Genomic DNA, 138,483 nt, shown 5'->3' on the forward strand with positions numbered 1-138,483 from the left:
AATCTGCACTTAACCAGCACTTAAACAACTAATGCCCCCTTCAAGTCCCCCATTGTTAAAACGTTTTCTCTTCTGTGCCCCCAAAATTGTCCGTAGCTGTTTGCTGAATGTACCACAGCTGGTTATGTAGGGTTTATTATCTGTTTCTTTTCAAGAATCATCTCAGCAGGTAAAGGAAATTGGCATGCACTCAGTGAAAAATCATGTTTGCGTCTCAGCCTTTTAACAATGTGCCAAAATCATTCCACAGTATTTACAGTTTACAGAGATGGTGCAAAAGTTTCCCCAGGAGGACACGGTGTCTCTTAAGGTTCTGAAATAAAGGGGAAATATAAGTGAGGTTTGTCTTTTCTCTGTCATCTCTCTTCTTATGTATTTTTTTTCTCTTTGTTAAACAAAAGATGTCTTATTTTGGAATCTATATTGGATAGATTTTATTTAAGGAAAAACTAATTTTGTAAAGTGGGCCTTATTACCGAAATATATAAAGTATTTGTCCATCTTGACTTAAAGACTTTTTTGGTTTTCGAGGTAATGTATCTCCTTTTTCTTTGTCACACTCCTGGAGAGTTCTTCTTCATGTATTTTGTGCTTGGTAGTTTTAATGCAAGACGTTTCTCACACCTTGGAGACATGATGACGCACCGTGGATGAGGAAAAAGAGAAAGAGAGAAGCCAGCGTCGAGCGATGGTCTTTGAAGAGTGAGAGTCACGTGCGTTTTATCAGAGCTGAGCAGGTCTCCGATGTTGAGCGGTTCAACACGTGTCGACCCCTTTTCTCTTTTTTGGTTTCGTGTTTTCTTTTTAAATCGGGGACCATTCACTGCTCCAGCCTCTCGCTCATAAATTCAGGGTTTGTACATCTTCTGTGCTGTATGTTTGAAAGTGCTGCCAAAGAAAGAAGGGTGCAGGTCCCCAGACATGTGTATATATTGAAAACACACAATCTTAACAGGAACAATCGGATAACGAATTAAAATAATACATTCTTGTTTAACTGGATGTTCTCTCTCTCTTAACGCTGATTCATCCACATCTAAGAATTTCTGAACTGTACAAATGAGGCGTTTATTTGTTTGTTTATTTGGGTTTTATTAATAGATGAGTGTATATAAATGTGTGTGTGCAGAACAAGGAGACTGACAGACAGAGGTGTCAAACACAGACGTATATGTAATTAAAATCAGATCAAAATTGTTTTATGATTGATTACTGCTTCTCTGTGTCAGCAATGCCAGGCGTACTGTGTGGGGAGGCTTTTTTTTTTCTTCAATTTAAACTTAATACATTGTGCATGTTTTAACCTTTCTGTGGCTGGCGCACTCTGCATGTAGGTCTCTTGAAGCTGTACAGCAGACAATATGTATTCCAATAAAAATAAAAACCGACCTGTTTGTAAAGCGTCTCCGTGTTGGAACCTGTGTAAAAATGCAAACGTGTATGTTAATCTCGTTTTATGTTCTTTGTCCAACAAGCTCAGCAAGTTTTGATTTCATAGCGGTACACCCATTTTGTGCGTGCGTGGTGTGCGTGTGCAAGAGAGAATCCTGGTTTAAACGGAGTGGAGAGAACCGCACCTGATGGTATGCAAAATAAGCAGGGAGACAAATGAGGCAAAATTGGTCAGGTACAAAGGGGGGGGGAAACCGCAGGCTGCTGTGGAATGCAAAGTCAGCACACACATCTTTCTCTTAAACAGCTACGCCTTGCTTTGTGAAAGCCAGCATTTCTTTTCCTGCAGCTGTAGGTTGCTTTGAAATAGCCCCGTCTTACTCAGTAAGTCACTCTTTTTATGATGATTACCATAAAAAGACCGAGTCTCAGTTATTTTGGAAATCATGGGTAACACTGGCTGAATCCCAGAAGAGTTGTAATTCCTATTCCTTTTCCAGCTTGAGCCGCATGGTGCCAGTTTTGTGCACCTCCAGAGTACAAGCCTCAACACGTTCAGTCGAGCTGCCAGGCTTTCAGGTGCAGGACTGAACTAAAGATGTCTCATATAATGTACCATAGACCAGGGATATCAAACTCCTTTTACATCACAGGATACATACAGCCCACTTCAGATGAATGAAATTCCCATTTCTGTCAATGTAAAGAAGTGTGACTGCACATTTAATCCCTGCATAAGAATATATGTTAGCAAAAGAAAAAAGTGTGATTTCAACAATTATCTCAGTTTTTCTACCTGACAATGATATGCTGCTGTATTAAAGAATTAATATAATATACATATAATAATAATAATAATAATAATAATAATAATAATAATATAATTCAATAAAAAATACACTTTTATAGTAGATAGTGAAAAGTGGAGTTTTTCTCTCTTATAATTGCTTATTTATTCATTATGCTCATTGGTGTAGTATGAATGTGTATGGGGCATCCCTTTAATCGGGAGGAAAAGCTGTGAAAGTTTATGAAAGTGCAGTTAAGTTCCAAATTTATGCCCTCCTTCACATTTTCCAAAGCCATCGAGTGTGCGGGGCCATTTCTGGCCCCCTGGCCTTATGTTTGACATCCCATAAATTTGTATAGATGGTGATTATGTAATATTGCTTTAAGGTTCAATCGTTCCATCAGCCACATCATTGGGTTTAGTTGCTTATTAATGCAAACATCAGCTGACATGGTAGCATCACATGACACAGGAGGGTTGTTAAACATCTTTGAGCTGATGGGAAAGCAACAGTAACTACAGACACTCGTTACAACAAGGGCATGCAGAGGACCACACTGGTTACTATTCCTGTCAGCTAACAATAAAAAACTGAGGTTACAGTTTACATGGAAGAACAGATGATAGGATTGGAATCTGCCCCACCAGCTCTGACCAGAGTGCACACATCTTCTGATGACTGCTTCCAACACGATAATGTACCATGAAGGTGTTGATGAGTTCACTGTACTCCGATGCACCTTTGGGATGTGGTGACTGTGCATCCAGTAAATCAAAAAGGGGGACCAGTTAAGTACTGGTGAGATGTACCTTACGTGTCCAATGAGTAGGTGTTAATTGTGAAGATATTTTAAAATGTTTGACATGTCACAGTTGGAAAAAAAAATAGTAACAGTTGCTTATTTCCATTCAGTTTCATAGTCCTAGTGTTAAAGAGTCACTGCTATTGTCAGTCACACCTGTGGTTTTGCTTCTGCAATGTGAATAAAGAGACAAATAGTCACATCTAGCAAACCCGCAGGAATCAAACTCGTTGAAAGTCATGGGTTAACCGGCTGTTGTGGTTTTAATCTGCCCCACATTCAGATGGATGGGAGGTGGTGCCTGTTTGGACCCTGGTACTTCTGAGCCTCAGCTCTGATGGCTGACCTGAATTAGTGCTGTGAAGTCAGCCGTAGAAATGACTCAGTGGCACTCCAGGCGAGCGGAGGAGTGAAGCAGGATAGAGATCACACATTACAGCAGGTGTGAAAAGAAAACAGAGTGGGATGTTTACTGAGTGAACATGCAAAGGGTCAGAGGTCAATTGTGCAGAATTATATAAGTTTTAGAAGTGGCACTAGAGTGATTTTTATTTATTTATTTTTTGTACTGAATTTAGACAACCATGAGTGATGGGAAGATAATTCGTTGTACTAGTATTTAGTCATAAAAGTATACTAAAGGAGAGATGTGATGAACAGCACGTGGGAGGTTTTGTACCTGCATTAGCACACATTCCACCCAGCGGCTATGGAGCTGTAGTTACTTAGACTTTTATAATACTTTCTGCCTCTCTATAAACCAATCAGTTGATGTGGGCTACAGGCTATTATAAAAAATAACCTCACCAGTCAACAGTTACACACTGCTCTGAGTCTATGGTTTACCAGGGAGGTGAAAATATCTGAGTGCAGCAGTCCAAAACCCCAGCTCAAATTACTGTTGTTACATCAAACATCTCCTTTGGTCACGATAATAATAACCACAGCTCTGAGGAGGGGGAAAAAAGGCCCATGACGCTCAAGAGTGCATGGAAACAGAGGGGCACCGAGCCCTGAAACTTCAGAAAAAAACCTCATAGCTCAAGGCTGACCATTTTAATCTCCCCCTTCATTCATCAGATCCCCCACTATGTGGAGCTGCTGCCAGGGACCCTCATCTCTCTCTCAAAAACACAAACAGTACCACAGACCCTGGGAGGCGGCCAGACCTGCAATGAAGGAGGGTCACCGAAGGGTCAAAGCAGATGCAGCCATGTTACATGCAAATGAATGTAAAAGCGCAATCACGACACAGTTGCAGGTAGTAGAAGCTCAAGAAAAGGGGGGGATGAATCCTGAAATCTGACAATCTACACATTTAAATCTAAGATTTTCCCCCCCCCAAAAAAAGAGTCTTTAATATATGTCTTTTCTTCTTTTAATAAAAGAAACTGACAATACAAAAAAAGTGTTGATCACAATAAACAAAAAAGTTAATTCTTTGAATAGCTCTCTTTAACTTGTAATACAAGTCTTTTTCAATACACTTTCCAGCCTAAACAAATGAAATTTAACAGGCACACAGTTACAGTATATAGTAACATGTTAAGCTTTAAGACAACAAGACAAAAACAAAAGTCTTCTGGAGGAACAAAAGAACACATAAATAAGACATTCGGCTCTGATAGCTCCACATCGAATCACTCCAAGTACCGAAAGTAATTCCATGCCGGCAAATCTAAAACAACAACAACAAAAAAGATTTTTCCCCTCACGGTTCCCTAGCAACCCAGTCTATGTAGTAGCTCATATCCTATTCTGGTAGTAGTTTGTAGTTGTACTATCTGCATATTTTCACATTTTTCTGGGACCTCTTAAGAGCCAAACTATGTCTGAAGAAATGGTCTAAGGCAAAAGAATCTTAATTAAACGCATGTCCAGAAAACTCTAGAAGTCTCATTATTTTATTCTAATAGCAAAACTTATTGGGGGATTTTAAAAAAAAAATTTCATGAGCCCCCTTTTATTTTATCCACTACTTTCTATCAATCTGACGGCATCCGCACATGTCTGGTCACTTTTCTGTAAAACTCTGTCATAGTCGTCTATCTCACTAGGTCTGAAAGATTATTATGATAGATCCTTACTGGGAAAGTGTCTCCTGCATCTTTGTGATTTTATCAGCCCAGTGGAGACTATCCCACAAAGAAATAGCATGTACATAATGACCCTGTACCTAACACCGTTTCTAATGCAATTGAATGAATTTCACAATTTCCAAATACAGAAGAGAAATTTCTGTCTGTGTGGACAGGCACAGACACAAATCACCATCACTCTGGTAGGTTTTGCCTGAATGAAAGCTGTGAGGAACATTAAGGTTTGCCCTAAGTTTGAATGCCATCGTTATTTATCTATCCATGTCTAAAAGGGACTTTAGACCTTACAGAGCTTTGACCAAGAGATTTATCTAGAGTGTGAAGGGAGAATTCACAGCAGGTGGGTGTCACCTGTCCTGCCTGCTGGATGCTATACCCAGACACCACCCCTCATCAAAACCAACATTTCCTGTAGTGAGAATGCATCCGTCCCTGCTGTGTGTGACTAGATGCTGTCCAGAGTTTGTGTGTAAAAAGACCAATCCAGAAATGTCACCAGTTTATGGGTTAAACCTTGTTTTGTTTTTACATTTTAATCACAAATTGTCTTAGTAGATCCAGTCCTGAGTAGGGAGGAACTCAAGAGAAGCTTTTCAAACGGTGGCGGTGGGCGGAGTTTGCTGAGGGTTGCTGGTGCCAGTGGGAGTGGCTTGTCTGGGAAGTGTGTACATGGCACCGAGGAACTGATCTGCGATGCGGCCGGCCTCTCGAAGACCACTGAGGAGTGCCCCGTGAACTGTAGCAGGATAGTTTCTGATGGTGTGCTCACCAGCGAAGAAGAGACGAGGGACAGGCTGCAAAAGAAAAAAAACAAACGCTTTGAGATAAGCTTTAAAATGTTCCGCCGTTAGAGTTGGTTAAAAGTAGACGGGATTGGGAGGGTGGGGGTGGTAGTAAATTGTTGTGGCTCATCAGTCAACACATACATGCGACTTGTTCACATCAAATCAGCACGCCAACATCAAAACAGCCCAAAAACATCTGTGCTGGGAATAAACCGCTCCGCTTTGGTTTGGTTGAATATTGTGGGCAACTTTTCCTCATTACTTTCTCGCTCTCACTCACACACACAAACACACTCCTGAATAATAAGCAGCCGTCTGCTGAGCACTTACCTGGGAGGCTCCTGGTATCGCTGGGCCAGGCGTGATGGGCTGCGCCATCAGGTCATAGTCATTGCCTGAAGAACCTGCTGCTACATATGAGTAGGATCCTCTCGCCCAGGGGTCGGCACGCCAGCGGGTGACCACAGTTTCCTTCGGCTGCCATGACAACACACAACAAAAACAGCACACGCTTTGTAAGAATTTTCCATGATGATATTAGAGGGACCTGTAAACAGCTGGATGGTGCACAGCTCCAACGCTGGCATGCATGCATGTGATTTTATCCCATTTGAAACCATAAGCAAATGATTTATAATGAAAGGTGGTTTGGATGCGACTCCCCCCCATTGCGGGCGCTTTCACATATGCTCGCTCTGTTAAGTTTTGCTGGTTATGGGGGTCAATTCAGGAATGAATTTGACATTCCACTTAAAGTATTGGAAAACTGAGAAAACCCAAATGTTTGAGCTTGAAAAAAGCCCCAACCACTACTTCACTGGAGGCTTCAAACATAATATTAAGATGTGTCTGATCAAAACTAGGGGACAGAACAAAAGACGACACACAAAAGGCTCTACCTGTGGCACAGCGCTACTTCCAAATATTCCTTTAAGGATGGCCAGGCAACGTCCGACTATAACGTCATCACTGATGTTCTCCATAATGCCAGCAGCCTCGCCAGCCATCAGAGCGAGCAGGATCGGGGCTAAAAGAAAGAGTCACAATTCGTTATTTAGACCAAAATATGGTTGGGGTTTTTTGGTTTGTTTTTAAAGAAACAAATTACTCATATGAACAGCTCTTAAGTAAACATAAAAGCCCTTAAGAAAGTACTGAAGCAGTAATAGCATCAACGGCTAGAAATATGTGATGTGTACACCACCTTTGTAGAGGTTCCAGAAAAGGAATAGTTCGCCCCGACTTGCAGTGGTGGAGCCGACGTGACCGAACAGGTTAACGCTCGGATCCCAGAACACGCGGTCAAAACACAGCACCACCTTCAGAAACAGGGAGGGTGATAAATTAAGAACAGACACCTAACAATCAGGCAGCTTATTTAAGACAAAACTCAATAATTTGTGAAGTACATCTAATGCTCAGCACATTGACAGCTCAGAATAGGTTGGGCCATGTCAATGGTAGAGCTCCTCCTGCTGGAGTAACTGCGCTAGTAGCAGCTCAGATTGCATAATAATGCAGTACTCTCCTCTGTGATGCAGCAGAATTAGAAAATAAAGTACTCTGCTGCGGATGATGCACGACAACAGAGGGAGTAGAGGAGCTGGTGGGGGTCAGGAGTGACACAGAATGAGCACTCTGATCGGATTACTAACACGGGGCAAAAAGCATCTTTGGTGTGCACGCCATCCAGCTTTGTTCCACCTACACATACATGGCTCTCCTCTAGTCACCACTCATCATCTTCCAAACTAACACGAGGAATAGAACAACAATAGCATAGACATATATAGAGAAAATTGGAATCCTAGACTGATTTATGAAATAAAAAAAATAAATAAAAAAATACACAAAAGAAATCAGCTCACTACAGCAGAAGTGCAAGCTTAGCAATTTGAGCACAGAATAGCAAACCCCTCGGGACTACAATCAATAAATCCTGAATAATGATTTTGCTTTAAATGCAATATCCCTCCAGCAGCTGAAGGTCAGGTTTTCTGCATAATTATGCTGCAGCAAAAACAGAGGGTCATCTCCCTGAGAAACCAGCTCCTCAGTCCTGCTGAAAACACGCTACATGATTTAAAATAGCTTGAGCGCTGAAGCTGAACATGACAACATGTGTTAGGAGTCAGGCAAAAGTTGGGCACATCACATGTGTTACCCCACTGTGAATGAGTTTAAAATTAAAATCTTTGGACTCCAGCATAAAAATGCGACTCCGTTTTTATGAGTAGAACCTAAACAATGCAGAGTTTATCCTTTTCACTTTAACAAATGCTTATCCATATATTTAAATCCAACCTTGTTGAGGTTGCCGAAACCCATCCTCTGTATAGCTGATGTCTTCCACTCTGGCAGTGGGGGAACAAATTGGACTGCAGGGGGCTGCTGCTTCAGCACCCCGAGGGGTAGCGTGCACAGCACAGCGTCACACTTGTAGATGAATGTCTGAGTCGTGGAGCGAGTGTTCACAGCTATAACCTCACAGCCTGCAGAATCAACAAGAGTGCTCCTTAAACATTCTGCATTTATATGAACTGCAATACTGAGTTCCTTCAGTTCCACTTTTGCCAAATGACATAAGACACATACCAGATGCTGTATATCGGACCTGCCGCACCGCTGTGTTTAGTTTGATGTCCAGGCCCTCAGCCAAGGCCACAGGAACACACGAGTAACCATTTCTTACTGTTAAGTGGCTGCCAGTGAACTCAAAATCATCATCCTGTGGAAACATTAATTTAACATTTTATGTCAGCACAATAATAAACTTCCCCAAAAGTATTTCAAAGCAACAATAGCTTATTGAGCATATGAAAAAGCCAAGAACCTCGACTGTCTTCATTAAAACCAACCGCAGTCTTGCATTGCACAGTTAAGTCTTTTCAAAATGTGTTCGTGTACATACCTGATCCCAGTGCTTGAGAGAAAGGGTGGAGAGGGGTGTAGCGTTGGCAAACTCCAAGTTGGCAAAGTGCCAGTCTAGGATCTGCCTATCCCTGGATGACAGGTAAACATCACTGTGGGAAAGAAGGGGAAGGCAATGAGAAGTGAGGTACACTGACAGCTCACGCTAACTCAACTCAGGCTGCTCTTTCAAATGAAATTCTGAAAGAGTTGGGATGCTGTGTAAAATACAACTAAACACAAAAATATAACTAAAAACACAAACCCGTTATCTGATAAACTGATAACAGATAGAGCCCTTTCTACCACCGTGTCCGTTGATTTTTGGTCTTGTCTCATGCGTGCAGAGAAGTTTTGGAAACTGCTGAACCTTGTGGTGCTCATTTTTACTTTTCTAACTCTGCCTCTTTAAAAAGCTCTTTTTATACCCAGTCATGTTACTGACGCGTCGCCAGGTAACCCAATTCATTTTCTTTTTAGTAACACTTACTTTTCCCGCCTTTTGTTGCCCTTTCTCTTATAAATACTGCTTCATAAAATGCAAATCAGTGTAATCACTTTTTATTTATGTCTTGGAAAGCGTCCCTTAATTTTTCGTGACTGGGTTTGTATTTTAAAAATATTTCTTTAAACACACAGTGTTGTTTATTTAACCAACAAATTTCACTCAATCCATATTTAGCAAATGATGCTTCAACATAATCAGTCCAGTATTTTTACTTGTGAAAGCCGCTGAAGATTTACATCAGTAATGACATCGCAGGTTAGTGTTGCAAACCCAACTGTGACTTTCATTAAAGGACCAAAAAACAATTGCTTAATAATAAATCACCACTGTAAACCTGGAAACAGGATTTACTTTGCCACTAAACACCAAAGTGGTACAAAGTACAGCCAACTCTGGGTATTTGTTCTAGCTCAGAACTCAAATGTAAAAACAACATCTCGGTGTTTAGAATCGTTTTTTTATAACCCCCCCCCCCAAAAAATCCAAATCCTGTTGGGGTTCTTTGGGATGGAGGGTGGGGTCTTACCTGGGTGGATTTGCTTCCAGCTCTTGGAGTTTCTCTTCAAGTTTGACCTGCATCTCCACCAACTCATCATACTCCTACAAACAAACAGCACAGTCATGTAATGTAGATTTCATTCAGTGTACATACAGCCTAGACGTTTAGCAGTGTCACAAGGGATCACAATCACAGTGTAGGAAACTTCTTATGCTTCCAGATACTGGGAATATTATCACAAATACATGATTTTTAAAAGTGTTTTTAAAGTCTGGCCTCGATCACCATCTTAATAATTTTTTACTTCAGCTTGCATTTAGTATGCACTTCAGGACCCAAAATTAGCAATACACCAGTACTTCTGTCAAACAACAGACTTTTGGAGATTGAGTTTCACATGCATGTACATGTGTGTACACGGTACACACCCTGAGGGTTTCAGGTCATGCAGAAAGGATACGCAGCTTTGACAGAAAGAGCTGACTTAACCTGTTCAGTTCACCACAAGAGAAAAAACTAGGACAGTGCAAAGTCTGGTATTACCACGTAGCAGTCGAAGCTCCAGGCAAAGCTACATTAAGTCTTAAGGATCCCTCGCCTCTAAACTAGCTGACCTGAGGAAACACAAAAAGTGGCAAGACTACCACAGAATCTCTCAACAAAAAGAATTTCACTGGCTTTAAAATCTTGTTCTACAGTGCAGTCATAAAAGAATATAATGTGCATAAACACACACACACTCTCTTAAAAGCCAAGTCTGTCTTGCTAAAAGTGTATGTATACACATGTGCAGACAGAAAGACTGTAAGACAGTGATTCAAACCCTTGAAGTGGTCTCTCAGAGAGCGGATGGGTCGCAGACAAATCCAGTTCAGATACCAGCTGTGTTTAAACTAAATCTTCCCCTTTAAATACACACACAGCAGTAGTGGAGGTGATTTATCCTCACCAAAAATAAAACAGCGGCACTCACTCTAATATTACGTCCAACTGAGGCATTAAACCACTTAAACACAGCCTGTCTGGTTTACTTAGACAGCACAGCATTAAAATTCTGCGAGGCATCCACCCTGAACTAGTGGTCCATAAAATATCCCCTTCAGATGATAGTACTTCTTTAGCACTATAATACTCTTAAAATCACTTGTTAAATATTGAAAGTTCTTTCCTACACACTGTGGTGGGTCAACTTCCCGACCAATGAATGAACCTTATAATAAACCTAGAATGTCTAATACTGCCTCATAGTAGCTCAACCTACAGAAAATAAAAACAAAACACAGACACTATGTGACACTAACAAAAGTGTAGGATAGTGTAAGGAGTTGTAGCTATAATGCTCTTCTATGACACTGATTAGTGATTTTTGGATCATATCCAACCATCCATCCTCTTCCCCTTATCCCATGTGAAATACATTTGCTTTTGATCTGAAATAGTGTTAGACTGGCGATCTGTCCAGTGTCTATTTTCCATTTCTCAAAAAACAAACAAACATCGAACTTACTTTGCAGAGTGCGGTGAGGTCTCTGTGCTTGCTCTTCACCAGGAATTCAGCTGTGATATCTCTGGGGGGTTTTACTTCACTTGCTTCTTTATACTGCTGATGGAGCTCCTTAACACGTTCCTTAGTGGATACCATCTGAAAGGTGGAGAAAAGAGTTGAGGTAGGTAAGCAGAGCGAGGGGAAGAAAGTGGCAGCTAAGGAAATTCATAAAGTAATTTATGCTCACCTTATTAAGAAGATCCCTGAGCTCTTCCTGAGTCTTCACAATCTTCTTCCAGTGTTCTATCTGCTCATCTTTTACATGCTTCTCCTGCAGCCTACACACATACAGACACATTAGAGGTGTATTCAAGTACCTATAAGCATCTTTGATACTGATACCAGATTCTGTTACTCACTGTATGACCACCTCCAAAGCCTGACCCAGAGACACTGGTTTGTTATTGAGGAAGTTAAAGTCCAGCTGGTGGCTGAGGTAAGAGGTGGCCTCCAGCAGTCGGTTGAACTCTTGCTCCACCATCTCATCTTTTTCTTTTGGTACCTGGACACCCAAGCAATCGCATGAGGAGAATTTCTCATTGGTGGCATTTAAAAGACAGCATAATAAAAGTACAGGCACACGAGACATGGCACTAGTCAAATAAACAAAACTACACTTAACTCTTTTGATGTTTAGGAATAATGGAATCAATACTGACAAAAAAACTTTGATTCACTAATAAAAGTTATTCATGTCTCCTTAAAAAATACTTAGAAATATTACAGTATTTGATGCCTTGATAAACATGCAGAAAGAGATTTATGACATGTTTCAAAATCACAGAACACAGACAATGCAAGAAAAGAGTTAGATCTATGGCTAAGCATTAGTAGAACACATTACACATTATGATTGGGGTGAAACACATGAGGATGCTGTACATTTATCAAAGAATGGAGCTTTCTTTATTTGATTTGATTAATGCATTGAATATTTTTCACAGCCAGCCTCGTCTACTGCAATTTAGTAGAAATATAGCCAATGATATAACTAGATTTTCTGCATAGCATTGTTATTAAAATGAGCTAAAATATCGTGTTTGTAATGCGTTTTTTGCTAACCAAAGTTACTTTTTCACAAATTGAAACCAGAAACATTTAAACTGATTTCTTATCAACTCACTACTTAAAAAAAAAAAAGCTAAAAAACTAAATATAGTGTTTTGTCATTTTTTATCCAAACACAAAAGTTAATGACACTTTGCTTATTTGCTGTTCTCTTTAACTACTACAGGGATTAAAAAGAAAAGTTACATGATGTGAAGCTCAAATGGATGAGCAGCAATATTTAGTTCTAAAATTGGTTAAAAAGGAAGTAAGAGAAATAGTATGCAAATAAACAGATACATACACTTGTGCACCGTTCACCCTTTAGTAGTTCACCAAAAAGATGAACATGGCAGGAGAGAGGGGAAGAGAGAGACAACATATTAAGTAAACATTTTCAAAGTCAAACGGTTTTGCACAAAAGTAAATCATGTACACTTAATTTGCCTTTTCCTGCAGGGGGGGAATTAGTTACATGTGATGTGACTGCTTCAAAAGATTTCAAAATAGAGCCTTGAAAAGGATCCTAAACATCCTACTAATGTTGCTGCAGTTTAATGGGCAGAACACAAACTAAAGGGGGAAAAAAACAATTTAATGACATTAGGCTAGATCCGTTTCTAGGCTGTTCAGTTCCTAGAGGAACTAGAGCTGTTGTTGATCAGACGCAACAGTATGTAGTTAAGAACTCTACCACCATGTTTCGGTGAATCTTTGAAAGCCATAAAAGGGACAAGTACCAGCTAGGAATGCAAACACAGCACTTTAATGCCAAGAGTTCACCTTTTCTGCAAGCATCAAAAAAAAGAAAAGAAAATCCTAACAGAATGTTCTGGTTTACACATCTGTACATGTTAAAAGCAGACTCTGTGGCGCTTCCGACATTTATACATGAATGTGTCTAAAAGCATGGCCATACCCTCGTTTAAGTTACAAGTGCAAACACACAATCAATTTCAACAAACTCAGAAACCACTGACTTGTTGTTGGACATAATAAAAAGACTCATTCAAACATTCAGAGTGAACCACCAGACCCACAATCAGGAACAGAAATCAAATAAATAAACCAGCATGGAGGTGGGTTTTGAGCAGTGGTTATCAAACTGTGGGGGATGATGGGGAACAGCCAGGTGAGAAAAAAAACATAATAAATTGACCCTGTGATGCACGGTGAAGCTACTTTGTGATTTGAACCCTTTTGTTAGTAACTGATAAAAATTATGGCTTCCCACGTGTTTGTTTTCACGAGACACATTTGCCAACTTTAACCACATTTCCACATCAATTACTAAATGATTAAAGCTGCAAACGATTACAAAATCATCTCCTAGAGTTAGGTAACCCAACAGAAATCATGTGAAATGACCCCAAGAAAGGCATTCATTGAAAACATCTTCACAAGACCACTTAGCTGAAACAGAAAACACAGACTTTAACATGTCTACTGAACATTGTGTGGGTCTGGTCTGGAGCTATGGCAAACATAAGTTGTACATGGAGGTTATCTGTGTTATTAAATCAAATGGTTCACATAGTTCTGTTACCATCACTGGGAATGTTTAATGGGTGAACAGCAGCATGGTTGAAGCAAGCAGACATTTTTCACACATCAGCATGCATGCCTCTATTGCTGTTAGCCTATTGCCACATCGTGGTTTTGTAACAAAATTTGGATTTTTATAAAAAACAAAAAAAATAAAACAACAAACACACACAAAAAGTTTGTTATTAAAATTAAATCAAATATATATTTACAAATATCTTAGGAGCCCCATTGAGTTTTGCTGCAACAGGATAATAGACAAGAGGCACCTCAGTATTATTAAGATCATTCATTGTACTTACAGCCTGTCCATTGGCTTCATATAGTGGACACTTCTGTTTGATCTTGGCTAGCTCCATGTTAACCTGCTTACTGACAACTGCCATAGGATTTCCTCCTGAACAAGTGCACACACAGACCCAAAATACAATGACACACAATACAATTACACAGGCTGTTATCACCCTCTACAGGTTAATCAAAGTAAAACTAAACCAATATAAAACTATAATTAAAAAATAGCTCTTAACACTGTGATCTCAGATCATGTGACACTAAAAATTATTTGCATCTTGAACACATGAACGCTTCTGAGTTTTGGAGTATTAGGAATTGCATACTAAAATATATACACCTCTACAGCACACAGATGCTAAACACTTACTAAATGCTAAAAATGATTAACTTCAGCATCTCAACAAAAAGAATCTGATTCTTACCCAGCCCTGTCACTACCATGGCTCCAAGATCTGCAACATAGTTGCCCTTCCTGAATGTGGCCACTCTGCCTCCAACACGGTCCTGCATGAAAAGATTAACATTTCAAAAAGCAATTTAAAAGTATACATGAATAGAATTTAGAGGCTTGTTATAGTGAGCATTTTAAAATCTCAAATGACTTATACCAACATCTGATTAACAGAAATACTGTTAGTAATGTACCCTGGCTTCCAGCACAGTAACATCCATCCCAAAGCTCTGCAGCTGCCGGGCTGCGGCCAGGCCAGACACACCTCCACCAATGACTATAACCTTCCCAGTCTTCTTTGCTGCAGGACAAGGCAGTATTTTATTTTTCAACTCAAAGTCATGTAGAAAACATAAAATGTACCAAAATTAGGTTAATTGCTAGTGCTATTTCAGCAGTAGAATAACTGGATGAACTTACTGGGTAAAGGCTTGACCCTCTTGTAAATACCAAAGTTAATGAGACCATGCCTTTCCAAGTAACTGTGTATCCTGTGGACCAACACAGCATCACCTACAAAGAGAACAAATGGACATCAAATTTCTCTTTCTGTATGAGGACAAAAATAAAAATAATGGGGGAAAAAATGTTTTATTTAATTCCTCACTGTTATATGGAGCTTCAAGCTGCTGCGCTGTGGCCTCAAAGGTCAGCTGTATTTTAGGGTTGTCTAGCCACAGTTGGAGCTGGATGAGAATAACATGAATTACAGTACTGCCCTTTATCTAGAAACTCAAATTAATCCATTTATATGAATACATACCGTGCGGTTGCGAATGTACAGAAAGACCTTCTGAGTCTGTTGGGGACCACTGATGATGTCAGGGAAGCAGGCTGCTTCCTGGGATGTCATACGGTCATGAGGAAGACGGCTCTGGAAAGCAGCACCTTCCAAACCTAAAAATAAACACGCATATTTCTTTTCTGTTGAAATGAAGTCTAAGATCAGTTTAACACGCCACTCAGTTAAGAATTGCAACCAATTAGCAGGTAAATGATTATACACAATGTTCAATAAGAACATGTCTTCTTTTACTGCTCTAACATGCAAGTGTTTCACACACCAGATGGTTCATCTGGTTCACTGTCATTCTCTTCCTCCACAGGTGGGGGTGGAGGAGGGATGACCTGCTTCCTTTCTTTCTCTGCTTTGGCATTCCTCTCCTCCTCTGAGTAGTATTCATCCTCCGAAAGATTAGCCAGGCTTTCGTCCATCTCGCGGTACTCCACCTGCAACAGTAGGCACAATAAAAGCATCATTAAAACCGGCGTTCGCGTAAATCGTTCATTTACTCCCACTTCTCTTAGAAGTGCTGAAACATTTCTCAGGCATAACCAACAACTGCCAGAAATATCACACTGTAAACACTGGGAAACAACTGCCACTTCTAACTTTTCACGGAGGTGCAGACGCAGAAAAATACCTGTGTCTTGGGATAATGAACACTCCTCGGATAATGAACGCTCCTGAAGCACAGAATATAATCAATTCTCATGATGCCACAATAAACTTATTTCCTTTCCTTCCCTCGTGAGCATCTATAAACCTAAAATATTTACTTTTGCTCGCTTGCGTCGACTCGTCCTACGGACTTCAGCAGAGTCCTGATCTGCCCCTCCGGGGCCTGACTGGTGTGACAAAGAGGCTCCTCCATGTTCCCCACTAGGGGAAGACCTGTCCTTTTTCTTTGAATCCATAGCTCCAGCCACTGAGGCTGCAGATCCCGTCTGGATGTCAGAACCCGGGACCCTATCACCTCCCGCTGCAGAAGACGAAGAAGAGGAGGAGGAACCCGCATCTGATTTCTTGCTAGACAGCATTATGGAGGATGTTGGAGGCCTCTCCTAAACAAAAAAGGGAACAGGAATGAGATGTACTCCTTAATGATGATGCTTACAACAACAAAAAGTGAAATGGTTGAAATTTAGATGTTCGCAACAGTGTAACCAATAATAATAATAAAAAAAAATATTGGATGAACATGATGATGTGGTTTTGAGCACTGGATAAATAACTGTGTGCATACATTACTGCACTTATACTACTGCAAAATATATGAAAATTAAAGATTTACTTTAAAGCAACATATAAAAAGTACAAAATCCATAGGGATAAGAAACAATGCAGAAGGGCCTGCAAGTCTTTGCACTGTCAGTCCAAAAGCCCTTGTAAGTGTAATTCTCAGTAATTGAAGGTTTGGTTAACAATTACTTTTCATCATAAACATTTGAACATCCTCCTGCCATTTGAAGCAAGAACTGCAAAATACTGCCTGGTGTTTGAAAATACATCATCCCAAAATAAAGACATTAATTCGTTTTTTTAAAATCTCTATAACTGGATGATTTAAACAATGTTGCGTGTGCATGGATGTCATGACTTTATGAAATGAGGGCACCAAGGTACAGTAACCTTGTCTTGTTTTACCCATTTCTCCGTGCACCTGGTAATATCCATTCAAACACTAAGAAATAAAGACAGAACCAGAAATATGGTTACGAACAGGACTGTTTGATATCGGCCTTTTGTGTAATTTTGAATGGATTTTAACTTAGCTAAATTACTTCGTAAAATACTGAGACCCTGCGTGGGACGAAGGTCTTTCACAATGTCTGTCGATCAAGTCGAGATATCTCCTGAAGAAAACAGGAAATGGCTTGCCGTTTGCCCGTCTGTATCCTACTTTCTGATTAAATATGCCCAATCCCGTTAGTCAGGAACCGTCTTTCTCTGACTTGTTTCAGCTAGCAAGCTAACGACAAAACTAGCTTAGCAATCATTTGCCAACAGCAGGTTTTCTTCTGTTCAGAGCCTCAAATGCACCATATGAATTTCATATCGTAACCATTTAACGCTACTGCTAAACACGCACTGTACTGCAGCCATATAGATTTAACTGAATTTAATATATTCCTTTCTAATTTCTCATTTGCGACCATGCTAGGTTAGCCAATGCTAACAATAAGCTCCGGCTAGCACCAATGGTAGCATAAGAGCACGTACGCCGGTTTGTTTGGAAATTAATGCGTATTGATACACTGTTCGCGAAATCGTTTGCAAACGTTCTCACACTACTCTGCACTACACTGCTACTGTTTTAAGGCAACCGGAAATTATAAAATACTGAAAATATTAATAATACCTCTCAATCCCCCAGAAGATGTCAACACAAAGACTCCACACTATTAGACCTTGCACAACGAACTTCTCTGTGATTGGTGAATGGAAAACGTTACGCAATTGCCGCCCTGTGTAGTTAATGGTTGAGATAACTGCCAATCTAAAACAATGCCGAGCCTTTGAATAGCTCCTACTGTTACTGCCATTACTCGAGGGCGCTTTTCGTGGTTAAATGGCTCATAACTACTGCAATGGATGAAATATTGTTTACCTTTAGATATGAACACTATGTTGGTGCTCTGGAACAGGTTCTGAATCCAGCACGGAAAGAGCGTTTTAAAGAAAAAAAAAATCATTTATTACTAAATTACAGCATATGTTATAATGAGTCAAAATTACAAGTCAGTTTATCATTTTTTTTTAATTAAGTCAGCCTTGTAAAGCCTGATTCAAAAAATATTTGTTGAATAAAAGTAAATTATATCAGTTTGCCCATTTCGGTTTTAATTTGCATAATTGTTGCTACTTCCGGCATTTTATGTGGAGTTTATTCACACAAATCTCAAATATGATACCCTCGGAGTTTCAAATTTGCATAGGCCTAGTTGACATAGTTCAACCCAGTATCACGGCTTTTTATTTATTTTTTAGTGGCCAAAACAAGCCTGCATGTTCCGCGTTTCCGTCCTACTTTCTGTCCGCAAAACCTCGACCCTGCAAACAACTGACGTCATCCCTAGAAAAGAAAAGAGCAGGTGTGGCAGAGTAGGCGGGGTAAGCAGGTAAAGGTGTTCCGCTCCGTCGGGCTCACGACTCAGGGAAGCATATCGATGTTCTGTTTTTGAGGCTTTTGTGTCTTCGTTTTAGAGCTGATTGCACGTAAGTGGCTAAACATATAAACCCAAGTGTTAGGCGTGAATATAATGATAAAGCATTTTGTTTGGGGTAAACTATGTATCTACACAAACCCATTTAAAGGTGAGCGAAAACGCAGTGGTGTACTTTTAACAATCTGTATACCGCCGGTCGGGGTTTTAGATTTCGTGTGTACAGTATTACAAAGGTTTTCGCTGTGTTTTGTGTCGAGCTGTGCTACAGTGTTTTGTGACGTCAGTTGTCAACACACCTGTATAAATCTTTGGTGAACAAATGAGCTAGTATACTTTTAGTAGGGGGTTCATACATTGCCGTGGATGTGATAGACACATTTGCAATGCTATAAACTGGATCATACTTGTAAACCTATAATGATTCAATCCAACAGAAGCGAGAAAATGGTGAAACAAGAGTCAGAGTCAGCCAATCGGCCAGACAACACCGCCTTCACCCAGCAAAGGCTTCCGGCATGGCAGCCTATACTTTCTGCTGGAATTGTAATCCCAGGATTTGTCCTCATTGGGCTGGCCTTCATCGGCATTGGAGTCGCTCTCTTTGTCACTTCCAGGAGCATCCAGGTGTTAGAGGTATGACCTCCACACTGAAAGCATATGCCTAGGATGAACAATCAAATGACAACTTTTTAAAATAATTATAATTATTAAATAGGGGCGGATCTAGAATGGTGGCATGTGCCACCCTAAAATGATCTCTTGTCACCCCAAGTGTCACCCTTGTTTTGCATATGACAGTGTTGTTTATTAAAATAAGATACCATTAACTTTGAATTTATTGAATAGTGTTAGCCCCCTACCTTTTTTGCGCCACGTACCGGTTTATGCCCGACAATATTTTCATTGACCGGCCTTTAAGGTGTCGCGGAAAAATACAACAAAATAAAACTAGTACCGGTACCGAAAAAAAGAAGATTTATTCATAACACACGTGAAAAGACCCAGGAAAACCGAGTTAATGATAAAAACGATAACAAAATAACGCTGAAAACCGATAAAAACCCTGAAAACCAGACATTTCACACGCGAGCCTCTACTCTCGCGGCCCGGTACCAAACGACTCACGGACCAGTACCGGTGACCGCTGCCCTACACCATTAACAAATGGTCCAGCCCATAGCAGGACCGGCTTTTTTCTTGTTTTCAGCAGCAAGCCATGCCTATGATTGTGCAAGAGCACATTTTGAACAACACTGCTCCATGTTGTGTAGCTTTCTGAATTTTATACATATTCTGCTATATATTTATTTATTAAACTGGCTATAGAGTACATAGAATCAAAATTCACGTGTTTTATGTGGATTTTATGTGAAACTAACATGTTTAATTATGTGGGCTACAGAAAATAATTAAGTTATAGACAATATTTATATGAAAAGCATGTATATTTACTGCATTTGAATCATTTTAACCATATGTAATCACCTGCATATGTGTTTGGGGAAAAAAAATGGCTTTGATTTTGCCACGCCATTTAATTTCTCTGCTACCCTCATGCCACCCTAAGAAAATTTCTTTAGATCTGCCCCTGTTATTAAACAGTCTTTAAACATTAAAATTGATATATGGGATAATTCTGATAAACAGTTACTGACCATGCTGTCTGCTTACAGACTTGAATACAAGAATGAAAATAGGTGTTTTTGAGAAGTAAGAATTCATACTTTGATGTTCTTTCCCACACAGTTGGACTACACTGGGGATAGCAACGGATCACCATGTTCTAGCTGCTCCCAGTCAGTTGTAACAAACTGCAAGTGCTCACTGAACTTCACCCTCACTACCCTGTTTCAGGTTGGGATGGATCCTTATTTTATATAATTTATGCCAGCATAACTGTACTCCTGCCTCTCAATTCAGTGGGTTTTTTTAGTTATTGCTTTTTTTTTATGTGGGTTTTGTTTTCCTTAATCCAGGGTCCTGTGTTCTTTTATTACGGATTGTCAAACTACTTCCAAAACTACAGAAGATATGGGGCATCCAAAGACGATAACCAGCTATATGGAGACCTGAGTTACTTTACAGTGAGTTAAGAACACACAGTATTTCACAGACATGCACAGACTTGGATGTGTAAAAACATGCAGTTTCTAAAGCTGTGCTGAATTTACTTTTACAGTTCTGTTAACCATGAATTTAAAAAAAATGTCTGTATCTCTTGAAGAGCCCCAGTAGTTCCTGTTCCCCCTATGACTACGACAGCAGCAAAAAACCAATTGTGCCATGCGGATCAATAGCAAACAGCATGTTCAATGGTTTGTATGGGATCTCTAGTAATTGTGGAGATTAAAGTATCTTCTATAAAAGGAAGTGTTAATTTTTTTTTTTTTCTTTTAAAGACACTTTCACGCTGACTTGGACCGTCAATGGGACAACAAATAACGTGCCCTTGGATGGAAAAGGAATAGCGTGGTGGACAGACTACAACATCAAATACAGAAATCCAAGCGTTACACCTCTGAAGAATGCCTTCAATGGTAGTACCTTTAGTTTAATTTTATCTTAAGTTGTGTTTAATAGAGGGTAATAAAGTGCACATTCCAGGAACTTAACATACTTTGGTAAATGTTGGCCTACTTTGACTTGCAGGTACCGTGAAACCCATAAATTGGGCCAAGCCTGCTTATGAGTTGGACGCATCAGACCCTAGTAACAACGGGTTTGTGAATCAAGATTTCCTGGTGTGGATGAGGAGGGCAGCACTGCCAAATTTCAGAAAGCTGTATCGACGAATCGATGCAAGCGGAGATTATCAAAAGGGTCTCCCAGCTGGAAACTACACGATTGACATCGCCTACAGTATCCTTGTACTCATTACAGAATATACGATGATTTAAAGGATGATGCATATTTATAATATATGTATTTATACACATGTATAAATGATGATATGAAACCAATGATATTTAACACTTACAAAATAGCCTGCTGTTTAAAAAATAAAAAATTCCACAGATTTAAAGATTTACGAGGCTCCAGTGTCGTGTTACAGCCACAGCAGTGTATTCGTAACCTGTTCAACGGGTTGGGTGTGTCTCTGTTCACCAGAGCACTGGCTTGAGCACAATGACTCAGGAGTTCTTTAAGGTGTCCAAAAAAACAGGCAAATCTTCTGACATAGGTAAACAAGCTAGGCAAATAGCTTTTGATTGTCCTGTGCCAAGGCAGGACTTATGTAAAGTTCTCCATATCGCCCACTTTAGAAAACAGGGCTGTAAGTTTGAATACTTTCAATACAACATTTAAATATATTTGTTTGTTTGCAATGCAAGCAAGACAGATTTTTATGGAATGAAAAATGTACTTTTTGATATAACTTATGTCTTTTCTGCTTTAGTGTTATTGTTTTCCACAACTGGTATTCATTTGTATCTATTCTCAGTGTAAATCCTTAACACTTGTGCCCCAGACTATCCTGTTCGGGCTTTTAATGGGGCGAAGAAGATTGTGTTCAGCAATGTGTCCTGGATGGGTGGAAGGAATGAATTCCTCGGCATTGCCTACCTCGTGATTGGTTCCCTGTGTGTCGTGATGTCCATAGTTATGCTCATCGTCTATGCTAAATTCAAGTTCCCCGATGAGGAATGAGCATCCTGTCATGGACTTCAGCGGATGTATCGACTCGATCGACGTTTTCAATTATCCTTTCCGTCTTTTTGGCCTTCATTCGATGAGGTGATCAAGGTGCGGTTTAGTCCTCATGTGAAATGCTCAAATTACGTATTTTATCCTGGGTATGAAGATTTATCTTCGGAGGTGCAGACAAAGTCTGTTTTTAACTTTCAAAGGACTTGATGCTGATGTTACTGTATTGATTCCATGCAACTAGTGAGCTAGCATAATTTATTTTATTTTTTTTTAAAATGTTGGTATATATAGTTTTCCACCGGCACATCTGTAAACTAATCCTTTACTTGTCTAGCCAACAAATAGTCATTGCCAGCAGACCTCTTAAAAACATGCTTTTGTCATCAAAAACTGAGCTGCATTCTCACTTTAACTCAGTAACAATATTAAAGCCATAAATCATTGAAAAGCTATTTAATCTGTGGGGTGTGTAATAGAAGTTGCAAATGTTGCTGTTACTCAGGGATGCGGTGTATAGGCTAAGCCCCTAATTATATTTTCTCTTAACTTGTTCCAGTTTGAACTGTTTACTCTTTGAAACTCATGCTTTACTTTATCTTGGTATTTATTTAAATAAACATGACCAGAACGATTGTGTCCTACTTCTTATTCTGCATATTTAATCATACTCAAAAAGCTCAATTTGGTACATGACATTTTATTTTATTATCAAATGTGTAATATCATTTGCTGGTGGGTCTGCCTTCTTGATGAAAAGGCAAAGGGAGATTGAGATGTGATCTTTTTTTTCTTTTTTTTTGTCCTGTGGGTTTGTGGGTGGGGTCTCTGTAGAAGGGACTTGTTCCGGCTCTTTGTCCTGTTGTTCCAGCAGTTTTTGAAAACTTTTTGGGGCGATACTTCTCACATTGTCCTGCCGGGGTGGGGCCCACTCATGACACTTGATTTAAATGTGATCCCATGGAGTGCCGATAGAGCACATGTCCAGAGGCCCCATTCCCACCATGCCACTATTACTGTCTAACAATGGGATGGAAAGAGTACTTTACTCAAACACACTTTTCATATAGTTAAAAATATGCTAGGCTACTTTCTTTTTCTGCTCCATTTTGAATGCACATGCTGTACCTTGTACTCCATAACATTTATTTTAAAGCTTTAGTTATTATTTTACAGAACTTTAGATACAAATCTACACACAAAAGGAAAGAAAGTTTAGCTAACTTGTATCTGCAGTTAAAGTATATAAGTTAAAATCTATCAACAGGGGCACACATACACACACACACACACACACACACAATTTTAATCACATATATACAGAATTACATAAAAAATTAAGCAGTCATAATGAAATGAATGCTCACAAGACGAAGTCCTCAAAATCATTTTTTTAATATATATCATGACTAAAGATAGAAATCTATACAAGTTTTCAAATTTTGGGGAAATATATTCCAGTCATTAATTGCTTATTAGGAGAGAGCTGACTGCGCAAAAAATGATGCATTGCTTAGGCACACCTACATGGTGGACCTTGTTGCTATACTCATTTGCCCAGAACAGGCTGGATAAATCTCGTATTGTATTCAGATGTACTAAATGCATATCTGAATTCAATAGTAGAATGTGTTTGTAAAGTGATCTGATGAACTTTAAGTCAGTCTTATTCACCTGTGAGCAGCATGACATGCAGAAATGAGAGTAAGAAAGATTCATTGCATTCAGATTTCCTGTCTGTCACCTTATTTATGGAATTACCACAACAACTTTCATGTGCCAGGGAATATACTTTTCTTATACTTATACTTTTGAGTTTGATAGTGTTGAGAGAATCTGATTCATTTTCACGTTATCTGTGTGGTTAAAAGTCAAAATATTTGTGCTAGTTAAAACCAATCTGGGACTGCATTTCTGGAGGACTAGCACTAAGCTCTAAAAACAAATTAATATGAGGTTATTTTTTCTTTTTTTACATTTATAACATTTTGTATTGTCCCATTTATGGGTACACTTTTCAGTTCTCTTTTCCTAAGAGTTAATCAGTCCTTTTATAGATCTGTTTAATATTTTCTTTCGTCTGTGTTATGATCTCAAGGAACACATTTTCTTTGGCCTTCCTGTGTTGTCCTATGACTTTATTTTGAAAACCTTCAATTAATTCAGTCAATTGTATATTTTAGATATTAGGCAAAGAATGTTAAACATGGAGCTGCCGTGCAGGCCGAAAAGAGGAAGACCACAGAGACAAATCATGGATGTAGTGAAGGACAACATGCAGATAGTTGGTGTAACAAAGGAGGATATTAGGGATAGGATGAGAGGGAGAATAGGATGACCAGTTGTGGCGATCCCTAGCGATAATAACCTGAAAAGAAGAAGGGAGTATTCACTTTTTATATAGGTGTAATATAGATTATTAAATATAAGCAACCAATTTTTTTTAAGTATTAGCTAACAAGGATTATAACTTTTTCTTGAGTAAAGACTTTAACACAAGTAATTCAACACAAAACAATTCTCCACGTTTCACGTACTGATATTAAATATGTAGTAGGTCACAGGGTTGCACATTATGGAGGGCCCAGAGTGCCAAAGGGAATTAAATAAATGCATAATTAAATGAATATTAAAGTGTGTAATTTAATAATTAAAATAGGAAATAGTTAATCAACTAAATGAGTAAATAATGAATTAATGTCAATTAATTTCTTTAAAACATTCCATAAATTCATTTATTCATTTTTTTCAATTATAATTTATTAATGGTACATTTAATTCATTAATTATCTATTTATCTAATTTATTTTTGTACTCGTAGTCCCCAATAGAACATGGGCCTCAACATGCCTTTGATTTTTTAAAATTACATTATTATTGAATTAACAATAGCACAAATCAAAGTTTGTATTTTAAAAGCTATTTCAGCTGCATCATTCGAGACAACTCCCTTTCTCCCCCTATTTGTCGCACATGGTACTAACAAAAGGACAGAAAAAAACTGATTAATTCAACTGTATTATGGGTATTGTAGTCTTTGACGACCACAGCTCGGTGAACTCCCCATTTAAGGAACGACAAATACCATAATCCTTTGCGCATATAAAACAGATTGCGTCGGTTGCGACGTTTTGACAGCGGCAGTCAGTCAACCTATGACCCGCTGGTAGAAGCTGCAGTCAGCTTGTTACCGTCATCCTTTTTTCTTTGTTCACTTTCACACAACACCTAGTCGTCGTTGACGCTCTTAGAAGGATGTCCGACGGCGGGGGGACGGAGGAAAACTCCGGCACTATGGAGGTGTCGGCCGTTCAGACGGTGGCTGATACCTCGGTGCTGCAGAAGCACATTCGGAAGCTGGTACCGCTGCTCTTGGAAGATGGCGGAGAGGCCCCGGCCTCGCTGGAAACCGCCCTAGAAGAGAAAAGCTCCGTGGAGCAGATGAGAAAATTCCTGGCCGATCCCCAGATTCACACCATCCTGGTCGAGAGAAGCGCTCTGAAAGGTACGTCAGAGAACTCGACTAGCTCATAAATATGATTTTAATAGCAACACTGTTTGTTCACCCAGTTACTTTAGAATAAAGTCGGCGTCTTTGCAAATTAGCTTTTCTTGTTAACCACCTGCCAAATCGTTTGGAAACTCATCGTTAACTGCTGCTTTTACAACGATATTAACAGATGTCGCTAAAGCGGTCCATCTACTTACTAAGATAACTGCGCCACACTGGGTGGGGACGATAAAACAATCAATCACAACAATAAAAAAATGGAGCTGTATGTTGACGTAACTCCGTTATTTTTGTGTTCCTTCTGCATTTATATAAAGCTATTATATATGCATATCACGTTGACGCCTGGTGCACAAATAGCGAGACAGATACACAGTCATAATAAAAACATGAAGCATAATTATAGGAATTCAAAGAGAATGGCTCCTTTGTCATAGCTGCAAGTCATTTTATCATGTGAACCAGCTTGTGTCAATAAACACATTATTTTCAGTTTCCCCAGGCAAATTAATCCTCAGCTTCTGAGCTGCTTTCCTACTATATCTGTGCTGAATCTTGATCCTTTGATACCACACATGACCAGTCTTAGCCTGGAGGTTTTGGATTCCCAGCCCAAAGAGTCACTTACCCGGCCTATTCGCGGTTTTGCATTAATAATACTGATACTGCAATGCAGCCCACTCATCACTTGTAAGGGAGGGTGTGGACATGAATAGCTGCACCATCATCTGCTGCAGCACTTCTCATTGTGCACATCTATCTAGAGTCCAAATAGTTTAATTCTTTTTTAGCTGCATTGCAACTTCACTGGCCTTAAGGAGTCAATCATGCATGTCTTTAAATAGTTCGAAATAATGTAAAAATAAAAGCAGTCACATGCCCTACCTTATTGTACATTGGAAATGTAATAAAGCAAGACTATTTGCACTGTGGTGTCCTCATATTGACATTGACAAGGTATTAATGTGCTACTTTGACCTTGTTTTAGACCTAGTATGAAGAACCTGATGGACACATTCAATGATGGGTCATCTGTTTAGTTATTAAATTAATATATGTATTTGTTTCCTCACAGAGGAGGTCGGAGATGAAAGTGAGGAGGAGAAAGAGTGCATCACTTATAATGTTAACATTGACATCCACTATGGGATCAAGTCCAACAGGTAAATAATGCACTGGAAAAAGTAATACTGCATATGATCCTTCAGTTATTTAAATTCTGGCTATTCTGGATGAATACATTCACCTTTTCTTTACTCTGTAGCTTGGCTTTGATCAAGAGGACGGGCGTCATTGATGCAGACAAACCGATATCAACCCAGGTGCGAGTGCTGACTTTGAGCGAGGATTCTCCCTACGAGACGCTTCACTCTTTCATCAGCAATGCTGTCGCACCTTTCTTCAAGTCCTACATTCGTGAGTCTGGGAAAGCCGACAGGTAATGTTACTTTGCAAAGCCTTCCTTAAATAAACTAAATCCTGAACTTGCATTGAATTGTAATGGATGGAAATGTAATGGAAGGAAAAAACATTGTAACACTGTTATCTGTTACAACTTTCTAGAGATGGGGATAAAATGGCCCCCTCTGTCGAGAAGAAGATTGCTGAGCTGGAGATGGGCCTTCTCCACCTGCAGCAAAATATTGAGATTCCTGAAATCAGCCTGCTCATCCACCCCATCATCACAAATATCGCCAAGCAGTGCTATGAGCGTGGGGAGAAGCCCAAAGTCACTGACTTTGGCGACAAGGTGGAAGATCCTACTTTCCTGAACCAGCTGCAATCTGGAGTTAACCGCTGGATCAGGGAGATCCAAAAGGTAAGAGGAATTTCTATATATTTGTCCCAATTTAAAAGTCCATGATGGAAGTATATGGGCAGGGATAGCTCAGTAGGTAGAGTGGTGGCCCCATGATCGGAAGGTCGGGGGTTCGATTCCTCTGAACAGCTACCCTGAGGTACCCCTGAGCAAGGTACCGTCCCTACACACTGCTCCCCGGGCGCCCAATGGCTGCCCACTGCTTCACTGAGTGAATGGGTTAAATGCAGAGAGCGATTTTCCCCAAGGGGACCAATAAAGTACATCTTCTTCTTCAATAAAGTACATCTTCTTCTATATAACAAAGCAAAACCAGTCTTTGGAAAAGAAAAAAAAAAACCTCTCTAATAAAAAACCCTTGATTTATGGTTGCTATCATCATTGCTCGCGCCCTTCTAGGTGACTAAGCTCGATCGTGACCCGGCCTCGGGCACAGCCTTGCAGGAAATTAGTTTCTGGCTGAATCTGGAGAGAGCCCTTAACAGGATCCAAGAGAAGAGAGAGAGCCCAGAGGTTCTTCTCACTCTGGACATCCTGAAACACGGGAAACGTTTCCATGCTACTGTCAGTTTTGATACAGACACCGGTAAGTTATAACTTTGCTGTTTATACTTGGCTGGCTCAACACATGTTTGAATTAAGAGAAGCGCGAGTAAATGTTCACTTCTCCTCTACTTCTTCCTGCAGGTTTGAAACAGGCAGTGGAAACCGTCAATGACTACAATCCTCTGATGAAAGACTTCCCTCTTAATGACCTGCTTTCTGCCTCAGAGCTTGATAAGATCCGCCAGGCTCTAATGGCCATATTTACTCACCTGAAAAAGATCAGGAACACAAAGTATCCCATCCAGAGAGCACTACGCCTAGTAGAGGCCATCTCCAGGGACCTGAGCTCCCAGCTGCTCAAGGTGTTGGGTACTAGGAAGCTCATGCATGTAGCCTATGAGGAATTTGAAAAGGTTGGTGTGTTTTTTTTTGTCTCCAGCATAAAATAACACCCACAATTACACACAAACACACACACCTTAGCCACTCACAGTAGTGTACATTTTCCTGAATGCCCTTATGCTTGTCTGTGCAGGTGATGGTGGCTTGCTTCGAGGTGTTCCAGACTTGGGAGGATGAGTATGAGAAACTGCAGGTGCTTCTTAGGGACATTGTGAAGAGGAAGAGAGAGGAGAACCTGAAGATGGTGTGGCGTTTGAGCCCTGCTCATAGGAAACTTCAGTCCCGACTGGACCACATGAGGCGTTTCAGAAGGCAGCATGAGCAGCTGAGGGCTGTCATCGTCCGTGTGCTGAGGCCTCAGGTAAACCTTTAAATAGTGTTTTGTTTTTTTTGTTTTTAAATCACATCTTGACTAAGAGATTTAATGTTATTCTTCTGTTGTTGTTGTTTTTTTGTTTTTTTTAAGGTATCTGCAGTGCCTCAGCATGCCCCTGGAGAGACAGTTGAACCTCAAGATATGAAGGTGGCTGGAGTTCTCTTTGATGCTGCTGATGCCAATGCTATTGAGGAGGTCAACCTGGCATATGAGAATGTGAAAGAGGTTGATGGCCTGGATGTGTCCAAGGAGGGCACGGAGGCCTGGGAAGCCGCCATGAAACGTTATGATGAGCGCATTGACCGCGTGGAGACCCGTATCACGGCCCGCCTGCGTGATCAGCTGGGTACTGCCAAGAATGCCAATGAGATGTTCCGCATCTTCTCCCGCTTCAATGCTCTCTTCGTGCGCCCCCACATCCGTGGTGCCATCCGGGAGTATCAGACACAGCTCATCCAGCGTGTGAAAGATGACATCGAATCGCTGCACGACAAGTTCAAAGTGCAGTATCCTCAGAGCCAGGCCTGTAAGATGAGTCATGTCCGGGACCTGCCTCCGGTGTCTGGCTCCATCATCTGGGCCAAGCAGATAGACCGTCAGCTGACTGCGTACATGAAGAGGGTTGAAGATGTTCTGGGAAAAGGCTGGGAGAACCATGTGGAAGGGCTGAAGCTGAAGCAGGATGGAGATAGTTTCCGGGCTAAACTCAACACTCAAGAGATATTTGATGACTGGGCCCGGAAGGTATTTTATTCAACACCGATTCAGACATTTGGAAGAATATTAGATTGTAATTCTTACATATTGCTTCCTTTGTTTTGGGCTAATTGCAAATTCGAAATATTTGTTATCCCTTTCTTTTCTAAATCAGGTTCAGCAGCGTAACCTTGGTGTGTCTGGTCGGATCTTCACCATTGAAAGTACCCGGGCCCGTGGAAGGGGAGGAAACATGCTTAAGCTTAAAGTCAACTTTCTTCCTGAGATCATCACCCTCTCCAAAGAGGTCCGCAACCTCAAGTGGCTGAGTTTCCGTGTTCCTTTGGCCATTGTCAACAAGGCCCACCAAGCTAATCAGCTGTACCCATTTGCCATCTCATTGATCGAGAGCGTTCGCACCTACGAGCGTACTTGTGAGAAAGTAGAGGAGCGGTCCTCCATCTCCCTGCTGGTTGCTGGACTTAAGAAAGAGGTTCAGGTTCTCATAACTGAGGGCATTACTCTCGTCTGGGAGTCTTACAAGCTGGATCCCTATGTTCAGAGACTAGCTGAGACGGTCTTCAACTTCCAGGAGAAGGTCTGTGTGAAATAGATGTTACAGATATGCACGAACACAGACTCCAAACTGTCATTTAACTTTTAAATGACAAGTTGTATCAAACAATTTTGTCTTATTGTTTTTCAGGTGGACGACCTCTTACTGATTGAAGAGAAGATTGACTTGGAGGTTCGTTCTCTGGAGACCTGCATGTTTGACCACAAGACCTTCTCCGACATCCTGAACCGTGTGCAGAAAGCTGTGGATGACCTTAACCTCCATTCTTATTCCAATTTGCCCATCTGGGTCAACAAGCTTGACATTGAGGTCTGTACTGAAAGTTACATATTGTTCTGTAACGAATATAAAGTAATAGAAATACTTGGAATGTTTTGGTGTATAGTTGAACCTTTGTTTTGTTTTATAGGCTGCTTGTTGCTATGTTATTAAAATGGATGTTCTTTTAGATTGAGCGTATCCTGGGAGTGCGTCTTCAGGCTGGTCTTAAGGCTTGGACTCAGGTCCTCCGTGGCCAGGTAGAAGACAAAGCTGATGTGGACATGGACACAGAGGCTCCACAAGTCAGCCACAAACCAGGAGGGGAGCCCAAAATCAAGGTGAGAGTTGTGAAGTGGTACTGTGTTGCTTTGTCACGCTTTTCAAATGTTGATACACTTCTTTTAACATCTTGGAAAACCATGAACATCTAAGCACAGCTTGCTGTTTTATTATTATTTCTTTATTCTTAGAATGTGGTCCATGAGCTGAGGATCACTAACCAGGTGATCTACTTGAACCCACCAATTGAAGACTGTCGCTACAAGCTCTACCAGGAGATGTTTGCTTGGAAGATGGTTATACTTTCTCTGCCCAGGATCCAGAGTCAGAGATACCAGGTAGCCATCTTAAAACAGTTGTTGTTTGCACTGGTGAATATCTGGTGTAGGTGATCATGTAGTGTAAAACCACTTTTTAGACAAAATGTCTTTATTTTACTCAGGCAGGAATGATATTTGATGGTTTGGCCTATTGTACTTTGTACTGTTTTTATTTAAGCCACTCTGTCCCTCCTTGTTAGGTGGGTGTTCACTACGAGCTTTCAGAGGAGGAAAAGTTCTACCGTAATGCCCTCACAAGGATGCCTGATGGACCTGCGGCCTTAGAGGAGGCCTACAATGCTGTGGAAGACATCGTCAATGAGGTGGAGCAGTATGTTAAGGTAAGGGGCACCTATTTTAAAATAAAACATTACTTTACAAATTGATAGCTATTGATTATTTATTTTTTTTATTGTTTGTCTTTAGCTTTTATGACTCTTCGGACATACAGGATATACATTTGTGGTTATTTCACTGTTTATATGCTTTATTTTTGTTACTGCTGTTCAGGTTTGGCTGCAGTACCAGTGCTTGTGGGACATGCAAGCTGAAAACATTTACAACCGTCTTGGTGAAGACCTCACAAAGTGGCAAGCCCTGCTGGTCCAGATCCGCAAAGCTAGGGGAACCTTTGACAATGCTGAGACTCGAAAAGAGTTTGGACCAGTGGTCATCGACTATGGCAAGGTAGTAATGACTGATGGTTCGCAGTGTTGTGTTTAAGTAGGAGGAGGAAAAATACATTTCCACATTAAAATTTCCCTTATTTGTTTTGTGCAGTTGTATTTTTGACAATCCAGAACCCCCATGTGTTGGCTATACATTAAATTTTCATATTTCTATCTGATAACAGGTCCAGTCTAAGGTGAACTTGAAGTATGACTCCTGGCACAAGGAGGTTCTCAGCAAGTTTGGTCAGATGCTGGGACAGAACATGCAGGACTTCCACGCTCAGATCTCCAAGGTAACGTATGGTTTTACCAACATAGTTGGATGGATCACTTTCACACAGGGTAATAGTTATTCAGGACAGATGACTCATGCTTTGCTGTTCCTCATCAGTCCCGTCAAGATCTCGAACAACATTCTGTGGACACGGCTAGTACTTCAGATGCTGTCAACTTCATAACATATGTCCAGACTCTGAAGCGAAAGATCAAACAGTTTGAGAAAAATGTGGATGTAAGTACTCCAAACTATGTTTTTTGTTTTTAAAATCGGTTAAATTAAAATCATTTTCTAATCACAATCTCCCTCCTTTTTACCCGTAGTTATTCCGTAACGGACAGCGTTTGCTGGAGAAGCAGAGATTTCAGTTCCCTCCTTCTTGGCTCTACATTGACAACATTGAAGGCGAATGGGGTGCGTTCAGTGACATAATGAAGCGCAAGGACACCGCTATCCAGCAGCAGGTGGCCAACCTGCAGATGAAGATTGTCCAAGAGGACAAAGCTGTGGAAAACCGCACCACTGACTTGCTTAATGACTGGGAGAAGACCAAACCAGTTGCTGTAAGAAATATTTATCTTAATAAATTTAGTTTTCTATTTATAGCACATTTAATGCTAGATGTAGTTAATATTTTTAGATGCATAACTTCATGATGCCTTAGTTATAAAGAAATGGCAGATAAATTTGACTTACATTTTTTTTTTTTTTTTAAATGTCTGATCTGTTCCCTTAGGGTAACCTGCGTCCTGAAGAGGCCCTTCAGTCTCTGACCATCTATGAAGGCAACTTTGGTCGTCTGAAGGTTGAAAGGGAGAAGTGTGCCCGTGCCAAAGAGGCCCTGGAGCTTACTGATACTGGTCTGCTCAGTGGCAGTGAGGAGAGAGTGCAGGTAATGCCAGCGCACATTTACATAAATGGTTAAATTACAAAATGAGAAATGTAAAATTCATTCATTATGTTTTCTGGCTGCATTTCATTATCCATAAACTAAAAATTAAACCATTAACTGAACATTTTGAACCATTTCTGTCTTTGTGGTGACCTGTAGGTGGCGCTGGAGGAGCTGCATGACCTGAAAGAGGTGTGGTCTGAACTGTCGAAGATCTGGGAGCAGATTGACCAAATGAAAGAGCAGCCATGGGTTTCTGTACAACCACGCAAGGTACCAAAAGCAGAGCAAACATTTAGATTAAATCCCTGTGCCGTTCTGTATGATCCTTAAATTCTTCACAGAATATAACATTAGTTGATTTATTTGTACATGTAGCTCCGTCAGAGTCTTGATGCACTTCTGAACCAGCTGAAGAACTTCCAAGCAAGGCTGAGGCAGTATGCTTCATACGAGTACGTACAGAGGATGCTTAAAGGTTACTTGAAGGTCAGTAAACTAGTTTCACTCAAACTAATCAAAAGTTCTAACTTACACGACAAATTTACATTTTACATTTCCTGTGGTTTCCTTTTCACTCCAGGTCAACATGTTGGTGATTGAGCTTAAATCAGAGGCTCTGAAGGACCGCCACTGGAAGCAGCTGATGAAGCGCTTGCATGTGAACTGGGTCCTGTCAGAGCTGACTCTTGGACAGATTTGGGATGTGGATTTGCAGAAGAATGAGATGGTGGTGAAGGATGTTCTTCTGGTAGCCCAGGGAGAAATGGCTTTGGAGGAGTTCCTGAAACAGGTAAAGAAGATTTGCAAGAGATGGGCAGTTATAGCCTACATCATTAGAAATAGCTCTGTGGTTTGTTATGCTATAATTGTACTTATGCTTCTTTTGGTTTTCAGATCCGTGAAGTGTGGAACTCCTACGAGCTCGACCTGGTGAACTACCAGAACAAGTGCCGTCTGATTAGAGGTTGGGATGACCTCTTCAACAAGGTCAAAGAACATATCAACAGTGTGTCCGCCATGAAGTTGTCTCCTTACTACAAGGTAAACAGAACTATACGTTTAGTTTATTAAGGTGGCAGTTGAGCTTTTTTTTTTTTTTTCCTTTATATTTCAGCCAGTCAGGATGGCATACATCAGTACCGTGTTTTTCTTTCCGTTTTCTCCCAGGTGTTTGAAGAAGATGCCCTGAGCTGGGAAGACAAGCTGAATCGAATCATGGCTCTGTTTGATGTCTGGATTGATGTACAGCGTCGCTGGGTCTATCTGGAAGGTATCTTTACAGGCAGTGCTGACATCAAACATCTTCTGCCTGTAGAAACTCAGAGATTCCAGAGGTAAGTCTTTCTAAATGCTGCCAAATCGTGTCAGCATTTTAAAAATATTAAAAAAAATATAAGTAAAAAAAAATATAAGTAAACTTTAAGAATCATAACCTGATTTATTTGGCGCACTCATGTTTAGTCCCCATTTCCTTCCATAAAAATATTTTCTACTAACTTCTTGTGTAATCTGTCTCTGTCTTTTTCCAGTATCAGCACTGAGTTCTTGGCACTGATGAAGAAGGTGACAAAGTCTCCTCTGGTGATGGATGTCCTGAACATACAGGGAGTGCAGAGGTCCCTGGAGCGACTGGCTGATCTTCTTGGAAAAATCCAGAAAGCCCTTGGCGAATACCTGGAGAGAGAAAGATCCTCATTCCCCAGGTATGAAGGGCATACTAAAGCTGAGCAAACAGAAGGAGGAATGTGTAACATGTCTTCAAATGTATTTTAAAAGTGAAAGAGTGTATCGGATATTTTGAATGCATTTATTAATACAATGATTTGATCAATTACTTTCTTGTTGGCAGGTTCTACTTTGTGGGAGACGAGGACCTGCTTGAGATAATTGGCAACAGCAAGAACGTGGCCAAACTCCAGAAGCACTTCAAAAAGATGTTTGCTGGTGTCTCCAGCATCCTCCTCAATGAGGACAACACTGAGGTGCTGGGAATCTCATCACGTGAGGGTGAAGAGATTATCTACAAGACACCAGTCTCCATCACAGAGCACCCGAAGATAAATGAGTGGCTGACACTGGTGGAGAAGGAGATGAGGGTGACCTTGGCCAAACTGCTGGCAGAGTCTGTCACAGAGGTCACTACTTTTAACAAGGGCACAGCCATTGACCTGAGCCAATACATCAACTGGATTGATCGCTACCAGGTTGGGATTTAAATAATTAATTCCATACTGTTTTAATTTCGATACACTCTTGAAATCTGGAACTGTGTTAATGTCGCCTTATCTTTATTCTCGTTTCACAGGCCCAGCTGGTGGTCCTGTCCGCCCAGATTGCCTGGTCTGAGAACATCGAGTCTGCCTTGACCACCATCTCTGGTGGTGGGGACATGACGCCACTGCAGGGAGTTCTGTCGAATGTGGAAGCCACACTCAACGTGTTGGCTGACACTGTGCTGATGGAGCAGCCTCCAATCCGCAGGAGGAAACTGGAGCACCTGGTGAGTTTGAACTTCTTTTTTTTTTTTGTGATATTTGTGAAAAATTGTTGTTGGATAAAAATTGTCTAAAATCCATTTCACTCTCCATTCTTAGATCACAGAGCTGGTGCACCAGCGTGATGTAACCAGGACTCTGATCAAGAACAAGATCGACAACCCCAAGTCCTTTGAGTGGCTCAGCCAGATGCGCTTCTACTTTGATCCCAAGCAGACAGATGTCCTGCAGCAGCTGTCCATTCAGATGGCTAATGCCAAGTTCAACTATGGCTTTGAGTACCTGGGTGTCCAGGACAAGCTTGTTCAGACCCCACTGACTGACCGTTGCTATCTCACCATGACCCAGGCCCTGGAGGCTCGCCTTGGTGGATCTCCATTTGGTATGGAACTACTATTTAACTTTTTGTTTTACAACATGGCAAAGAGGGAAACAACCCCCCAACCTTGACTGAATTTGTCCTTTATCTAGGTCCTGCTGGCACTGGGAAGACTGAATCAGTGAAAGCCCTCGGTCACCAGCTTGGACGCTTTGTCCTGGTCTTCAACTGTGATGAGACTTTTGACTTCCAGGTAAATTTATCATTTTAGCAATTTTATAACAGGACACCAGCATACCACCAGAGATTAAACACTGTGCTCCGTTATTGCTTATTAATTCAGTGACCATTTTTCGTTTTCTTCTTCAGGCAATGGGCCGTATCTTCGTGGGTCTGTGCCAGGTAGGAGCCTGGGGCTGCTTCGATGAGTTCAACCGTCTGGAAGAGAGAATGCTGTCGGCCGTCTCCCAGCAGGTCCAGTACATCCAGGTCGCCTTGAGGGAGCACAGCAACCCCAACAGAGACAGAAGTATGCATAGTATTTGTGAAAGATGGCTGTCCTTTTAACGAGAAATATCCAGACTTAGACATTTGTGAGAATAAAACTCAGCAAAGCAAATATTCTTCAACACTTCATGCTGCTGAGGAAAAATATCACCAGAATATGCCACTATATTCATCACCAGTGATTAGGTTTTTCCAGGGGAGTGTATTATAAGTAAGTCTTTTTTTTCCTTCTTTTTCCTTTTGGTCACTTTCCTAGGCGTACCTGTCACTACAGAGCTCCTGAACAAGCAGGTCAAGGTGAGCCCAGACATGGCCATCTTCATCACCATGAACCCTGGCTATGCTGGCCGTTCCAACCTGCCTGACAATCTGAAGAAGCTCTTCCGTAGCTTGGCCATGACCAAGCCTGACCGCCAGCTCATTGCACAGGTCATGCTCTACTCTCAAGGTTTCCGAACAGCTGAGACCCTTGCCAAAAAGATTGTGCCCTTCTTCAAGTATGTATTGTTTTAGTTAGTAACTTTGACAGGACTTTAAGTCAGAGGTATGACAACTTAATCTTTTGCTTCTTTAAAGACTGTGCGACGAGCAGCTCTCCTCCCAGAGCCATTACGACTTCGGTCTCCGAGCACTCAAGAGCGTGCTGATCAGTGCTGGCAATGTCAAGCGTGAGCGAATCCAGAAAATCAAGAGAGAGAAGCTTGAGCGTGGAGAGGATGTTGATGAGAATGAGATTGCAGAGAACCTTCCAGAACAGGAGGTATGTAAAGTAGACTCTTGGACATGGAGGTCATGTTTATTCAGGGCAGAGTTTTTGCAAGTATAACAAACTTATTTTAGAAAATGAGTTGTTTTATTCAGTCTGTCTGACTTTTTTTTTTTTTTTTTTTTTTTTTTTTGTATTGTTTTAGATCCTGATCCAGAGTGTGTGTGAGACCATGGTTCCCAAGCTGGTGGCAGAAGACATCCCTCTGCTGTTCAGCCTGCTGTCGGACGTCTTCCCTGGAGTTCAGTACCATAGGGGAGAGATGACTGCTCTGAGGGAGGAGCTGAAGAAGGTCTGCGGAGAGATGTACCTCACTTATGGAGATGGGGACGATGTAGGCAGCATGTGGGTAGAGAAGGTATGAAGCTGAATGGAACTGATATACTTTAGTTCAATGGGCTTTAAACATTTTCCTGTTATAAGATTCACATATACTGACATTTAACTTGTCGTTCAACCTTTTCCAGGTGCTCCAGCTGTACCAGATCACACAGATCAACCACGGTTTGATGATGGTGGGACCTTCAGGAAGTGGGAAGACCATGGCATGGAGGGTGCTGCTCAAGGCCCTGGAAAGGTTGGAGGGTGTGGAGGGCGTGGCCCACATTATCGATCCCAAGGCAATCAGCAAAGACCACCTGTACGGAACCCTGGACCCCAACACTCGTGAATGGACTGATGGCTTGTTCACACACATCCTCAGGAAGTGAGTTCTGTAATAATTGAGTAATTACACATCTTCCAAGCTAGTCTAATTGTTGTAATTAATTTCTTTTTAATCTTTAAATGAACAATTTCTTTCAATTTCAGGATCATTGACAATGTCCGAGGTGAACTACAGAAGCGTCAGTGGATCATCTTTGATGGCGACGTTGACCCAGAGTGGGTTGAAAATCTGAACTCTGTTCTGGATGACAACAAGCTGCTCACCCTGCCCAATGGAGAGCGTCTCAGCTTGCCACCAAATGTAAGAGCATGGCAGTTTATACACAAATTTCTTTTTCTCTTTTCCTGGAGACTTCATTAAGTATTCAACCCAAATTATTCTTTTTCTGTCCAGGTGCGTGTGATGTTTGAAGTGCAGGATCTGAAGTATGCCACCCTAGCCACTGTGTCCCGGTGTGGTATGGTCTGGTTCAGTGAGGATGTTCTCAGCACTGACATGATCTTCAACAACTTCCTGGCTCGCATTCGCAGCATCCCATTGGACGAGGGAGAGGATGAAGCTCAGCGGAAGAGGAAAGGCACAGAGGATGAGGACGAGGCTGCTTCACCAATGCTGCAGGTAAATCTAGAGAAGAACACATGCTGTATTTAAAAACAAACAAATAAAAAACACTCTAATGCTGTCCCCACTTTCTGCTTTAAACTAGATCCAGCGAGATGCTGCATCGGTCCTTCAGCCGTACTTTACTTCCACTGGCCTCGTGATCAAGGCCTTGGAGCATGCCTCGAAGATGGAACACATCATGGATTTCACCCGCATGCGATGTTTGGGCTCATTGTTCTCAATGTTGCACCAGGCCTGCCGTAATGTGGCTCTGTACAACAACAACCACCCTGACTTCCCCATGCCCATTGATCAGCTGGAGAAGTACATGCAGGTAATGTTCTCCTTTTTCTTGCTCTGTAATGAAAGAAGTATAAATGCTGAGGTGTTGCATCAACATGATTACTGTGCTTTCCTAAAACTAATTGTTTTCATGGAATTTCTTTGCAGAGGTATTTGATCTACGCTGTGCTCTGGTCCTTCTCTGGTGATGGAAGGTTGAAGATGAGGGCAGAGCTTGGGGAGTATATCCGTCGCATCACCACTGTGCCACTTCCCACTGCACCCAATGTTCCCATCATTGATTATGAGGTACATCCTTTCTTTGTCAAAGAGTTGCTGCTGCTATTAATTTCCTATATGCACTTTTTTAGAGATTAATTATTATGTTTTTATTTGTGTTTAGGTGTGCATCTCAGGGGAGTGGCAATCCTGGCAGGGCAAAGTGCCCCAGATTGAAGTGGAAACCCACAAGGTGGCATCCCCAGATGTTGTTGTTCCTACCCTGGACACTGTTCGCCATGAAGCTTTGCTTTACACATGGCTGGCCGAGCACAAACCACTGGTGCTGTGTGGACCACCTGGCTCTGGAAAGACCATGACCCTGTTCAGTGCCCTCAGGGCTTTGCCTGATATGGAGGTACTGGACTATGAAATCATTTTCACGTTAATTGCCTGATCTTTGAAATATTCACAATCAGTTCTAATCAGATATTGGCATTATTGTTGTAACTAAGCTGTTCCCATCTAATAGCTAAAATGTCTACTGCTGCTTTCTACCAGGTTGTTGGTTTGAACTTCTCCAGTGCCACCACCCCAGAACTGCTGCTGAAGACGTTTGACCACTACTGCGAGTACCGGCGGACTCCAAATGGTGTGGTCCTCGCCCCTGTCCAGCTGGGGAAGTGGCTGGTGTTGTTCTGCGACGAGATCAATCTGCCAGACATGGACAAGTACGGCACACAGAGAGTTATCTCTTTCATCAGACAGGTATGACAAAATGATTCTGTGTTAAGCCCTTTGTACTTTTAAGTATGTCTAAGCACTTTATTTAAGTCATTGCTGCATCAAATTGGGATCCTATGTCTGTGCAGATGGTGGAACACGGAGGCTTCTACCGCACCTCAGACCAGACTTGGGTCAAACTGGAGAGGATTCAATTTGTTGGAGCCTGTAATCCTCCCACTGACCCTGGCAGAAAGCCTCTCACACACAGGTACAGCTCTCAGACTGAACATCTGATTAGAACTGTAGTATAATTAATGTTTAATGCAAAAGGCAGGCTCTAACAATGGTCATATTACCACATAATCTTTCTAGGTTCCTGCGTCACGTCCCTGTGGTGTATGTGGACTATCCAGGCCCAGCCTCCCTTACCCAGATTTATGGAACCTTTAACCGTGCCATGCTGCGCCTTATTCCCTCTCTGCGAACCTACGCTGAACCTCTTACAGCCGCTATGGTTGAGTTCTACACCATGTCTCAGGTAAAGATGATTACATTTCTCTTAATATGCATGTTTTATTGGAGACTTTTTTTTTCCATATAAATAAAAATATTGAATATTATTCTTTTTTCCACTTCAGGAGCGCTTCACCCAGGACACACAACCCCACTACATCTACTCTCCCAGAGAGATGACCCGCTGGGTGAGGGGTATCTTCGAGGCCCTGCGGCCACTTGAGACTCTTCCTGTAGAAGGGCTCATCCGCATCTGGGCCCACGAAGCCCTTCGTCTCTTCCAGGATAGGTGGGTGCTCACTGATGTGAAGCTAGTTGTGCTTGCTCTGCATCAGCTATAAAGTGTAACATTTTTGATAGTAACGTTTAAAATGTGATCATATCTGATTGTGTCATTCAGGCTTGTAGGTGATGAAGAGAGAAGGTGGACAGATGAAAACATTGACACGGTCGCTCTCAAACACTTCCCCAACATTGATAAGGAGAAGGCTCTCAACAGGCCTATCCTCTACAGTAACTGGCTCTCCAAGGTACATATGTGGCCATATGTACTCAAATATGATGGCCAAACTCTGATCCTGCTGCTGTTAAGTTACTAAAGAGTTGTAAGAATTGACTTCATCATTAATGGCTCTAGTAAGAATTTTACTGAGTTTGTGTTTTTGTGTATGTAGGATTACATCCCAGTGGAACAGGAGGAACTGAGAGACTACGTGAAGGCCCGTCTGAAGGTCTTCTATGAGGAGGAGCTGGATGTTCCTCTGGTGCTCTTTAATGAGGTTCTGGACCACGTCCTCAGAATTGACCGGTGAGTAAAGGTTTCTGAGCGTTGTCATCTCAGTGTTACTTTAATTATAAATGACAAAAATAAATATTAATTTTGGATTACATTTTTAAAATCTTTATTCTTTGTTAGAATCTTCCGTCAGCCTCAGGGACATCTACTGTTAATTGGTGTGAGTGGAGCAGGAAAGACCACGCTGTCCCGCTTTGTAGCCTGGATGAACGGATTGAGCGTCTACCAGATTAAGGTAGATACAAGTGATTTGTAGTCATAGAACATTTCCCTGCCTTTTGCATGGATTGTTGAGCGTGTTTTTGTGTTTTCAGGTACACAGGAAATACACTGGGGAGGACTTTGATGAAGACCTGCGCACTGTGCTGCGTCGCTCTGGTTGTAAGAACGAGAAGATCGCCTTCATCATGGATGAGTCCAATGTGCTGGATTCTGGTTTCCTTGAGAGAATGAACACACTTCTGGCCAATGGAGAGGTAACTTACAGCTAGTTTCTTATTTGTGGTGCTTTATTCATTTGAGTGTAAAGACAACACCGCCCCTAGTTTTCTGAGGTTAATGTATGTCCATTGTTTTCTGGCTTTTATTGTGTTAATGTTACCCTTCTTTTTTTTCTTCCTTTTTTTTTTAATAGGTTCCTGGGCTGTTTGAGGGAGATGAGTATGCCACCTTGATGACTCAGTGTAAGGAAGGAGCCCAGAAAGAGGGTCTGATGCTTGACACACATGAGGAGCTGTACAAGTGGTTCACCAGCCAGGTTATCAGAAACCTTCACGTGGTTTTCACCATGAACCCCTCATCAGAGGGCCTGAAGGACAGAGCTGCCACATCTCCTGCCCTGTTCAACAGGTACAGACACTTAGAGTGGATGATTGAAATAAATGTGAGGAAAAAGAAAACTGCACTGAGTTTCCGTGTTTACTGAAAACATTCCTCTGCGTCAGGTGTGTGTTGAACTGGTTTGGAGACTGGTCCACAGAGGCCCTATATCAGGTGGGTAAGGAGTTCACCAGCAAGATGGATCTGGAGAAGCCCAACTACAAAGTGCCAGACTACATGCCCATCGTCTACGACAAACTGCCCCAGCCACCATCTCACCGAGAAGCTATCGTCAATGGCTGTGTGTTTGTACATCAGACACTTCATCAGGTAGAGCTGTTTCCAGCAAATGAGCTACTTTATTGTTATTTCAACAGCAGTTGCAAATTTGCAAACGTTCTTAGATACAAATGTTTGTAAAATTTTCTGAGACGTACATAAATAATACTTTTAACTTCTTTCAGGCAAACAACCGTCTGGCCAAGCGTGGCGGTCACACAATGGCCATTACTCCTCGTCACTACCTTGACTTCATCAATCAGTATGCCAACCTGTTCAATGAGAAACGCAGCGAGTTGGAGGAGCAGCAGATGCACCTCAACGTTGGTCTCCGCAAGATCAAGGAGACTGTGGATCAGGTGAAGTAGCCCTTTCGTTTCATGAAATCTTAAAAAGCCATCAGATTAGTTTCCCCAATGAAAATTTTGTCAGCTTGTTAGAAGTGCTTGTGTTTGTCTCCTTTCACAGGTGGAGGAACTTCGTCGTGACCTGAGAATTAAGAGCCAGGAGTTGGAGGCAAAGAATGCTGCTGCCAATGACAAGCTGAAGAAGATGGTGAAAGACCAGCAGGAGGCCGAGAAGAAAAAGGTAGGAAGGCTGAACTTTGAAATGACTAGTTTTTAAAGGCTTTAGACATTGTTGCTTAGGCCTGCAATTACGTGTTTAAGTGTTTAAGATTTTAATTTATTTACTCTGTCATTGTGATTCAAGGTGATGAGCCAGGAGATTCAGGAAGCTGTGTACAAGCAGCAGGAGGTGATTAAGGACAAACAGCTGAGTGTCAAACAGGATTTGGACCAAGTGGAGCCAGCTGTTATTGAGGCTCAGAATGGTACAGTGATTCTTGTTCATTTATTCATCAGTGTCTTTAAAAAAAAAAAAAATTAATTTAAGATTATTCTTTCAGTCATTTGATGTCATAAAACCAGCAAAACCAGTACAACAGCACTTGGATTGTTATGTAGATTTTGTTAACATCTTCTGCTTACATCCTCCCATCATCATGCCCCCTTCCCTCATCATAAAACCTCATCCTTGCTCACCTGATGTTGATAGCTGTTAAGTCCATTAAGAAGCAGCACCTGGTGGAGGTGCGTTCCATGGCCAATCCACCCGCAGCGGTGAAGCTTGCTCTGGAGTCTATTTGTTTGCTCCTGGGAGAGAGCACAACGGACTGGAAGCAGATCCGTTCCATCATCATGAGGGAGAACTTCATCCCCACCATTGTTAACTTCTCTGCTGAAGAGATCAGGTGACATGAGAGAATCTTTGTTTATAATTGTTTACTAAAAATTTCCCCTTCTGTCTCCCTCTCTCCCCCTCCATGTTTTTCTGTCTTTGCCCCCCTGAACCTCTTTCCAAATTCTTCCCCCCCCAAACACTACTATTTGTATCTTGCAAACACATTCCTCCTTTCACTTAACTAGCCGTGAGTTCTATTAAGCGGCAGCACCTAGTAGAAGTACGGGCTATGACCAACCCCCCAGCTGCAGTCAAACTGGCCCTGGAGTCTATCTGCCTTATGCTGGGCGAGGAGACCAATGACTGGAAAAAAATCAGACAAGTTATTATCAGGGATAATTTCATCAGCAGCATAGTCAACTTTTCCTCTGAGGAAATGAGGTATATGTGTCAGTGTGTTTTGTTTTTGTTTTCTAATGGAAGCACAAATGCCATTTAATCAGTACAAGTGGCACCTGTGATTAGCAATCAGTGTTAATCTACTGGAACAAAGTGTAATCGGCTGGTTTTAAATCTAAGAATAAGCTGATGGTAAAAACTACTGTGCTTGTGATTTCTTGCAGCCAGAAATTGGTAGAAATTGTTCCCATCCCCACCTCCAAACCCAATTCAAAATAATCCTCCACACTGTTCCACAAGTTTGATTTTCTCAATGATTATTGACTGCACAGAGTGCTGCTGTATTGTAACTCCTTGGACTATTTCAACTATTTCCAGCGACTCCATCCGTGAGAAGATGAAGAAGAACTATCTCTCCAACCCAAGCTACAACTATGACCAAGTGAATAGGGCATCATTGGCCTGTGGACCCATGGTGAAATGGGCGATTGCTCAGGTAGAGAAGCCTGAACAATATGAAAATAAGGACTATAACTGGGTAATGAGGGTTTTCGTCTAATGTACACGTCTACCACTCCTCTAGCTTAATTATGCTGACATGCTGAAGCGAGTGGAGCCTCTGCGTAATGAGCTGCAGAAGCTTGAGGATGATGCCACGGACAATAAGACGAAGGCAGAAGAGGTGGAGCAGATGATCAGAGACTTGGAGGCCAGCATTGCTCGGTACAAGGAGGAATACGCTGTCCTTATCTCTGAGGCCCAGGCCATCAAGGCTGATCTGGCAGCAGTCGAGGCAAAGGTAATTGTCCATAAAACATGCCTGGTTCTGTTCAGATCATCTGTTCAGGACTAAACTGAAGTTTCTTGGAGGAAAAAAAAAATCTCATTTATTATGTTCTTTACTCCCAGGTGAACCGCAGCACAGCCCTGCTGAAGAGTCTGTCAGCAGAGAGAGACCGCTGGGAGAAGACCAGTGAGACGTTCAAGAACCAGATGTCCACCATCGCAGGCGACTGTCTGCTTTCTGCAGCATTCATCACGTATGCCGGCTACTTTGAACAACAGATGAGGCAGAATCTGTTCACTACATGGTCTCATCACCTGCAGCAGGCCAACATTCAGGTATTTCCTACTCCAGTCCACATGTCCAGTCATTTTTGATCAACACGTCTCCAAATGTCAGCCTCATTGTGATTACTAATATAAGCCATAGTCACCAGCAAGAGTGCTGTCAATAGATCAAATTTCAAGGTGCTCACTGACTTGATTTTCTCCTGCAGTTCCGCACAGATATTGCTAGAACTGAGTACCTGTCCAATGCAGATGAGAGGCTCCGCTGGCAAGCAAACTCTCTCCCAGCTGATGACCTCTGTACTGAAAATGCCATCATGCTCAAACGGTTCAACAGGTCCGCAAACCTCACCTATCTCCTTTAGGCTGTGTGTTCAGTTGAACTTACTTCTAAACATCTTTGATCTTTCTTTATCTCTTATTAGGTACCCACTAATAATCGATCCATCAGGCCAAGCCACAGAGTTCATCATGAATGAGTACAAAGACCGCAAGATCACAAGAACCAGCTTCCTGGATGATGCCTTTAGGAAGAACTTGGAGAGTGCTCTGCGTTTTGGAAACCCACTGCTGGTTCAGGTAAGAGCTACCTTCTCCAACTGCCAGTGTTTTCCTTGTGTGCTTGCTGCTTGATAATTTTCTTAAAGCTGCCATAATCAAAGGACTAGTTTGTTTAGAGTTGGGGGGGGGGTAATAAAAAAAACAACTTGGAAAATAGATTTTAATCTCAAGGGAGATTAAATTTGAAATATTTATTTCCAAAGGACGTAGAAAGCTACGACCCCATCCTAAACCCAGTGCTGAACAGAGAGGTCCGCAGGACTGGAGGGCGTGTTCTCATCACCCTTGGAGACCAGGACATTGATCTGTCACCTTCGTTTGTCATCTTCCTCTCTACCCGAGACCCAACGGTAAGGGCACTGTTTATTGTATCAGTATTGATCAACTAACATTGTTATTTGCTTTGTTTAAAAAGTACAAAACAAAACAGTTATACAAAAGTGTTTATCTGCATTGTTATGGTCTCTTGTGTCTGCAGGTTGAGTTCCCACCAGACTTGTGCTCTCGTGTTACCTTTGTCAACTTCACTGTGACACGCAGCAGCCTTCAGAGCCAGTGTCTCAACGAGGTCCTAAAGGCTGAGAGACCTGACGTGGATGAGAAACGCTCAGACCTCCTTAAACTGCAGGGTGAGACAGAAACATTGAGATTCTGTGATAAAATGATAAGACACAGGTGGTGGGAAAAGAGATTGGTGAAATTTTAATGATTCAGCTCTTATATTATGACTGTCTTTCAGGCGAGTTCCAGCTGCGTCTTCGTCAGCTGGAGAAATCTCTGCTGCAGGCCCTCAATGAGGTTAAGGGTCGCATCCTTGATGATGACACCATCATCACCACACTGGAGAATCTGAAGAAGGAGGCAGCTGAGGTGACTAGGAAGGTGGAGGAGACTGATATCATCATGGCTGAGGTGGAGGCCGTGTCACAGCAGTACCTGTCTCTGTCCTCTGCCTGCAGCAGCATCTACTTTACTATGGAGGCTCTGAACCAGGTCTGGGCACATCTCATTTGCTCTTTAAACTAGTACTGTTGGTAGTATTGTCTTCTTTTCTCAAAATTGCTGTAACATTAATGCACACAGAGATAGGAACTCAGAATTAAACTGAGCAAATGTTCTCCCTTCAGATGCACTTCCTCTACCAGTACTCTCTTCACTTCTTCTTGGATACGTATCACACAGTGCTGTATGAGAACGCCAACCTCAAGAACATTAGTGATCATTCACAGAGGCTTGCTGTCATCACCAAGGATCTTTTCCAGGTTTATAACATAACTCCTATGAATAAGGGTTGTTTTGGGGGGGGTGAATGTAACAGTCATGGGCTTTATATGTGATTTGTGTGGCATTAGGTGGCGTTCAACAGGGTTGCCAGAGGTATGCTGCACCAGGACCACATTACATTTGCCATGCTGCTGGCTAAGATCAGCATAAAGGGCATGACCAGGTAAGAGAACACCTGAGTTACACTAATGGAGCACAAGCAGTCATGGCATACTGCGTGAAGCACCGTTACTTATTTATTTTCTCCTTTTTTCCAGTGAGCTGCCATATGATCCAGAGTTCCAGCACTTCTTACGTGGTAAGGAGATCGTACTGACAGGCACACCACTTCCCAAGGTGAAAGGTCTGACCGCTGAGCAGAGTGAGGCCATGGTTCGACTCAGCCGCCTGCCAGCTTTCAAAGACTTGGTTGAAAAAGTCGAGGCTGACGAGGTGAGTAATGGTAGGCCGATGGGTAGTTTGTAGTTTGACTCTTAGAAACTCTATTAGTAATCATTTGTTTTGCTTGTTACTTCAGCAATTCTTCATGTGGATTGAGAGCAACACTCCAGAGCTGGCTGTTCCATACCTGTGGTCAGAGGAGAAGCAGTCCAGTGAGTATATACATTGTGTACAAACATTAAGGCCAAGCAAAAAACAAAACAAACTACAGTGTATATATTTGTATAAGTCATATGTGCCTGAACTGTCCATTATATGTTCAGCTACCATTGGCCAAGCTCTGCACCAGCTCCTGCTGATTCAGGCCTTCCGTCCCGACCGTCTCCTGGCCATGTCACACATTTTCGTATCAAAGGTGCTGGGAGACACATTCATGAGCATCATTGAGCAGCCTCTTGATCTAGCTAATATCATCGACAGTGAGGTAATGATCACTTATTTATTTCAGATCAATGACCTTCCCATTGTCACTCTTGCTGATAATTCTTATTTTTTTGTGTCTGTAGGTGAAGCCCAGCACTCCAGTGCTGATGTGTTCTGTGCCAGGTTATGATGCCAGTGGGCTTGTCAGAGATCTGGCTGCTGAGCAGAACAAACAAATCACCTCAATTTCTATCGGTAAGAAGGAAATAAATGTAACTTTTGGTTTACCAGTAATGTAGATCAAGCGCTTAATGAGACATTTTGAGGATATTGTAAATAACTGCTTACTGATGTTTTCCACAGGTTCTGCTGAAGGTTTCAATAAGGCTGACAGAGACATCAATACTGCTGTCAAGTCTGGCAGGTGACTAATGTGGTTTCTTTGTGTTTGTGAGACTGTACAGTTTGTGTTCTTGTACTGATATCCTGACTGTTCCTCGTCCTGCAGGTGGGTGATGCTGGAGAACGTCCATCTGGCCCCTGGGTGGCTGATGCAGCTGGAGAAAAAACTTCACTCTATGCAGCCTCATGCCAGCTTCAGGCTGTTCCTCACAATGGAGATCAACCCCAAGGTATATTACATCATTCATTAGATTTGTCATTTAGACTTGGATTAATTCATTGTCAGTTTTCACTACTTCCTGTTTTTCATGCCGCTGTGTTTTACCACCAGGTGCCAGTGAATCTGCTTCGTGCTGGCCGTATCTTTGTGTTTGAGCCTCCTCCCGGCGTCAAGGCTAACATGTTGAGAACTTTCAGCAGCATCCCAGTGGCTCGCATGTGCAAGGTAACATAATGGACACACACAAATGTGAAGAATAAACGATCAGTGCTGTCCAAACATTCTCCATGTAAATCATGTTGTCCCATATCCACGCAGGCCCCCAACGAACGTGCGCGTCTCTACTTCCTGCTTGCTTGGTTCCATGCGGTCATCCAGGAGCGCCTGCGTTACGCACCACTGGGCTGGTCCAAGAAATACGAGTTTGGAGAGTCTGACCTCCGTTCTGCTTGTGACACGGTTGACACCTGGCTGGATGACACTGCTAAGGTTGGAGAATTAACACTTTAAATGTTTTCTAGTTTTTGTATGACTAATCCTTTCCTCCTTGTAGCTGTTGCCTAAATCTATTAGATAATGGTCAGTTTTAAATATTATGACCTTGCTCCACTCCAATCGTTACACTCATGCACACACAGGGTCGTCAGAACATCGCTCCAGACAAGATCCCCTGGGCAGCTCTGAAAACCTTGATGGCCCAGTCAATCTATGGAGGTCGGATCGACAACGAGTTTGACCAGCGGCTGCTCAACACCTTCCTGGACCGCATCTTCACCAAGGGAAGCTTTGACAGCGAGTTCAAACTGGCTCTCAAAGTTGACGGACACAAGGACATCAAGATGCCTGATGGCATTCGGTCAGTATCTGATAAGTTTTTAGCTTTTGTTGTTCTCTGATAAACATTCTCTGTTAAGCTTCTGATCATTTTGATTTGTTACAGACGTGAGGAGTTCATGCATTGGGTGGAGATGCTTCCTGACACTCAGACGCCATCTTGGCTCGGATTACCGAGCAATGCAGAGAAGGTCCTGCTTACCACACAGGGTATGCTGCTGTTGCTGTTACTGAACGACAGCTTGTTTTTCGTCTGTGTTCCATTTATACTTAACCAGTTGAGATTGAATATTCTCACTGGGTAGCTCATTAACCAACTCTCTCTCTATTCTAGTGTCATAACTCGTACTTTGGCAGGCTGTCGCCGTACAGTGAGAGGTCGAAATCTTAGATTTAGTTGTTTTTTGCGTCTACTTTGGACAGAACACTGTGTGTCGGGTGTCAAAAAACATGTTAAAAACATTCCTTTTCCTCATCTCTCATCCTTCCATCAGTTCTCTCCCCTCTTTATCAGTTAGTTTTTAGAAGCAACCTTCTGTAGCATAGCTATAATGTGCAGCGTAGCTGTAGTCATAGCCATTTTACTTTAAAAGGTTTTCTTCCCAAAGGATGGGTGTGGGTCTCCTCACCCTTCAGCAGCTGTATTTCACAGCCATCATGTTGCTTTGCTTAGATGTTATCTTGTCCCACCTGCAGATTAGGATTTCAAACATCCTACCATGCCTGCTTCCCATCCTTTCACTCCCCCTCTCTGACCTCCACAGTCATGGCTGCCAAAGCATCCATCCCTTGAGCACATGGTCCAGTCTCCCCTTCCTTCATCCCCACTCCACCACAAACTTTCTCCCTTAAAACCCGCCCCTTTTATTATTTATTTATTTTTTGGGGTTGTGCTGATTTCTTTTACAGATCCAGTCATTCAGAAATGTGGATCGTTATCCACTTGGCAATTTCGTTTAAGGTTACATGTGTTGGAATTATTGCCTGAAGCCTTGTGTATTTTGTCTGACCCAGTGTAGTCCTATTTTTATTTTTTTTTATTTTTGATAAAACAAACCCTTTAACCCATCCTTGAGGTAAGGTGTTTGTTTCTTTTCTGTGATTAATTTCTTCTCCCCTTCCTACATCCCACCATGGCCTTGTCTTCCACCTCCCTCCTTTCCCAATCACTCCCTCTGCCGGGCTGCGCAGGCACTGACATGATGGGTAAGATGCTGAAAATGCAGATGTTGGAGGATGAGGATGACCTTGCCTACGAGACTGAGAAGAAGGAGCGCACTTCATCCACATCTGACACCCAGCCAGCCTGGATGAGGACCCTCCACACCACCGCCTGCAACTGGCTGCAGCTCATGCCGCAAACGGTTAATCCTCTCAAACGCACAGTGGAGAACATCAAGGTAATGACAGAGAATAGAGGACTGGCAAGCAGGCTTGTGCTGACAATATCCTTCTTTCATTTATAACCAAGGAATTGTTTCACCGTCGGGTGATTTTCAATCTTTGTGCCTGAAATGTGAGGTAATCGGGTATAACGGACTTTAAAAAGTTTGATTTTCAGTAAATGAACAATTTTTCTTTTTCAGTTTCACCAAAGCACATCTGTCTGGCTTCTAATTTATGGTTTTGTTTTGGCATTAATATTATCTTTGTCCAAATACCAGGACCCCCTGTTCAGGTTCTTTGAGCGTGAAGTGAAAATGGGAGGTAAGATGCTTCAGGAGGTCCGTCAGGATCTGTCCGACGTGGTACAAGTGTGCGAGGGCAAGAAGAAGCAGACCAACTACCTGCGAACACTCATCAGTGACCTTGTCAAAGGTTCTTCACTCAGACTATTTGATGTACTTTAATGAATTTGTTTATTTGTTTGAATACTTTATATACCTGTGGTTTACACCTGTCTGTTCAGGAATCCTCCCTCGCAGCTGGTGTCGGTACACAGTCCCCGTCTCCATGACTGTAATCCAGTGGGTGTCAGACTTCAGTGAACGTATCAAACAGCTGCAGCAGATCTCCCAGGCAGCTGCCAGCGGGGGTGCAAAGGAACTGAAGGTACTGTTTGTGCACACATTCAAACAAGCTTTGGTTCTTAAATAGTTTGGTTAAAAATGAAAACAAAATGTGTTTTCATTTTCTTTTTATTTCTACTCCCTTGTCTCTTCCTCTCATCATTTCCAGAACATCCATGTGTGCTTGGGCAGCCTGTTTGTGCCAGAGGCTTACATTACCGCCACCCGCCAGTATGTGGCACAGGCAAACAGCTGGTCCCTGGAAGAGCTGTGTCTCGAGGTTAACGTCACCACTGCTCAGGGCGCCTCACTGGATGCCTGCAGCTTCGGCATCAAAGGTTAGACTTAACACATATCATCTGATCTAGTTGGCGGCAAAAGCACTGCACAAATCAGATAACAATGCGGCCTTTAGACTGAACAGACAGCGTTGTAATTAAATCATATCCATATGAATTTAACATGTTTTTTTTGTTTGTTTGTTTAATCTGGACTGAAGTCTAACCTAAAAAAGTGTTCGCAGGACTCTAAAACATGCTACTAACTGTATTTGTGGTCTAATGTAGCGAGTTGTTAAGACATGAATTTCTTTTCCTCATTCCAATCTTGCTTGCTGCACCCTCAGGTCTGAAGCTTCAGGGAGCTACTTGTGCCAACAACAAGCTGTCTCTGTCCACCTCCATCTCCACTGAGCTGCCTCTCACTCAGCTCCGCTGGATCAAGCAGAGTAATGCTGAGAAGAGACACATGGTAACCCCCCTCCCCCCCTCCCCAAAAAAAAAAAAAAACCCAGCCCCATTGGGATCTAAAAAGCTAGATTTTGAAATATAGCTATGGAGATGTCCTTCTCACCTTTTGTGTTTTCCTTTCGCTGCAGGTCACTCTACCCGTGTACCTGAACTTCACCCGGTCTGACCTAATCTTCACCGTCGACTTCGACATCGCCACCAAGGAAGATCCTCACAGCTTCTACGAGCGTGGAGTTGCCATCCTGTGCACAGAGTAATTGAAACAAGAAGCTTCCTCACTTTAAGTCTTGATTATAATCAAACCACATTTAATCACTTACATTCATTACCCCATAATAGTTGTAGTAGAGATGTTTGTGGAACTGCAGTGAACATGTAACAGTTCTTAGTGTTCTTAGAAAGTGTTTTGGAAGGTTGAGACGTTGTCTGATTAATGAAAAGAAAATGAAATTTGGAAAGGAAAGTTGGAAAAAAGATGTTTTAATGGAAGAACCAGCACGTTGTTGTATTTAGATGGAATAAAGCTCATTGGAATGAACTGCTTGGTCTTTGTGTTTTAATTAATGTCGTGCATGGTTGTTGCTATGGAGCTCTTTTCTTCTTAGGAGCCTGTTCAGACTGGGAAGTATTCTAAAGGAAATGTTTAAGTGAATCACACACACATGCCAAAGGAAACATCAGTGACATAATGTTCTTTCTTGTGAAGCTGCTATGGATTGTCCCAAATGCAATATCAGCATTGTAACTTTAGACAGTTTTTTCCTGAATGATTTTTTTTTTCCAAATTATATAAAGACATCTGGACTGAACATGAGACAAAAGCAAAGTTCAGCAAGAAATCTCAAATGTAAACTTGTTTTTTGCCCTCTGTCACAGTCCTCCTTTTAGTTACTTTTTTTTTTTTTTAAATGAAATGTAATGAAACCTTCACTGAGCTGCCAGGCACAACAATATAATTATCCATTACTGCCACCTGCTGGTTGGAGGGGTAAGTATATTACCAAAGTTTCATGACAATATGCATAAAATATCTGTTACAGCAATAACTGTTTGGCAAAACCATTTTTATACACTCACTCTCTTTTAGAGGGTCAAAAGTAGAAGACAATAGACTGACAAGGCCAGGTGAGCCTAGTTTCCCTGTTACTCAAACCTAAGGAGTCAAATCAACATAACCATCTGGTTAAAAGGAAGGAATGCACAGACCAGCACAACACCAAAAGGCCATGTTTTGCTAAAACCCTTTAAGTAAAGCTAAAGGTTTGCACTTAAAATCACATTAACTGTTTGAGGTAACATTACATTGTTCAAATGCTTACTGACCTAACTGCAGACACTCATTGAACCTCCATGAACCACTGGAGACTTAAATATTTTACTTTATTCATTCATTTGGATTTGAGCAGCTCATTTGAACAACAATTAGGTTTTGATGAGTCACCTGTGACTAAATTTTAAGCAAGTGATAACCAAATGCCACCTTAACGATCAGGAGGTGCTCAAAGTTAACTATTCATGAATAAACAGAGTGCAATTCCAAATAACTATTTACAGTATTTCAGTCCACCTTAAATCTCAACTGTTAAAGAACTCTAACATGGTTCAGATGCAGAATTGTTTCCTTCTTGTTCATCCTCCATGTTGAAGACGCACTGCTTCTTCCTGTGTCCCAACTCAATCATGTCTGTTCCAGGGAGACTCAGCTTTCTCTTGTACAGAGATCCAAGGTTACACAAGCAGGGAGATCTCTCAGAGGAGCAACCCAGCATGTGAGATGAACTCCCCTCCACTGAGCTTTGAGGTTTAGGTGGGTGAAGTGTGGAGGATCTTGTAATACGCAAGCCTGAATCATCAAGCTGCAATTCCATATCAGAGATTTGTCTGTGTGTTACTGAATCAGTTACCCTTTCTTCTGGAAGATTTTTACAAGCATCCCTGTCACTGTTAGAGGGAAGAGTGTCCAGTTCGCAGACCAACCGGTCAGAGTCACTTCCACATTTCATCTGGACATCCAGAAGATTCGGCTGTTCTCTCAGACAGTCTCTCTTGTCATTTTTTGTCCCTTCTCTGAGGGCAACAGAAGCAGAGTGATTACAGATACATCGCCTGCTTCGGCCCGAGAGTCGACATCCTCCTTTTCCACCACCTTTTGCCTGCTGCCTCGATTGCCTGCTGGAGACATTGACATTTGACTCGTCAGAATCCTCAGAGCTCCCATCGTACGGGTCCAAATCCTACAATCATAACAAGCGCACACATTTTAATTCATGATCAGCAATGTGCATTTTCAACACAAATGGATGAATGAGAGGAGAGTGCATACCAAAGAATAACAGCCATGCCTTTCTGCAGGCTTAAGCGTTAATGGCAACGCCCTCCTTGAGGCACCACTCTCTGGTGCACTGCTCACACACCCCTAAACACAACCACCAGAGGTTCAACATCAATAAGTTGGCAGTTATTTTTACAAAGATCGGTGCATGTCTGGCTTTATATGTTAAATGATCACTGAAACTGTTTTTCCCCTACTATTTGAAAAATGCTTAAACTATACTATATACTTCCAAATTTGCTTATTATGTCAGTGTGCATGTATTGCCCAATTGATGAATTCAAGCAGTACCATGGTACTGGTGTCGGACCATCTTGGACTGATTTCAGAGTCAGAATCTGTGCTGGACTCCATGTTGCACATCTCCTAACAAAAAACAAAGGTCATACTAGTCCAACAGTATGCAAGTGGTCTAAGAAGAATGCAGAGCACCTGCAGATGGGCATTGGGTAAGTATTCTTACCATGTAATTTAAAGTAAGCTGGTCCATACTGCTGGGTGCTTGTCTATCAGTGCTGTCTGAATGTAGAAAACTATATGTAGGTTACATTGCAATAATGATTAAATCAAAAGACAGCCAATAACATATACAGGTGATTTATTCATTTTATTTTTTTGGAAAAGATTGTGCACATGTTACGTTGACACCACAAATGAAAATGAATTAACTAGGAAAATACCACGTCTAAAGAGAAAAAACAATTAAATAGTAATCACTGATACCTGGAAGTGGACGTTGTCTTCTTCTTCTGTGTGCCATGACATTTGGCGCGTGAAACAAATTTTCTTTGGAAATAACGCAAATAAGTCGAGATAAGATGGTCAGGAATGCTGGCAGCTTAATTAAAGAGCAGGTGCCTTGAATAAGACACAGCCAAGTGTGGCCACAGTCAGGTGAGCAGTGAACACAACTGCACTGTCACAAGTTTTAAACACCACAGACTTGGCTAATTTCAAGATTGTGACAAAATAATACGTCCGGTTGTTGCTTTTTCAAAATAAAACGTGTACCGGTCCTGCGTTTTTTAAGTTTTAAAGCTTATTCTAACTAAAATGTAAACATATATATTTTTTGTATGAAATATATATTGTAAACTGTACTTTAAGAAAACAAAAACAGCAACTTGATCATAAGCTTAAACGTGTGGTTGATCGAGTAGTAACTTACTATATATTTATATATAAACAATGCAAATATCTAAAACTTGTATTTTTTTATTTTTCAAAATGTATTTTTTTATTTTTTTATTTTTTTAAATACAATCAAGCCTAGTTTATGGGAGCTTGTTTCAGTCTCTGAAAAAAACTAAAAACAACAAAAATAAATAAATAACATAAATAAATAAACTTATTCCTGAGTATTTGAAATTTCGAGATATGTAAATGTTCACTCACGGGCGAAAATTAGAATCAGAATCAGAATCAGATTCTGATTTCTGATTCTGAAAATTAAAATCAAAATTAAAATCTGTGGCTGAATCAAACTTCTGTGTTAAGTTGATAATGCAAGGTCTTAGATAAAGCTGTCACAACTTGTTGAAACCAGTCGCATCCCTTCCACCAGTTCCACCGTGAGCCGTTGGGGGGAACGGGAGAGTCGGAACGGCCGCTCACATCCGTGCGTAAGATCCGGCCTGGGGGAAAGGGATGAATGTTAATTTCAAAGATGGCGGCGGAGGGAGGAGGGAAGGAGATGAACGAAATTAAAACTCAGTTCACCACTCGGGAAGGCGTCTACAAACTTCTCACTCACTCCGAATACAGCCGTCCTAATAGGGTGCCTTTCAATTCACAAGGCTCCAACCCCGTCAAGGTCTCTTTCGTGAACGTCAACGACCAGTCAGGCAACGGCGACAGGATCTGTTTCAATGTGGGCCGTGAGCTCTACTTCTACATCTACAAAGGCGTTAGAAAGGTAGCATGCTAATGTGGCTTATGCCTGAGGAAATTCGCTATGCTGCAAGTTAAAATGCCACACTGCTGTGTGAGGTGTTGCAGGAGTTTAGGCGTGTCAAGTCACTCTGACAGGTGCTTGACTTTGAAATTAGCTGGCAGCTAGCTACTTAGCTCAAAGCTAGCCTATTAGTTAGCTAGCCAGCGTAACTGGCTAACGTTAGCAAGCCAGTAGCTACCCCGAGGCCAGGGGCTAAAACTCCCGTCTCCTATCCGTCACTCTCTTTACACTTGATGGCGGGTTTTTGTAGTTTTGCAAATATCATGTTGGTGAAGTTGACCTACTGTAACGGTTCAAGTTGACAGAGCTTAAATGGCGTTTATAACGGGCTTGGTTTGTAATGAAACTGTCCGTGTCAGCATTGACAGATTTACGTTGCCACCCTTGACACCTGTAGAAGACCTTTTGACTGACAGATATCGACAATCATGGTGATGCGGATTCATGTGGCTAACTGCTGCCGTAATGGCACTCTGATTTTGGCTTAAGAATTCTTCTTGAGAGGCTGAGCTAGTCAAACTGAGCTGATTTGGTATATTTTTGGTATTTAATAACAATCAATGGGCACATACTATTATTGTGATCTGCTACCCCATAGTTGAGCATAATGTGGAAATCACATAGCAATTAATATGAATACAGGTCTCCGCTGTCATTCAGTATCAAAATTAACTGTCCACGTTACTGTTGATAAAAAAATATGTTGTCGCACCTTAATGTGGTTATTAACGGATACCTGATTTGACATCACAGATTGAATGAGCTCTTTGTTCAATTGAACCTGCGTATAAAAGCATTTTTCATATTTACACACAAACATGTCATATGTAGCCATTTTTTTTTCAGAGGGAAATAGTTGTATCCTGGTTGAAGGTCTGCCATATATTTGAGCTGTTTGAAGCAATTGGGAGAAGGAAAAAACTCGTGTGACCTCAGGGTTTTTAATATGTGCAAGTTAACATAGTTCGAAAATGTTAAATGCCAGGTTACTACACAGTTGGCAATTACTTCAAGTCATATATTTTGGAAGGCTTGGTAAGTAAGAAATGTATTCTGATATATTGTAGCAGACATACTTTTTGAAAACAAAAAACACAAACTAGAAATGTACAGTAGCTAGAGTTGTACAGTAGCCATCACTGTTGGCACATACTGGTTTTTGGAAAACATCTGCATGTCAGCCCTCAAGCCAATGTGTAATACAGCAGGTATGTTTAGTTGTATTGTAACATGATGAAGTTTTCTTTCAGCCTTTGTTTCTGCGATCGTGAGGCAGAAGTCTTGTGATTTTGTACTTTTTAGTGGACTCTTGATCAAGACCTCCATTGACACGTTTGCTCTTTGAGGCAAGACAAAAACAGTCGCATGTCATGGAAATGGAGGAACCCCTGAGTCATCACCTTACCCTGAAAAGAATTTTCCGTTCTACCAGTTGTTCAAACTGTTAATCATTAACAAATTTAACTGTTGTGTTATATTAACTGTCTGCAATGTATGTACTGCAGCTTCTTCACAGTAGTATAATACTGTTTCCTTAAAATGGCTAAAACAACTGCTTTTTGATCAGTTTCTCTATAGAGAAAAGGCATGTCCTTGCTCTTCATGCTCTTCTGTGTGTTTTTCAGTGTTTAGTATTTTGCTTCCAGTCACTTGTCTTATACGCGGTTCAAGATGCTTGATTTAAAACGCACTGCCTCAGTCTTAAAGGTTTGATAGTTTGATATAAAACACGGCACTCTCAGCTGCTATGGGTTATTACTGGTAGTGTGACTAAGTATAGACTTTGCCATGCAGTAGAGTAGTTGGGCATTTTAGATATTTGAAGGTTGCTGCAATCTGTATGCATTCATTCCCCCCTTGCAATCTCGGTCTCTGTTTTCAGGCCGCTGACTTGAGCAAGCCCATAGACAAGCGCATTTACAAGGGAACGCAGCCCACGTGTCATGACTTCAACCACCTCACAGCTACAGCAGAGAGCGTGTCCTTGCTCGTGGGTTTCTCAGCAGGACAGGTACAGCTCATTGACCCTATCAAGAAGGAGACAAGCAAGCTCTTCAATGAGGAGGTAAGTCTAAAGGACACAGGTTGGAATAACATCTATGTACTATTTTTGTAGTACTGTTTAAGGTTGCACCTTACCGTCACCGTACATATTTTCTTTTAGGAACCAGGAAGTGACAATATGGTGCTTGCATGTCATCCAATCCCACAGAATTGATTATCTTCTACTCCACAATTAATTTACAACTGATAAGATTTTTTGTGTGATGAATGCATTGATATTCTTATGTATTTAATGCATCTTAATGAAAAAAAAAAAGTCAAGTAAAAAGTACTAATAACATTACCAAATGGCCCAAAGCTTGTTGTATTAAAGACTTAAAGCTTGTTGAGCATACCAACGTCAATTTTACTGTATTAAAATTATTATTTTTTTGTCTTCCCCTTCTCTTCTGCTCTCTCCTGCCTCTCAAACCTCAACCTATTTTTTCTCCTGACAGAGATTAATAGACAAGTCCAGAGTAACATGTGTGAAATGGGTGCCAGGCTCAGAGAGTCTGTTTCTAGTGTCTCATGCCAGTGGGAATATGTACCTATACAATGTGGAGCATACCTGCGGCACCACAGCGCCACACTACCAGCTACTCAAACAGGGAGAGAATTACTCTGTGCACACTTGCAAGAGTAAATCCACGAGGAACCCTCTCCTTAAATGGACTGTAGGAGAGGGAGCTCTGAATGAGTTTGCCTTCTCTCCAGATGGGAAGTTCCTTGCCTGTGTAAGCCAAGACGGCTTCCTACGGGTGTTCAACTTTGATGCTGTTGAGCTTCACGGCACCATGAAGAGCTATTTTGGTGGTTTGTTGTGCGTGTGCTGGAGCCCTGATGGAAAATATATAGTTGCGGGTGGAGAGGACGATCTAGTGACTGTGTGGTCGTTCTTGGACTGCAGGGTCATTGCTCGAGGTCACGGCCACAAGTCGTGGGTGAGTGTGGTGGCTTTTGACCATTACACCACAAGTGTGGAGGAGAGCGACCCGATGGAGTTCAGTGGCAGCGATGAGGACTTCCAGGATCAGATGATCCACTTTGGACGAGACCGGGCCAACAGTACACAGTCTCGACTTTCTAAGCGTAACTCCACAGACAGCCGGCCTGTTAGTGTTACATACCGGTTTGGCTCAGTGGGGCAGGACACTCAGCTGTGCCTATGGGACCTCACTGAGGACATCCTTTTCCCGCATCTTCCCCTCTCACGGACACGGACACATACTAATGTGATGAATGCTACCAGCCCTCCTGCAGGTGCTACAATAATCACTAACACCTCTAGTAACACTACTAATGGAAACAACAGTGGTGCCAATACTCCTGGCATTAACTCCATCGCTACTACTTTGCCACGTTCCAACAGCCTTCCCCATTCTGCTGGCACCACAACAACGACGGCAAACAATACCAACAAAGCCAGCAGTGGCGGTGGAATCAGTAGTGGTATTATGGACAGCGCCATTGCTACAGGTGTGAGTAAGTTTGCTACACTGTCACTCCATGATCGGAAGGAGCGCCACCACGAGAAGGACCACAAACGCAACCACAGCATGGGTCACATCAGCAGCAAGAGTAGCGACAAGCTCAACCTGCTGACAAAAACCAAAACAGACCCTGCCAAGACCCTAGGCACTCTGCTGTGCCCGCGCATGGAGGACGTGCCCCTCCTCGAGCCCCTCATCTGTAAAAAAATAGCACACGAGAGACTGACTGTACTCATATTTTTAGAGGACTGTTTAGTGACTGCTTGTCAGGAGGGATTTATTTGCACATGGGCGAGGCCAGGCAAAGTGGTAAGTTCTTTTTAATGTAGGAAATGGGAGGAAATTTGAAATGATGGCGCTTATGAGTCGATAAAGCAGTTAAGAAACTAAACTTATTTTGAACGCATACGTTAAACTGTGGATATTTGGAATACGATTTATAGCTTTTATAGTCAAATTGCCACTGAAGTAATAAACATAAGTTATAAGACTTGGTTTAATGTACACCTGCTTTCCAATGCCCAAGTTTCAGTGGGAGAAAAAAAACATCCTATGCTATGACAATACAGTTTGTGGTTATATAATCCAATAAGATAGAATTTTCTGTGGACCTGTCAGGTGAAGGAAGACATAAGATGTATTCATTGGTTCGCCATAATGATCTCGCAGTGCATAGCCAACAAGTCATTTGCATATGTGGTCACATTCAGAGGGTTATGGTTGGGTTCTTGTCATCAGATGCATTTCCAGTTCAACAAGATGGTCAAATTTCATCAAGCTCAGACACTCTCAAATCTCGTGCACACTTGTTTTTGCTTTTTTTGTTTTTGTTTTTATCTCTTAGAGTTTTTATTTCCCATTAGCAAATCAATGATCAAATCATGCAGGTGATATAAGCAGCTTCTCAGTTATAGCTAGTGCTGACTGTTGATTTCTCCAGTTAAAATGACTTGCCATTAGTGACACTTACTTTGTTAATTCTGTAAAGGCTCCATTTAATCTGTCTCTTGGTTAATGTGCTTTCTTCAGTCCACTGACTTTTTTGTGATGAAGACATTATCACTCTGCAACCACTATTTATGTTGATTTTTGTTGCCCAGAAGACTATTATCTATCAAATTAACATTTTGAGCAAGTGAATTTTGTGGTGTCGGTATGTTTGAGCTGTGATATCAGTTATCAACATTAGATCTTATTTTCAGGTTTGAGATGCAGGTTGTGAACAGGTTGGCTTAATCATTGTTAGTCTTCATTAAAGCTGCGACCAGTTTAGGCCAGCTGATCGGAGACCTAAACTGAAACTGTTTGGATTTGATAAACTGCTATTGAATCCCAACCCTGCTCATATTTCACCCTTTATGCTAATAGCTCTGTATTTGCCCAGGCTCTCTGCACTTCCCCACACGCTTACAGCAAAATATGTTTGTGCACACTTGCATATCCAGAATTGCACATATAGTCTGGAATATGCAGCATAACTAAAAGTCTACTTTGTATTGAAAAGACATATGGTTAAAAAATGCTTTAATGCTGAGGCTGTGGAAAAGTTATTTTTTTAATATAAAACACACGGCTACAGAGAAGTGTGCTGTGTTAAGGATCCAGGTGCATTGTAATAACATGTCAAATGTTCATAAAGGTCCCATCAGGAGGGTCATAAGGCTAGTTATAAAGTGAAGTGCCTTGATCGCGGATGTTATTACACCAAGCATTTATTTAAACCGCTGTGCACAGGCTCTTCATTTCTTGCATCGGTTGGAATATGGAAAGATGGGACGCATTTTCTAATGAGCTGTTTGTTGTTTGATTTTTTTTTTTTTTTCCTTTCTTTGCTTCAGTATGTGGACTTTCCCAATGCAAATCTCCTTGTTTTCCTTTTTTCAGGGTTTATTGTCATCCCAAAACCAAGCCAGCTCTCCCAGTGGAACAGTAGTATAGCCACAATATTTCTGCTGCTAAAGAACCCTGCAACCCAGAGTCTGATGCTGCTCTTCACCCTGCAAGCATTGCAAGTTTTCCTTTTCTTTTCTACCCCTCCCTCTCCCAGTTTTGTTAATGGCTTTTCTGTTGTTTTTTGTTTTATCACTCACTCGACCTAGAGAAGGAATGGAACAGGAAAAGGTGTGGTGCAATTGTGGACTATTGTGCTTTTGTTCTCGAGTTTTAATACATTTTAGAATTCTTTTTTTAAATCTTTTTTTGTTTGTTTGTGCGTGTGTTTGCGTGCGTGTGCGCGCGTGTCAAATCTCATTAGGCTTTTCTGGAATTAATGCTTGGCTTTGTTAGATGCAAACCAGACAACTGTGGCTTGAGACTAAAGGGATAGTTCATTTAATTTTCATAATCATCTTTTTTATTTTAATGTTGTCATTTAACCCAACTCAGGGTTACTGACTAAAATATGAACTTTAGCAGAACTATCCTTTTATGACCAAGTGCGTAAGCATCTGAAATTTTTGCATCCATCCACATTCACCCACCACTTCTCTTTTCTTGAATAGAATCTCCCCGTTGATGACTTTGCACTGATTTTTGTTAGCTACTTTGTCGTTTTTTTTGTTTTATAACTTCTCTAATGAAACAAAAAAAGAGAGTTGAGGATTGCCTGGTTCCACTTGGCTTTACCATCCTCAGTCTTGAATTCTGAATCTATATAGCTGGATGCTGCAATCATAGTCTTTTTAAAGAAAAAAAAAAGGTTTGCACTTAAATTAGTTTATAGAAGAATATGGCTTTACATTTTTTGGGTGTGCTCAGAACTCACAGATGGCTAACAGTAGGTCAAGAAATTGATAAAAAAAAATACAATTAAAACCTTTATCTATTGAGCATTTATTTTAATATTATTTCAGATTTAAATCTGCTCTGTATCATAATGTGTATATTGTAATTAATTGATTTGATGGGGGCCTAAGCAAACTACCATTACTCCAGTGGAAGTTTTGTCATTGATAGTTATATTTCTAAAGTATACATATTAATAATATTAAAATAATCTTGAATACACTGTTTGCCGTTTTCATTCATTCCTGCACCCACGCCTAATTCATTTGGTATAACAAAAAGCTGTAATGTGTGTTGTGTGGAAGTCTGGCAGATACTTGAATCTTAATGCTGCTCAACTTCAGAACTGCTGTTTTTAATTTATTTTATTATTTTTCTCCAGATTGAAATTTTAACTAATGAAAGACGAAAAACAGACAAACACAACAAAGGAGGAGGCTTTTCCATTTGACAGTTATGCATTTTTAATGCACTGATAATAATGCCATAAGTGACCCCTGCATTAGATGGAAAGCTGATGGAGCTTAAATTACCCACTTTCTCATCAGTTTATTCTGTCAGCACATCAGGAGTTTGTCGATAATATGCGAGCTTTGAGCAGTGGTTAATACAACATTATACAAATGGTGCTTGATGAGTTTTTCTTTTTACTCCAGTAATGTTTCACAATGATGTGCAGACTGAGTCACAGTCTGATTTAAAGAGCTCACAGCTCTGAGAGAAATGAAAAGCAACAGTCCCTCGAGCGAAGGGGTATGGAGGTACTGGCCAAGCTACATTTTTGCATCCAACAAACATTCAAAAATCCTTTTTAAACCTAATTTGCAGTCAGTTTTTAAGCATAACTGTGCAAAATCTGTTTCCAACCACAACACTGATGCTGAGGACTGTTTTAAGTTCTTGTTCTTGACATTTGTACAGGAAGACTGGGCTTTTTAAAAAATTGTTTATTTCAAGGACTTCCATCAGATCTCTAGAAATCTAAAAAAAAAAATAAATTAACACCACCTCTGAATGTTTTCACATTTATTACTTTTTACAACTTTGAATCCCAGCAGATTAATCAAAGCTACTGTGTGGAATGTGAAGATTTGCAGGTAAGGTAGTGCACTCTCCAACTGGACCTCTCCTATCTTACTGGGGGGGAATTCCCTGATCTCAGGTTTTCCTCAAAAATATTTATGTCAGCTTCTGGAAAAATATGAGTCAACAAAGTTAGTGGAGATTTGTTTGAAATGTCCCTTTGTCTTTAAAAAAAAAAAAAACCAGCTGTTGAAACTTCCAGAGTATTACAGTGAAGTCAAACTATAATTATATAGAGGCAGTCTCAGTCTCATTCAAGTAACGTTTTAAACTTCTAAAAGTGGTTTTTGTAAAAATAGCTGGGAGGTCAGAGCAGGGTAGCAAATTGAAGACATCTGTGTGCACTTTTCTTTTTTTTGGGGGGGGTGTGTGTGTGTTTTTTTTTTTGGGGGGGATGTTAAAATTGGCTTAATCATTTGATTCAAAGTTGTACAATAATAAAACTCAAGCCCAAGTGGCTGCTTTTTGCAGGTGTCGTATTGCTTTACAAGAAGTTCCCACTGTACAGTGTGTTCAATTTTTAAGAGTAAAACTAAACCTCCATGCTCTTAATCCGCGGCATTAAAGAATATGCCGTTTATGAATTTCAGTTGTCAGTTTGCAGTTGAGATAACAGGTTTTATGGTCTTCTGTGACTCGCGTCTCAAGCACAGTTGTGATGTTTTACAGACGTGTCTTCTCAAGCTATCCATTTCAGTACAGGTCTAGCCAGTAGCTTTATTTTTTCTTTTTTTTCTTTTTTTTTTTCTTCTTAATGTAATACTTCCTGTTTTTTGGCTCTCAGCAGCCTCCATGTTTTCTATCCAGAGGTGGCATATAGTAGGTCTTGAAAGCTGCATGGTGTGAGTCATCCCGGGGCTGTGAAGAGAGTAGATGCAGCCAAATGAAAGGCCATATCAAAAAGCATCATCAGGGCACTTGGTTAGTGGTATTAATTTGATTCTTCACATTTTTTTTTTCTAGTGACCATTAATATGCCTTTTGTTTTTTATTTTACTGCATTTGTGTAATGCTCTTGGTAGATGTTATTCCCAGAAGGTATAATGAAGAATTCAAAAATGTGAAAATCCTGGTGTCTGTCATACTGGTGTTTACCTTGGCCAACTGTGACTGGCACTTTTTGGATGTGATAGTTGGCAGTGTGCCTCTGTGAGTGACTGTAAATGCAGGCATAGTGGAGACTGGGAAGGAGATCTGCGGTCCCGGTACAACCACGTTGAGCTTGGGCAGCTCTGCTGGATAATGAGGGATGTTCCGTCGGATGAGGGTGTCTGCTACATGCTTCATGTTGTGCTGGAAATAGAGAAAGTATCAGATGTAATTTGGTGGATTTTATTGGAGCCAACTTTTAGAGCTTTAGCTTACACTCATTAAAGGTGTTTGTCTTGTGTGTCTCCCTCTCAGTTGTTTCCCAACTCGAGCTGGTCGACAGATATGGTCAACTGAGTTTTGTGTCACACAACTTCCGATTACATCCATAGTCCCAGAAACTCTGTGAAGACTCTCGGCCTTCTTATCTGCCATCCTAGGAGAAGAAACACAAGAGCATATTTATTTAAAGCCCTTAAGCAATACACTCAAACTGTGACTTTGACACTAAGGAAGGCTATAATTTAACTTCTGGAAAATATTAGTTATCAGTTAAGATACATAAATACAATTAAGCACTTCACCTTATTTCCCTAAAGTATGTGTGCCTTAGGGCTGTTTCAGCAGCGATTCGTTCATCGGGGTCATAGGCAAGCATTTGATAGAGGAGAGACAGAGCTGGAGCTGGGCATCTGGGGACTAACCGTGAGATGCCAGTGCCTTTTTTTGGAGGGAAGTTGAAATGCATCGCTCTAGACCTGCACAGACATTACAACACCGGGACAAGCATAGCTGAGCACATTAAACTTCTGTACTGATTAGCTGATTTTGTTTTGTGTAATAACCTTAGCATATTTAATGAAGCCATGCAGAATTTTGTGATAATTGGAGTGGGTATAAATTTGTGTGTGTAATTTGGATGAAGTTTGTAACAGAGTTTAAATGTATTTTCAGCCCTAGCTCCCACCCTAGTGTACTTGGAGTACTTCATTACATTTCTTAAAGTTGTAAAAAAAATAAGCTGAATCTAAAATATTTATACAGTTCAAGCATTAATGGAAGGACCTGTATTCACAATTTATTTGTGCCGCTTTCGGTCACATGTAATTACCATAATGAACTGTAATAAACATAATGACCACCTACTGCTTGAACTTTTGGAGCAGACTTTGATCTGGTGTTCCCAAAATATCATGAATCTTGGCAATCTGGTCCAACTCGTTGGTTCCAGGGAAGAGAGGATTCAAGCTGAAACACACAGGTATTATTGACACAGCAAAGCCATTCACACAGGTTTCATTTCACATTTGTTTATGCTGGGGGTGGGAAGACAGGAGGTCGAATTACACAGAAAGCTGAGAATGCAAAGAAGGGCAAAGGCAATGCTGTTGTACAAGGAATGAAGTTTAATTGAAATGCAATGTCCTCTAGCCAAACTTCAAGTATTACAGGTTAAATTCTGTGCTGCACAGGATACCTCATGATTTCAAAGAAGACACAACCGGCGCTCCAAATGTCCATCTTGAGGCTGTAATACCCGTCAGTGAGCAGGCACTCTGGGGCTCTGTACCAGCGTGTGGAGATGTACTCTGTGTGCGGGGGCTTCGAGTACACGCTCCGACACGAGCCAAAATCGCCAAGCTTCAAAATGTTTTGCTGCAAGTTGCACAAATATATGTTAAAAATGACACTGAAAATAAAAGTGCGACTATTACATTCTTGTAAGTCTGATTACTGCAATGATGCATCTCACCTTTATAAGAATGTTTTCTGGTTTTACATCTCTGTGAAAGATCCCACAGCTATAAAAGAGAACACAGCCTCAGGATACCCAAATAATGCCTTTATTTAATCATTTCATGTGAACTTGAGTGTTTCCTTTTTACCGTACCTGTGCATGTGTTCAAGCGACTTGCAGAGCTGGTACATGTAGTGCTTTACTGTATGTTCGGGCAGAGGTGTTTTTCTTCCTGCAAGGAATAAAAACTGTTTTGATCCTTAAACAGCTACAAAGTGAGCCTAAAAGTTAAAGTGACTCCCTGCCAGATTTAAACTTACCTTGTATATACTCATAGATATTCATTTCCATCAGCTCACAAATCAAAGATACCCTTCCAGTTTCCTTGTCACTGAAACATTTTGTTAAATTAACATGACGTACCATATCATACATTTAACTACGTGACAGGCAACACTTACAAAATCAGTTCATGTAGCTGGACAATATTTGCATGAGGGCTCAGTCTCTTCATTGCCTGGACTTCCCGCAGATTGTTGGCCTGCTCCAGACTTAACAACAGAGTAAACCATTAGCACATTTAATATGACAGAGGATGTACTTTTTTTTCTTTTCTTTTTTTAGCTTTTATTGCGATAATACAGGAACTCTGGGAGGGAGTGCAGAGGAAGACACTCAGTAAATGGCCTTGGGGCGATACCCGTACATATATGGGTTGCTTTCTTAATTCAGTGAGCTACACCAGGCTTACCAGATTTAATGACCATAATTGGTGCATTATTGTGAACAGAATACTCAACTGCTGACTTATGTATCAATTGCCCTTACAAAGCAGAGTATGGGGGAACTGCACATTACTAACTGACAGCTAGTTCCAGAGTACATACCTGTTTATTGTCTGCTTCATGGCTTTACATGCATAAAACTTCCCATCTTTTAAGCTCTGAGTTTTCAGGACCTCTGAAAATGTGCCTTCCCCAATTTTCTTGATTATTTTGTAGCCTGCAACAATTCATAAAAAAGACATATAAAAGGTTTTCAAAAAAACAAGAATACATTATTTCTCATATTAATATTATGAATAATTTAAATTGTGTGTGTAATTGCACAGGAAAAAAACAAGTCTGCCTAATCTAGAGGGGAATCCTGTGCTCCACAGACAGTAAAAACTAGAACATGCCCCATTGGACAATAAAGCCCATGATAATTTTGGTGGGAGACAAGGAGCTGTCATTCTCTAATTTATAGCCCTCAACATCCAATTGAAGACATTTTGTCTTAAAACTGTGAGAAAACAATGAAGACTATTAATTTATCAAACATGTAAGTTGGTATAAAATCTTTTTTTTTTTCATACATCCAACAGTCAAAAACCCAAAGATAGTCAGTGTACAGTCAAAGAATGCAGAGGTCAACCTATTACCCATATAGAAACTAGGGTCTTTCAGAATTTGTTACTTACAAATGTAGCTTTAATTTTAATGATTTTAACTAACTGGTAATAACTATTTTACTCCTTCTATCACTTCTCTCCACCCTGCCTGAACTCTCTTGGTCACCTCTTGGTCACTGCTCCTTGCTTTGGACGCTTGATCCCAACTCATCTACCTTCACTACCTCTACTCCTTGCATCCTCATCTTTTGTACCAACTCATTTTGTATAACAAAAGCTGTAACGTCTGTAGTATGGAAATGTCAAAAGTGGAAGTCTCGCCTTTTGTATCTGTCTTTTTCTAATTCACACACATAATAAATACACGAAAGAACCCACAAGAGCAAAATCACTTCGTGTCGTCTATAAAGGAGATTTACTTTTGTGTGACTGCAGCTTTGACAATCTGTATAGCTAAATTCAAACCAGATAACATCATTTTTTAATGCTCTTTCTTGCTAAGAAAGCTGATTTTTAATGTGTTAACTATCCAAAATTAATAAGAAAAGTATTTTTTAATATATAGGCTATCTATTTTTATTTTTTTATTTTAATTACTGACTACTGTTTATAGTCTCTCTCTCTGTCTCGCTGTATATGTCTGGCAATAGAAATGGCAAATACGGGCGGGCGTGTAGGTCAACTCTAACGTTACCAATTATCGGTATAATGCTGATTTAATGTATGGGGAAAAACATATAACTAACAATAACATTTACTTAGTCTGTTACAGTTAAAACAGCTCATAGTTAGCAAATACATAAAAGATATTTGTAAAGAAACGTAATCGATGTGTAACCCAGACAGACCTGTCATCACTCCGCTCAGCTCCTAACTAGTTACTTACGATGCATTCCTTTGAGTTTTAGACACCACTTATGCGTCGACTATCCACAACATGCATATGTGGATGCTTCATTTCGCTCATAAGTTTAAAAATAAATAAATAAATATATATATATATTTTAGCGTACTGTTGCGTCAAAAGGACATTGAAGTCGCATTGAGGGTGCTAGCCTAGCGCCGTTAGCGTGAATCCTGTTAGCTGACCGTCGCCCTGGTAACGGAGCACGCCTTCGCCCTCCACTTTGACCTGAAGGAGGAAACTGGAAACTCTAGCTGCTTCCCTCACATCAGTCCGAACATGGTTTGAATTAAAAGAAACAACAAAATATGGCCTGTCACGTATGAAAAGTGCCACTCGAGCTGAATTATTCGCAGCAGGCCCAGATATATAGCTGCAAATCGATTTCTTACCTTTTTTCAAGAGATGAATGGCAGCTGCTAGTTCGGATGCTTTTTCGTTAAGATGCGGGTTGTTATTCTGCATGTCCGCAATATTCCCCCTCTTAATCCAGTCGGTGTTAGGTGGTGATTTGTACTCATTTCGAAAGCTTGCTCTGTTTTTCACGTCAATGAGCCAGTTTGAGTAGTGCATCATTGTTGCACATTTATTGGTAAAATCTAGACCATTAGCTTAAAAGCATACAGAAACAGGTCCCGTTGGAGCAAAGCAGCCGCTTCACCTACATTCATATAACAAGAATAACGTTACCAGATAAGAGTCCTATTCACTCACGACCACTGTGCGCAAAAGGCGTGGACCTGATCATTTTTGTGCCTTACCAGTTTCCGTAAAACTGCCATATGTGCGCATGTTCAGGAATTACCTGCATGTTTTCTTTGCCGATTTTGCTGTAGAAATGTGAATATTTTCCCTATCACTTTGAACAGTTCTTTTTTGTTGTTGCTGTACCCTGAATTAAAATCACGATGAAAACACGATTTACTACTGTGGATATCAGGGCCGTTATTGCCGAGATCAATGCCAAGTAGGTGCTTGTTGTTAAGCTAAGCTAAAATTAACTCTCGTCTGACTGGCTGTCCACTGCATATTCACACACTTTTAGTTATTCATGAAGTTTTACCTCTTTCTTCCGCAGCTACATTGGCATGAGAGTCTATAATGTGTATGACATCGACAACAAGACGTATCTCATCCGTTTGCAAAAGTAAGAAAACTGTCCTCTGAAAGTTTTTCTCTTTTATAATGAATAAAGCTAGTAAATACAACAGAAATATCACAAAACTAGCTATGCAGCAGAATGACATTGTTAGGTTTTGCATTTCATTTATGCTAATGACAATTGATGCATTCATACACAAGTTGCCACATTTCAGTGAATGCATCGTCTTCGGAAATATGTTTCAAGTGTGTCCCAGTCGGTTGCTGTTCATCTGCTGTAGATAGTTTTTTTTAGACTTGTCAATTCTTCTTTTGTTCTTTTGACTAATAGTTCCTTAGTAATCACCTTGTTAGTGTAAAAACACAATTTTATGCCCGTCAAACTGTGATGTCTGTATTTTGCATAGCTTCAGCTACAGAAATGGGGACAGATGTGTGCTTTTGTGGCAGGTTGCTAGTAACAGAGTTAAAAATAGAATTTAAAATTGATTTTAGACACATCACTCATTTATCCTTTGAGTTATGTGTTGGCCTGTTAGGTCAGTGTCAAGTGCCTAAAAAAACAACAACAAAAATCAACATTCTTGTGAAAATGGTCAGGTACAAGGACTGAACTGAAAATAAATAACAAGGCAACCAGTCTCCAAGGGAAACTTTGAAAGAGCCTTAGGTCAGTCAGTAAAGTCTGATATACTTGGAAAAGTATATAGAAATTAGGGACGGCGCAATACATTTGCACACTTATGATATTTTCCTTCCTACCAGAGCAGGAAATGGAAGTACTCAAGTAAAGTACTTTAAAATTAAACAGTAAATTTACTGAATTGTTTCCAGCACTTTAATCAGTGAGAATAACAGAGTGTTGCATCGGCAGGCCTGACAGCAAAGCTGTTCTCCTGATCGAGTCTGGGACTCGTATTCATTCCACAGACTTTGAATGGCCCAAGAACATGATGCCTTCAGGATTTGCGATGAAAGTAAGACTATTTAAAAAACATAAAATAATATAATTGTGTTGCTATTTTAGGATACTTATTGTGATGTAATGAGTTTATTGTCCCTTTGGCTTCACTGTGGATAAATAATTTAATTAGTATCCTTACTTGCACAAATTCAGTGACTGTATTGATTTGCCTGTCCCTAATAGATGGATCTGTACAGTAAATGTAAATGTCATTACAATGACTTGTGGTTGTTGTGATTTATTTACATACTACATTTGTGTTTGTTTGTTTTTGGATCACTTGTTGTGATGAAACTGATGTTAAAGAGGTTTTTTTCAGTGTCGAAAACACCTGAAGACACGCCGGCTGACTCAGATTAAGCAGCTTGGGATTGACCGGATTGTCGACATCCAGTTTGGCTCAGATGAAGCTGCCTACCACTTGATTATCGAACTATATGACAGGGTCAGAAAACATTTCAGATGCTTTTTACATTTCATGTTCATATTCAAAACCTGTTACTTACGTGCAACCGCATATCTGTTTATGCCTATTTGTCGGGGTGTTCATCTCCATTTTCAGGGTAACATCATCCTTGCAGATCATGAGTACACCATCCTGAATCTGCTGCGGTTTCGGACAGCAGAGGCAGAAGACGTTAAGATTGCTGTGAGAGAGCGCTACCCTGTGGAAAGCGCCAGACCCCCCGAACCTCTCATCAGTTTGGAGCGGCAAGGACCTCTTTACTAGTTTCTGGATAAACTGAACATGGTTCAAAATTTAGTTAAAAAAAACAAAACAAAACTCAGAACCTTATATCAGTGATTTATTGTTGTTTTTTTTATTTAGGCTGACTGAAATCCTTAGCAAAGCACCAAATGGGGAGCAAGTGAAAAGGGTCCTGAATCCTCACCTTCGTAAGTATCCAGGCAAAAGATACACAAGTTTAATCTTTTGTTTCAACATGTAGAAAGACTATGAATCTTTTTTTCCTTTCCTAACGCATCCACAGCATACGGAGCCACTCTGATAGAGCACAGTTTGATAGAAGCAGGACTGTCGGGCTCTATCAAAATTGACAGTCAAGTTGATTCTGCCCAAGGTATAGTAGGGCAGTTAGACTATTTTATTTCTCTTATATTTTTCTATAAATCTCCAACTAAATTTGGTCTCCCTGCTTTTTTCTTCAGTTGCTCCTAAAATCCTGGAGGCTCTGCAGATTGCAGAAACTTACATGGAAAAAACTGAGAACTTCAGTGGCAAAGTAAGCAGTTTTTAGATTAAGATTCTGTAGTAGTCTGATTGAATTCACTAACTCTTCTTTATTATAACAAGGGTTACATCATTCAAAAGACTGAGAAGAAACCAAGTTTAACTCCTGGCAAACCCAGTGAAGAGCTTCTCACGTATGACTCTGCTTTTACATCAAGGTGTACCTTTTTTCATCTGGTTGTGAAGTAAAGGATTGTTTAGCTCATGTGTATGATGTCTACTTGCAGATACGATGAATTCCATCCATTCCTTTTTGCCCAGCATGCAAAAAGCCCCTATTTGGAGTTTGATACCTTTGACAAGGTACATGGTAGCGCAGCTACATACCTGGGGGATCATAATTAAGTTATTTTTTCAAGAAAAATAAAGACTAATCCACCACAATAATCTGACACAGGTGGTAGATGAGTTTTTTTCCAAGATGGAGAGTCAAAAAATTGACTTGAAGGCCTTGCAGCAGGAGAAACAGGCTCTGAAAAAGCTGGAAAATGTTAAGAAGGACCATGAGCAGAGGTTGGAGGCCCTGCACCAAGCACAGGTTAGCAGCAAAGGCTTTACATAATAATTCTTGCTTGTACGCACAAGGAGATGTTGAGGACAATAACCACTCAGCTGATCGTGACTGAAATCTCGTTCTGTGTGTTGCAGGAGGTGGACAGAATAAAGGGTGAACTAGTGGAGATGAACCTGCCTGTGGTGGAGAGGGCGCTGCAGGTGGTGCGCAGCGCACTGGCCAATCAGGTGGACTGGACTGAGATCGGTGTTCTTGTCAAAGAAGCGCAAGCTGCTGGAGACCCCGTGGCCTGTGCCATCAAAGAGCTCAAGCTGCAGACCAACCACATCACCATGCTTTTAAAGTGAGATCACCCCAAAAAGCAATGAACTTAAATGTCGTAATTTTTATGTGAAGTCAGATTGATATACGCGTGTTGTGTTGTGTCACATCCAGGAATCCGTATATTTCTGAGGAGGATCAGGAAGAGGAAGAAAAGAAAGAAATTGTGGAAACGAAAGGGAAGAAAAACAAAAATAAAGACAAAGGACAGAACAGGAAGCTGCAGAGGAACAAACCCATGTTGGTTGATGTGGATCTTGGGCTGTCTGCTTATGCCAATGCCAAAAAGTAGGTTGATGTGTGATGTGCACACAATAATGCATTATGTGGGGAAAGTTGATAGACTTTATTATTGTGTTTTTTTAGGTACTACGACTCCAAACGCAGCGCTGAAAAAAAGGAACAGAAAACCATTGAAGCAGCAGATAAAGTAAGAAAACTGTCTTTTCATTTTTCCATATGCCATGATGTGATTGTACGATCAGCAGGAAGCAAGATCCAGATCTGTTCTTCTAAGGAACGTTGTTTTCTTATGCATTAAAAAACTCTCCTGTGGAACAAACTCCCAGTTTTTTTATGCGGGGGAGCCAAGACACTTTCTCTATTTTTAAGATTAGACTTAAAACGTTCCTGTTTTAGTAAAGCTTATAGTTAGTTCTGGATCAGGTTACCCTGAACCATCAACTAAGCTTTGTCCACACTGGAAGCGACCACTGACTGTACAAAGCGCATGATACCACTGGTGATGGGAGGTAGGCGTGAGATACATTTTTATCTCTTCTGAGACGGGGCGACTGAAGCGACCACCACTAAATAAAATGCTACCATTGCCTGGCATATGACCTGGAACTAATTGCAGTGGAAAAATGAATATACTCAAGCCGACTAGCCGTCACCTTCAGCTCTTCTTCACTAATCTCTTTTTGCTTCCCACGTGTTTGTACACCACTGCTGTATTTAATCATAAGTTATCACTAAACTCTGGGGCTCTCTCTCACAGTTTCTCTCTTGTTCTTTTTCTGTTTGCTCTTTCTATTTTTCCCCCCATACCCCCAACCAGTCACGACAGATGGCTGCTCCTCACTGTACCTGGTTATGTTGGCGGTTTCTTCCTGTTAAAAGGGAGTTTTTCCTTCCCACTGTGAACAGTGCTTGCTCACAAGGGGTCAACTGATTGTATGAGTTGCTTTCTACTACTGCCAGGTCTTCACGCTACAATAAAATGCCTTGAGGCTACATCTGTTGTGAAATAACAATAACATACTTTATACTCTTATACTTAAATTTAGATTTTACTGATAATTTTTCTAACTTAATGTCACTAAAGGCCATGAAATCAGCTGAGAAAAAAACACAGCAGACCCTGAAAGAAGTCCAGACAGTGACCACCATTCAGAAGGCCAGGAAAGTCTACTGGTAAGACATGGATGTGTATGTGTGGGAACTTTATAATGTGCTTGATCTGTTGAGTCTGCTTTAACTGTCTGTTCCCGTTTGGCAGGTTTGAAAAGTTCTTGTGGTTCATCAGCTCCGAGAACTATCTCGTCATCGCAGGAAGGGACCAGCAGCAGAACGAGATGATCGTTAAACGGTACCTCCGGGCTGGTAAGGAAGCTTCTACACACTTCTCTTGGAAAATAAATACCGTCAAAATCTGGTTTATCACTTGTTCTATACTTTCTCAGGTGACATCTATGTTCATGCTGACCTCCATGGAGCAACTAGTTGTGTCATCAAAAACCCCTCAGGTAAACTTAAAATGCAGCTTTCAATGCTTTTCCCCCCACTAAACTAGTTTAGGTTTCTCTGAGTTAAACTAGTTTCTCCTTACACCCTCCACTTGCTCATCGTCTTGCTCCAGGGAATCCCATCCCTCCCCGTACTCTGACAGAAGCTGGCACCATGGCTGTGTGCTACAGTGCTGCTTGGGATGCCAAAATTGTCACCAGTGCTTGGTGGGTTCATCATCATCAGGTGAGTCTAGAAAACTCTTCATGTTTTTTATGTATGTATTATCATTGAGGAGAGTGATACGATTCATCCCAATGAATCATGACGTTATCATTTTGGAATATACAGGCGCTATCAAAGAAGGAAAAACCTGGTGATTCAGTGCATTTAGATAGTCAGCTGGCCTCATTGGTGAATCTAGACCTGACCAACTGAAACAGCCTCAGATCATAACATTTTCCCACAAGCTTCTGTGGTAGGCACTGGGCACGATGAGTGGATCACCTCATCCGCCTTGCTTCTTACCTTGACGCACCCATCACTTCAGGACAGGTCTTATCAGACCACATGACCTTTTCCTCATTGCTCCAGAGTCCAATCTTTATGTTCCCTAGCACTCTGAAGACTCCTTTCCCTATTAGCCACACTGATAAGTGGTTTTCCTACTTTAATTCTTTAGTCTCGAGTTGTCTTTGCATTGTCCGCATGGAAATGTTCTTACTTTCACTATTAATCAAAGCTGTGAGCTCTTCTGTTGTATTTTTCTGATTTGATATGCGATCACTGATTACAATCCCTCTTCCTAAGAGATGGTTAACCACTAATCTCTCCAGGTTATTGTAGTTTCTGTAGTTTCCTTACTTGTTTCCTTTGCTTGAAGCAGGCCAATAATTACGTCTTTGGATATATTTTGATATGACTTTGGACATGGCTGTTTAAGAAATGAGAAGCTACTCACAGATATGTTAGTTTTAAAGCAGCCATCCTGTTAGCAGCCAACGACTGCAGTAATTAAATCAGGGATACACTCACAAAATTGCTCCATACTAAAGTCTAAACACTCTCTGGGACCTTTGAACTTACCTTTGAACTTGTGGTGTTTTTTATAGTATAATTGTTTATTAATAAATTGATAAGTGGTATTATGCGTTTTGTTCTCCCCCAGGTGTCTAAAACTGCTCCCACTGGCGAGTACTTGACAACTGGAAGCTTCATGATCAGAGGTATCAAAGAGCAGAATTCGAATGCACGAAATACCGACTACAAAGAGATACGATGGGACTCATTTTTGTAATTTTTTTTCCCTTAGGAAAGAAAAATTTTCTGCCACCTTCTTACTTAATTATGGGCTTTGGGTTCCTCTTCAAGGTGAGTACCATCACTAGCTGTGAGTGTATTTTCAAGCCTTTATCATTTTTAAAGAATTCGCTAATGTTTCTTCTGCTTTTTACAGGTGGATGATCAGAGTGTGTTTCGGCACCAAGGGGAGAGGAAGGTGAGAACCGTAGAGGAAGACATGGAGGAGGCCACATCCAGAACTGCCGAGCTATTAGATGAGGGAGAGGAGCTCATAGGTAGGAAGAAACCATCAATGATGTAATTTCTGTCTATATCTATCTATATGCATTTGTTGAGCCATTTCTGCTGCCTTTCTAGGGGATGACAGCAGTAATGAAGATCAGGGTGAAGAAAGAGCAGACGATGGAGAGACCAAGGAGGTGGAGGTGAAAAAGGAGGATGACACAGAGGAGGAGGATGATGGCGCGAGTGGAGAAGTAGACTCTGCAGCAGATACAGGAGAGAAGGTGTCAGAACGGAGTGACAGTGGTATGGAAAAAGAGAATGAAGAGAGTGAAGAATTCAGCTTTCCAGATACGACCATCACCCTCTCTCATTTACAACCCAGCAGGTAGTACCACTAACCAAGCAAAAGAAAAGCCAAACAGATGTATATTTGCAGAATTAAAAGTACTTTAATAACATTTCTCCTTATTTCTAGGAGCTCCCAGAATGCCGGCTTCAAAAAAGAAACAACTGCTCAGGCAAATATTACCATCTTTGGACATTTAAGTTTTTTCCATCTCATTTAAAGTACAATAAATAGCAATTTTTTATTCATTGACTTTCAGGATGACGTAGATTCACAGGGGAAAAAACACATGACTGCCAAGCAGAGAAGGTGAGCGTATAACCCAAATGAAAATCCTGTTTTATATTACAAGCGGATGATGACGGCATGAGCAGAGAAAGATGACCGGTCGCTGTGTTTTTGCCTCCTCCCTTAGAGAAGAGAAGAAGAAGAAGCAGCAGCAGAAACTGGAGGGCTGTGAGACTGAGGAGAAGCCTGACAAGTCATTCGGTGGACCGGTGGGGGATCAGGGGTCCAAAAGTGGCAGTGGACCCTCTCAGCAGCCGTTAAAGAGAGGTCAAAAGGTGAGACGGACGGATGAAGTTGGCATTTTTTGTGCTGTGCAAGCATCAGAGGTCTTAAAACCTTTTAGTATTTTTTTTTTAATTGAGAGCTGAAGTTTTACTAAATGAGAAGATTATAAGATTACATTTAGTTTAAAAAATGGGCTAAAGGTACCAGCCACACTCTTCTGTCATTACAGAACAAACTGAAGAAGATCAAAGAAAAGTATAAAGATCAGGATGAAGAGGACAGAGAGCTGATGATGCAGCTGCTTGGGGTGAGAATGAATAGAAAAACCCTTACATGCAGCTGGCACTAGTACTTGCAGCGCACGTGGTTCTCGATGGTGTCGCAGTAAATAACATTTCAGCTGCTTTGCTTCCTTAGTCAGCTGGTTCCACGAAGGAGGAGAAAGATAAAGGGAAGAAAGGAAAGAAAGGGAAGGGGAAAGAGGAGCCTGTCAGGAAACCGGCCGCTCAAAAACAACATCAGAAAGCTCGTAATGTGGAGACTGCTGGGAAGAAAGCAGAGCAGGGTGGAGGGGAGGAGGAGGAGAAGAAGCAGCCCGGAGAGGAGGGAGGTGCTGCAGAACAGGAGGATAAGGTAATGAAAGGATTCAGTATGTGTATGTATAATATCTGATTATGTTTACAAAGTTATCTGCATAAAAAAATAATCAAAGTCTGCCTCCTTAGAAGAAACATATAAAGAAATTAAGAGTAGCTCAAGACTTTTACACAATACTGTAATTAGAACAAACCTATCTGTGGCTGTTTGGTGACTCATGGCCACAGACCGGTACCTGGAAAGGTTCAACAAAGCTTTCTTCTCTTTCAGGAAGATGAGGTGGACCAGGACAATCCTGGAGCAGAGGTAAGTTTGCAGTATAAATATTTAAATATGGATTATTAATCCTAAAAAAGAAATCTGTATGCCCTTTAAAAATACTACTAAAAAGAATAGCTTGATTTTAAAGGATTTCTTTTTGTCTGTTACTTTAGGAAGCAGAGAATCTGCTCACCTCTCTAACAGGCCAGCCGCATCCGGAGGATGTGATGCTGTTTGCAGTGCCAGTCTGCGCTCCGTACACTGCTCTTTCCAACTACAAGTGAGTGGTATCAGCTTTTCCTTGTATTAGTCAAATTGAAGAGACCAAAGCCTAACTGCTTGCTTGTCTTCTGCAGACACAAAGTGAAACTGACACCAGGTTCTCAGAAAAAAGGCAAAGGTAATTCGGAAAGCTTTTGACTGACATTACTGTAAAGATAGTTTCTTTCAAGCTGATGGTAAATTCTTGTTCGTGCTCCTACCAGCTGCACGCACTGCAGTGTTCAGCTTCATGAAAGCCAAAGAGGTGTCACCAAGAGAAAAAGACCTGTTCCGCAGCGTCAAGGTACAAAAAACCTTCTTGCCTTTAAAGAGTGCTTTCTGTTAATTTGTGTTGCTAAATTTACATAGTTAGTATCCATTAGAAAATAACTACAATCCAGTCATTTATCAAGGAATGCTACACAAAGAAGCATTTTAATAAAGTCGCCTCACTTGTAGCTATTTCATGAGATTAAAATGAATGAACTTCAGCACAGTCATCTCACCTGCTGCTGAATCTTTATTGGATTATGTTTAGGGTCAAACAGATGTTTCAGGGGTTTTTTTTAACTTCACATTTTCCACCCAACAAACTGTAAAAATAGAATAATCTTATCAATAACTGTTTGAAACTGTTACGGCATGGAAGCACAGTTTTCCCTTGTGTTACAATTCAAACTGTCCCTTTTCTCACGACGCTCTGCCGCAGGATTCTGACCTATCCAGAAACATGCCAGGAAAAGTCAAGGTGTCTGCTCCAAACCTGCTGGCTGCCAAGAAAAAATGAAGGATAGAAGACACGAGCCGGAGAGACTTTTGAAATTTACAGCATTTCTTCAGCACGGAACTGCACCTCAGTCCGGTTCACTGAGACTCTGCAGACTTCACCTATATTTCAGACCTGGGTGGTTATTTTCTCAGAATTCTTGAGATTGTATTTGGTGAACCACAACATGTAACAAAGCTGAATATGTCATGTGTTTATTTTCTGAGTACAAATTATGCATTGCAGTAATAATATGCCTTTTTAAATCCCACACTTAAAAACAAACAAACAAACAAACTAAATCAATCAAGGGAATTTTGTGCAAACCAGGCGATTCCAAACAAAGCCGCAGCCCCAATAAACTTGCAGTGAGTTATTGATTAAATTAAGTTCGTATGCTACAGTAGCCACTTTCAACAATTTATTTTCTCCAATTTCAGGCTTTAAAAGCCTCTTTGAACGTACAGAATCACGCACACACACACACACACACATACATAAATAATCATATATACACAAAAACTTAAAGTTAGCATTTCTGTGCCTTAAAGTAGATAGTCATGTGTAGCATAAAGCACGAGTTTTAGGTCTGTGAGAACTTCGGAAAATCATTCAACATCAATAAACACTGTATTCAAGATATTCTCAAAAATTATAGTAATAATTACAGCAAACTTATTTTTAATTTGTTGTTTGATACAGAATCACTGTCTTAATGAATTTAAGTTTTGTTTTTAGTTCACGTTTGTCATCATAAGACTCATCTAATCTGGACAGAAAACGACGCCGTCATTTAAGCTTTTCATCACTACTGTCGAAACGACTCATCAAAATTAAGATGGGCAAAGAATGTTTAGAGAGAGAAAAAAAAAAAAAAAAAGCTAATCCCAAATGTAGTGAGAGGTTTCTCCTCTGTGCTATCGCATCACCACCACCACTCAACAATGATGGTTGTCCCGGCAACATCTATAAGGTGATTAACAGTTTTGAGGATGGCCTGTGAACCATCATGCGTCAGGCGGGACCCATTTCTAACAAATCCGAAGCCGTTCAGCATTCCCTGGAGAGGTTTTTATGTATGAAAGTATCCACTGACATGAAAAGGACTACCTGCTTTCAGAAAGCATGTATCCCTTCCACGCATACATATTGTCCTCTAATTGTCCTCTTAAGAGCCCAGTGTGTTGACACGTGCCATTCTCTGTTTGAGGCTGTGCAGGAGGTGTTTAGGCAAACAGTCCCAGTAGCTAGACAAACGCTCCCTGTGCTGAAGGATGGTCTCCATGCAGAACCTGGAAATTGGAGAGTTAGATGAACACGACGTGATGGCAAAATAAATTGAAATGGATTTCAAATCTGTATGCACTCACCGAACTAATGATTTGGGCTGAACATTGAAAACCAGCAGGTCATTGCTGTGTGCCTGTGAAGTGGAGGAAAAAATCTAATTCACCAAGTGAAAATTTGCATTAACTGCAGGTTAAATTGAGATATGATGACCATCTTACAGCTCTGTGCTGTGACAGCAGGTTGTTGGCACACCCTCCGAACGCAAACACTTCGCCATCTGGACCAGCGCACGCTGTGTGCCACAGCCTAAAAATCACAAAGTCAAACATTGTCCACATTTTAGCTCAGGAAAAACTGCCAGCGCACTGCCAGCTGTTCACAGTAACGTGAGATGGTCACCTGGGGCTCTCTGTGTGACTGTGTTTGAAAGGCTTCCATTCATTTTTGCTCACACTGTACAGCCAAGCATCACCTAAAAGACAGAAAAATAATCTCTTTGAGATCAGGTATTATTTTAGGACCTCTGATTATTTGCTCCTTGAGGTCGAGTGTCTGACTCACTCAACGTCTCCCTGTCTGTGGTGAAACCTCCAAATAGCAAGATGTGGTCTGGTGACACAGGAGTGAAGGAGTGCCAGGAACGGCCCACTGGACCCTGCTGGGGAACGCTCCTAGAGCAAGGCAGAGTGGGTCACAGGGGAATAATCGGATCAGATAGTCTTGCAATTAGAAACGTGATATTAAAAAAAAAAAGAAAAAAAGATTCAATTCAAAACCTTTGCTATGATCCGTATAATATGTATAATCTGATTAATAAAAACCTTTATAGTGTGGATTACATACCACAGCACATTAAGAAGCACTTACATTTCATGCCACTCCCACGTGTCCAGGTCAAGATAGTACAGGTCATTTAATCTGTAGTTCTGTGAACAAAACAAAAGTACATTTGTTTATTTTGAAAACATCTTCATCTTTAAATGAGTGCACACACTTATGCACATAATTTAGGAGTGGAAAAAAAAAAGAAGAAAAGTGATGCTTTGATTTGAAATCTCACGTTTTGCCCATGCTTACCTTGTATCGGCCACCAAACACATAGCCTCTGTTGCCAACTGTTGCGCAGGCATGAGCTGCTCTGGGTGAAGGGGTGTCCCCCTGCATCAGGCCAAACCAAGACAAATTGAAAATACTGTTTAAAGATCACTAAGATCTCTTTTTTTTTTTTTTTTTTTAAATTAGAAGAAAAAGGGAGAGGCTGTTTAATTACAGAGGATGTTTCCAAGTTTTACTGCAGGGCAATGTGATACACGCATTTGTGTGTATGCATAAAATCGAATGTGCTGAAGTTGTAAGGAAGTGTTTTTACCGTGGTAATTGGCTGACTCCACGTTGACGTCTCCAGATCCAGGATATGGATGTGGTTGTTCCAGCCTCGCCCAGGGCTGTCCCACTGTAGCGGTGAAAACAAAGAGGACAAGGCAGAGGGATACATTTAGATATTAAGCCATAATTATTCAAGAAGCTCCAGCTATCAAAAGTACATTTAATTAGCAAAAACAGCATCTAATGGATTTCAAGACAATTTTATAATAGTTTTGTTTAAATGCATCATTTGTCATAAGATTTTTGTTTTTACAGACCACAAGAGAAGACGATTCATCATATTCAAAAGTCCCTCGATGAGCGCCCTGTGCAGCGTAGCCATAGCCCCCAAAGTAGATAATTCTGCAATCATTCAGACAAATTACTTACATATTTAAAATCTTACAGAAATGATCTCTCTTATGAATTTCTCATTGTGTTGTGATCAGAAATGACCACAGATTTATCATGAGCATGAACTCTGGACTTTTAATCATTTCTTTGGACTGTTTTTCCAGTGTGGAAGGATTGTACATGTGTCTTTAATGACTTAAAAAACAAACAAATCTCTAATCCACACAGTGTCAAAAGCATACATACAAGCTCAAACATATATATAAACTCACTTAAATCTTTTAATAAGTGGCTCTGAAGGCAAAGGCCTCATTAGTGATCGTGATTGACTACAACGGGTAGTTTCTATGTGCAGCATTGAAAAGGATTTGCCTGACAGCAGTCATTGGACTGACCAATACTCAGAACAATGTGAAACTTCAAGAAGATATAAGAAGGAAAATTTTAGATTCACACACATTCAGATGTGTCACCACTTTGTCCAGTGTCTAGAGGAAGAACCAAACTGTCACCTTCAGATAAGAGGAAATTGGTTAGGATGTTTACGAACAACCCAGGAACCACCAAGGCTCAAGCCTGCCATGAACTGGAAACTGCTGGAGCGCTAGTGTCACCAACCACAATGAAGCAAGTATTGATGACTAGAAACAGCATCTGTATGTATGTATTTGACCCTGTTTGGATTAGAGGAAATCCAAAATAAATTCAAACTTGTGCACTCAGTCATTAATGATGTCTGCCGTACAATCATTCCATCCTGGAAAAAGAAATCATTAAAAGCCAAAAATTTCCACAACATTCATTTCTACAATTAGAGTATGTAAACTATACAGTAATAAAACTTCTGAAACAACGACCATCATTGTGTCAAAATTAATGCCATTTTACTTTCAAGTAAACTCAAGATCAATCTATTGTTTTTACTCTTTTTATAGGAAAAAAAAAACATTTCACAGTTAATCTAAAAACATGTTTGTCAAAAGAAATGAAGGATTGGTGAAACTGAGCCTTATTTTCTCAAGCACAATGAGTAACTACATAAAAAAAAAAAAAAACCTGCATTAAAAAAACCTCCAAAACAAACATACAAACAAAAACCCTTATCCTGTTACCGGTTTTTCTGAACCCAGCAGCCCAGCTTGTCCTTGGATGATGGCGGAAGTCCTTTAAGATCCCTCATTTCCTCCCACACAAGGCTGGGAGTTCTCAAGGGCAAGCGGTAAATCTATACGAGCAAAGACGTTTTGTAAAGACTGTCCGCTCGCACAGCTGGCTGATATGTTTTTAAGGTAATGTGATGCAAGCACCTATTTAAAAACACCAGAAGCAGATAGGAAATTTAGTCTAACCCTAGTCACACCCTACCTTGTTTGTGTTTCCCCGGGCGTGATGCCCCCCGAAAAGGTAGAGAACTCCATCAACACACACCCCACAGCTGCCTGACATAGATGTGTGGAGGCTACCTCCCGCTATATGCTTTGTCCTGTAAATAGAAAAAAATAAATATATAAATATATATATGTTTATATTCATTTTTGTACACAATTACAAAGTAGAGGTATGATTGGCTTGCAAGCCAGATGCCCTCACCAGACTCCTGACTCCATGTTGTAGGTCCAGATCTCGTTTCTAGGCAGATACAAGTCGAAGAATCCATGGTTTTCAGCATTCTTGTTCAGGAGGATGAACACAGTGAAATTTAGACAATTATGGAGACGGCAGAAAGATACAGAAACATAATGGCAATGCAGTTTAGGAGCATACCTTGTATCCACCCCACACATACATGATGTTTCTGTCAACCACTGCTATATGACCACTTCGCTCAGCTGGGGCGTCCTGCTCAACTGCTTCAGCGTCTAATAACTGCTCATCGTCCACTTCCTCATCTTCCTCGTCCTCATCCATATCTTCATGTAATATCCAACCAACTAATCTGTTATCTTCATCTCTATCCGAGTCGTTGTCATCCTCTCCGTTGGGCAGATCTCCCCTGTCTTCTTCCATCTCTGCCCTTCCCTCTGCCATGCCAGCCTCTTTTGTTTCCTATCAAAGCAAGAAGTAAGGTACTGAGAAATCGACTAGGTTATGGCCAATAGGATTATTCTATTAACGCATTAATCCCGGGCCAAAAATAATCTTTAAAACAAGCAAAAACAAACAATCAAGGAAATGACCCACATTTAAAACAGTGGAGGTGTACAAAATTAGCCATAAAAATAGAACATGCTCTCTCTGTGTCAAGTAGAGATTTGCTTGTTTCTAGGTCAAAGTCACATCATCATTTACCATGGCAGCGGATTGTATCATGTTAGCAAGTAGCACGACAAATGCTGACCTACTTTTCTACCTTAACTATTTAGGCTACTAGCCCAACGCTGGCATTTAAGCATACCTCTAATATTACATGGAAGACTTACAGTGAATAACAGCTTAACAAAATGCTGTTAATTCATATATTTGTCTAAAATTCTCTTCATTGCTTTGCTGTAATTCGTGCTAGCAAGCACCAAACAGTTATTTCCCTCTGCAGAAGAAAAACACACCGAAAACTGTACGCTAAATACCGCTCAGATATATCTACCTCGTTTATGTCTAAACTAACCAGAATTCAAATATCCTACACAAAATCTAGCCAGTCCTGTCATCGCTTTACCTTATCAGATACTAGGGTTCCTTGCAAATTTCAGTAGCAATGCGCCATTTATGTAAGGTCATCACAATCTTCTGGGGGGCACGACCGGAAATGACTAGACTTTTTAAATCCACCATCTTTATAAGGTCGGAATTAACGGGCTAGGCCGTCCTGCGTTGTATAAAGGTTTTATTATTTATATTATTATTGTTATAATTACTACTACTACTACGAAGTCACTACTGCTACAGGACAACTCTCATATAAGAAACAGGTACACACAATTAGGTCAAAATCAAATGGAGACGTTTTTCTTTTCAAAATAAAAGTCTCCACATTTAATTGTTTTCATTAATAGTAGGGTGGAAAAGTACCCCCAAAATTTAAGACTCCCAAACGCAGAACAAAGCGCAACAACGCTTTTCGTTTCGTTAAAGTTTCATATGAAATGGATGTTATATAAAGATAAAATTATAAAAATAAATAAATAAATTGCCAAGCTGAATGGGAGAGGCTGCAGCAGAACTCAAAGCTCTGACTGTGCTGAATCCAACAGCATATATGCCTGTATCAGGGACAGGATGCATCTATCACAAGAGCCACTCTTTGGTATTTACCTTGCACATTAATTGAGTAAAATTGGTTGCACATATAAAAATGTGTCGGTCCTTTTGAAACAATTTTAGAAAAACATATTTCACAAAGCTACGATATAGTGACTATAGAGGGTAAAACAGATAGGAGTTGATAATGTTATTAACTTAATGCTACTGACTACTAAGGATGTTTCAAGTTGCAATTCAATGCATAGACACAAAAAGGTCAGAAAGTTCAGTACAAAGCATAAAAACTTTATTATTCCTCATAGAACAAAGACTCAAAGACCATAAAATTATTTGATTACCAGTCAATTTTCAACATCTAATATCATACAAAAATAATGTACAGTCAAATTGCAAATCCGGGATTTTCTTCACAGCCCTTGAAGTTTGCTGTGAAGAAGAAATAAGAAAACTGTTTAGTTTGAGCACAATCACCATTAAAACCACCATTGTCACTGTTAAATACACCAAAAACAAAGAGAGAGGAAAAACCCCACCTGTCCTCAACTGTCCTGTTGGATGGATAGTACACCTTGAAACTGAATCCACTTTTTGGGAAGGAACCCTGACAAAGTAAACAGGTTAAAAAAAGATATTGCTTACTTATATTAGAAGAAAGCATCCTCTACGATTTTCTGACAAAGAATCTGTCATTCATTCATACCGGGTTGACACAGAGGCAGTCTGTGTTAGTGATGCTGAAGGGGTCGTATTTGTCTGCGAAGACGATGACGTCAGGTACCGGGTAGACTCGTAGGGAAAAGTCATAGGCCCAGAATACAGGACTGACATACAGAGGCAGTGGAGTCAAGTGACCCTGGGATAGGATTGTCCTAACAAACTGAGAAGAGAAAGAAAAAGAAAAATACTACTATCACTACTAAAAGCTACTTTTTGCATAAAAAATATTAGCAAAAAATGATTAACAAAGGCTTATAAACCTCTGACAACATGATGAATGCTGAAGTGATGATTCTTCCTGTATGAACAGGTTTGTTAAGAAAAGTTGAAACTCACATGGTTTGGAATGTCAAGATTGTTATTGGGCAATCGGACACAATTCCTACACATCTTGTTGACCAGGTCCTCTCTGATAATGATAATCTCCTGGCTGCAGTACTGAATCCTGTCAGAGAAATATGCATCATTACATTATGTGTCTGCATGGTTTTAACTAAAACTATTCAAAATCATATCTAAAACCTGTACTCCAAGCTTAATTAAACACACTAGCAGATACTTGTGCATCAAATAAGAGCCACATGTTTGTTTCACCTGCATGGATTAGTTGTGAACACAGAAAATGGCACTCTCTGTCTGAACTCCTCTGTGATGTGGTCTGCCAGGGGAGGTCTGAAACATAGTTTACCCACATTTGTTCAAACCACTCGAATCAAAATCTCACAGAATAAAGTTGAAATCTAAGCGTCTATTAAGGTTTACCGTGGCAGGATGGTGCCTGGACCAGGGTCTTCAGGACCGGGAACAAACACAAAGCGACTACTGCGGGTTTAAGATGAACACACTGAAACATGAGTAAGTAGAAAACAAAACAATAGCAGAACAGAGTGAAAAATCTATTAGAGCTTACCTGCTATGAATGCTGGGGTATGAGCATATAGCATCAGCAAGGGCTTTCAGTGACTCTAAAAAACAATAAACAAAATTAATAATACTAAAAAAAATGAGTAAAACCTCTGAAAACCTTTGTCTTTGTCCCTTTATTAAATTGTTCAGATGTTCTACAGATTTTAGCATTGACCGATTATATATGTATAGCTATTCAAAATATCCATCTAATCAGCCAATCACATGGTAGCAACTGAATGCGTTTATGCATGTGGAAGCATTTAAGACTTAAACCATACAACAGAATAGGGAAGAAAGGTGATTTAAGCAGATGTGATTGTTGGTGCCAAAAAAGCTGGTCAGAAACTGCTGATCCACTGGGATTTTCCCACACAACCAACTCTGGACAAAACTGGCTTGTTTCCTGATGGGCAGTCAACAGTAACTCAAATAACCACTTGTTACAACCCTGTATCCTTAAGAGCATCTCTGAATGCACTACATGTCAAACCTTAAAGCAGACGGGCTACAGCAGCAGAAGATCTCTCTGATTGCTACTCCTGTCACCTAAAAACGGTGAACTGAGGCTACTATGGAACCGGCTCATTAAAATTGTATAACAGAAGATTTGAAAAATGTTGCCTGGTCTGTTGAGTCTCGATTTCTGCTGTGGCATCAGCTTTAAATGCCACAGCCTACCTGAATATCATTGCTGATCATGTCCACAGGGTATCCATATTCTGATGATTGCCTCCAACAAGATATGACTATGAAAGTGAGTTTACTGTACTCACATGACCTTCACAGTCACCAGGCCTCAATTCAATAGAGCACCTTTGGGATGTGGTTGAATGGGAGATGTCCAGCCAACAAATCTACAGCAAGTGTGTGATATTATCATGTCAATATGGACCAGAATCTCTGAGGAGTGTTTCCAGCAGCTTGTTATTCTTCTTATCTTTTTAAACAAATAACACTGGCTTGTGGCTCTTCATTCACTCTCTGTTTCCTATAACAGTTAATGACTAGCACAGCAGCCATATTTGCTCCATAAATAACGTGCACTGAAGTATGAGATGGTCAGAGTATGCAGTATGTCAGGGGCACTAATGTTTTCATTCCACGGAGGAATTTTTTGAGGACACACACACCAAAATAATAGCGGACAGCAGAGGACACGTCGTTTCACAGCTGTCTTGTTTAAATAAACATTCCTGGAATTGTCACAGGACATACGTGACAGGAAATCTCTGTGCTTACGTTCAGTGTGAGCTCCATATCACGGCCAGTCAATTGATCCATACAGTGTTTACACAAAAAACTATGTCAATAAAATTTTAGAGCATCTGTCAAAACTCACAAGCAGAGATTTCAAGATGTTCAGTGTGTTATGAGACTTTACCTTTGAGTGATTTGAGCTGTGTCTTCCCATACGGGGCAGAAGAGAAGTTTCCACAGAAAATGAAGCAGGTGGGGGGCATGGCAGCATATCCTGCAATTTAGAAATGACATCAAAAATGTTACTGGTGTCACGCAAAAGTGTACTGTTGACTTGTAAAGTTCACTATCAGACCTGAGAACATGATGTTGAGCTTTTCCATCACTTCCACACTGTCCAGCCAGACATCGGAGACGATAACAAACATGGCATCTTCATTCTCCTCTTCCAGCTGCTTCAACTTTGCGGACGTTTTCACTGAAGTGGCAGATGGACCTCCAAAAAAGTTAATGTTTCCGTAGTATGCTCTGGAAATAATATGACAATTACACCAAGGAATCAGAATCATTTTCTGGGGACCTCATATAATAGAGCCGTAGTTATCAAGGAATTCAAGTAAAGCATGAAATAATACTGTGGATCCAAGCAGGACAGCCCAAATCCACAATTGCTCATCGTGTTCTCATAAGATGCTTTTTCTTAACAATCCCCTGATGGTAACTGAATTAAAATTATACACTTTAAAAGTTTCCTAAAAAAACATTTTTAAGTCCTGCATTCTGACTACAATAAGGCTGGGGAACTAAGCCCTCTTGTAACATACTGTGACTGTATTCAGTCTTTATAGTCTGCTGTTGAGAAGTGTGATCTTGGCATGTCTGTGTAGCTTATAATGACGATGATCTCCGACTTAAAGAGTATTTGCCTTCATATTAATTCAGTGGCATTTTCACAAATTAACAAGGAAGACAAGTTAAACTGACTTCACTTCACTGGAAGCTCCTTAACTTTTAGTCTGAACATGATCTCACACACACAGAAACTCATACTTTATACTAGAATGTAATGTCAAAATGTATATTTTGTAGTACAACTACTCTTCCTCTGACCTTGTGGCTGATGAAGGCTCTGTTGGTGGGAACCCGAAACCATTGACGTGGAACACAGAGTCCTCGTACCAACCTAGAAAACAAACCGTGAGTTGCAAATTCACAAATAGGCTTGGATGTGTGTATAAAATCCACATTTTGCCATTTTTACTAGAGTAATTATCTTACCTTCTGCCAGTACAAAGCAGGATTCTGTGTAGAGGCCATTATGAAACTGGTGAGAGTGGAGCTAAGGAATTTATCTTTTATATTCCATGTGATTTTGCATAATATGAAGGACTTTTATTAACATCAAAGGATATTGCTTTGGACAAGTCCAGCTGTATTGTTCCACTTGGGTCCTCCAGGTAAAATTTACCCTGAAAAGAATGGTTTTCAAATGTTAAATGAACCAGATTAAACAACAACAACAACAACAAAATCCTCAAACTGAACAGAAAGTCACAATTTTCATCGCATTCAGTGAAATGGAAAACAAAACAAAACATAATCTCTTATATTTATCTGGATCACTAACCTCTTTCAGTTGTGTGATCATACCAAGTACAATCACCTCTCCCAGTTTAGCTGTGCTACCAAGCAATGCTTCAACCGTCTTCAGCTAGGAAACACAAATAATGCTAAAAATGATTAGTTAAATTTGTTTTGTTTTTTTAAATAGCTGACATGAGGTAATACACGTTTAACACAGTGTCCATTACAGTAGCTTAGATGTGATACCTGAAATTTGTTTTGACCCTCTTCAACAGCAGCTCCTATCGCTGGCGGGGTGAAGAGTTCATGGCGATGTGTTCGCTGCAGAAATGAATACGACATGCACACTATACATATTAAAAATGGCAGCAAAGACAGCAGGTCAGCCTGGAATCATGAGACAGATTTTACTGACTTGCTGAAGGATTGTATAGCGCTCCCTGAAGAGTTCAGCTTTTTCTCTGGCCAGGCCACACAGACTGGGGGCTGGATGACTGGTCATACTGATGCTGGATGGAAGTCAAAAGTCAAAATAAAAGCTTTACAATCTTTGCCAGACACACTGCAGTCTGCAAAACAGCAGAAACATTTATATTTAAACAATAATTTACATTAACTTTAAAACAAAAGAGAAAAAAAAAACAACCAAACAGTTGTTTTACTCACGGTACAAATTTCTTCCTCTCCACACTGTAAATGTATCTGGGCACATCAAAGGCTCCAATTATGTTGAAAACATTATCTCTGGAAGGGACGACTCATATAAGTAAACAAGTTAATCCCAACCTTACTCTACAAAGAACCTGCAACTGAATGATTTCTGTCCCAGCATTTAGTTTTTACCGGCATTCATTATATTAAAATGCTTTATGATCAATTAATTAAGAACTTGTAGTAATAGAGCTGGGCGATAGAACGATAACGATATGTATCGCGATATAACTTTTACTCGATAGAGAAATTAAGCTATCGCGATAGACCCCTCTTGTCCTCTTAAAAAAAAAAAAAAGGTCAGCCAATCCAAATTAAGTAGCGCAGAGCCGAACCAATCACAGCCGCAGCGTCACGTCGCGTGACTTGTTACGTACAGCACAAGTGCCAAGCCCACGTGTGTTTGTTTGGGAAGCAGCCACTATGAGCAGGCGTAATGGAGGAAATGAGTGTGCCGACTAGAAAAATCAACCGAGCGTGACCGAAGAGAAAACAGATGATGGTTCCAACTGCCGGAGAGATTGTCGAACGGAAGAGCCATAGAAGTTCCGTAGTGTGAAGGTATTTCGGCTATTTCAAGTCTGACAAAAAACAGAGTAGCGTGCACTGTAAATTGTGCCGAAAGCAAGTCTGGAAATACAATAAACTGGTGCATGCGTCACACTGTGCGCCACGTTATTGTTTCGGTGAAATGAATTTCTACAATACTGTTACTGTTAATTCTACTCTCTGCAGTGTTTAAATGCTTACATATACACACAGTTACTGTCCCTCCACACATACGACTCGGTTCTGCTTCTATGCCCCAGCTTTGTTTACTTTTTCCCACCGAGGCTTCTAGACTTCTGATTGGCCAACATTTCTGCACGGTTAGGAATCTAGCGCCACCTGCTGCTTTGGCATGTTCATAGCAGCGTTTTCCTTCATTTCTGCCTTTATGTGTGGACGGGATTATTTTTTAAAACGAAAACGGAAAATCTCCGTTTTCAAAAATACCCGTGTACGTGTGGACGTAGCCTCAGTCTCTGACTGGAAGCGCTAATTCGTCATTCGGCTTTTGTCAGACTAAAGTAACTGTTAAAACTGTTTGAAAAGCTAAGCTATACAACAAGGAGAGATTGAGAATTTCCTTTTAGTTCTCAGTTTATTTGATATTGACAAAAGTTAGTCAGTTTTGTCTGTTCTTCTGTAAAACAAACTAAGATTTATTTTTAGAATTAATATTTTGTTTCTAAGTGGAATTGACAATTTAGTCTGTTTCGTTTGTTCTATTTTGAAACTTAAACGCTTTAGCGGCTGCCTTTTGTGTAGTTTGCAATATTTGCCTTTATTTATCTGAAAAAGTCTCATGTTCCTTAAGTACATCTACCCTGTTGAACTTATTATGGGAAATAAATATTTAAATAAAAACAAGCTGCTGATTATTTCACATTTTACTTGTGAGCAACGGCACATTTAAATCTTACAAATATAGTTATTTGGCTTATATCGTGATAGATATCGTTATCGCCTGAAATGAAAAAAACATATCGTGATATGAAAAAATCTCATATCGCCCAGCTCTACTTCTACATGAGTAATAAGTCCAGTGGATATTTCAATTCAGTCGATGTACAAAGGACACCCCGAGTCCTTCCAAAAATATTAGAACAATGCTATTTTTTAAACTTACATTGTTTCGTCACAAGTTTGAGTGCAATCCTGCACGGCACTTTCCACCACGGACAGCTCGATCATGCTGGAGGACACTGCGCGAAAAATCAGTACAGTCACAGTCTGAAAAAACTCACATGGGAGCACAAACGTAGGAGCACACAACAAGCTGTACTGCACTCACATGGCTGTTTTTCCACTGCATCCAAGACCCTTTCAATAACATCATCAAGTTCAGAATGACTGACGGACTCCAGCACCTCTACAAGGTACCTGCTGGCCTCACTGGAGCGCAGAACAAGAAGAAGCCAATCAACAAATAAATAAACAAAGATGACAACTACATGACTAAACACGGTCCAACTACATCGAATTATATGTGCACATCCAATAAAAATGAAGTCTAACAAAAGTGTAAAAAGCTTTCTTTGTTCGTTTTTAAAAACATTTTTTCTGTATTTAATAAGGCAAAATACAGAAGGCTTGCACAGCGAGCTGCCTGTTCGTAACTTCAAGATGAAACAAAAGACGTCGTTGTGTTTTCGAAAGTTTTCAAAGCAGAAAAAAAACATTTTTATCTACACAAGAATACATACGGGCGCAGTATAAGTCCTCTCATCTTGAAGCCAGAAGACACTTTCGTCTTTATTCTGCGTGAAACATCCATGATTATTTCTGCTCCGACTCAAGCTTTGGCGCTAAATGTCAACTTCCGCAACCTTCCGCAAGTGTCGTCACTTCCGTCTTAGGGGTCGCCTCTATTTCATTAAAAAAAGCGAACTTGAAAACAAATCTGCCGAATCATTTTCAAAATTATTATTTTTTTGACTGTGAGTTTCTCTTTAAGTCTATTCTAATTTCCATTATTGTGTTTTTTAATACAGGCTAAAGATGCATAAAACATCACCTAGCTTTTTAAGGATAAATTATTTATGAAGAACAAAAATAATAGCAATAATAACAGAAGTTATCAAAACGAAGCGCAAAAGGTGTTACATTGTTTATATTGTATATTTCTTAGCATGTTAATAGTGATTTGACAAAACAGAATACAATTACTCTATCACGTGTCACCTTATATTTTACTGCCATTTATAGACTGTGATAATTATATAAAACATAGTAGTTTCATTATTTGTCAGTAAGCTACCATAGTGAACCATACGTTAGTAATTGTTTATTGCCACAAATTAACTGTATCGATGACACAAACAATTCTGCTCCAAAACTGTAGATTTGTCTCATGGTATTTTTTGATTTCGAAATTGATTTTGGAAAATATTTGTTTGTTTGGCCTTAATTCAAGTTTATAAAAAAAATCCTTTTGAATATATTACTGACTATATAGTGTAATTAGTCATAAGTACTGGTTATTAGTGCTTATGAATGGATGGACAGAGAAACTGTCCATGTTGTACAAGCTGAACAACTGTGCCTTTCTGGGCCTTCTTTTGAAACAAACAAAACCAAAACAAAAATCTATACAAAAATAAATAAATAAATAACAAGACAAAATGCTGTCCAAGAGTAAAATTCTTGGCTTAATATCTCGAAATTTTGACTCAATAACTTCAAAATTCCGAGTTAGGTAATGTGGTACATCAAACATTTGAGATAGTCTTAATTATTGTGTTATAACGTTGAAATTGTGAGATAAAAAAAAAAAAAAACAAATAGAAATTTTATGCTGGAAGAGGTTCACCGGAAGTAGTATTTTATTTTGTAGCTGTGTTTACAGTATTTGGCACCGAGGCTTTCTTGTCCAAAATATGTAGGTTTAATAAAAACATGAAGAAATAATATCCGACAGCTAACAGCGCGTTGCGTCCCGTGAGTATGCACTAAGTGTGGTTATTTAAACGTTAGTTTTTCAGTGTTTTTGTACTCTGGTTATGTATTAACCTGTTCCGAGCTTTTGTCGGTTGAATTAGTAGACTACCATTTTTTTTCTTTTCGCATACCCAAATAATATTTAGCATAAACCGAAGACAGTAGGATGGTTCGAGTTTCTACTCACAGTTAGCTGTTGCCTTTGTTCTCGTAAATACATATAGTTGAGCATAGGTGAGACATTTAGATATTTTTTCCTTTTTTGTGTGATTTTTAGGTTCAAGTGCATGCCTTCACGTCTCTGTGTGTAAATAGCAGTCAGTTATGGATTCCGCCTTTGAGAGGCACTGCTCGGAGCTGGTCGCCCGGGAACGAAGCGGACATACTGCTGTGTTGCATGACAATCTCCTGTATGTGTGGGGAGGCTATATGGTGAGAAAACACTGAAACATAAAAGACACAAATGACAAGGAAGAGAAGGGAAATTTCTCCAGTACTGTATTAAACATGTGATATTTAAATGGTGGCATTAACTGTATATGTCAATTTATACCTAGTAAAATTAAAAATAAAAATACATTCATAAATAAATGAGGACTGCTGTGCATTATTATATGTAACAGCTTCTTGCTTTTTTTTTTTTTGCTTTCATTTCCCAAACCACATGACCTAACTCCACCGCCTGCACCTGTATTATAATGCTTCTTATATGTTAATAAGTCAGTAGTGATTAAACATCTGTTAATATAAAAAAAAATTTTTTAGTTTCATTTAATTTCGTTTTGTTTTTCATTTCTGACTCAAACACCTGACACTTCTCTGGAGACAGATGAAAATATAAAAATGAAATGAGACGTTATGCTAAAGTGCTTAATTTATTTAATTATTTTGTTCTTTTCAGTCTGTTGCTGAGGAAGAAGTTTTCTTACCTAATGATGAAATCTGGGTGTATGAACTAGACGCAGGTATTTGGTAAGAAGACTGAAAAAATTCCTGCTTGCTTCTGTTTGCAAAACAAAAAATACCAATGCCTGTTAAGCCCTGACTTTCACTCTGTTTTTCAACTCGTGGAAATTGTGTTGGAGTCATATGACATTTCAGTTATGTTTGGACTTACAAGCACTCTCCTGGGGCTGTTTGACTTCTGAGTTGTGAGTGAATATAAGCAGTTTTTCTGCATTTTTCTTTTCTTTTTCCATTTTTCTGAAGGAAGGTGTTTCACATGGATGGGGATGTCCCTCCCCCCATGTCTGGGACCTGCAGCTGCTACATGAATGGACACATGTACATATTTGGAGGTTGTGATGACAATGGACAGACCAATCAGGTTTGACTAATATCTGAGGAAGTGACTGTTAATGACACGTGTTTTTTTTGTAAACATAGTTATGTTTACATTGTGTGAATGCTTAAGGTTTAGCAAGCACTCCCGATGCTTTCTTTCCTTATGTAAAATTTGCAGAGATAGTGTTTTAAAAATAATGTACATTTTATGTTTTTTGTGTCCATGATCAGTAGCTGGAAGTATTGATCATTTAAAGATTACTCTGTAGTGCCTCTAGTGGTCAAAAACTCCACATAAACCTTATAATGTTATGCGAAACAGAAGTATCTATGGGCATGAACTTAAGGTGGAAAGACCCTACAGACGCTGAAAGAAAATGTTAAATGTTGATAAATAAATGCAGCAAAGAGATAAAGGAATGAAGATTTGATCAGTGTTTCTCATCCTACAGATGTACGGCGTCAACCTGGAAGATGGGAAATATACATGGAAGAGGATAATGCATGAGTTTGGCTCAGCCCCCTCTCCCCGAGACAAATTGTCCTGCTGGGTTTATAATGGACGGTGAGCACAGTGAAATTTTAATCAAGTTTAATTTTCAGCATTTTGTTACCACATAAATCACTACAGGCAATCAGTAGTTGTGAACTAAAATCTATTTTTAAGATTACTTGTCAAAAACTGGTACTAAAGACATTTTGAGGACTAGATACTGAATTTTCCCCGCATGACGCTGGTTTGGAAAAGTGAAAGAAGATGGACAGATAAATAGATAAATTAGGTTTCCATGTCTTTTTCATTTTTTTTAATTGAATGCTGGGTGTTTGATCTTACTTTGATACATGAAGTGAAGAGGCTATCCATGTGTCTTTGTTTCCTGCACCAATTTCCGAGCAGATTTGGATGTCCACACAATCAACATTTTTTGTTAACAAGTTAATCTTGTAATCTTGGTTTTACTGTTTTTGGATTTGACGTTAAATCCAGGTTTTGTTAGGCTTTCAACATCTTTTTACCATTCTTTATCTTAAAGTCATCATCCGAACAAAAACACAACCTGTGTTGAGTTTTGAAAACTATTCAGCGTTACGTCTGTTCTTGATTGGATGTATAATTTTATGTTAATTGGAAATTATTTTTTTGTGTGATATTTTTCCAGGCTCGCCTACTTTGGTGGTTATGGTCACAAACTACTGAGTGATCTCGACTGGAGGAGTGGAAGCTTTATTGTGGATGAAACTTCATGGGTAGGTTTTTTGTTACTCACTACAAGTCTTTTAGCTGTCTCTGTGAGATTTTTTTGAAGGTTTTTGTTAGAAAAGTTAGCTTCTTTACATCTGCTTAGCTCTTTTGTTATTGCCAGGTGGGAGATGTCTTTTGGGGATGGAACAATGAAGTTCACATATTTGACCCCATGCAGTCCAGCTGGAGTGAACCGCGGACCCACGTGAGTCAGTTTGAGATTAATTCATGCTGGTATTGACTGAAGTCAGGAATTTCATGTGTGGGATTTTTCCCCTGATGCTATAAAACTTTAATTAGTAACTTCACAAGTGGAAATATAAATAAAAGATTATTATTAAGACCTAAGGCTAGGCATGTTTGACTGTTGCTCTCAAAATGTTCCAAAATCAAGCACATGCAATCTTTATACAACACTTTGATGAGACAGTGTATAAGAAATGTGGAACATCTTTGACTGCAGCTCCTGCAGGGCATGCTTACACAGCTGAACAGAAACAGCTGATGCAATATTTCATCATCACCTATGCGTGTTGTTCTTATCCAGTGCAATCTGTAAGAAATGCTACCATGTACAGTGTGAAAAAGGGTTTGCCCTTTTGCTGTTTTTTTTTTTGCATATTTGATTTACTTTCATATTACATGATCGTCATTACAGATCATCAAACAAATTGGAATTTCAGACAAAGATAACCAATGTAAACGCAAACGGCAGTTTTTAAATTATGATTTCATTTATTAAGGGAAAAAGGCTATCCAAACCTACCTGAAAAACAGAATTTTCCCCTTTTTAAAAAGGAATTAACTGTGATAAACCACAATCTGAGTTCAATTTCACTATCCAACCCCAAGACCTTTAGACCTGTTGGCTCAAGAAATCACTGAAATATAGTCTGTCTAACAAAGTGAAGTAGGCTAAAAGATCTCAAAAAGCTACAGAAACAACTGAAAAGTCAAATTATTGACATATGTCAGTCTAGAAAGGGTTGAAAAGCTATTTATAAGGCTTTGGGAATCCAGTGACCCACAATGAGAGCCATTATACACAAACGGAGAAAACTTGGAACAGTGGTGAACCTTCCCAGAAGTGGACATCTGACCAAAGTTACTCTAGGAGCTCATTGATGACTCATCCAGGAGGTTAGAACAGAAGTCAAAAAACATCTAGAGATCTAGAGAGAGAGGCCAGCCTCACTAGCCTCAGTTAGGAGTTCATGATTCAACAATAAGAAAGAAACTGGCCAAAAACAGCATTCATGGGAGACCTCCAAGGAGAAACTTGATGAGCTCAAAGATGTTTGGTAAAATATTCTGTGAGACAAAAGTTTAACTTTTTGGAAGGTTTGAATTCCTTTACATCTGGCATAAAACTAACACAGCATTTCAATACAGAACATACCAACAGTCAAAAATGGTGGTGGTAGTGTGATGGTCTGGGGACTGGGATGACTTACCGAAATTAATGGAGAGCAGATTGAGTAGAAAATGTCAGATCATCAGTTTTGTGCACCGAAGCTCAAGCATACTTGGGTTATGCAGCAGGGACAATGATCACATTAGAAAGTCTATCACTGAATGGCTAAAAAATAAGTAAATGAAACAAAATCAGGTAGTACATTTCTGTGTTCATAATGCTATCTATTTTGAAAAAAACCATTGGTTGAAATGCTCTTAGACACTCAATGTTGTACAGAAAAGGTAACTTTGACTTTCAGAAAGTCTGGAGAACTCATCAAGAACTTTAAAAACAATTCCAATAACATCTGGGTCCCTGGAAGCAAAAAAATAAAGAAATGTTGGAGTAGCCTGAGACTTTTGCACAGTACTATACACTGTTTTTGCTTGCAGGGCCGAGCTCCTGCTCCAAGGGCAGCCCATGGCAGTGCTGTGCTCGGTTGCAGAGGATACATTTGTGGAGGTAGAGTTATGGTAAGAGTCCCAGTTGGTTTTCAATGTAGTGTTTATGGATGCATGTTGTGTTGATCAGAGAAAGTTACTTGTGCTGTTTTTTAAATGCAGGAAACCAGGACAAATGACATCCATTGCTTAAACCTTGAATCATGGACATGGTCAGAAATGTATGTAGCCATGTGTCATTGCTATACTGTACCTTGTCACGTGGTGTATGCAGAACCTGAGCTCACAGTGAGTTTTTAAGTTAGCTGTGTGTATCATGCCAAATCGGTTTTCCAGAATCCCGTTGTCCCCAACTCCAGTGGGGAGATCATGGCACACACTCACAGCAGTATCAGACAACACCTTGTTCCTGTTTGGAGGTCTGAGTGTTGACTGCAAACCAATGAGTAAGAAAATGCATCCTCTTATTCAAGTTTATTTCCTTTGCTGCTTTGGTCCTTTTATGTCCTCTAGTTGTTTTCTTCTTAGTAAAACAAACCTTGCTCGATTAGGTGATGGGTGGTTGCTTGATGTCGAAACAAAGAAGTGGAAAGAGTTAGAGCATCCCTTTAAGAATAAGCCAAGGTAACAACTTATGAATGTAATATTTATTACTCTGAACAAACGTTATAAAGCGTTGTTGTAAACTGTGATCAGATTTTAAGTGGTACCTTCTCCTGTTTAAGGTTGTGGCACACAGCTAATCCCGGCAAAGATGCTGATGTGATTGTGTTTGGTGGAAGTTGTGACTACATCTTGCTTGTCGACACTGTAAGTATCAGAGGGAGATGCATGTAGAAGCTAAAAACAAAGGTGAAGTTAGTTTCATTTTCCACGTCTTTGGAAATCATGACACAGGTGCAACATGAAAACTATGTTTTTGTTTACATGTATGTTATGTAAAATTTAAACAGGGTTTACTCTATACTGCAGGGGCTTGTACTTCGAAGCAAGTTCAACGTGCACAGTTATCGTTTGCTTATCTGGCTTCACTTCCACTGACACAAACAAAGGTGGTAATTAACTAAGTCAACCCAGCGCTTCCAAGCTATGACATGAAAGACAACAATCGTAGACATGGACAAGTCTGCTGGTAGCACAGTGGCATATTTCAGAAAGAAAGGGCAAACTTTTTCTTCATATTAGGAAAATATGAAAAATCTGAACATATAATATCGGCTAAAGGTGACACAAATGCAGCCGAAGCAGCACTGTGTAAGTGGGTTTGAATGGCTGCAGCCAATGCAAATTAGAGCTTGTTTTTGACGATCTATGTTTTTTATTAAATCTTATAACAAAAAAACATAGACTTTAAACAGTCTTTTTAAACTATAGATCTGCCTTTACATGGGCTCTTCCAGGAATGGTGACACTGTTTTCCAGAGAATTGATTTGTGATCAGGTGGTATTTTTGTACTGTTTATCTCTTAACTGAAACATAACCTGCAGAGCAGGTCAGAGTGCTATATGAGGAAGCAAGTTCAACACAGCTATATCAGAGGTTAGTTAGTTTGTCTGCAGATCAAAGTGAAGCAGGTTTTATTGATTGAATAAGTGTTCCTGGTTATAAAAAGCCTGAACAGTTTCTGATCTGTGTTCTAGTAGCTGCAATTCCAGATGTGTAAACGAGTGTTAGCAACTGATTAAAATCGAGTATAAAATATTTGTAAAATTTCAGAATCACCAGAATTTACATTTCATTTAATTCTTTATTACTTTGAGGCTCCTGTATTTTAATTCATTATTATCAGGTTGCCCCAAAAGCTCCCTGAAAAGCCAATTGATCCAAAGTGGTGCAGAGAGTGTACTGACAGGGACTTGAAAGAGAGACCATATTTCTCCCTTATGAGCTGCCCTATATTGGCTCCCTTCTAAATTTCCCCTCTCCCTCTTCTGGTCATGGTGGAAGGGTCACCCCTCCCTACGCCTGGTTTCTGTCTGAGATTTCTTCTTCTTAAAAGGGAGTTTTTCTTTCCGACTGTCGCCAGATACTTGCTCATAGAGTGTTGTGGGATTGTTTCTAGTACACTAAGTACTTTATATAAATAAAACTGAAGCAAACTGAATTAATAGAATAGGGAAAAAATTGGAACTTTATGATGATTTCAAACCGAGCATGTTCCTGTCTGGGTGTTTTCAACATAGATTACTAAAAAAGTCAGCCCATTTCGAGACTTAGCAAATTAACCCATTAATCCTGATTTGTAGTACTCCCCTTAGGTCTGAAGTACAAGTTATCGTGGCAGTGTACCCTAACATGAAGTGAACTGCCTTTCTAACACTGAAAACTCAGCGTTAACCATGAAGTTAACTAAGCCCTTAATCTTGCTTTGTAAGGCATCAGGTCTCTTTCTCTCTACAGAGCAGTCTACACCTGACAATGAAGCATTAAAAAACCTACGGAGAATGTTTGCTAAAGGAACTGATCTAATGAACATAGTTTTGTGAATAAATGAAGACTACAAATATGTCTATGGATGTGAACCTATGTAAACCTTGTGCATTTCTTTTCAGGGTCACTGCAATGATGCACTTGTTTTTCAGACGCAACCGTACCCCCTGTTTAGGTAAAAAACTTTCTGTGATACCTTTACCAGCAAGATTTCATTTTATTTACAAAGAAAGTAAATACTAACAATTTTGGACTGCAGATATTCTGACTTGAAGAAAAGTGAAATAAATGACTTCAGGAAGGACCACCGAGGTCAAAAGATGTTTGTTTCCATCTGCAGTAATTTGAGTTTGACCCATATGTTTGATGGATGTAGTGAAAGGGGACATGCAGAGGGTTGGTGTGACGGAAGTGGATGCTAAGCATAGGGTGAGATGACCTGTTATGGTGACACCTAAAGGGAGCAACTGAAGAAGAAGGGGGAGCATGGCCCAATTTTGGGAACTTGCATGAAAAAACGAAGGCAAGAAAAGTAAAAGCGAGATCCCTTGTACGACACAGAGCATTGCAGCACTTATTAAGTCCGATGCAAAATGAATAGGATGTAAAGTGGGATGGAGGTGGGGTTTTCACAGGCGCCATCAGCCTTGCCTGACCTACCGTGATTCTCACTTTATTGCTACAAACAAGTTTGTCCTGCAGCAGCTCTGTTAGAGACAAGTAAAATATCTGCTGTCCTAAGTATCTGCTGCTTTGTAGGGCACGTTACTTTAAATATGCATTCGTCTCCCAAAATAGAAATGAGAATTGACAGGCTTTTTTTTCCTCCTCCTGACAGGATTTGTGAGGATTACATTGCAAAGAATGTGAGAAACAACGAGGTGCTCCGAAATGAACTTCCTCTCCTGCCTCGCAAGCTACTGAAGCTCTTACAGAGAAGGATCTCTTTCTACAGGCCTTCGAAGAAGCAAATGACTAGCTAAAAAGACCTTGAATGCCATGCTGTTTAAAGTGCTATATTTCTCCTTTATTGTTTTACAAATTAATATTTTATTTTGTACAGTCTGCCTACAGTCCCTGCGATGACTGCGCTGAATAAATGACAGATTGACACTTTGATTTGCCTGATGCAGATTATTACAATACGCAGATAACTCTCAGTCAGCAGAACAGAGCAGCTACAGACATGTTTTCTCCCAGAGTAGTCACATGACCAACAACTCGACATTTTCCGCTTTTTTATTTCAAACACACACAAATTTTTTTTAACTCTGCTTCCAAATTTTCATATTGGAAATTTCCTCTAAAAAGTTTGATAAAATTTCACGTTTGTATTCATGCACACAACTTCTGCATTCTGCCACTAAGTGGCAGCAGGCTTTTATTTTGAAGTGTTTCAATGGCTGAATTGTGTCAGCAGAAACAGAGACTTTGCCCAACTAAAAGTCTCTCTGTAGCCACATTCTCGCAGGGTGGAGAAAGTGCAGGAGCTGTGGTCAGGAAGGAAATGTTAGGTAAACATTCTCTGCTCATACCTTGGCAGGGTTTGCTACATGAGAAACTAAAGCCCTGAACACTTTATGCTCACACAAAACCGCTGGTGGAAACAAGTCCATCTTTACTGCTAAAAGATCACAAGCATGTACCTCTCCTGCTGACATTTACAGAACTGGCAGAAAGGGTCTGTGTTGTCTCATTAAACAGACATGTTAACCCATGTTAGTAATAGGTAGCAAATGAGTGCTCAGTAGGAGTCGAGCTGGACAGTAACACCCTACCTGCTTCAGAAACCCAACCCTTGTGAGTGTGAGGAGAGCTTCCTGGCACATATTCAAGCTGGTGTTTTAACTCTGCAATTACTGCTGCATCTTGTTAAATAAGACTTGGCTAAATGCACAGACTGGGAGTGATGCTGTTTTAAGTTCAACACAGACTGTGTTCATTATTTTTTTTCCTGGCAACCCTGCATAAATACAGATTGTGCAGCCTTTCCAGCAAGCAGGAAATTTGTCAGAATAAACCCTGGTTCCCTTTCTTTGAATACAAACGGTTTCCTGTCATGAGAGCTTGCTAAAAGAGCTTTCTTCGCTCGGAGGGTCAACTAAACTCTCTTTCAATGGTATCCATCAGCTCCTCTTCTGATCCATCGTACAGGATGACTGGCGTGGTGAGAGAAGAGCCATGGCAGCTATCAAACGTCCTGGGAAATGTAGAGACCCAGATCAGGAAGGTGAAGATTACAAACAGAAAATGTGACACATATTTAAACAGTTTAACCCAACGCTCAGAGTGTAGAGGCCCAAACAAAACAAAACTAACAAAACAAAGATGGCGCTGTGAGAAAGTTGGAATGAAGTTGGAAATATGAATGTTTTTCTTTTTGGCATTCTTCAACAATAGACACTTGTCTGTTTCTCCCCTGCTTGCAAACATCTGGCGTATCTGAGAATAATGGATTTGGTATTTCGATCCCTTTAAGGTGAATTTGATCTGGCTCTGCGCATTTTTCCTCCACTGAGGTCAGGAATGAATAATTTATTTAAGTTGCCTACTTACGGTTGTTGTTCTGATGTGGGAACGTCTTCCGACAAAGCCTCTGTTGTCAAACAGCCCTGTGAGGAGGACTGATATAAATCAGAGAGGGAAGGATGGATATTATGTGTTTCATTCAATAATAACTCGCGGTTATTGGTACTTTAAAAGCATACTTTTGTTCTCATAAACTGGATTACAATCTGGCAAAAGTACTTAAAAGTAGAAACTTAAAAGTCCTTACATTGTGCTCGGTGGTACACCCAGATGTGTGCTTTTTAACGTGTGCGAAGGCAGAGTTGCCCTTCTTGTTTACATCTCTTGACACACTGTGTGCGACACGTGGCTCTTGGTCTCTTCCTGACGCTCGGAGTCTCGGAGCAGAGCTGAAGTCGTCTTCAGCGTCCTCCTGGCTGAAATGACACAGTCCGTATGTTTTGGATCTGATGAACGTCTTCTTCGGAGGGGTCTTCTTTACCGAAGCGCTCTCTCTTTCTGTGTAATCTGCCATAACTGTGTCCAGTTCTCCATCAATATCCTCCTCATTCCCAGAAAAGTCCGAATCCTGCCCTTCGCTGTGGCAGTCAGGTTGCGCGCGGTTACGCACATTGCGCAAAACTGAGTGAATTTTAAGAGGCTTGAACAGACGGCTGTCCTTTTGAGGTGAAGCAATATCGGTCCCCGTTTTGGTCACGTTTACCTCGCTGACACAAGCAGGTGCGACTCTTTTTCCTCGGCTTGTACCCGAGCCCATGTCCGTGTGTCTGGGCTGCTAGTGTAGTCTCATTTCCAAATTGCTCCTGAGGCACGGCAAGCGCTTTTGCAGTTGAATATTAACCAACAAAAGCGTGGTCCTTGGCAGCGGTTAAGGTCAGTCTTCAATTAGTTTTACGATAGGAAGGCAGTTCTTTGGCAAAAAACGAAGCTTTTCTTTAAAATGTTTCTACAGACAGGTTGTTAAAATAAACTGCAGTAAACTTTCGAGTAACTCCAAATCAAGATGAGAAACTGTGTATCCCTTACATAACCAAGTTTGGCTCAGGACCCCAGGGAGAAAACTCCGCCTTCTTATAGGGGGAAACACACATCCTCCATTGTGTCTACTGCTAAAAAAAACAAAACATCTGCCTGTGTATTCTCATGGATTTAAGCAACCAATCCCCAAAAAAGGGAAATATACATAAATATTCACGTGTTCCCTTTAATGATAGGGAGTCATTTTGAAAGGCTATCAGGAACAATTAGTCCAATTTGTCTGTATCAGAAACATGACCAACCTATTTCCCTTCTTCACCTAATAGATTTTATTGGGGCCAACAGTGAGTGAATTCCTGTCACCCTGATGCAGGAGCCCCCCTCCTCCAGTGAATGATTAAGATTAAAGTGCTGGACCATGAGAGAGGGCATTCCTTTCCAACAGCTCAGGCTTCCCAGAGATTCCTCAATAAGCTTTTGTTTGGTCCACTTGCGCATACAAAAGACATGACAGGAGCACCTCAGTGCCAAAGCCGTCCAACAAAAACCCAGAGTGCACCAAAGCAAAGAAAAAAAACTTGTTTGCCATCTTTCATTAAGTGCCTCATTTTCTCTCTCTCTTTTCTTACTTGTGTGTGTGTGTGCACATGCAAGTGTGTGCCAGACAGCTGTGCAACCTGTTCTCTCTGGAGGCTGACCAAGTCAAAGACACCTGTCGTTTAGGAAATTGGCAATGTGAGAGTAGAAAAAAAGCAAGTCGGCCTGCAGGTCTCAAATGTCTCATTGAGGAAATTCCTGTCTTGGTCACTGATTATTAGAGAACACACGCAGCATGTCGGCAAATCTTACTTAACCTGCAAACTTTTAAAAGTAAAATGATACTGAAATATAAAAATAGCTCTTCTTCCATACACTCTCAGCTGCAGTTAGCTACATCTCATCATGACAGAAGAGCCTGTGTGGCATCCTGATCACATTTACAGTAGTATGAAAACCTCCTACTACTGACTCTCTCCATTTCAGTGATGCTGTCCAAAGATTGGATAATCTCAGAGATTGCCTTTTAGGGGAAAAAAATGGAGATTCAGAGCTAAGCTGGAAAACTGAGACATCTTCCCGATTGTGCAATAAATTGCATGTATACTGCAGATGTTGCCTCTCTCTCCCAAATGTAAATTAAATCTCCTTAAATGAAAATAAGTCTTGTTTTTCGACAGTAGTCAAACATAAAACTTAAACAACAAGCTTACTTTCCAGCCCTGCTTCTCGAGCAGTCTCGTTTATGTTATTTTCAACCTCTACTTCTGTTAACTCTCCGCCTGCACTGCACTCTGGTGTATCATTAAAGAGATCGGGCCGCCACATCTGGAGAAAAATTCAACAGCTTCCAGACGAGGGGGAGGATCTGCCACAAAATAGAAGCCACGGCCCAGCTCGCTACATAACTGTGGTTTTTCTTACTTCTTCCAGATTCAAGAATATTCCTCCAGTATGGATGAAGTTTAAAAGACTGGGAAAAGCATTTATGAAACGCTGACCTTGGATTTAGTTTAGCTTTGTACATCATATCCTATGCAAACTCTGAATCAGCAGACATGTGAGTTGTTTTTGCAGTGCTGTGGATACAAACGTCCTTTGTTCCCTCCCAACAACAGAACAGCATATGTGAAAAATGTTAATTATTATGACTCAGCTGCTCCATTTGGAGGACAACAAATAAAAGCATTGTTGTTGTGTTTGAGTAAAAAAGGAAACAAACTGCCATATGTTTGTAAAAAAACAACAACCCCAAAACCAAATCTCTGGAGAGTATTTAACAAGCCAGCTGCCCGCTGCTAGGCATTCCAGTAAAACTGCCTGGACCTCTTTCCTCAGTAGACAAGCATTAATAGGACAGGGTCAACAGGATCTACACACCACAACATTGTAAAGCAATTTATTCCTTCTTATTTTTTCATAGCCTAAATGATGTCTTAATGGGGACCACATTGAATCAGACCCTTTTCTTTAATAGAAAAAAATATGACTATATAAATATTTCCCTACAGCCTCACAAAAGACCACACCCGTCTTTGGCAAGACCACGTCATATAAATTGATTCATCATCACGATATAAAAAAAAACAAACCCTCTTTTTTATATAACTTCAGATTTTGCCTCACAATAATCAGATCCAGACTTCCTTCAGTAACAGAAAAATCCACATGTGTATATGGGATCTTATGCCAACATTTCCAACATAAGCAAAATACTGAGGCACTGTTATGCTTTTACTGTTTTAGAAGTAAATTTAATAGGTTTAAAGTATAGCCTAAACAAGTGAACCAAACGCACTTCTTAGTTGGATGCCTAAGACTTGGTTAAGGGGCTAGAAAATATATCACACTGCTGAATGTTCTCACAAAGATAGACAAGAAAATGTGTGTGTATGTGTGTGGTGAGCAGGTCTTACTCATGTTGTGGGGACCTCATTTTGTTTACATTGTTACATTCTGGGCACATGGCTTCCTTTCATGAACATAAACAAGTCGCTATAACATAAATCCTTAAATTTAAAGGTGACGGCATGCCTTAAGGTTAAGGTTAGGGATGTAGTAGTTCCCTAGATTAGAGTAAGTCTGCAGGAAATTAATCCAAGGCCATATAATGCCTCTGAAGTCATGGATAGATTACAGATTTTCTACAGGGAAAGGAAGCCAAGTTGGTTCACAGTCAGATAAAAGGGCCGTTCAGGGTCACATACTGTAGACGTAATCAGCTGAGCAGATGAGCGGAGCTGAGACAGAGGGATATTGTAACTTTCACAGGGTGACATAAGGTTGTCAGGGCAACAGTCAGTGCAACCAAGAGGAGTTGAAGTGCAGTAAAAGAACAAGGAGCGTCTGTATTTATCTTTGAGCTCTTAATCTGCTACATTACCAAGCATAAATTAAAGCATTTGCTTTTGTGATGGTGGTAAAAGTACGTCACAGAGATGAAGCGGCGACAAGCCTGCAAACCTTTAAAGTTAACGAATTCTCCTTAACATAAGAGTCTGACAGGTCGCTGTAAGGGAGGACTGCCTGCTGATATCTAGAAGTGGTGAAACTGTAACCAGCAGGTGGAGCTAGTATTCAACAAAAGAAAATTAGGGTGTCTTCCATGCCGATCCATGCACAGGACGAGTTGTTACTCTTCATGAGCTAAATGCATTTTTTATTTTTAAAAAGAACAAAAAGAGAAGCTTAGAGCTCCTTCTATGGGATTTCACAAAATTATACCTTTAGTAATAGTATAGTTATTTAAGAAAAACAATGCATTTCACACTATTTTAAACAAAAAAGCAAAATTTTACCACTGAAATACTGAAGCCGACACAAGGAAATAGACAAAAAAGAAAGGAAAGGACAAAAAAAGAACTCTATAGTTTAGAGTGAAAGTATGTGAGTGTAACAGTGACACAAGTAACCTGTCAGATTATTATAAATACCAAACTATTGGTCATATGAGAGCAAATAACAGCAAAAACCATGACTTTAATAAATATGAAAAAGTATATAAGTTGCATAAATGCTACTTCATGTTAAAAGCAAAGCATGTTGGCACTTTATACAGCCACGTGTTTTACATGTGGACGTGAAATCATCTTTGGAGATCCTCTCACTTCCCCACTATTAACTGTTATAACAGTGTCCTGGAAGGTCTTCTCAGGCAAGCCAGTGGTCACTGCTGCAGTGACCCATTTTTCTGTCAAAAGGCCATGTAATCAACAGAAAACAATTACTGCCTCTCTCTCAGGCGCTCGGAGCGCTCAATACTAGCATCTGCTCACTTCCTAATTACCTGCTCGGTAAGAAGCTTCATTTGGAGAGAAACACACGGCAATCAATCCCTGCATTAAACTTGGTTTGTTTGTCAGCATCCTGAAGTGTCACGCTGAAACCTCTGTTCATTTCAGTTTTGTTTGATTAACTTCTGCTTGACCTACATTCTGTTTATTGGATCTTGTATTTATTGCTGTTAATTCCCTTTTAAATGTGCCTCTTGTTCATGTTTATATTACAGTTCCCTCTTTTTACTCACTCTTTTGCTCCCAGGCTAGTGCTAACCTTTTCCCCCTAGAGCATGGGTTTTAAAAGTGTATCCTTTGTTTAGTGCTTTTTTCCCTCTGTCTTTTCCAAATTTCTACATTCTACAAAAGATTGCCTATTTTGTGGAAAGAATGTGTCACCCTAAACACCCACTCTTGTTTTTAATGGTCCCATTGCATGTCTTTGTGCATTTGAAAGTATGCTGAAAACAGTCTTCTTCTTCTTTCCACTGTTCCTTTTAGGACTCCCCACAGTGGGTCGTCTGCCTTCATCTTACCCTATCGTACTTTTCTGTCACACCAACCCTCTACATGTCCTCCTTCACTACATCCATGAGCATTCTCTGTGTCAACTTCCTTTGTATCCACTATTTATTCATCTCAGCCAGACTTCACTCTGATGTACTCGTTTCTAATCTTGTCCATTCTGGTCACTCCCAGTGAGGATCTTAGCATCTTCAACTCGACCTCCTGTCGTTTTGTTAGTGACACCATCTCCAAAGAATACATCATAGCAGGTCTTATCAGCATCTTATAAATCTTCCCTTTCACTCTTGCTACTATCCTTCTGTCACAAATCACCCCTGACACTTGTCTCCACCTGCTCTACTTTGCCTCTCTTTTCCTCACCTCTCTTGTGCACTGACTGTTGCTTTATATGGTTGATCCCAGGTATTTAAACTCATCTAACTTCACTACATCTACTCCTCGCAGCTTCACTGTTACACCTTTCTTTCTATTATTCACACATGTATTCTGTCTTGCTTCTACTGACTTTCATTCTTCTTCTCTCCAGAGCATGCCTCCACCTCTCCAGGTTCTCTTCCACCTGCTCATTACTCTCACTACAGATTCGCAATTTCATCTGCGTGGAAATTTCCATGGAAATTCATCCCTGAGCTCAGAGATGATCCCTAATGTAACCGTATGCCCACCTTGAGCCTATCTGTAACTCATACCACACACCTCACCACTGCCTCACTGTTCTAGCATGCTGTAAACAGTCAAGGGTAAAAATCAAGGCCATAATGGTGGGAATTAGGAGGTAAATTCTTAAAAAAAAATCTTTGCAATCTTTTATGGACTGCTAATAACTTAACTGCAGACATCTTTCGTGGAAAGACTACAGCATCCATCCTCTTCCACTTATCCAAGGTCATGTTGCAGTGACAGCAAACTAATCAAGATATTCCAGACAAATTTCTCGTCAGCTAGACTTTCCACTTCCTGCTGGGTGAGGTGTTCCCAGACCAGACCTGATAAGAAATATGATCTCTCCAGTGGGTTTTGGATATATCCTGGGGCTTCTTCCCAGCTGGGCATAAAGACTACAGTGATTTTAGGGAATCCCAAAAAGTTGATTCTGTTCATCTGGACGTACCTGGATTTTTAAACACGCATCAAGACATTTTAGTGACATGCTATGCTAATATGCTAAGCTACGAATGATAAAAATGGTATAAACCAACTAACATTCTCACACATTCATAACTTGCTGAAGAGCAGTTTGGAGCAATTTGAGGTATGCATGTGTATGAGCAGATGGGGAACCGAACCACTGAGCCACACCCACCCCTACTAATCGGAAAGTCAGAGGTTTGATCCCGAGCTCCTCCAGTCTGCATGCTGAAGTATCCTTGGACACCTAAAGTTGCCCCTGATGCATTCATTAGGGCAAAAGTGTCAGAATGTTAGCTAAAAGCACTCGAACTGGAATGCTCCAGTTGAGAGAAAAGCACAAGTACACAAGTGCCAGTCCATTTACCTTTTCTTGCTATGATTCTATTTCATACAGAGTTATGTGTGGCATTTTGTTACACATCGGGTACTTGGTCCTGAGCAAAGCCATGGGCATGTTTTATACTGTCTTGTAATATTAATGTAATATTTATACATGTAATTATAAATGCTGAAGTTATTATTTATAGGTTGACAAAATCAAATCAGCCTTTGGTTACTCCAAATGTGTTACTACACATTTCTCCACATGTGGAGAAATAAAGTCTTGAAGGTCCTTGATCATGTAGACTTTTATTCAAGTTTTATTTTCCCAAATAGTTCTATTCATTGAACTGGTACTTAATTCATCCAGCTTTCAGTGAACTGCAGATAACAGCGGAATAATGACAGATTCTTAAACATTTCAGTTTTTCTTCATATTTTGCTTATCTCCTGTGTATTTCATCAGCATTTGCCTGCTTCATCAATGCTTTAAATAATTCTTTAAATGGTAAATGTAACTACCTTTTCAATACAGAAAGAGCTTCTATTGCTGTGATACTGAACAGGACCCTGAAACGTTTCTGTCAGTGATTTCCTGCCTTTTCTCTTTTACTCTCTGACAAAACAACAGAGAGAATGTGAAAGTTGATCTGATTCCATCCCCAGGTATTTCACTTCCAAGAACTTTTTGAAGGTACAGAAAAAGTACAGAATGCCCAGTAGAGGAAGCAACACCAATTTGATGCTGTCCATGGTCCTGAAAGTACCCTTTAATTGATAAAACCCAGACAGCTACGTATGTCACATCTTTCATGCCTTAGGAAAAGCCCACAGGCCTTCTTCACAGACCTTCCTGGATCCCTAAATCCTTTAAAATGTATGTGCATTGTATATTTGACAGATCGTCTTGCCTTTTGAAAGTTTTTATGAAGCAAACTCTTGGTTTTTAACTGATCTGGCATAAAAAAAAACATTCACAGGTGGCTGAACACTAAAGTAACATCCATGTTGGGCTTTGCTGCAGAGTTGCCAGACAACATAGTATGCGGTGGGTTGCTGAAAGATCGCTTTTAGCACTGCAGTGTGGACGCAGTACACAAACACACAGCTCAGTGTTTACTGTGCATGTGAAGGCTTGTACCTGTCCTCAAACAAACCTGCCAGATATAGAAAAATATAGTGTGGTTTTGGGGGAAAAAAAGTGTCACGCATGTGCAACCGCCTCTCCCTGTCCATGTTACATAATAGGACTGTTGATGGCTGGCATCATTATCGGCCCTGTCTATGCCAGTCTAAAAATATGGTTCAGGGTTCCAACAGTATGTGGCATTTATGTAAGTGAAGAGAACAGGAGAAGGGTTTGGATCACAAGCCGTTTCTGTGACAGTCCAGAGCCGATGTGACAGAGAGGACGAGCGAGGAGAAAAGATTCAGACTTGAGTATAAAGGGAGCGGGAGGTAGCGTGTGGGAGTGTGTTGAGCAGAGAGCCACAGAGAGAGTAGCGGTGGGGGTGTGGAGGCGGCGGAGGTAACTCAGCTCCATTATCATGCACACTTCAGATATCCCTGCAAGGGCCACCTGCAAAGAAACTTTCACCCATCTGCAGCAAATTTCTTTAAACTGTGATTCATCTATTGCAACACTACGCTGCATAAACAGCCTTGTGCTGTTTAATTTTATAGTCCTTAAAGGTATTATTCCAATAAAGCGTATTAAAAACTAATACTACTCTCACAGATATTGAGAGAGGAATTCAATTAAATTTGAACATCTAAGAAAAGTTTCACAAATTAAAGGAAGAAGAAAATGAAAAATTACAATCTTTGCTTTTAAAGCCCCCAAAAAGCAAATTTTCTCATTCAGCTTCTTTTTCTCTTAGTTTCATCTACGTCTACAACTAATGAAGAAGTCCTCCCCCCCCCCCCTTGATTAAACAAGTAAAGCATTTTTTATTATACCTTGTGAAACTTCCTCCACCTGTCAGAGTTTAGCATCAGCTGAACCATGGTCCTGCAGCTGTGTTGTGTGCCTAGGACACTTCAGGCATTAATCACATCTGAACAAAGCAATCCAGACAGTTACTGAATTTTCAGCTAGTAATACTGACATTGAACTTTCCAAAACACAAACTGGACAGTGAATTGTGTATGTGTATTGCCATTTCAGCCTTTCTCAAAGTACAAAAAAACACAGGTGCAGAGATGTAAGATACAGGTTAAAGGTTATGTTTGTTGGATAAACACTACAGGACAGTAGCAGCCTAACAGTACTTGCAAAGCCAAAGAGCACAGTTTTTACCTACTCCATTATTTTGTTGTATCCCAGATTACACCCATCTCCAACAAGGGATAACCTCTATATTTCTGATTTGTTCACAATATCACAAATATTAGGTGTTAACATGACAAACTTCATTCTTATGAACATGTTTGAATTGGGCAGGATTTTACGCCATATGCTCTTACTAATGCAACCCTCCCTTTTTATCCAGGGTTCGGCTTCATCACTGGGAGTAAACTGTCCCCCCGCCTCCTGTAGCTGCGTTTATTAGAGGGTTTGTGTGACAAAGGAGTATGCTAGGGATAAGGTGAGATGGAGGCAGATGATCTGCTGTAGCAATCCACAAAGGAAGCAGCGGAAAAAGAAGAAGGAGGAGGAGAAGAAGAAAGGTAAACTTGGCAAATCTGATCTGTGATTCAAGCTAAAACCTCATCATTTTACCTTATGGTCATTTCTCTGCAAAGAAAGTAAAAGGGAAAGTAATTTCTCTGCATTGTTTTCTGACATCATCACACATACAGTAAATCGTCACCATCAGGTAGCAACGTGCAGATATGTCGAGGTAATTCCTTGTTTATCAGAGTGACAGTCTTCTCTGCTCCCTCAGCTGTGTTGTGCTTACAGATCAGACTCCTTGAAGGGAATCTACTTAAGATTAGAGCAGCATTGTTGGCTGAAAGTTTCCCTTAATTAGCATGCAGTTAAAGTCAGTGATAAGACCTTACTGTCACTGCAGCATCCCTAAGCCCTGAAGATGTTTTCCCTACAGTTAGTGTTTTGTGAAGATAATAGGGATGATTTACCTCCTGACTGACTCCCTGATTGGCTCATTCTGCAAAGAATACTTGACAATTCACACACAGTTACGCATATTATCAGCTTTTTATTTGAATCTTGGTATTTGCAGTCCTTTGGAGGGCAGCAGCGCAGGAAGTTATCATAGACTGTCTTGCACGTGTTGCAATACCACATTTTAACATACAGAAATCTGCAAAATGCTACTCAAGGAAATATTATCTGCAAACCCGAATCGTTAAGATACAAAAAAACACCCCAAACAAACAAACAAACAAAAACAAACAAACCAACAACGACTTATCACAGCTGAAAATACAGAAGAAAAGCCTGGACTGTCTTGTCTTGGTCTCGATGACATCTCTACCATGGCCTGATGTAGTGATGCCACACTGAACATTGAGCCCTATCGGCTGTAGCACGCCACTGAGGTGGAAGGGCGCACGCTCTGTGTAGAATAGAGTTACCCATTCTTGACAAATTACACCTGGTAAGCAAGTCTGAAACACGTTACCTCAGTGTTTGTAAGATTTATGAGCACGTCTGCATCCACATCTAATTCACTTGGATCTGGCAGACACGGCAGAAAGTCAGCAATGAAGAAAAAAAAAGGAGATTTCCTCAACAGTTTTTTGTGAAGACGTGTGCACTTCCCCCATCATTCAAAAGAGGTTGTAAAAGTTAACAACCTCTGCATATAATAGGAGTGCAGTAAACATACTCTGACATATGGCAGGTTATGCTGATCAAAGCCTTACGCTGGCGTGTAGACGAGGAGGACATTTAAGCTTTTTTTTGCCCTTTGCTCGTTTAAAAATTAGGAGGAAGGATTTTAATACCACTCTAATCAGGCTGTAACATACAGGGAGTGCAGAATTATTAGGCAAGTTGTATTTTTGAGGAATAATTTTATTATTGAACAACAACCATGTTCTCAATGAACCCAAAAAACTCATTAATATCAAAGCTGAATGTTTTTGGAAGTAGTTTTTAGTTTGTTTTTAGTTTTAGCTATTTTAGGGGGATATCTGTGTGTGCAGGTGACTATTACTGTGCATAATTATTAGGCAACTTAACAAAAAACAAATATATACCCATTTCAATTATTTATTTTTACCAGTGAAACCAATATAACATCTCCACATTCACAAATATACATTTCTGACATTCAAAAACAAAACAAAAACAAATCAGCGACCAATATAGCCACCTTTCTTTGCAAGGACACTCAAAAGCCTGCCATCCATGGATTCTGTCAGTGTTTTGATCTGTTCACCATCAACATTGCGTGCAGCAGCAACCACAGCCTCCCAGACACTGTTCAGAGAGGTGTACTGTTTTCCCTCCTTGTAAATCTCACATTTGATGATGGACCACAGGTTCTCAATGGGGTTCAGATCAGGTGAACAAGGAGGCCATGTCATTAGTTTTTCTTCTTTTATACCCTTTCTTGCCAGCCACGCTGTGGAGTACTTGGACGCGTGTGATGGAGCATTGTCCTGCATGAAAATCATGTTTTTCTTGAAGGATGCAGACTTCTTCCTGTACCACTGCTTGAAGAAGGTGTCTTCCAGAAACTGGCAGTAGGACTGGGAGTTGAGCTTGACTCCATCCTCAACCCGAAAAGGCCCCACAAGCTCATCTTTGATGATACCAGCCCAAACCAGTACTCCACCTCCACCTTGCTGGCGTCTGAGTCGGACTGGAGCTCTCTGCCCTTTACCAATCCAGCCACGGGCCCATCCATCTGGCCCATCAAGACTCACTCTCATTTCATCAGTCCATAAAACCTTAGAAAAACCAGTCTTGAGATATTTCTTGGCCCAGTCTTGACGTTTCAGCTTGTGTGTCTTGTTCAGTGGTGGTCGTCTTTCAGCCTTTCTTACCTTGGCCATGTCTCTGAGTATTGCACACCTTGTGCTTTTGGGCACTCCAGTGATGTTGCAGCTCTGAAATATGGCCAAACTGGTGGCAAGTGGCATCTTGGCAGCTGCACGCTTGACTTTTCTCAGTTCATGGGCAGTTATTTTGCGCCTTGGTTTTTCCACACGCTTCTTGCGACCCTGTTGACTATTTTGAATGAAACGCTTGATTGTTCGATGATCACGCTTCAGAAGCTTTGCAATTTTGAGACTGCTGCATCCCTCTGCAAGATATCTCACTATTTTTGACTTTTCTGAGCCTGTCAAGTCCTTCTTTTGACCCATTTTGCCAAAGGAAAGGACGTTGCCTAATAATTATGCACACCTGATATAGGGTGTTGATGTCATTAGACCACACCCCTTCTCATTACAGAGATGCACATCACCTAATATGCTTAATTGGTAGTAGGCTTTCGAGCCTATACAGCTTGGAGTAAGACAACATGCATGAAGAGGATGATGTGGGCAAAATACTCATTTGCCTAATAATTCTGCACTCCCTGTACAGATCTAAGTATTGTCTTTATTTTGCTCACTTTGAGCATTTGCACGCACATTTTTTTGATTTGAAAACACAAGTGAAGCTAACTGACTGCACACAGGGTGCAATGCATTGTCCATATGAAGCGATTCACTTCTCCGGCTGCACAGAGCCCATATACTGCTGTTGTTCTGCTCGTGTTATCAGAGCTCAGTGGACTTGGCTGAATTATTCAACGCTCCCAGCAGCATCTCTCTCGCTCGCGCTCTCTCTCTGCACCGACCTAGTTTACATCAGGAGTTTACACACTGGGCAGGGGGCTGAACACTTGCAGCTCTGTAGTCTGGACTATAAGGAAGAAACTCCTGCATTCACCGCTCTCTTCTGACAGCCTTTTTTTCCGCTAGAATGTAGAATTCAATTTTATTGAACATGTCATATCCGTGGAACACTGAAGATTCCTAAACGTATCCATCATAGTTGATATAACAATAGCGCTCATGGTGACAAAAGGCAAATAGATTGCAGGACTTAACTTTGAGCTCCATCCAGAGGCACAGTGTTGGTTCAACCACCTGCCAGGCTGACAGAGGATAAATGTTACGCCTGTTAAACAGACCACCAACATCCCAAAAGCTCTGCTCAGTGACAAGTCTGATGGTGCTTACAGCTCTGCTTTGACCTGCCAAGACTGTTGAGCCCAAATGAGCTTAAAACGCAGCGTGAAACACAGGCTGTCGACGCTCGTCTGCGAGCGGGAGGCTGCTCTCCGCGAGCTCTGGATTCATGAGTGTTTGAGAAGTGACAGTGCAGATCTGTCACGTAAAAAGTCATATTTTGGAAATTGTCAGAACTGCACATGTAAATTTAACCTTCTCACATCCCTCTGAGTACTGACAGAGTGCCGTTTGGAAAAACGATGTTGACTTTAGCCGTGTTTTCTTTTTTGCCCCTAACTAAACTGCGGGCAGGACCGCAGATGCCAACCACTGGGAAAAAAAAAGAGTTAATGAAATTTTCCCTAGAGAGAGAGAGCGAGAGAGAGACATGAGAATCCAACAGAGTAAAATTGAATTGGGCAGCTCTGAGTTCAGGGAAGCCAAGGTTAAGGAAATGCAACAAAGTAGTGTAGTGTTTTCATAGAAAATCAATACTGTGCTTCTCATTATTGTCCTCATACTGCTGTGTACAAGGCGAGTCAGATTCACTGAAGGAAAAAGCTCAAACCCAGTGCAGCCAGTTTGTACCAGAGCACCTGGCAGCCACTTCAGGCCAGGAAAGGGAAAAAAAAAGGTTTGTTGTTACAAAAACAGCATTTGGGGACATCATTTATATTTTCTCCATTTAATGCGCTCCTTTAACTTCAGACTTTCCACAAACTATGTTTAGTTTTTGGAGACATTTGGAAATGTCATTACTCTCACATCCCATATTTCATGGCATGGCTCACACTTTCTTTTAACCTCTGGCTGACCTCCCGTTACCAGCAGCTCTCACAGTGTGACACGGATATCACGCTTCAGGTTAATATTCAAATCACGTCTTGAATGTGGTGAAACGGTCTATCCTGCCAAGTGTCTGCTAATCTATTCTGGGCAAAAATGAAGTCTTTTCCACTATTTGCCAAAACACACACACACACACACACACACACACACACACACACACACACACACAAATAACAATAACTACATAAAAACACAGATATTATAGATTACACACTATTCAACAACATATTATTATTGTTGTTATTACTAATAATATCATTAGTAATAATACCACCACCACAGCTACTATTACTACTTCTTAATGATCAGAAGAACAGAAAATAAAATAAATAAATGAAGATAAATGACAGTATTATTGAAAATAAAAATAGAAATAATGATAAAAGGGATAGCAGGAAGCTAGGAAAACTATGACCTTGGACTGTGGGGATGGCACAGTGTGATCCTCATCAGGGTTACCGTTTCATAGCGTTTATATGAAAGCTAATTTTCAAAGATAAAGGATGTTCACCAAGTAAAGTTTTATAAATGTAAATTTAAATCATACACATAGTGTCCTGATTTATTTTAGAGATTTTAATTTAGATATTATATCTACATAATGTTGCTGAATTATGCTTTTGTAAAATGCCTTCTTAGAACCAAACTGAAGGATATTAATTTTGTGTTAGTCAAAGGTTTTATGAAAATGAGCTCGGCAGCTTGTACAGTTTGGTGAAGGCTTAACTGGTTAGTTTCCCGTATTGTGATTACGTTTCCTGTACTGCACAGGCTTTTGGACAGGATGTGGTATTCACAGTCAGTATTAGGTTACATCAAAGGTACCAGACAACCAAATGTTAAGATGATGGTGTTGATTAGATTCACATAACCAAATGTTACCTTTTATACTAGCTTTATAAAGCAGGGCTTCATGAGCCTTCTGACTTTTGGGGTTTTTCCCTGAGAGGTCAAACCTACTGCAACTTAAGAAATAGAAAAACGCTGCTAAAGCACACAAACACAACAGAAGTTCAATAAAACAGAATGAAAAAAAAAAAAACTAAACTAAAAACAAACAAAAACACAACAATTCACAAAACAGAAGTGTTTTTGGTGACACAATATTGTGATGGAACAACTGCAGAAGTGACAGGTTAACAGTAACAAGCTAACATTAATGATCTGATTGAAACACACAGTTCCTGCATCTTTTTCGCCCTCACAACACCGATGAATCATCGGCTTCTTTTAAGGGTGTCCCAGCTGTTCTGTTACGTTATTGTTGCCCCAAAAATAATTTTGTTTTTTTTTCTACTTTGAAGCATTTTTGATTCATTGGTGTTTTCTTAAGTTGCAGTGTGTTTGACCTCTCAGGGCTAACCTAGCTTTAAGTAGGAGGTGTCAGAAAAGTTATCACAAGGATAATCGACTAGCAAACCCAGTTTTTGATGTCACCTCTTGCTGTGAAGCAGAATTCACCAAGCATTAGTGTTATGGCCCAATGGCCACCAGGAATATGGACTCAAATGCAGACAGCACACGGAAGCATGGGGAATGGGTGAAAGCAACACTTTATTTACAATTAGTGAACGAGCAATAGTGTAACTTAAACTACACAAAGGAGTCTTAAACATGAGCGATGATGGCCTAAACTAACTGAGGTTAGCAGACAATCTGGCGAAGAATGATTGTGAGCGCTGGTCTTAAAAGTTACTTCCAGGTGCAGCCTGTCAGTGATGATGCGTGACTCCGCCCAGAGGAGGAAATCACTGGAACTGTGGAAAAAGCCAACACTCACCGGGACCATGACAGTTAGATTGTTCACCCACTAAAAGGGAACATGAGTGACCTGGGTTTAGACAGTCCTGAGGCCCATTAGTTTTACTCTAGTGATGTATGTTTATTTATATAAAACCAACAGGACTCAACCCAACAAAACCATTAAAGTATATGTAGACAAAATTTATAATTTAAGTGCACAAACGAAACTAGCATGTTTTGCTAATGCCATTCACATGTATTGTTATTCTGCAATTGCCAATGCAGGTTGACGGCATAATGAGCAACACCTCTGCTGCTAATAAACACAGCTGAAGGTCAAGCTACCCCTTGTGCTCACGTCTCAAAACAAAGGACGACATGTTACCTCTTTAAGTGCAACCAACAATATGTCACACTAAATTAAATTTCCGATCCACGAAGGCCGGAGCTGCTGCTTGAGCCCCCTCAGACACTGACCCCTCTTTGCCGGTCAGTGCAGCCAGCTAGGGGAATGAAGTGAACGAGCCCCAGCCGCAAAAGGCCAGCCCTGCTTAGCTCTGATCTGTGCTGCCAGAGCTCACATCAAAAGGTGTTATTACCATATAAATGAGATAAGGTCTGTGGTAATTGCTGTCTGAAATTAAAGCGAAATGACCGGCTGTGGAGACAGTTTGTCTGCATGGGAGGAAATCGTGATGCTTTACAGTAAAGTGACTCCTAGATTACCGCTCTTTTTTCTGCAGCTATTTGTTGAAACATGTAGAAATCTACTGTACTACGTGAAGCATCTTCTTAGAATATTTACATAAATATGTTTCTATTCTAAAATATTAACCATTAAATGACAACATTAACGCTGGTAAACTGTCAATCCCACTGAAAGACCAGTCACATTCAACTTAGTCCCCATATTAGCAGTCAGTAAATTAGAGCTTTTTTTAAGTGCTAAGTGCTTGATAAGTAATTACATCTCCTCTGAGGTGTGTGTCATTCACTGATTTGTTGTGTCAGAGTATGTTATGGTGCTTTGGTGCTGAGAGAGGGGCATTGGCATTTATTGGTTGATGGAATAGCCCACCTGGGATAAAAGCAGCCATGACATTTCAGCAGTGGAGCAGGGCAATTACCCCGGGTGTCAGCAGCAATAGAGCAAGCAACAGCCTTCTGTTGTAGTTCAGCTCATCTAGTCTTTGATTTGTACATAGATTTCTCTTGTTGGACATAAAAGAAAATCATTTTTTGTTGTATTTTTAGGCTAAAAAAATGAACAATTTAGCTGTATCTACTGCTTTTTCAGCATCATACCAAAAAAATATACATTTCTTCTTTTTTTGTATATGTACTTTGTTAGCATGTGTAAAAAGGGGCTAGCTGTTTGCACAAATTTCTATTCTTCATGGGAAAAAAAACAAACAAAACAAAAAACTCCAACATTAAACATAATTAAAATAAATAAACGTATAAGAAAACACAACATTAATATGTAAAAAAAAATTACAAAAAGTTTAAATAATTTAGTTTTTCATGGTTTTATGTTTGCCCTTCTCAGACGTGAGAAGGGTTTTTTATTCCAGCTAAAAAAATAGACTCACTGTAGAATAACCTTACTTAACCCTGACTTAAGGCTATGCCTCCGGAGGAGTGAATACATTTAAAAACATTAGGAGCCCAGGCAATTCAGGCATTTGACTGTCTCTTGATAAGAAGCAAGCTGTGAACTATTGATCATATAAACTTTAGTTCCATATAAGGTCAAAAACAATTTCCCAGGACAAGTTACGGGATGTTTAACACTTTAATTGAACTGTATCTTTAATTTTTAAAATCTAAATCTTAAAATCTTTCACTTTTTGCAGTCTTTTCTACCTGTGATACAGATTAGACGTTACATTGTAGCCTTGCAAGGCCTAAGATCTAAATGAATAACCCTGGCTTTTTTGGCGACCTTTCACTGCCGTGAAGCCAGGAATAAATACTTCCACTAATCATGGCCCCATGTTTCAATTACCTCCACATCATAACGCTGCGCTCCTCTTCCCAGAATTCTGAAGGTCATGGCAGCTTTTTACTACCACATGCTGTCTAGGACTTTTTGTGCTTGACCTTTCACTGTCTGTCACTTTGCAGGATAACACCAATCACTCCGATTGCATGTAAGGTTACATAATGAAACCTTAGCTATATTTTGCATGGTATCCATGGTGTAGTGGTTTACATATTTACATCACAAATAAAGGTTCCCTGGTTTGGTCTCGGGAGGAGACACCAAACCTCTTTGAGGTTGCATCAGGAAGGGGATCCTGTGTAAAAAAAACATGCAAAGCTATCAGCTGTGGTGACCCCTTGTAAATAAAGGAGCTGCAAAAAGTAGCTTCTTTATGTTAGCCACACAGTTCACCTTCAGTGTTGAGTCTATCATTGACAGACTGAAAGAAAGACAAGTTAGCATGTTTTTTTAAAAAAAGCAGGAAAGAAAGAAGGCAAGAGACTGATTGTGCCTGTGATGAGCTTTACTTGACTGATTCGCTCCTGACAGGATCTACTCATTAATCTTTTACATCTTGCCTGCGGTTATCATTACTAAGAAAATTGTAAGACTGTCTTCCCTTATTTTGACAGAGACACTTACTTTCATCTTCACTACAAGAGGAGAAGGAGACTTGTTGTTTACCAGCATCCCACCCACCTCTGAATTTCTGCTGTGTTTAGCAAGTCCTCCACTGAGAGACGTCTGGACTGACAAGCACCTCCTCTCTACTTTTGTTTTTGGAAAATGGGAGCTCAGCTTTATGCCCTGATTGCACCAAAAAGTCATGCATTTGAACGTGTGTGGATAAAATCAATGTTGGCATTAAAGCATGTTTTTTTTTTTAATTAAATAAGCTGACATTAAGGTCATGATTCTATGATGTAAAGATGCAATCTTTTCATTTTACTCATGGCAAAAAACACTCACAAGCCAGGTTTAGTTTACCTCTCCTGCTAAATCCCTAAACTACGCAGTGGGATGCTGTTCAAGACAAATAACATCAATGAAGGCAAAATAAAATAAAATTTGATAATATGATTATTTTTCCAAGCGCTTAAAAGTACAATTTCACACTTATCTAAAGTATTGCGTTATCGGTCCTTCTAATGAGCTACACCGGCTAACCCAAAGAAATGTGCAGCTAGCTAGCTAACATTAGACTTCAGCTGAGGGGGATGCCATTAATGTTTACATCCTGTGGCAGTGTAACAAGTTCTCATCACAGGTAGACGCAGGTTTCCTTCTGCAGTTGGCAGATGTCGTTTGGGAGAAATATAACCCCTAAATGAAACTACTCACAACAAAGTTTGTGAATTCTTTTCTTTGAGTAACTGGGTCATTATTTCTGGAGAGAGTGATTGCTGCTAAGCTTTTAAAATGTTTTTCTTTTTTTTTTGTTTTCGGTGCTTGGAGCACCACAAGTCCATTTAGTTCCATTAAATTCAAGAGGGAGGCCGACGTTTCTACAGCCAATATCTCAAAAAACTGGGAAACTCACAACAAAACCATATAGGTGCATAAATAGCAGAAGGAGTCAGAGAAAAATACAGTACTGTGCCAAAGTCTTAAAACCACCCCCCATTTCTTTTTCAGTACACCAAAAAAAATGGGAAATAGGTGCGATGATTTGTTGAAACATGTGCGAACATACATGGAAATATGGTAAAATAAGGCAAAAACAGAATTTGTAGACTTCTTGAAAGTCTTATGATCACTTTTTTCTTCAACACAGCCTGAGCCCCCTTTTTAGTTTTCTCGTAGTTCTTTAAACAATCTTCAGGAATAGTTCTTCAGGCTTCTTGAAGGACATTAAAACCTTTTCCTTAGATCTTGGCTGCCATTTGTTTCATCCTCTGTCAAGATGATCTCACTGTGCTTTAATAATATTGAGGTCCAGGCTTTGGGGGGTCAATTCATGACTGTGTCTTCCACTGTGTGTTTTTCTATCCAGATATGTGTTATGCAGTGCTGTGTAACAGGCAGGTTGCGGACACAAATGCAGAACCCAGGACTGTGAAGCAGAATAGAGCAAATCCCTCCCCCCTGAAGCCCCCCCACCCCTCACTAGTAGAGAACACCTGTCGTGACAATAAACAGGGTGATGGAGAGAGTAAATACTCTCTTAATAAAGAGAGGATGGAAACAGGCGGGATCACAGCTGATAATAATCAAGGTAGACAAGACAAAGGAAGCAAAATTAAATATGGCGCACACAGGACAAAGACTAAGAAAATATAACAGGAAGTTACTAAACACAGACTTGTAGACAGACGAGATGCACAGAAGACAAAACACAGAGTTGGTACTAGACCACCCATGGGAACATAAACAATAACAATAAACTGATCTGCAAGGCCAGTAACATTGTAGATCCATCCATCCATCCATCCATCCATCCATCCATCCATCCATCCATCCATCCATCCATCCATCCATCCATCCATCTCCTTCCAGTTGTCTATTTCAGAGGTGCCTGAAGATATAATTTGAAGTTGGTCCTTTGCTAAGTTGTCTCTTATGTGTAGACACAACACTGGTTCATCTATTTTTATAATTTAATAATGTATAGCTCAGTGTTAAGTAACTTTGAAGCAAACAAAAAAACAAAACAAAAAAACAAGCAAACTAACAAAATACAAACCTCTGAAAATGGTCAGAGAAAATGGTAAGTGAAAAGGCAGAATAAAGCAAGACTTTGAAAGACCTGAAGAACTATTGCTAAAGACAACTCTAAAGAACAAAGTCAGGAAGGAAAATGTAAAGAAACAAGGGGTAGCTCAAGACTTAGACAGTACTGTATGCAGATGTAATTTGGGGGCAAACTGTCCCCTAAAAAAACAGAACAAAACATGACTTAAGGGAAGTAATCATCACTGTAAACAGCTTCAAAGAGCAGATCCCATATGATTCATTCATTCACTGGAATTCATTCACAAATTCTGAGCACAGTCACTATAGTGTTTGTACATTCGGCATGTCAGGACTGCTGATCATTCACGGCGCACTCTGAGCATTATGAATATTCAGAGCAGTAGCAAAATGTCACCGAGCTACCCCATAACAATAATGGAGCTTGAAGTCTGCAGACAAGTGGGCATGAACTGAGGCGAGTTAATGAATGTAGCTGCCTCTACTTGATTACCTCAGATGACAAATGTTTTGAAAGACAACCGCTCTCTCTGGCCTCAGTCCACATAACACAATTTCTTTTTACTTTTTGTGACAATGCTGAATTCAACCAGAGGCAACACGAAGCAGGAAAGTTATTGTTTCACTTGTATAGTGTTTATCAGTCCAAAAATAATGATAGATTCCTATAAAAGGACTTTCCTTTTGTTCACTTTGCAAAGTACCAATGATGCATTAATTTAAACAAAAACAGACGCTCAAACGACAAGAATGGAAGTGTCCGTATAATACACAAAGCAAAATGAGGTAGAGGTACAGGCAGTATAATTCGATAAATGTCCAGCTCAAGCTCAAGTCGAGATATGTAGGCCAAAAACCACCTAATAAAAAAACTGTTCCTTGCTAATGCTAGCTTGTGTGACAGAAAATACTAAATGATGTCATTTGAAGGTCTGGCTTGCTTCAGGAATACGGTCCACTGGCTGAGTTTATTGTAAATATAATTTATACCTGACACTTTCTCGCGGTTCTGTCACAGGGAATCTCGAAGCTGGAGCATTACCGGGAGCTGGCGTCAGCCTAATTACTGGGAATAGTGCCTGTCAGGAATTTAGGGCAGGACCTGCAGTATGGAGCAAAGATTAACATAAAGAACGGCGAGAGAGATTTAATAGGATTCTCAGCTTTTTAAAATGACAGTTTATGCAAGAAAATGCAGATGTAACATATTTATTCTGACAACAAATCAGCTCTGTTTTATAGGCGACTGTAAAGCCTAAGACATGCTAATTCACTCTGATGTATATACACAGTCTCAAAGACTAACACGCACAAACACCATTTACATGCGACCAAATTTGCATATAGACAGACACACATTTCCCTGTGTCTTCTGCTTCATGCACAACCACAGAAAATGCGCGGGCTATTAGCCGTCACAGTGATCCAGCAATCATTTTAAAAGGGTTAACAGTGCTTTATATAATGGTTGATACCTACTTTGGGAAAGCAACTCTTTATGTAACTAATTAGCATATTTGGCTCTACTGTGATTGCATGCTGTGGCAAACTCAGATCCAGCTGAGGTCCTTCATGTGTCCACATCGAAGACCAGATGAGATCCACAGCGATTCTATGCTTTCTGCTCAGCTCAGCTGATCCAGGTCATCTGGACCTTTTACCGGATGGCCGAGGGCCAAGAAACAGAGAAAAAAAAAAAAACTCAAACAGACCCACTATTTGTAATTTGAAAGTGAAACAGCTGTCGACCTTGCCAGATGTACTTCTCGAATGAGACGCTGTTTTAAAAGTCTGTCTTCAATTGACGTTACATTGATAAATATGGTATATTTGGGGGTTATTTACAGGTTGAGTTAGCCAAGGTTTGCTGTTGGAGTTGGAGAACAAAATTAAATATTAAACCACCGCAGCATGCTGCAGGGCAAAACTCAGTTCATGCAGTAACAAAAAGCCTTTTTACGTACCCTCATCTTTCAGCCTCATTTTTTTCTGTTATTACTATTATTTTTTGATTAAACTCATCAAGACAAAGGCGGACACTGAAGTCTGTCAGTTGTCCTTCACGTTTGCAACAATGAAGTGTCAGAGCAACTGAATACATTTAATCAAGTGCTACTTTGAGGTAAAAGTGCTTAATTATTTGGACATTCTTACTTACTTTACACTTTATTCAGCTTTATTTCCAGAAGACAACTATTGTAACTCTTAATCTACAACGACATAGACAATGACAGGGGGCACTTTAAAAAACTACTTCATGTGTTGTTTGATGAAAACTATACTAGTAATGGAAAGAAAAAATATATAAATAATGCTTATTAATGTTTACTAATTGTTTAATAAGTGACTGGTATACATCTATGGACCCTATGTGGAAACCTATAAAATGATAATAAATAAGTATATTCCATTTAAAATAGCAAAAACTACAGAGTAGTACCAAAGCTGTTTAGCACAATTTTTCGTCTGAATGAAAAAGTGTGTTTTTTAAACCAGAAAGCGGGAAAAAGGGGGTAAAAAAATGTCTAAAACTGGGGGAAAAGAATTTGGGTAAATTTAACTGAATGACTTGGAAGGTTAAAAAATAAGGAAGAACAAGAAGAGGAAGCTACTTGTAATAATAGCTTTAATGTTCATCAAACAGATTAATGAAAAAAAACAGATTAATATTGAAAGTTTGATTTTCAGCAACTTATAGCTCAGTATGCTTGTAACGTTCCTCCAGTCTTTATTCCTTCAACATGGATGACAAGTACAAGAGGCAGTGAATGCAGGACAGAACGGAGGCGAATACACTCAATTAAACCTCAGAAAAATATTATGAACTTGAAATTAAAGTATAAATAGCTACAGGGGGTGCGGCAAAATAAATTCCTTCCGGGATATAAAATAGAACGTTTGCTGTTGTGCTGTGCATCAACCGTTCTGGATACCAATGAAAATAGATTTCTACATCAAAGAGGATTTTACATTGCACCTAAATGGATTCCCCTGCAGGGACAAGCAAGAGATGCTAAATTGCACTTTCCTTATTTCTAGTGTAGCATTAATTAGACATAGTGAATAATGAGCTGAATATATAAAATATTTCCTTGGTGCCATTGTGATACTGACCAAAGAAAAAAAAAAGTAGAGTGTTGTGAGGAAGCCAGCAAAAAAAGTTGAAGGCTTTAAACCCAGCATTTGGTCTAAATTATGGGCTTTTGCCTGCTCCTGCGTCTGCCTATAACATGTCTCAATAAAGCCCGCTTTGCTCTTTGACTAGGGATGCCATCTGCCACTGTGCATAAATAAAATCAAAGAAGCTGTTCACCGTGATCTGCATTGGATTTAATGTCGTTTCAATAAAAGTAGAAAAAGACGCATAAACATATGAACATGATGCAAGACAAAATGTCTAAAAATACAACTTTAGTCATGCACTGATTTTTTAATTAAATCTTTAGTTCCAGCACATTAGGCGTCACTGAAATACCTCACTGTTCGATGGATACAAATTTAAACAGACATTTACTGTAACCAGAGGATAAAAGTTATCATTTACTGGGAATATAGGAGGTGAAATCTCTCATAAATGATTGCAATTAAGTAAGTCACACCCTTTTATAACAAAAACACGTGTTCTAACATAGTCAGTATAATATACAGAATAAAATACTCCATGCAGTATTATAATAATATTGGGAAGATGATGCAATAATAGAGAAAAAAAAAATGCATATTAAATACAATCAGTTTGAGAGAGTTATTATTCCACAATGTAATGTTTAGTAGAAGTTGAAGTGTTTCATTAATATTCAGTTTGACAATAAGTAATCATAACTATGTGATGATTTTGTATTTGTATTTAACCTTATGTTATGAAAAACTACTAGTTCATACTACATGCAATTAATGGATTTACCAGGGAACTACTGCATGTCTCTTTCCATCATTTGGTGGAAAGTTTGCATCATTTAGAGAAATCTCTCTTTTTTATGTTGGCTTATAAGATAAAACCTTATATTTATCATTCCACAAAAGCAACGGTGCTATTATTTGGTTGTAGCCTAAAGAGTTATAGCTTTGCCCTATGAGATCCTTGAAGCCCTCTTAACTAAATGTGTTTGTATTTTTTATGTTTCAGTGCCAACCCCTATTAGTATCATGTCACTAAGTGCCCTTGACTCCAGTCAAACAGTGCCGCGCCTGTCGGCGATGTCTGGGTTGTATTTACAGTCTCCCTCCCTAAAATGCAGCTTTGTACAGTACTGAAAAGATCAAATAAAAAACTAATTTGACAGATGTTTAGTTATTCATCTGAGGTCAGCTAAAGAAGATTGCGAGTCCCTTGCTTATCTGCAAAACAACTCCTTATAATATTACTGAAGAATATATACTTACTGAGGAGACTATGGTAGAATATTCAACAGAATGTGAACTGAAATAGTCTGCATGGTTACATTAATGGTACAATGTCATATGCAGTGTAATACCCAGTGCTGTATTACAGTAATATTGGCAAGAGAGTGTGTAAAATATAGTTCCTATGTCTTTCTGTGATGACGGCTCTATTTTACACACATGACTACTTATAATTCTTTATAATGTCACATTAGCTGCTCTGTGAAAGTCGTGTGTGGGTGGCTAAATCACACAGGCATTATATTGTATGAGCAAGTTCATTAAACTATTAAACACTACTTTCATGTCATTAAACTCGAGAGTGAAAAGTACTCTTCAAATATATTTCACAGCGGTGGGGAGGTCTGTTTTTTTTCCCCTCCCAAGTGTTTATCAGTAATTTTATGCATTACGTGATCGCCTGTGCATGTTTCTGCTCCGCTATTATGCTGTAGTTATATTGCTAAAGGGCAGAGGAATTATAGTACTTACATTTTATTAAAAACTACAGCACATGTGAAGCTGAGGTGAGATCACTAGTTTAAATATGAAACCAGCTTTTTCAATCATGATGCTGTTGGACAGTTATTGTGAAAAAAAAAAGAGGCTACAATAAGGTCTTAGAAGAATTTATAGTTGTGCTTTGAATTCTGGTGCAGCAATGGGTGTTGCTCTATCAGCCGATTTGTGGCACAGGTGAAGTTTGAGCAGGTTTATTCTTCAGGCAAGAAGAGGTTCATCATTCACCATTGTCTCTTCAAACTTGGAGGACCCTCTATTAGGGGCGTTTCTATTATTTCTTGAGTGGGGTGGCAGAGGGGGGGACAAACGGTGTTTGTGCTGGGGGGTGGGGTCATTAATTTAACAGTATATAATTGTAACAAACACTGAAGTCTGTGCTCTTCACTTGGTGTTGTTCTCTGTTTTAATGTATAGATTTTTAAATCCAGTTACTTTGATTTTTGAAACCATGAGCTTCACATAAAAACAGACAAATTTAACCTAATAACAGTTAGGAGGCTATAAATCAAAAATGAAGCAAGCCCATCACATACAGCAAAGGTACAGCCACAAGTTTTAAAATCAGTATTAGGTCACATGGAAGCCATTGTGAGTGTGAAAGTAGTTTTATGCATATTACTTTGCAACAAGGAAAAAATGTGATTTCACATCTTTAGAACTTTATTAACTAACTTTGTATGCCAAAAAGAAACATGCGATCTGCAGTTGAGTTGTGACTCTGCTGTTTGGAAAAGGGACACGTTTTGAAATATGCAGATAACAGTGTCACACTTGCATTGTCAGCGGGGGTGCACCCCATGCCACCCTTCTAGACTCATCCTTGCCGTCTATCGGTGAGAGTTTTATTCATCTTTAAACTGATACATTTCTGGCTACAGCTTCACCCCTGGAGTTCAGGAGAGCACTCAACACCTTCAAGTATTTCTTACTCATATGTTTTAAGTAATTTGGGGTTTGTCTTGGAGTTGTTCTTCAGTGTGGAAAAGTTAGTGAGACCTGGAGCTGAGGCTGACAGAGTTGAAGATGTTTAGGTTCTCATTGGAAGTGACCAAGATGGATGAGATCGAAAATAGGAAAATGAGCACATAAGAGAGACAGTCCAGGTTGAGGCAATTGGAGACAGACTGGCAAGGCTGAGATGGACATATGCAGACGAGGGATAGTTATGGAAGAGGATTAACCCACAAAAAAATAAATAAAAATGGGGATGCCTTTTTTTTTTCCAGAATTCTGTGATTAAAGTCAGATTCCTGAGAAAAAAAGTCACAATTCTGACTTTAATCTCAGAATTCTGAGAAAAAGTCAGAATTCCCCATCTCTGTTTTACTTGCATGTACCAGTTCTCTCCAGTATGGTGATGTTTAGCATTTTTGCAATGCAAAGGGATGTGGTGATTATGGTTGCTTTAGAGGCAGTGCTTGTAAAAAACATCTTTGTGGAGTTTGGGACTCAGTGTTGCTAACAATGTAAACTGGGGTATGCCAGCGTGCAATTTTGCACACACTTGTCAGTTTAGACATGTCGTCATTAATGGACTTGATGGTGTTAAGTTGTCTAGTAGACATCTAATCCTGTGAAGGGTCTTAATAAGGGCTCCTGGCTTTCCCGTGTGATTTTCCCAAGAAAAAAAAGCCTGGGATGTTACTAAGCTTAAACAAATTTGGCTCTCTAGTCAGCTCTTGGAACATAGGCAGGCAGTTACTGTCACTGAAGACATGTTCAATGACCATGTTCTTCTCGTGTACTTTTCACTTGGAGTAGTGCAATAATTTCCTAAAGCAAAATTCAAAGGATCAGTATTCCTCTGTGACAGACCCACTGCCTACTTGACTCCATGATACATCCACTGGTGATGCCTATGTCAGCTGTGATCTGTATCTGGGGGCAGAGCCTGAACTAATAGCCAGTGGTGCATCGCCTGGCATGCCGCTGAAGTTTACTTAGGATGTCCTGCAGGGTTAGTCATTAGTGCAAGCATATTATGCAGACAGAGTTTTTCTCTTCTCCTAATTGAGGTCACTTCTGTTGGCTGAATCTTCTTGCTAAAGGTAGACATGGAAGCATTATACAGAACATACCTAAAGTATTCCCATATTTGGATGGGTCTGGAGGACACTTATGTAGTAAGGGTGTTCTGGCTTATTGCATTCTGAGAAGTGATTTGTGTCAAATTCAGCAGTCTGTTAGCTTACTGTGAGCTTGATAATTAGTATCCTGGAGCTCCTTTTAACAATTAGTTAATGCTAGTGCTAGTGGTTGAATCCAGAGTGTTTCCGGTGACCACAGCGAAAGCTCCACCAGCAGTTTCCCAGTCATCTTAATTCTCCCAAAGCCAAAATCATCCCAACATTTTGACCAGGTGTTGATCACCACTTAACTTTGGTCTTGTGATTGTGCTCCACTTCTGTAGAGGAAGTCCGAATTTCATGAGGACCGATTAAGACATTCAGTCCTGTTGATGAGTAGAGCTGGAGAGGCAACATGCTGTCAGTTCCTGGATTGTGGCAAGGCAGCACACTGTTGGCTATGGATTGCCCAGCTTGAGGCGGGCTGTGGGTACCTAGGGAGTTGCAATGACCTATTCCATAAGGAGCCGCAGGCATCTAGCTCTGCACCAATTGAGCTGCAGTAGACTGCTGTGTTATGTTGATGCTACAGAGGCCTCTCTGGTGATGTAGACATAAAGGACACATATATAAAGGACAGACTGATAATTGTGCGGCCTAAACCTAAAATGGTGTGATAAGAAGATAGAAACCAAGACACCTAGTTCTTGTAACCTTGCACGAGTTGCCAGGTTATTGCTTTTTGCAGCACTGTAAAAATCTTTCCTAAGGGTGAGTATAATAGTGATACTAGTGCTTTTCGGTCCAAACATACTATCACCCATAACCCATGGTAGGCAACCTTATAGCTACTGATCCTCTGGGAAAGGGGAAATTATATTATCATGTGGGCAAGAAGGTTTTATTATATTATATTATTTAACCTCTAAAATAGCTGAAAACAAAAAAGGAGTGGCAGTGACAGTAAACTGCTCTACAACCTGATTAATTGCAGAAAAATATTTGAATGAAAAAAAACTTTTCTGTATAATTAAAAAAGAGAAAGCGTCAATAACTTCACGTTGTGTCCTGGCTTTAATTCTTTGTCTCCACCTTAAGCTCTGCTTTGAGCTAGGCAAAACAGGTGAGAAGTGCTGTGGCATCCAAACAGAGAAAACCTTGCTTGTTGGACCCAGAAAGACGTCCTGTACTTGGGTCAGCAATCCTTCTACCCCCTAAAAAGTGCAGCCAGAGTCTCTTTAGAAAGATTAATGACCATTGATCCCCGGCACAAGCCACCAGGGCAACAGACTACTGTTTTCCTCTAGTCCCCACGAGCAGTAAAATCCTCATTACACACCTTCTGAGTCTTTAGGTTACCCCTCTGCCCAGCCTGAACCAAGCCCAAGGACAGCCGCTGATGTTTGCTTTGTTTAGATTTGTCCGGTGAAGTGTGTTAATGTAACTGATGTTTGCATGCTCAGCAGTGTACTTTATTACAAATTCCTCAAAGTCTGAATTTTTAAAAAATGTTGCAAACATTTTCTTTTAAGTAAACAACGTGATAAAGCAAGATGAGAAGGACCTGAAGCCGATGACCAGCGTGAAACTGAGAAAACTGCACAGTCTGAACTAAATTACTTAAAGAGATGTGCTAAAAAAACACAAAGCCGAAAACAAAACCCCTGGAGACCACACTATACCGCAGGCCCGCTCATTTGCTGATGAAACAGGAAGCATGTATAATCCTATAGTTTGGAGAACTCGCAGTCCATATTTCCTTCTTTGAGCATCACCTTCGCTATCAGATGAACATTTCAAAAGCACAAGAGGCAGGAGGTCACCACCAATATAGAAATGAGACAGCAAATTACCATTCGGCAGGAATATTGCTCCTGTAAATCAGCTCCAGCGCTCTTCTAATCTGTGAATATCCGTCTGACTTCTGCCTCACACGCTATCTTTGATGTTGGTAGAAGGTTTGAAGCGAGAATGATTAAAATATAACAGCAACTGTCTCCAGTATGCCGTTTATGTCTTCTTAAAAATCACTTGTCAACAACCTAATTTTCTTTGGAAACCGATATCTGACTGACAAACAGCTTAACATGTGTTGATAGTGACTGATCAGTTGTATACCTGAAAAACACGATACTGAAGACTTTTCATTTTGTTCATGGTTTGATGCCAATCTCAGTTTTGATGACGCTGAGCAGGGATGCTGTGAAAATTGAGTGAAAACTGTTAGTGTCTTTGAAGTCTTTCGCACTGTATCTAATTGCAATGTCACGCTCCACCTCTTCCATGTCAGAAATGAACAAGTCAGAAATAGATGGGTGCTGTCTGTAACAGTTAAAGGGCCTAATGGGCAAATCCTCCATCAGATATTTATTGAAATGACCTGTTTTAGTTGGTAATTTGCCATTTAGCTGATTAGATAGTTTCTGTCTTTTGTTTCAGACTTCTGATGTCTTTCAACTGACTGTTGTACATTTTTAAGGGAACGCATTCAACCTCTGCATAATGAAAGAACACTGAAACAACAAAAACAAAACATCAAACTAATTTAAGTTTTAAAGTCCACGATGATAGCTGGGCAGCTTTCAAACTAGTGGAGACTTCTTCAAAGATAAATGATGTGTAAACCATTCAAATCGTGCTACAGCTTACTTTGACCATTATGTCACAGTAACTGGTACCAGGTACTTTTTTAGTACCTGGTCAGCCAGGGTTCGAAATTATCAGAACAGGTACTAAAATATGACGTCATGAGACTGCATGCCACCTATTGGCTGGTCAGTCTCGATGAGTTGTGAGAGTGTCTCATTCACGAAAATCAAAACTGCCCTTTTTGAAACCCGGCAATGAGGGAAATGGCTACACATTCCCATATATCATTGTGATGTTGTTTATTCTATTACTCTTGTTCTCTTCTGCTTGCTCTCTTTTTTCTTTCTTAGCAGGTGATCCAGGTGATTGATATATGCATTTTTTTTCTCTGCCCGTTCTGTTGGTTTTTGTCTTTTGCCCTTCTCCCCCGTCCCTCTTCTCAGCTGTTTCTCTTTCCCTCTTTCTTTCTCCCCTTCTTTCCCCCAGTCAAGTCTGTCCCGTATTCAGTAAGTGAAAATAAAATAAACAATAAAAGGTGAATCAAATGGACCATTACGGCAAGGCTGGGATGGTCAGTTTGGTAAAGTAAATCCGTTGGATATCTTTCTTTGCCTTTAGACAACAATTCTGATGGCAAAAGAGCCAAACGGGACAGGCAAAAAAAAAAAGAAAAAAAAAGAAAAGGAAATGGCTACAAAAAATGACGATGCGGTTCCTGAGTCTGACAAAAAGCCACAGACCAAGCAGCAGGTATATTTGTGCCTCCACATCCACCTGTGTTGCTATGACAACAACCACGCACATTAGGAGGTACTAAATTGTAATGGAAAACCAGTCGATCCGAGTCGAGTCGTGGCGAGTCGAACCGAGGAGGTAATAATGGAAAAGAGGTTTATGAGTCACTACAAGTCATCACGGTCGATCCTCACCCAACAAAACATGAATTTTTCATGTTGAAAAACTGAGACTGACTGTAGAAATTGCATCTCTTTCCCTCACATTAACACTTTTAAGAGATTAAATGTGTAGTTAAGCTTATTTACACTGACATAAAGGGGAGTTTGACTGGTCTAGTCCACTTAAGATCAAAGTGGTCTACAATGTACAATGAGTTTGACATCTCTGGTTTATGTGCTTGAGTCATAGGTGCATCATAAATAAGTAAATAAATAAATACTTGTTTGTTAAACCTTGAAAACCCCCAAACACAACATGTTTATCCATCTTGATCCCTTCTGTTTTGAGTTACTGCTGTGGTGCATCCATTTATAAGTAAACAGATGCATCCCGAGTAAACATACAGCACTGACGTTGCTGAATGAACTGCGTTGTTCTCGGTCTATCCAGATGAGTTGATGCTACTCAAAAATTGACCTACAATGCTGACATCAGTGATCTGGAAGTGGTAATGGTGTGTGGCTAAATTTCCCATAAAATCAGCATGAGGAAACACGCTGTCACAGCAGCCCGATCATTAGCACACCAAACAAGGAAATGCTCTGATGGACACTAATCATTCAAGATCAGATGCATTTCAATTAACCAAAAGCATCTGCTCCCACATTCACTCTGGTGCTTTGCCATATGTTTCGCAACCTCAGTGTAGCACTCACGAGAGATGGATACACGACCATTTGTTGCCAAAAGAGGAAACTAAGAAAACAAGATCAAAATCAATAAATTCTGACAATGATGCTTCTCACAGGCTCAAGCATATGCGCCCTGCCATTTAAGGATTCTTGAAAGTGACTTTGAAAACTGTAACCCTAACAAGTAATTAGTCTAACAACGCATCTCCAGCTTTTTTTTTTAACATATGGTAAACCATGAATTAATGCTTGTGTCTGCTCAGTCACAGAAATACTCGTTTTCAACACCACTAGAGATTTTCTTCACCATATAGATACTTGTTGTGATGGAGGCTCATCATTTGAGCTTCAACACATGATATCTTTCATATGATGGCAAAAGGAAATCTGAGTCTTTCATTTAAATAATTGCTTTTGTTCCTCTTTTTGTCCCAAGTTAATTAGCAAACATTTTAGCTCAGAGACAAAAAAAAAACTGCTCTTATTAAGTGGGATAAACAGAGGCTGTCAGCACATCTTTACAAGTCTTACGTGTAATAAGTAGCTCTGTAATACAAAATAAGCTTGGCTGCTTGTAGCTGCTGAAGCTCGGCGAAGGTTTTCATCCATAGCTGAACAATTTTCTGCTCCTCTGGGATCCTTTGCATCAATTCAATTTATTTCAGTAAATGGACCAATTCATCAGGGAAATTCGGTATGCCATTTGTGTTTTTCATCAAGCGATACCTTCCTTTGCTTTTTTTCCACTAGGAAAAATATGGATTAAAGACTTATGCAGACATCTCAAACATACAGTATGTTTGCATGAGATGGTATTGTGTTCTTACAGCCTAGAGAAACCAAAGAGCTCAGTGTTTGTGGGCATTAAAATAACAAGTACAATCAGATGTTTACTGCTCTTGCTGTGAGCTAATAGTTGCATGACAAATTAATTTGAATTGGTTGATACCGGCTCAGATAATAATGGTTGGTACTTTGTACCCTTCCAAATGTCCGTGTGTGATACGCTGCTCCCTGCTGGCCCACCCTGACAAGCTCGTGTCATCCCTGTGACATTTCCAGAGCCTTCACATTTCATCAGGACAGTAATTAATCACTGCTGAAACAATGTGGTGGCCTGGAACACCGGGGTTGCCACATCGCTGAGGAGGAGAGCGAGTGCTGCCAGGGGCCTCGTTGGCACATGCCAAAGCGTTGCCATGGTGAAACCTTTGCAGCATGGAGGACCATCATCCACATGAGCTGGCATCCAACATCTGCTGGCATCTCAGGGACTTAAACGTAAAAGGCAGGAGTCAGATTTTGCAAGTGTACGATACAAAATGACCATATTTAGTTGACAGTTTTCCAAATAAAGCAATATTATATTATTATATTAAGCGTGAACCACTCCCGGAGACCTTGAATTGGATAAGTGAGAAAAAATGGATAACTATTTTCACCTTTATTAGATAACAAGAGACTAGACCAAGTGATACAAGAAAGTAGGGAGAGAGAGAGGAGGAAGACATACAGCACTCAGATCAAAATCAAACCTTTGCATTCAGCCTTGTGGCATATAGTAGTTTGCATCCATTTATTCTACTTAAAGAATAATTTCAAGATAGTTTAAAGTATCTCCTGTGTCCTACAATTCTCCCTCTGTATCACTCTGGCAGCATTTGACCAATAATTATATACTGAGATGTAAGGAATCAGTTCTTTTTTTTTTTAAATCTAGGAAAGGGAAAATTTTTAAGTAAAAGTACAAAAGTTTGTAGCAGTTAGAAGTAAATCTAAACATTTTACACTCCTTTTAAATTAATTAATTAAAGACCTAGAGAACTTCAGATCTGCATTTAAATACATCTTACTTGCGTAAATGTACTTGTTACCTCTGGTGTCTTGTCAGGGCAGTAAAACATAGTGTACAAAAGATGAGGCATGATAAGGAAACACAGCCTCCAGGCAGAAGTAAAAGCTGAAAGAGAGCCAGATGTGCCCCAGACTTTCACAGTGTATTAGGTGTAGGAGTACAAATAACCTACTTCAGGTCTGTCAGCTGTGCACACATTTTCTGAAATGCCACTTTGAATAAATCAGATCCATAATAGCGACTTATTTCTGAGGAATATCCTTATTTCATGACACTCACTATACCGTTATGTATGGAGTGAGCACATTCTTCCGCTTTCTATTAAATTCAGCAATATTTGGCGGTTATTTTGGCTTTTGCTTTTTGCCAAAGTTCATATCTATCACCGGCTTATCACCTTGTCATCGTGACCTTTTCACGTGTTGTTCTTTGTGTGTGCTTGTGTGTGTGCGCGCTCTTTATCAGGCAACATTAGTGCCATATCTTGCTTGCTTTTAATGTTAATTGGCAGTGATCTGTAGAAAATGGCTTCAATCCAGGACAAAACAGCATCAGATGACACTGCATTACAGGAGGATTGTTGCCACAATATAACCTTTGCAAAATAAAGCAAGGATGCGGCTGCGAGATGAATACTTACTCCCACTTTGCGGTGTTCATACAGCATGCAGAATGAAAATCATAACTCCCCAAGTCAACCAAACAGGTGAGGTCAGATTATTATCAAAGCTGCTGAACCAGAAAGTTGATACAGTGCGCTGTATGTGCTCAGGGGGGAAGACACTGACAGTTCAAGGCCTTTGAGTCTGCAAGAAAACAGGGAGCTTGGTAGAAATGCATCTGCAAGCACTAGAATTATTAACATTTAGGTATGCTTACAAGACAGTATAAAATCGAAGTAAGCAAAAAAGAAGGGAAAAGGGCTGAAGCAGTGCTGTGTAGATGGACACTCGCATCCACACTTTTATTCACTCATTTACAATTCATGTCAAGTCACTACCGCCTACCCCCACCCTGCTGCTTGACCCCCTCCATCTTTTTGAGAGAGAGAGAGAGTCAAAAGAAAAAAAAAGAGGACACAAAAGCCTTTGGGTCGATGCAGATCTTCTATTTGACCTTCACATAAAAGTCATCATCAAGCAGGCTGTTTTTGACTGATTTTTGACACCATTTAAGAACCCATTCTGAAGTCATGTCAACAGATGCTGTTCTATTCATCACGATTCGCTTAAGGCACAGCAACATGGCTCAAAAGAGTGGACCAATAATTATGGCCACAGTTTGGCTTCGACCTAAACACATTTCCTGCTGTTTAGATCAGAAAATGCTTTCATGACGTTTTGGCAGTTTTGATGTCACTGACAAAAACAGTCTTGTCTCTGCGTTTGATATCGTTAGATTGAAAATATTTGCTCTAAAGGTCAAGGTTAACCTCCTAGGACCTGGCTTCCACATATCTGGACATCACATTTTGGGATGTCTAGACCAAAATCCAAAAATTTGCTCTATAAGGGTCTGATTTCCACTTACGAGGACATTATAGTGCCTCTGTTCTATTGAAATTTAAAGCAAATATCCTCATATGTGGATCGCATTTCTCTCAGAAACAACAAACAAAGTTAAAAAAAAATCTGGTAATTCTATGTTTTTACATTAATCAGGTCCCAAACAGCCCAAATAGCAAAGAGAAATTAAAAATGCATGCCATGGAAGAGTTCGGGTCTAAGGAGGTTAAAGTGAGGGTTTCCAGAAATGCTGTAATTTCCATCAGAAACACTTCCAAAAGAATTCTGGTTGCAAATGCTTTGCTCTTTGAAGTTACTCACAGAAAACAAAGAGAGTCCGTAAGCTTAAAAAACAACCAGTACATCTTAATCTAATTGCCGCTCCAAAAATATAGTACACAAGGTGGAAGATGTTGAACAGAGAGATGTGGTAGTAAATAGTGTTGGCATGAACATATTAGTGAGAAGTGTCAGGCCATGCTGTACACAGCGTGAACATGATTGGATGCGACTAGTCAGCTGATTGCCGTACAGCTGCTGTCTGAGCCAATGATGGTGAAGGGTGAAACAGCCGATGTCAGTGTACTAATACAAGCAGAGCTGTTCTGCGCTTGAACTGCTTCAGCTTCTAGTATCTATTTGACATAAAAAAGCACGATGGATGACAGATGCTCACTATTGTCAGTGATTAAAAATATAACAGCAGTTTTGGTGTCACTAATTAACTCCATATTATTTGACTCATGCTTCTACTATTTAGTATATGCATAAGTAATCCAAGTGAGCTTGAAGTTCAGACCTGAGAATAAAGATTTTAGACAGTTTTTAATTGTTTGTAATAGATTTTTATCTGGTAATCAGCCAAAGTATTGTAAAAGCACATCTACTCTGTAGTAATAAGAAATGTATTTCTTTTAAAGGTTTGATGGCCCTTTGTGTGTGAAGTTATTCTGAGTGATCTTCCTCTTATTTGGTTATTTCCTGTTTTATTTTGGTAATTTGTGTCTAGTGTTTGGTATTTAGTTTACGTCTCAGTGTCTGGCTTTTGCTGTGATTAGTTTTAGCTGTGTTCCTCTCCTGTTTCCTCTTCCCTGGTTACGTTTATCGTCACTGTTTTCTCTTGCCTTTTGTTAAGTTGGCCCACTAGCTCTGGTTTTCCTTGTGGTTTTCCCTGAACCTAACCCTTTTTCTGGACTGCCTTTTAGGAGCTCTTTTCATGGAATAAATTCTGGATTTTGCATTCACCCTTCGTCTACTGCGTCCTCAATCTTTC

The 138,483-nt window shown here is 40.2% G+C and overlaps 12 protein-coding genes across 31 annotated transcripts in view; 6 read left to right on the forward strand and 6 right to left on the reverse strand.

Annotated features, from left to right (window-relative positions):
- Positions 1–1,400, forward strand: part of luzp1 (leucine zipper protein 1) — a 51,704-nt gene extending 50,304 nt beyond the window's left edge. For all 3 annotated transcript variants that reach the window (XM_005925633.3, XM_005925630.2, XM_005925632.2), the window contains one exon: positions 1–1,400. This exon is cut by the window's left edge and continues 4,413 nt beyond it. The gene's annotated coding sequence lies outside the window, so the exon portion shown is untranslated.
- Positions 1,401–4,347: 2,947 nt separating this feature from the next.
- Positions 4,348–17,919, reverse strand: kdm1a (lysine (K)-specific demethylase 1a). 6 transcript variants are annotated; one of them, XM_014334626.2, is made up of 22 exons: positions 17,816–17,891; positions 17,101–17,137; positions 16,233–16,517; positions 15,737–15,905; positions 15,436–15,569; positions 15,280–15,358; positions 15,093–15,185; positions 14,867–14,973; positions 14,644–14,725; positions 14,227–14,321; positions 12,684–12,701; positions 11,692–11,834; positions 11,520–11,610; positions 11,294–11,428; positions 9,814–9,887; positions 8,781–8,892; positions 8,465–8,597; positions 8,174–8,361; positions 7,074–7,188; positions 6,769–6,896; positions 6,200–6,346; positions 4,348–5,878 (listed from the first exon to the last, which is right to left on the reverse strand). In XM_014334626.2, exons 2-22 carry the CDS (start codon positions 17,128–17,130, stop codon positions 5,678–5,680), a joined length of 2,559 nt encoding a protein of 852 aa, XP_014190112.1. In that variant the 5' UTR covers positions 17,131–17,137; positions 17,816–17,891; the 3' UTR covers positions 4,348–5,677. The 6 variants fall into 6 exon arrangements, with proteins under 6 accessions (XP_014190112.1, XP_014190111.1, XP_005925690.1 ...); XM_014334625.2 differs by having other exon boundaries at positions 15,737–15,902; positions 17,086–17,137; XM_005925628.3 differs by having other exon boundaries at positions 17,086–17,137.
- Positions 17,920–18,536: 617 nt separating this feature from the next.
- On the forward strand, positions 18,537–22,902 carry tmem30b (transmembrane protein 30B). Of its 2 annotated transcripts, none has more exons than XM_005925626.2 (8): positions 18,537–18,672; positions 19,058–19,256; positions 20,370–20,477; positions 20,600–20,707; positions 20,848–20,938; positions 21,023–21,160; positions 21,273–21,482; positions 22,093–22,902. In XM_005925626.2, the coding sequence occupies exons 2-8, from the start codon at positions 19,068–19,070 to the stop codon at positions 22,269–22,271; spliced, it is 1,023 nt and encodes a 340-aa protein (XP_005925688.1). In that variant the 5' UTR covers positions 18,537–18,672; positions 19,058–19,067; the 3' UTR covers positions 22,272–22,902. The 2 variants fall into 2 exon arrangements, with proteins under 2 accessions (XP_005925688.1, XP_005925689.1); XM_005925627.3 differs by having other exon boundaries at positions 18,567–18,771.
- Positions 22,903–25,380: 2,478 nt separating this feature from the next.
- On the forward strand, positions 25,381–51,942 carry dync1h1 (dynein, cytoplasmic 1, heavy chain 1). Of its 2 annotated transcripts, none has more exons than XM_005925623.2 (78): positions 25,381–25,773; positions 26,855–26,942; positions 27,044–27,217; positions 27,343–27,598; positions 27,998–28,184; positions 28,286–28,557; positions 28,680–28,907; positions 29,013–29,666; positions 29,794–30,216; positions 30,325–30,504; positions 30,645–30,794; positions 30,927–31,073; positions 31,256–31,396; positions 31,566–31,742; positions 31,909–32,019; positions 32,118–32,237; positions 32,327–32,566; positions 32,740–32,895; positions 33,055–33,168; positions 33,274–33,384; positions 33,479–33,688; positions 33,793–33,939; positions 34,066–34,232; positions 34,428–34,601; positions 34,748–35,102; positions 35,204–35,398; positions 35,493–35,775; positions 35,865–35,965; positions 36,082–36,241; positions 36,476–36,716; positions 36,796–36,979; positions 37,131–37,343; positions 37,453–37,691; positions 37,796–37,952; positions 38,046–38,270; positions 38,359–38,589; positions 38,706–38,846; positions 38,941–39,174; positions 39,318–39,524; positions 39,629–39,750; positions 39,855–40,020; positions 40,121–40,284; positions 40,396–40,525; positions 40,670–40,803; positions 40,912–41,026; positions 41,106–41,267; positions 41,426–41,640; positions 41,736–41,940; positions 42,075–42,248; positions 42,358–42,477; positions 42,601–42,721; positions 42,946–43,141; positions 43,849–43,966; positions 44,054–44,269; positions 44,380–44,592; positions 44,751–44,878; positions 44,967–45,120; positions 45,306–45,452; positions 45,581–45,731; positions 45,842–46,095; positions 46,230–46,364; positions 46,455–46,549; positions 46,644–46,818; positions 46,904–46,979; positions 47,091–47,251; positions 47,334–47,445; positions 47,554–47,614; positions 47,699–47,822; positions 47,924–48,037; positions 48,131–48,301; positions 48,451–48,668; positions 48,753–48,856; positions 49,838–50,046; positions 50,311–50,464; positions 50,556–50,698; positions 50,825–50,993; positions 51,281–51,405; positions 51,533–51,942. In XM_005925623.2, exons 1-78 carry the CDS (start codon positions 25,524–25,526, stop codon positions 51,659–51,661), a joined length of 13,923 nt encoding a protein of 4,640 aa, XP_005925685.1. In that variant the 5' UTR covers positions 25,381–25,523; the 3' UTR covers positions 51,662–51,942. The 2 variants fall into 2 exon arrangements, with proteins under 2 accessions (XP_005925685.1, XP_005925686.1); XM_005925624.2 differs by lacking the exon at positions 42,946–43,141 and adding an exon at positions 43,317–43,512.
- A 187-nt stretch (positions 51,943–52,129) lies between these two features.
- LOC102292969 lies at positions 52,130–54,729 on the reverse strand. 5 transcript variants are annotated; one of them, XM_014334621.2, is made up of 5 exons: positions 54,460–54,729; positions 54,200–54,255; positions 54,028–54,099; positions 53,728–53,820; positions 52,130–53,638 (listed from the first exon to the last, which is right to left on the reverse strand). In XM_014334621.2, the coding sequence occupies exons 1-5, from the start codon at positions 54,494–54,496 to the stop codon at positions 52,997–52,999; spliced, it is 900 nt and encodes a 299-aa protein (XP_014190107.1). In that variant the 5' UTR covers positions 54,497–54,729; the 3' UTR covers positions 52,130–52,996. The 5 variants fall into 5 exon arrangements, with proteins under 5 accessions (XP_014190107.1, XP_042078410.1, XP_014190108.1 ...); XM_042222476.1 differs by having other exon boundaries at positions 54,200–54,269; XM_014334622.2 differs by having other exon boundaries at positions 54,028–54,102; positions 54,200–54,269; positions 54,460–54,727.
- Positions 54,730–55,301: 572 nt separating this feature from the next.
- wdr20a (WD repeat domain 20a) lies at positions 55,302–63,044 on the forward strand. 3 transcript variants are annotated; one of them, XM_005925613.3, is made up of 4 exons: positions 55,302–55,651; positions 57,573–57,755; positions 58,192–59,535; positions 61,111–63,044. In XM_005925613.3, the coding sequence occupies exons 1-4, from the start codon at positions 55,388–55,390 to the stop codon at positions 61,162–61,164; spliced, it is 1,845 nt and encodes a 614-aa protein (XP_005925675.1). In that variant the 5' UTR covers positions 55,302–55,387; the 3' UTR covers positions 61,165–63,044. The 3 variants fall into 3 exon arrangements, with proteins under 3 accessions (XP_005925675.1, XP_005925679.1, XP_005925678.1); XM_005925617.3 differs by lacking the exons at positions 58,192–59,535; positions 61,111–63,044 and adding an exon at positions 57,855–58,184 and having other exon boundaries at positions 55,309–55,651; XM_005925616.3 differs by lacking the exon at positions 58,192–59,535 and having other exon boundaries at positions 55,310–55,651; positions 61,111–62,232.
- Positions 63,045–63,792: 748 nt separating this feature from the next.
- On the reverse strand, positions 63,793–68,935 carry LOC102290293 (MAPK/MAK/MRK overlapping kinase). Of its 3 annotated transcripts, none has more exons than XM_005925607.3 (12): positions 68,610–68,935; positions 66,808–66,922; positions 66,382–66,471; positions 66,241–66,311; positions 66,074–66,152; positions 65,936–65,984; positions 65,660–65,838; positions 65,329–65,430; positions 64,767–64,940; positions 64,459–64,618; positions 64,189–64,386; positions 63,793–63,951 (listed from the first exon to the last, which is right to left on the reverse strand). In XM_005925607.3, the coding sequence occupies exons 1-12, from the start codon at positions 68,791–68,793 to the stop codon at positions 63,874–63,876; spliced, it is 1,479 nt and encodes a 492-aa protein (XP_005925669.1). In that variant the 5' UTR covers positions 68,794–68,935; the 3' UTR covers positions 63,793–63,873. The 3 variants fall into 3 exon arrangements, with proteins under 3 accessions (XP_005925669.1, XP_005925670.1, XP_005925671.1); XM_005925608.3 differs by lacking the exon at positions 68,610–68,935 and adding an exon at positions 68,200–68,329; XM_005925609.3 differs by lacking the exon at positions 68,610–68,935 and adding an exon at positions 68,162–68,271.
- A 65-nt stretch (positions 68,936–69,000) lies between these two features.
- Positions 69,001–79,230, forward strand: LOC102291010 (nuclear export mediator factor NEMF). The gene is made up of 32 exons (XM_005925610.3): positions 69,001–69,184; positions 69,296–69,364; positions 70,193–70,295; positions 70,602–70,727; positions 70,845–70,993; positions 71,112–71,179; positions 71,275–71,364; positions 71,453–71,526; positions 71,598–71,668; positions 71,762–71,837; positions 71,932–72,072; positions 72,183–72,391; positions 72,484–72,657; positions 72,736–72,799; positions 73,697–73,785; positions 73,871–73,974; positions 74,055–74,117; positions 74,231–74,343; positions 75,266–75,323; positions 75,410–75,468; positions 75,554–75,674; positions 75,757–76,009; positions 76,100–76,142; positions 76,230–76,279; positions 76,386–76,533; positions 76,713–76,790; positions 76,901–77,116; positions 77,351–77,386; positions 77,515–77,621; positions 77,698–77,741; positions 77,827–77,906; positions 78,312–79,230. Exons 1-32 carry the CDS (start codon positions 69,126–69,128, stop codon positions 78,387–78,389), a joined length of 3,213 nt encoding a protein of 1,070 aa, XP_005925672.1. The 5' UTR covers positions 69,001–69,125; the 3' UTR covers positions 78,390–79,230.
- Position 79,231: 1 nt separating this feature from the next.
- On the reverse strand, positions 79,232–84,236 carry LOC102291323 (kelch domain-containing protein 2). Its single transcript, XM_005925611.3, has 14 exons — positions 84,034–84,236; positions 83,142–83,423; positions 82,968–83,047; positions 82,743–82,860; positions 82,490–82,602; positions 81,302–81,386; positions 81,028–81,111; positions 80,736–80,816; positions 80,526–80,584; positions 80,220–80,329; positions 80,058–80,130; positions 79,877–79,964; positions 79,739–79,791; positions 79,232–79,660 (listed from the first exon to the last, which is right to left on the reverse strand). Exons 2-14 carry the CDS (start codon positions 83,403–83,405, stop codon positions 79,537–79,539), a joined length of 1,332 nt encoding a protein of 443 aa, XP_005925673.1. The 5' UTR covers positions 83,406–83,423; positions 84,034–84,236; the 3' UTR covers positions 79,232–79,536.
- Positions 84,237–84,842: 606 nt separating this feature from the next.
- On the reverse strand, positions 84,843–93,492 carry pole2 (polymerase (DNA directed), epsilon 2). 2 transcript variants are annotated; one of them, XM_005925603.2, is made up of 20 exons: positions 93,367–93,492; positions 91,946–92,107; positions 91,534–91,634; positions 91,369–91,444; positions 89,652–89,729; positions 89,401–89,494; positions 89,232–89,306; positions 89,029–89,112; positions 88,814–88,870; positions 88,680–88,728; positions 88,512–88,584; positions 87,757–87,929; positions 87,586–87,675; positions 86,206–86,260; positions 86,058–86,117; positions 85,890–85,967; positions 85,632–85,740; positions 85,279–85,455; positions 85,112–85,179; positions 84,843–85,004 (listed from the first exon to the last, which is right to left on the reverse strand). In XM_005925603.2, the coding sequence occupies exons 2-20, from the start codon at positions 92,014–92,016 to the stop codon at positions 84,986–84,988; spliced, it is 1,587 nt and encodes a 528-aa protein (XP_005925665.1). In that variant the 5' UTR covers positions 92,017–92,107; positions 93,367–93,492; the 3' UTR covers positions 84,843–84,985. The 2 variants fall into 2 exon arrangements, with proteins under 2 accessions (XP_005925665.1, XP_005925666.1); XM_005925604.3 differs by lacking the exon at positions 91,946–92,107 and having other exon boundaries at positions 93,367–93,477.
- Positions 93,493–93,500: 8 nt separating this feature from the next.
- LOC102289790 (kelch domain-containing protein 1) lies at positions 93,501–101,113 on the forward strand. Its single transcript, XM_005925606.2, has 13 exons — positions 93,501–93,611; positions 94,081–94,151; positions 94,389–94,506; positions 94,916–95,028; positions 95,624–95,711; positions 95,828–95,911; positions 97,555–97,635; positions 97,726–97,784; positions 97,900–98,009; positions 98,115–98,187; positions 98,289–98,373; positions 100,117–100,169; positions 100,833–101,113. Exons 1-13 carry the CDS (start codon positions 93,504–93,506, stop codon positions 100,975–100,977), a joined length of 1,188 nt encoding a protein of 395 aa, XP_005925668.1. The 5' UTR covers positions 93,501–93,503; the 3' UTR covers positions 100,978–101,113.
- Positions 101,018–103,669, reverse strand: LOC102288761. Of its 2 annotated transcripts, none has more exons than XM_005925602.3 (3): positions 102,771–103,669; positions 102,551–102,606; positions 101,018–102,194 (listed from the first exon to the last, which is right to left on the reverse strand). In XM_005925602.3, exons 1-3 carry the CDS (start codon positions 103,278–103,280, stop codon positions 102,092–102,094), a joined length of 669 nt encoding a protein of 222 aa, XP_005925664.1. In that variant the 5' UTR covers positions 103,281–103,669; the 3' UTR covers positions 101,018–102,091. The 2 variants fall into 2 exon arrangements, with proteins under 2 accessions (XP_005925664.1, XP_005925663.1); XM_005925601.3 differs by having other exon boundaries at positions 102,551–102,618; positions 102,771–103,661.
- Between the last annotated feature and the right edge of the window lie 34,814 nt (positions 103,670–138,483).

The sequence above is a fragment of the Haplochromis burtoni genome, unplaced genomic scaffold, assembly GCF_018398535.1.
Source record: "Haplochromis burtoni strain Fernald_Lab_line unplaced genomic scaffold, NCSU_Asbu1 Contig_86, whole genome shotgun sequence".
NCBI lineage: Eukaryota > Metazoa > Chordata > Actinopteri > Cichliformes > Cichlidae > Haplochromis > Haplochromis burtoni.

Excerpts from the sequence above, each read along its gene's own strand:
- kdm1a (XM_005925628.3), bottom strand. The coding sequence starts at position 17,130 with ATGGATATTACCAGGTGCACGGAGAAATGGGTAAAACAAGACAAG. Across the intron at positions 14,322-14,643 it reads CATGGTAGTGACAGGGCTGG|GAGGAAATCCTATGGCAGTT; the intron begins GTAAGAATCAGA and ends GCACTTGTTCAG. Across the intron at positions 8,362-8,464 it reads GGTCCGATATACAGCATCTG|GCTGTGAGGTTATAGCTGTG; the intron begins GTATGTGTCTTA and ends TTGATTCTGCAG.
- tmem30b (XM_005925626.2), top strand. The coding sequence starts at position 19,068 with ATGGTGAAACAAGAGTCAGAGTCAGCCAATCGGCCAGACAACACCGCC. Across the intron at positions 20,478-20,599 it reads CCCTCACTACCCTGTTTCAG|GGTCCTGTGTTCTTTTATTA; the intron begins GTTGGGATGGAT and ends TCCTTAATCCAG. Across the intron at positions 20,939-21,022 it reads AGCAAACAGCATGTTCAATG|ACACTTTCACGCTGACTTGG; the intron begins GTTTGTATGGGA and ends TTTCTTTTAAAG.
- dync1h1 (XM_005925623.2), top strand. The coding sequence starts at position 25,524 with ATGTCCGACGGCGGGGGGACGGAGGAAAACTCCGGCACTATGGAGGTG. Across the intron at positions 32,896-33,054 it reads GCAGTGAGGAGAGAGTGCAG|GTGGCGCTGGAGGAGCTGCA; the intron begins GTAATGCCAGCG and ends GGTGACCTGTAG. Across the intron at positions 40,285-40,395 it reads CTTCGTCTCTTCCAGGATAG|GCTTGTAGGTGATGAAGAGA; the intron begins GTGGGTGCTCAC and ends TGTGTCATTCAG.
- LOC102292969 (XM_014334620.2), bottom strand. The coding sequence starts at position 54,496 with ATGGCACACAGAAGAAGAAGACAACGTCCACTTCCAG. Across the intron at positions 54,256-54,459 it reads AAGACAACGTCCACTTCCAG|ACAGCACTGATAGACAAGCA; the intron begins GTATCAGTGATT and ends TTCTACATTCAG. Across the intron at positions 54,103-54,199 it reads AGCTTACTTTAAATTACATG|GAGATGTGCAACATGGAGTC; the intron begins GTAAGAATACTT and ends GTTTTTTGTTAG.
- wdr20a (XM_005925613.3), top strand. The coding sequence starts at position 55,388 with ATGTTAATTTCAAAGATGGCGGCGGAGGGAGGAGGGAAGGAGATGAAC. Across the intron at positions 57,756-58,191 it reads GCAAGCTCTTCAATGAGGAG|AGATTAATAGACAAGTCCAG; the intron begins GTAAGTCTAAAG and ends TTCTCCTGACAG. Across the intron at positions 59,536-61,110 it reads GGGCGAGGCCAGGCAAAGTG|GGTTTATTGTCATCCCAAAA; the intron begins GTAAGTTCTTTT and ends TCCTTTTTTCAG.
- LOC102290293 (XM_005925607.3), bottom strand. The coding sequence starts at position 68,793 with ATGATGCACTACTCAAACTGGCTCATTGACGTGAAAAACAGAGCAAGC. Across the intron at positions 64,941-65,328 it reads CTGCTCCAAAAGTTCAAGCA|GTCTAGAGCGATGCATTTCA; the intron begins GTAGGTGGTCAT and ends ATGTCTGTGCAG. Across the intron at positions 63,952-64,188 it reads GCCAGTCACAGTTGGCCAAG|CCCCGGGATGACTCACACCA; the intron begins GTAAACACCAGT and ends CTCTCTTCACAG.
- LOC102291010 (XM_005925610.3), top strand. The coding sequence starts at position 69,126 with ATGAAAACACGATTTACTACTGTGGATATCAGGGCCGTTATTGCCGAG. Across the intron at positions 75,324-75,409 it reads TGGAAGCTTCATGATCAGAG|GAAAGAAAAATTTTCTGCCA; the intron begins GTATCAAAGAGC and ends TTTTTCCCTTAG. Across the intron at positions 77,907-78,311 it reads ACCTGTTCCGCAGCGTCAAG|GATTCTGACCTATCCAGAAA; the intron begins GTACAAAAAACC and ends GCTCTGCCGCAG.
- LOC102291323 (XM_005925611.3), bottom strand. The coding sequence starts at position 83,405 with ATGGCAGAGGGAAGGGCAGAGATGGAAGAAGACAGGGGAGATCTGCCC. Across the intron at positions 81,112-81,301 it reads ATGAATCGTCTTCTCTTGTG|TGGGACAGCCCTGGGCGAGG; the intron begins GTCTGTAAAAAC and ends TCACCGCTACAG. Across the intron at positions 80,585-80,735 it reads TGTTTGGTGGCCGATACAAG|AACTACAGATTAAATGACCT; the intron begins GTAAGCATGGGC and ends TTTTGTTCACAG.
- pole2 (XM_005925603.2), bottom strand. The coding sequence starts at position 92,016 with ATGGATGTTTCACGCAGAATAAAGACGAAAGTGTCTTCTGGCTTCAAG. Across the intron at positions 89,113-89,231 it reads AGGGTCAAAACAAATTTCAG|CTGAAGACGGTTGAAGCATT; the intron begins GTATCACATCTA and ends TGTGTTTCCTAG. Across the intron at positions 85,741-85,889 it reads TTCACAACTAATCCATGCAG|GATTCAGTACTGCAGCCAGG; the intron begins GTGAAACAAACA and ends TTTCTCTGACAG.
- LOC102289790 (XM_005925606.2), top strand. The coding sequence starts at position 93,504 with ATGGATTCCGCCTTTGAGAGGCACTGCTCGGAGCTGGTCGCCCGGGAA. Across the intron at positions 94,507-94,915 it reads ACAATGGACAGACCAATCAG|ATGTACGGCGTCAACCTGGA; the intron begins GTTTGACTAATA and ends CTCATCCTACAG. Across the intron at positions 98,188-98,288 it reads CCCTTTAAGAATAAGCCAAG|GTTGTGGCACACAGCTAATC; the intron begins GTAACAACTTAT and ends CTCCTGTTTAAG.
- LOC102288761 (XM_005925601.3), bottom strand. The coding sequence starts at position 103,280 with ATGGGCTCGGGTACAAGCCGAGGAAAAAGAGTCGCACCTGCTTGTGTC. Across the intron at positions 102,619-102,770 it reads GGTGTACCACCGAGCACAAT|TCCTCCTCACAGGGCTGTTT; the intron begins GTAAGGACTTTT and ends GATTTATATCAG. Across the intron at positions 102,195-102,550 it reads CCCACATCAGAACAACAACC|GACGTTTGATAGCTGCCATG; the intron begins GTAAGTAGGCAA and ends TACATTTCCCAG.